The sequence below is a fragment of the Gavia stellata genome, chromosome 4, assembly GCF_030936135.1.
Source record: "Gavia stellata isolate bGavSte3 chromosome 4, bGavSte3.hap2, whole genome shotgun sequence".
Classification (NCBI taxonomy): domain Eukaryota; kingdom Metazoa; phylum Chordata; class Aves; order Gaviiformes; family Gaviidae; genus Gavia; species Gavia stellata.
In genome coordinates this window covers 21,130,905-21,275,083 of record NC_082597.1, presented here as the reverse complement: position 1 = coordinate 21,275,083, position 144,179 = coordinate 21,130,905, and the positions used below count along the sequence as shown (strand labels likewise).

The 144,179-nt window shown below is 38.4% G+C and overlaps 4 protein-coding genes and 1 long non-coding RNA gene across 7 annotated transcripts; 3 read left to right on the top strand and 2 right to left on the bottom strand.

Moving 5' to 3' along the window:
* Nucleotides 1-1,997: 1,997 nt before the first annotated feature.
* Nucleotides 1,998-15,192, bottom strand: CRELD2 (cysteine rich with EGF like domains 2). Its single transcript, XM_059816892.1, has 10 exons — nucleotides 15,040-15,192; nucleotides 13,774-13,856; nucleotides 12,740-12,850; nucleotides 10,247-10,338; nucleotides 9,018-9,194; nucleotides 7,683-7,781; nucleotides 5,926-6,003; nucleotides 5,024-5,119; nucleotides 4,038-4,178; nucleotides 1,998-2,566 (listed from the first exon to the last, which is right to left on the bottom strand). Exons 1-10 carry the CDS (start codon nucleotides 15,190-15,192, stop codon nucleotides 2,508-2,510), a joined length of 1,089 nt encoding a protein of 362 aa, XP_059672875.1. The 3' UTR covers nucleotides 1,998-2,507.
* A 547-nt stretch (nucleotides 15,193-15,739) lies between these two features.
* ALG12 (ALG12 alpha-1,6-mannosyltransferase) lies at nucleotides 15,740-33,840 on the top strand. 2 transcript variants are annotated; one of them, XM_059816862.1, is made up of 10 exons: nucleotides 15,740-15,772; nucleotides 20,106-20,295; nucleotides 20,447-20,579; nucleotides 21,113-21,286; nucleotides 22,681-22,875; nucleotides 24,127-24,230; nucleotides 24,718-24,941; nucleotides 25,687-25,856; nucleotides 26,056-26,131; nucleotides 30,138-33,840. In XM_059816862.1, exons 2-10 carry the CDS (start codon nucleotides 20,131-20,133, stop codon nucleotides 30,367-30,369), a joined length of 1,473 nt encoding a protein of 490 aa, XP_059672845.1. In that variant the 5' UTR covers nucleotides 15,740-15,772; nucleotides 20,106-20,130; the 3' UTR covers nucleotides 30,370-33,840. The 2 variants fall into 2 exon arrangements, with proteins under 2 accessions (XP_059672845.1, XP_059672844.1); XM_059816861.1 differs by lacking the exon at nucleotides 15,740-15,772 and adding an exon at nucleotides 18,388-18,407.
* Nucleotides 33,841-39,240: 5,400 nt separating this feature from the next.
* On the bottom strand, nucleotides 39,241-42,791 carry ZBED4 (zinc finger BED-type containing 4). The gene has a single exon (XM_009821003.2). The coding sequence runs from the start codon at nucleotides 42,788-42,790 to the stop codon at nucleotides 39,272-39,274; it is 3,519 nt and encodes a 1,172-aa protein (XP_009819305.2). The 5' UTR covers nucleotide 42,791; the 3' UTR covers nucleotides 39,241-39,271.
* A 22,665-nt stretch (nucleotides 42,792-65,456) lies between these two features.
* On the top strand, nucleotides 65,457-70,774 carry LOC132316930 (uncharacterized). The gene is made up of 3 exons (XR_009483963.1): nucleotides 65,457-65,496; nucleotides 68,372-68,475; nucleotides 70,029-70,774. It is a non-coding gene; the product is annotated as an uncharacterized LOC132316930 (long non-coding RNA).
* Nucleotides 70,775-76,504: 5,730 nt separating this feature from the next.
* Nucleotides 76,505-141,381, top strand: BRD1 (bromodomain containing 1). Of its 2 annotated transcripts, none has more exons than XM_059816430.1 (13): nucleotides 76,505-76,527; nucleotides 80,795-82,175; nucleotides 95,544-95,700; nucleotides 102,276-102,407; nucleotides 106,613-106,741; nucleotides 107,549-107,861; nucleotides 108,657-108,917; nucleotides 112,540-112,644; nucleotides 128,219-128,354; nucleotides 129,685-129,812; nucleotides 134,437-134,546; nucleotides 137,368-137,522; nucleotides 140,005-141,381. In XM_059816430.1, exons 2-13 carry the CDS (start codon nucleotides 80,809-80,811, stop codon nucleotides 140,186-140,188), a joined length of 3,177 nt encoding a protein of 1,058 aa, XP_059672413.1. In that variant the 5' UTR covers nucleotides 76,505-76,527; nucleotides 80,795-80,808; the 3' UTR covers nucleotides 140,189-141,381. The 2 variants fall into 2 exon arrangements, with proteins under 2 accessions (XP_059672413.1, XP_059672412.1); XM_059816429.1 differs by having other exon boundaries at nucleotides 112,156-112,644.
* The last annotated feature ends 2,798 nt before the right edge of the window (nucleotides 141,382-144,179 follow it).

Below are 144,179 nucleotides of genomic sequence, written 5' to 3'. Positions count from 1 at the left end.
GAGGATTGAGGAAAAATATATTAGTTACTCCTGATACCCAGGTACCATGTCTATATGCTTCCTAGGGAACAACATTCTGACGGTTCTACTGTGGTAATGGAAAGCTGAAAACATTATTCTCCGGAACTGAAGAATAGTTTGGTTTTATCAGACTACTCTCATTACTTTTGCAGGTCAGGCTAGGAAGAGTTTCTCTTCTCTCTCACCAGAGAAAAAACAAATTCTTGAAGTTTTTGTTTTTCATTATTTCATCCCAGAGTTGAGCTTAACTAGGACCAATTCAGTTAGGGCTTTTCATCCAGAGCTTGGGGAGGGAGGAAATGGAAAGCAAATGCTTCCACAATGTAGTTAAGAACCTCATCAGGTATGCCCCTCCACCCCGAGTCCCAAAAAACTTGAAAGGAACTTAGAATAGCAAGTTCTTCTTCATATGAGAAAGCATTATTTCAGGCTTGAAACATTAATAGAAGAGTTTGTATTGGTGAGACAATTCTATTGAATATGAGTTGATGGTAGTTTCTAAACAGAACTGACATTTCATGTTACTATTAACAAGGACTATTCAGACCATCATATGGAACACCTCGAAGTTAAGTGTCAATAACTGAGCAACAAAGACAATCTATGCTCCTGTACGATCCTTAAGGCCTAATATTACTGTAACTGGCTACACCTCTACTAAAAACCCTAAAGATCCTTGAGTTGTATTCCCTGTGCTCCCCAAACTGCCTACTTTTTCCTCCTTTTAAATTAGTACTTATTAAATACAACACCTACCCTACAACTTAAAAGATATGTGGCATATAGGCCCATCTCTGGCAATTACAGCTGAGAAAGCACTACAGTTTTCATTCTCAGACTGGCAAATTAAGAAACATCTAGATATAATAGCTGAACGACAGTAACTTAAAGAAAACTGTTACAGATACTTTAATACCATTGGGTGTTTAAACTATAGGACACAAGATCAGCTTAGCTTTTAACGTAAGAATCCAACGGAATCCTTTTTTGTACAATATTCACATAAATACCTGTTGCACATAAATCCTACATGCACTGTTCACAAACTGAATTGTGACTTAGTCTGAACAAAAAAAGTCTTCAGGAATATACAGGTGGTGTTTGGCCTTCACTGCTCAACAGGTCAATCCTATCAATACCCTTTCTATTTCCACTTACCTCAGGGTACTGTTTATAACTTCTTCACAGCCAAACCTAAGCTATCCTCTTTTTAGCTGTATTCCGTAATCCCTCTTTATGCTCCCTGTATCCACCACCGCAACATATTCCAAACTTTACTCACTTCCATCAGAGCTTTAAATACTGTACCTGGATGGTCCTTAGCTTATTTACAGCTGCGATGGTCCTGCAGAGTATACCAGTTTTAGCTCTTATACTTGCCTTTAAGCTTAGGGACAACACGTAGGAAGTTGTGTCTATGCTATGCTTATTAGATTTCCCTCTGAAATGGCACAAGAGACAACAACAACAAAAAAGTGATTGTAGTATGCTTGCTCTGAAAGAGACGGGAAGCTATTACATGCAGCAGTAGATTGTTGTGAAAGTCATGTATTGATCAATTCTAGAGAGTACTCATATAACAACTGTGAGCTACTGAGTGCAGGTGTTAGCCAAACTTACTTTTCATCACTGTATAAACTAGTTTACATACTTAAGGCAAATATCTGGAAGAAAAAGATTTGTCTACCTACCTATTAATTCTTCCTTTAGAGGAAAGTGTGTGTGGGGAGGGGGTTGTTGGGTTTTTTCTTTCCTTTTTTTCCCCATATACATTCCAGCACAATTGAGTGCTGGAATTCAGTGCTGAACTGAAATACAGTGCTTACAACGTTCTGTGTTTTTGTGGGATTTTTTGTTTGGTTTTGGTGGGGTTTTTTGGGTTTGGTGTTCCCTGCCCCCCCCCCCACTGCCTAAATGAAAAATAGACATGACAACACAAAGGTATTAACACTTAAAAAATTTTAAGGCACTTTCCAACAAAATAAACTTTTATTGAATGCAGTATTAGGCATTCTATTTTGTTTAAGGGAACAGTGCTTCCCCCGCAAAGAGATTCCCTTTAACAATTTCTAAAAGCTGTATTTCAGTTACAGAAATATTTCTCATGTCAAGAAACACCAAACTTGAATTTAAATTTTTCTTGATTTATGAAGTACAACTAAGTCCTTCCAAATGATGATAGCTTACAGTAGGCACTAGAATGAGAAACCTGCAAATTGTTTACAATTGCTGGGTACAACGTTATGTTAATTCAGATTTTATTAACCCATCTAGAGTGTTGTTCTTAAAGAATTATATAAAAAGTGGCATTTAAGAATAAAGAAATGCAGCTTAAAGAGCAGTTTATCAACATTCAAAAAACAAAAAAAATCTTCATGTCAACCTGCATATTTAATACCATTTTTTCCACAGTATGCCAGCTAGAAGAGGCTTAGTCCAATAATTTAAAACTTTACATAGAAATGTCTTTTGGTTCTGAATGCAGATCATAAGTCATCATGCCCAGTAGGTGAAGGCTCAGTTGTTTCACTTTCTACTTCCTCTCCTGTGAAATTAAGTATCATAATTAGAATACAAATGTATTATTAATTATACCATATAATTTTTGACATAAGGGATTTTTTAAAGAGAAACACAAATCAACATATTTATCAAGATCAGAGAAGCAATAAAGCCATATAGAAGAGCTACTTGCACCATCCTCCTAGTCTAAGCTTAGAATTTTTTTTTTTCTAGATGCAAGCAAAATATTTTAAAAAAAAAAGGTATGATATTGTTAGTGGAAGAAAAACAGCTATTTCTGTTCTAAGGTTTTGTTTTCAGCTATTCACAGTGATCTTTCTCCTTTCCACACACCTGTCAGAAGAAATTCCGGTATTTGAAAACAAAAAGCAAGTATTACTCAGAATTATTTTCTATAGTGCAAACTGCTCAGTTCAGATGTTAAAACAGCCTTTAAAAAAGCAGAGCAATTTTATTAATAATTTTTATTTATTAAAACTTTTCATTAAAAAAAAGCTAAGCCAATTTGTCAACTTTTCACCTTGCTTTTATTCTCAAAATGTCAGGCCACATTAAAAAAAACATAGTAACTGATATCCCGAGTATCTGCCCGGGAAACTGCCATAACTGATTTTAAAGGACTAATAACAGCAAGTACTGAGAATATAAGGTCTGAACTGAATAGCCTTGAGTAGCATTACTACATAGATCTTTACAACTCATTAGTACAAGATGAAAAAGCAGTGGAGGCAGAGGGAACAGAAAAAACATCCAAACAAGCTAAGAAGTAGAAAGAAAATAAAGGTATGAAATTGGGTGTCTCTCATCTATTCTCCCACAACCATTATGGCAAAATAATCCTGTCTTTCACTTTGGAATTGTAAAAAAAAGCCTAGATGAAACACTAATGAACATAATTCTGTCCATAATGTGTCATATACCCTAGAGCACATTACACTTGAATTTCTTGACTGAAGGTATAGTTTAAGTCAAGCTAAACAGTTCCCTATTTCTGAAAGATGGGTGTCTTCTCCATAGTCACCTTCACACCAGCTCTGGCACTTTTGTGATCACAAACTAAACAAATTCAGCTCACTCATGCAGCAAAAAGAATTCTGCTTAATTTTCTGAGATTTCAGTGAGTTGAAGCAGCTTACATGCGATCAGATAAACCCTTAAGTCATTATAATCAATGATAAAGGAAAAAAAGTGGGGAGGAAGGCGACCTCCTTTTTATGACAGTAATTTGCTAGTTCACTTTATGTAATGAAGCCAGACACGTAAGTGACTTAAAAACACCATCTTGAGTCAAGAAAAAAAATACCAACACAAGAACAGGACATCCATGCCATAATGTGGCCTACACCACAAACTAGTTGACACAGACCAAAGCTGTAGGAAGATGAGAAATTATACAGAAGAGTTTACAAGTGACTAGACCCTTACACAGAATACACCTCCAAGTTGTCGATATAGCATATTTAAAAAAAATCTGTCACTGAAAAGCCACTTGCCTGTTTTTACAGTTTGAACACATGTTCCATCCTTATCTTCAAACCCTTCTGAACATACACACTTGTAACTACCTGAAGTATTAATACAGTCTTGATTCTCTTTCATGCAGACCTTTTCAGGAAGGTTACATTCATCTATATCTAGAGATAGGATAGGGAAAGAGTCCACTGCTGTTACTTTGTTACAAAACTTATTTGTGCTCAGTCATATAAACAAAATTCTATTCAAATATAAAAAACACTGAGGAGCAGAATGCTGCTGCAACAGAGTTAACTTCTGTTAAAATAATCTGTTACGGTTCTTCATGATTTAGACTGTGTTTCAAATTTATTCAAATGTATTTTTTTTGTTTTGCAGGCCCCTATGTGGGGACATGAATTAAGCAATGGCACTCAACCTACTGAAGATTTCCCATAGTCATTTTCTATTGCTGCCATGGAAGTACCACTAAAAGGAAGGGAGCCTGTAAATACATCATCATAGTTAACAGCTACTTAAGATTGTGCATACCTTCTGCTCTTCCCCCCAGAAGAACTCTAATTTCACTCTTTTTACTATCATTTCAGGTGTTATAATTCACTATGAATTAATATCATTTGAACATGGACATTAATGGATTAACAGAAAGACAAGAGAATCCACATGCGTTCCTGCTTTTCTGTTACAAAATGAATACAGATGCACACTTCTAATGAAGTGGTAGATAACTGAGAAGAGACTCATATTTGTTTCCTGAACCCGCTATAAAATACTTTGCTCCTTTTGTAGGAGTGTTTCACCTTTAAGCCTTGTCATGTATATTAGCTCAGTAATATAAAGGAAGTTATAAAAAAAGTCTTTGCTGCTAATACTAGAACAACTGGTTTCATTTTGATAGGCTTGAAAACTGAAGCAGACAAACACAAATGTACTTAACAGCTCCTCAGTGTGACTAACCAAGAGCGAGCTAACTGGTGTTCTACCACGTACTGCTAAATCCACCAACCTGTACACTTTTCATCTTCCTTCATGTATCCAGATGCGCAGGTCTTACACTTGCCAGAACCTTCCCCTGTGCAACCTATGCAACTGGCATCACATGCTAAAGATAAAATATTTTAAGCATAAAAATTCATAAATCTGAGGTTTAAAGTACCACCCTTAAAGTCAGTCAGCTTACTCACACAAGAAATCATAGAATGGTTTGGGTTGGAAGGGACCTTAAAGATCATCTAGTTCCAACCCCCCGCCATGGACAGGGACACCTTCCATTAGACCAGGTTGCTCAAAGCCCCATACAACCTGGCCTTGAACACTTCCAGGGTTGGGGCATCCACAGTTTCTCTGGGCAACCTGTTTCAGTGCCTCGCCACCCTCACGGTGAAGAATTTCTTCCTAATATCTAAGCTAAATCTACCCTTTTCCAGCTTAAAGCCATCACCCCTTGTTCTGTCACTACACTCCCTGATAAAGAGTCCCTCCCCATCTCTCCTGTAGTGTCCTTTCAGGTACTGGAAGGCTACTATAACGTCTCCCCAGAGCCTTCTCTTCTCCAGGCTGAACAACCCCAGCTCTCTCAGCCTGTCCTCATAGGGGAGGTGCTCCAGTCCCCTGATCATCTTTGTGGTCCTCCTCTGGACCCACTTGAGTAGGTCCATGTCTTTCTTACACTGGGGGCCCCAGAGCTGAACACAGTATTCCAGGTGTGGTCTCACAAAAGCAGACTAAAAATAACCAGAAATCTCTTGCTTTCCTCATATGATAGGTTTAAACCCTCATCCTCCCCATGCCCAGTCAGGACCGGACCACATTGTACTAAATGCCTGGTATCACACCCCTTCTAGCACTACCCCTAGCATTACATTAGGATCCTAGATGATAAATTACAACAGCAGATTAAAAAAAAACCTTTGCATGAGAAAGATCCATCTGTGTTCAAACAATATTGGTGATCTTTGCAAGGAGAAGCAGCACACTCATCTAAATCTGCAAGATAAAAAGTGACAAGTTACCTAAAATAGTAGTCATGATTAAATAGCCAAATTAATACTTGAATGCTATGCTTTGAGATCTTGTAAGAACCGGCCCACAGAAGCTATAAAGGCAAACTGACTGCATTGAGAGTAACTGTTACAAGGAGTTCAGGATCAGATATGCAACATGTTAGACATAAAAGTAACGTGGTAACATATACTGTTTTGTTCAGCTTAAACTTACATTAACAAACCAAAACTGATCCTCAGAAGATGTTTTGTGATGACAATAACAGACGTATCAGAAATTCAAGAGCTCAAATTAAATAAAACTTCCAGAATACCTGCCATCCTTGTAATTTTCAAGTCAGTGTTATGCATGCATTTATGCTTTTTATGCAAATAGCTTAACAAATAAGCTTAACAATAAGGTAGAGTACTTTTTGGAATATTGTTATTTCTCTACTCCTATATTACCAAGCCAAGGAACTTTTTAAAGTATTAAAAAAAAAAAATTACACAAATGCACACACATACACCACTTAGTTTTCTACACAAAGCAAACTGGAGAAAGACAAGTTACGGTTAGGACCAGTCAAGCTGAAAATCAGTTAGTTCTACCTGGGAAATTAAAACATGCTAATCTTGTGATTCCAAGGGAAGGGCACAACAGTACTCACAACTAAAAAAATTCAGACAGAGAAAGGCTACTTCAGTCACCTTGCTGTCTATCTCATCCTGTTGCTGCAGACAGAATTCCTACTGATTACTCAACTGATTTATACTTGTTCAGTTGCAATGATTATTTGGAAAAAAACAGCTGTACAAAAGACAATACTGGAGCATCTTAAAAACACTCTTGGAGCATTCAACAGTTGCCTAAGTAGGTATCACAGGAGCTGTAATTCAAATCCTAGTTCTCATTAGCACTTTTAAGAAGGAGCAGTGTCCACATAATTTGTAAGATACTGCGTCCAGACATGTTAAGGGTCTTTAACTGGTCAAATTCAACCAGTTAAATAGAATGTGTTACTATCCCCCTCGTGCATTCCTGCATTGGGAGTATTTTTAGTATTTGGGTTTTTCCTTAAGTGATTCATACATATCTCCTCATAAACCAAGAGAAATGCTAAGCTAGAAATACATAAGAGATTAATGGAAGCACTGAGCTTGATGTCTCCTGGTATTTCTCTCCAGTAATAGGAAAAGTTAGTATGCCTGGCTTTTAGTGAAATGTTTGAACCCTATTAGGGTTAAGCATTTATAAACATACAGTAACGAGAAGACAATTGTGCAATTACTACAAAATATGTAGGTAAGCTGATAGGAATCTTCCAGCAGTTGACAAAATAGTTTAAATCAAGACCAGGGCACTGTTTAGCATTCAAATAAACACAAAAAACATGTCTTAAAAGGAACACCCCACTTGCTGCTATCTGTAGTCCACTAAACTAAAAAGATACACAATGAACAGTTTGATAAAAACAACTATAATCACCAGGTGATCAGTGGGGAGGAAATACTGCTTTCCTGCAACATGAAACAAGTTAGGAAGAGAGAGACTACAAACTATGGAAATCTAAACTGACAGAACACTTCTATAAAATACAATAAAACTTGATGTGATGTCATCTAACCTCACTAGCTAACATTGCTACAAAACCTGTTTGAAGTCCATCAAGCATTACTCACCCACACAAGCTGCTTCTTCGTTTTTAATCCAGCCTTCTTTACAGTCTTGGCAGTCCTTGTTACTTGAACCAGTACAAGTTTTACAGGCAGTGTGGCAGGCTGAGATAAGAGAAAACTACAATCTGAGCTTTGTTGAGAGAGTCCAAGACAAGTTTGGGCACACAAATTCTCAAAGAAAAACTTATTTAGGATTCACTGGAAGCTATCATATTTTAGTAGCTTGACTCTGCCTTTCACAGGATTAAATCTTATCTTTATGGAGACATCATTTATAGAAAAGCAGCTACAAAAAAAGCCCAAACCCCAAAAAACCCAGGAAGCCAAACCTAGCAATTACAGTCAGCTGCACCACTTAAAACAGCATCATGAAATTCTACTGGCTAGAAGTGGCAGGTCCAACTTCCAAAATATTTGGGAAGAGGAGATCAAGAAGGTAAACTTTGCTCAGCCATGCAGGGTTGGTACAACAGTTTAAACACTAGACTCGGCACTCCCACCTAACAAATCCTCAGACTACTTCATTTGCAACTAGCTATGAAAGCAATGTGTGAAGGGATATTAGTCTAAAGAACTTCACAAGAAAACATACTAGAAATCTAGTTGTATATGCGTATTACATATATAACATATGCATGTTATATATTGTAATATAAACCAAATTATACAGAAGAAATACTACACAGCCAGATAGAAAACCAACATAGATCGTGTTGAAAAACAATCTTCATAGACCCCACAGTCAGGATTTAGTTGCTGTAGAACCTCATTCAAGATGTAAAAACAGATGAAAATCTGACCAACTGAAAAAAGTTATTCCTACAACATTTGTTTCAAAATTAAGCTTAGATATACTTAACTGGAATCTATGTAGTCTACAGTACAGATCAGCTGTTTCCATGCCCATTTACTCTAGCTAAACTTATCTGAGACATGAGGAAAACCTAGCTTTCAAAGTAGTCCACTATACAGCAATTTCAGCTCAAGATTTTTGTACAGTACTTGGGGGGGGGGGGGGGGGGGGGCGGGTGGAGGGGTGGGGGCAAAGCTTGCTCTTCCCTCCTCTCTCCCTCATGACATAGATGAATTGTGTTTCTTAATTTAAAGCAGAAAAAAAATTAAAAAAAATTAAAAATCAAGGGCAGTCTGGAAGGATGACTTCGCAAAACCTTAGAATTCTATCAAACTGACTGACATGTCATTTAAGGTTAAAGCTGAGTGACCAAACTGTAACTATTTTTTGTTTTTACATTTGTCAGTTTAAATTTTTTCTAGTTTTGTTTACAAAAACTGAAGAAGGAAGACAAAGATCTAACCATGTGTCAAAGACTTTGTTACCTGTACAAACAGAATGTGTCTCATTTCTCAACGTACTGAAGTAACCATTAGAACAGTCCAAACAAAAATCTCCTGTATACTCCTTGTTACAGCTACATGAGCCATCTCCACCTCGGGTACCGTCACCATCACAGTGGCCATTTCCATGGCAAGGTCTTTCTGATCCACCACGACAAGCTAAAAAGGATCAAAAATACTTTTAAATCAGATGTTAAAGGAAATAACTTCCTATTCTCAGGCACAGGCACCTGAAGTCCCTCCCTCTTCATAGACAGTAAAAGGTTAAAAAAAAAAAAAAACAAAAACAACCACACAACAAAAAAACCCTGCTAAACCAGGATATAATTTCCAATTTTTCCCTTGAGAGCAACCAAAAGGCTTGCAACAAGGAATGCTCTGTAATATATTCAAGTATAAGAGGAACTCAAAACAATCTCCAGGAAAGTTCAGTTATAAATTTAATTTTGGGTAAAGACCATGGCTTAGAATGTTATCTGTTTTCCTGGCTTCCTAGCTAAAGTTGGTATCTTTAATTATTCTGGATTTCTGAGAATGCTCATACCACAGTTGGAAAAACCTACTAGCAATCATTTAGATCAATATTGGGAACTGGCACTTAATTTTTACAATATAAGAGGCCAAAGCTGATACCTAACAACGTGCAAGGTTTTAGCAATTTATAAGTTATACAAACTTCAGGGGCCAAAATACCTCCTTTATCACTTTTGCATCAAAGACCTTGCTTTCATCCAATTGTCTCCCACCTACTTTTATCCATTTTTTTTCCCCATTGCCTTTTTAACTAATGCTCAGTTATGAATTTCTTCATTTAATCCCAAACAGTGTTTTGGCTGTTTTACTTTTGAAACTGGTCAAGGACTGTTGTCTGCATAGCTTCTGAAAGGCTGCGTAAACAACAGACTTGATGTCACAGAGAGCCTTTAAGCATGGGTCAGGTGTGGATGTAAGCATCAGATCAGATGGATTCTGCACAGGTAAGTACCCTTGATAACTTTGTACTTTACTTCATGCCTGGAAGACTTTTCTTCAGGCAGGATGCTCACAAGGCAGCTACCTAACTACCAGGCAGCAGGCAGGTACATACTACAGAGCAACTGGTGTCTCATGCAAAATATCATATTTCATGTATTTGTCCATGTTACGAAAGACTGCAACAAACAGTTAAGAAGAATATATCTGCTACTGTATTTTTCCAAAAGAAAAATTACCAAGACAATCTGGTCCATAAGTTCCAGCAGGGCAGCAAACTTCTATTGTTTCTATGCAAAACCACTTGAACAAATCAGGGTACTTCTTCTTTCTATATATGAAAGACATTCCTTTATCAATAAAAAGAATGAAGATTCTTTAAAAGCCAACTCACACAACTGAACCTGCACAACACACTAGAGAAATCTATTGCGCGTGACGGATTAGAAACCTACTTTTTCTGCTCTGAAGATGATCTTATTTCAGGAACCCATTTCTAGAAAAAGTCCTCCAAATTGAGATGGATTTACCTTTTAACCTACAATACTATTATAAACAGACTCTACTTAAATTTTGTAGCTTATATTTATGAAAAATGTGAAATAAGAGCAATCTTGATACATACACACCCTTTTTTTTTTTTTTAAACACCATATTTTTAGGTAAGGCTTATATATGGTTCGGACGGTCTTATTTATGTCTTCCTCTTAAAGGTAACTGCTGTGTCTTTATCTCAACTATGCAGAAGATAACCCAGAACAGATAGTAACATCTGCTCAAATTATTGCCAACCTGATGATAGGGTGTCTGTTAAAATTTCTCCTCTTTTTTACCATGAATCAGGTATTATTTTAGACGGATTTTTATAATATTAAGAAGCTAGTTATGTCTACTCTAGCACTAGCATACACCCCCAATTAACAATGAAATCGATAGATATTATTTTGCATGAGGACTACTACCGTTCCGAATGACAATTCACAAACCTCAGTATCCCACTGATGCTGAAGTCTCAAAAACTTTAGTAAAGGAAAGGCTTAGATATTCTGTAGCGTGACAGAAGTCTTCAGCAACTCCTGAGGCACATACAGCTTCTCTTTCTAAACTATTATGTCTGATCATATTGACTCCAAGGCTCAGGCCCTGAAAAGTAAGTTCATCGAGTACCACATGTAATGTAACAACTTGTGAAAAAAGATCTAAGGTATTCATGGACAAAGAAACTGTCTTTGGAAACTACCACAGAAACTGAATGACATTTGGATATCACACGTTAAAGGACAGAAGGCAAAGTTAATCAATTGCACTCAAAAGGTCTATTAAATATAGAAACTTTCCAAAAAGCAACGTATTTTATGAATGGGTTTGTTTATTTTAGGAAGTCTACTTTGTCAAATTCTCTAAGACCCGTTTCTTTCAGTTCTGCAAATTTAAGACAATTTTAACACTCCGGGTTGCATACCTCACCTTTCTGGAAAGTATGTCCTATGAGGAGCAGCCAAGGACTTTAGGCTTGGCTAGTTTGGGTAAAAGAGGCTGAGGGGTGACTTCATTGCTCTCTATGGCTTCCAGAGGAGGGAAAGTGGAGAGGGAGGTGCTGATCTCTTCTCCTGCTATCCAGTGATAGGACACGTGGCAATGGTTCAAAGCTGCGCCAGGTGAGGTTTAGACTGGACATTAGGAAGCATTTCTTCACCAAGAGGGTGGTCAAACACTGGAACAGGCTTCCTAGAGAGGTGGTCGATGCCCCAAGCCTGCCAGTGTTTACGAGGCATTTGGACAATGCCCTTAATAACATGCCTTAACTTTTGGTTAGCACTGAAGTGATCACGCAGTTGGACTAGATGATCATTGTAGGTCCCTTCCAACTGAAACGGTCTATTCTATGCTGTGCTATTCTATTCTCTTCAATTGGCATGTTAATGTATACACAAACCTGTATAGTTAGGCAAAAGGATATAGCAATAAAGCAGTCATTAAGAGCAAAGTGGGTTATCAAAAATCCTTATCCAGTTATGAAAATTTATAACAGCAGTTCACCCTGTTGAATTCTAGCTGAATGGAAGTGCTGACAGTATAAAGTAGTAAAAAAATACTTAGAAGAAACATTATTTGGAATTAAAAAAAGATCTTAAGAAATTTAAATGCTACAATGCCATCTTTGCACTAATTATATTTTATAGTTTATGAAAAGCTTAGTTATAAATAGAAATAACAGGCTAACTTAGAAGGCAGATAGAAAAGTCAGCTGCTACACTACCATCCTCAAGAGATCCAACTTCTAGATTTGTTAGTATCAACTATTTTTTTTGATTGTCAGGAGAACAAAATAGTGTTCCAAGAAAAAAAATACAAACAAAAAAACCCACAGGAACCAAAGAGTCCCTTGCAGTTTTATGACAAAGGAAAACAAAAAAGGTAATAAACATCAAAGTTTTCCAATGTTAGTTTGCCTCAACACCCCACTGGCAACTGAGTAGACAGTATATGAGAAACCAGCCTGGATGTTTTGGTGCAACACTTTCAGAATTGAAAATAAAAAATGAACACAGTACAGTGGCACACACTACTAAAAGTCAGCCTGAACCCAGCTTTACCCAATGGCAACTCTTGAAGGATAATGAAGAATTACCCATACTGCTATTAAGGCACAAGATTTAACACTAGTAGTTCATCCTCTTAGATAACTTATCCACACAAAGATCTCCACAAAAAAAAAAATTAATACTTACAGTTTGAACCACCATTTCTCTATATGTTCTTCATGCTCTTCTACCATGTTGTTACATTCAAAGTTACTACTGTCGCACAGATGCTCTATGATCTCTACAAGACGAATTTCACTACAAGCAGAGAAGGAAAGTTATAAGTTTAAATTAAACATTTGACACCACTCAAGACATGACAGAGAAGCTAGACTTCAGCCTAGAATACTTTATCAGTTTATGGTGTGTTCTGAATTAGTTCCAAAATAAAGCAAGTGTCAGAATAAAGAACTAATGAACATTACTTCAACTAAAAAAATTACAAGGATGACCACAAGAACCACTTTGGCTCGATTGCCTTTATTATGTCCGCAGATTGTAGGTTTGATAGATTTTCAGCTTCCCAACAAATTTTGAGTGCAGCATTTTTCTCCTAAGTTCAACAATAAATTTCATGTACTGTTGATATTTGATACAAGCCCACAAGGCTCACAGTAACTGAGGTTCAAAAATCACACGCTTACATCTCAATGCTCCAACTGAGATTAAAAAGTGAATTTGAAATTCGGAAGAAAGATACCAGATCACTCTGCTCAGTAATCAACACATATACAAAAGAGTACAGTAATCTACACCTCTTCTAGTTTTCTGTTTGGCATTGAAATAGTGACGACTCTAGGGAAGAGATACTGCTTTAATTTTAAAACAAGTATTGCAGTAGTCCACACCTTTTATGACTATCAATTAACTATTGACTATTATTTAAGATTTTTTTTTAGGACTTCAATGGATAAATAGAAAAAAACTACTATGACCAATGACGGTATTAACTTTGTTGTTTTCAGAAACAAGACAAATAAAAGCATTAATAGGGGGGTTCTGTCTTTACTGTAATCTTTACAATGTAATGTTACGTTTTAATCGATAAGAATTTAAGGCTTGGACACGTGAAACTTCAACTGCAACATTCAATATTTAAATTCCAGAAAAACACTGGTACGGTGAAGTTATGCACAGTGGACATGAAATGCAGCCGAATGAGAAGTACTGACACAGCTTACCTGGACTCATACTTTGACAGCGTCTTCTCTTCCCAAGCAGTGTTTCCACCACCAAAGTTCTTTTTAGCTGTATCTGCTAAACCCTACAAATGAAAAGTACCAAAATAATGTAAGTTACATAGGGTTTGTTTCTAAAAAAAGTTAAGGGCAACAGTAAATGCTTATATGAAAATTGTGAAAAGCACCATGCAGAAACTTCAGTAAAGCTCTGAAGCTGCTGATCAAATTGCTAAGTGAAAGAAACAACTAGTGACAACATGAAAAGTGAGAAAGTGTAGGTTATAGCATAACATGACTCAATTTTCATAACACAAAAACAAGGCCTTGTTACAGTTTTCATTTACATCAAGACATACATGTATGAAACTTTATACCCTGCTCCTTTAAGTTCTCAGGAATTTTATTAATCTGTTGAACAGGACCTCTGCTTCATTCAGTTTTGATAGTACTTAGCCCAATCTTCACCATGTTGTAACTTAAACACACAACCATACAACAGGATAATTAATCATGATCAGCACAACTTCCCCGAGTCACAGTCAATGCCTATCAAATCATACCTTGCAAAAGTCTCCACAGTTAAAGTGATCTACCAAGCCTATAACAGTGAATATACATACAGAGGGTATTAAGTATCTGTCACAAGCCGAAGCAGCCCCTTGCTGCCTACATTGACTTTACTGTGCCACAATGTAGGACTGTTGCAAGTGGCAACAGACACAGAATTTTAGGGGATGATGTTTTCCACCAGCACTCCTCATGGAGCCGGGCATGCTACAGCCAGCACAGCCAGTCTTTTTGCACTAAAGCACCAAAATATCTTCGATGGCAAAGCTCGAGGAGCTTTGTAACCTGCCGACCTAAGCACTACAACTGCTACCGAAGACGGGAGCAAACGGCTGCCGTGTATCAGCTTGACTAGACGCTGGCGGCAATGGAGCACCGGGTGGATGCGCTCCCGGAGTTTGTCCGAGGGGCTGCAAGAGGTGCGGGGCCGCAGACCCAAACCGCGCCGGGCGGTGCCACCGGCTTTCTGGCGGGCCCGGCACCCCTCCTCACGCCCTGTTGCTGACCGGCCCGGAGACCCGGGGCTGCCCCTCAGAGCGTCAGGCGCGGAGCGGCCTGCGCCGCTGCCACCGTACTTCAGGCTGCCCGGCGGGACCCCGCGGCCGGCTCCTCGCCGGGAGCCCCCGCCTGCCGCCCCCTGCCCCACAGAGAGGCCGCCCGCCGCCGGCCTCCTTGCGGCCCCTCAGCCCCGCCGCCCACCTGGTTGAACCTGTCCACGATGCCCCGGCAGGTGGAGCACGCCAGGCGCCGCCGCTCGCCAGCGCCCAGGGCGGGCGGCAACATCAACAGGGCAGCGAAGAGGGCCACGGCCAGCGGTGCCCGGCCCGGGCGAGACGCGGGGCCGGGCCCCATGGCGAGGGGAGCCCCGGGGAGACGAAGCGGGGCCGCCCCAGCCGCCGCAGCGAGCCCGCCTCAGCGACGGCAGCGCCGGCCGCGCGCAGCGCGCTCGCCCCGCCCCGGCCCCCGTAGCAACCGGCCCGCGAGCTCCATTCAGATTTCCGCGTCAGCCCCACGCACGCTCCGGCCGCAGGCGCTCGTTGGTGGAGGCAGAGGAACGGCGGAACGTGGTCCAATCAGCGCCCGCCACGCTCCGGACCAATTGGAGCCCCCCGCGTGCGCAGAGAGGCTGAGCGGGGGGGCGTGGTAGAGAGCTGTCCGAGGAAGCAATGCCCATCGGCCTCGCGCGCCGCCGCCATCGTGAGAACGGGCAGACATGAGCTCTGTAGGGGCTTCAAATCCATCAGCCATTTGTATTTGGCAGCGGCCTCGGAGCCCTTTTGCTGCCGGGGACGTGCTCTGCCCTTACCTAATATGGCTGGCCGGCGAGCTGGTCACGTGAGCACGGGGCTGTCTCCCCCCCCGCCCCCCCTCCTCCGTGCCAGCCCCCTGCTGCCGGCGCCCTCTGCGGGGCGGCCACGTGGACGCCTGGGCGGTGAGTGCGGGCCGGGCCGGGCGGAGGGCGCTGCGCCCGTGCGTGGCGGGCGGGCGGGTGTGGCGTGGCGTGGCGTGGCGTGGCGTGGCGGGAGGTAACGGTCGTGTGAGTGCGTGTGCGCGCGCGTGTGAGGGGGAGCGGGGAAGCCGCCAACGGCCCGTTCGTTCGCCGCAGCCCGGCTGCAGCCGGGCCAGAGGGCGTCCCCGGGAGTCCCGTCCCCCGCGGAGGAGCCGGGCTGCGGCTGCAACCGCGCGGCAGGCGGCGGGGCGCTGCCAGGCGGGGCCCGCCCAGCCCTCCGCCTCCCGGGCGCGGTTGCCGCGGCGTGGCGGGCGGGAGCGGGGCAGGGCAGGGCAGGGCAGCCGCCTCCTGCGGGGGTGCGCGCGGTGCTGTCAGCGGGCGGGCCTGCCTCGGCCGCGGGGGTCCCGTGCGGCCTCGGGGACGGTGCCGGTGGCTTCAGAAGCGGCGGGGGATGTTGTGGTCTCGTCCTGAAACGCCCCAGGGCGGCATAGCAGTGACCTGAAGGGGAGTCACTTTAAATCCGCCCCGAGCGCGCACGCATCGGCGCACGCTGTGACGTGCGGGCTGACGGCGATCTCGATTCGGCGTTCCTTAGGTTTTGAGCTCCGTCCCCTCAATGGCGCGCGTCCCCCGCCAGCGCTTGGCGCGGCTTCGCGGCAGGCGGCGAGCCCGGGCGGCAGCGCTGCCCGCGGGGCCCCGGCGGCGGGTGTCTGTCCTCCGCGGGGCCGGCCGCTAGAGGGGGATCGGACACGCGCGCTGGGGTGGCGGGGCGCTCGGGCGGCGCTGGGGGGCAGGCCGGCTGGGGGGGGGTGGGAGGGTGGTTGGGTGGTTCGGGGTGTTCCGTTTGTGTGTTGGTTTTTTTTTTTAGTCGAGAGCATTCTGTGTGTTTCTTCCCCGGTCCGAAAAGTGACGTTTTCTACATAGCTTCGTTGTAGTCTCCTGTCTGGTGCTGTCCCAGACTTCATTTCCTGCCTCAACTGTCTCGTCTCTTTTTTGTTTTAATGTTTGGTTTTTTTTTAGCCAGTCCCTAAACTCATGAGGAAATGTATACAAGAATAGCAACTGTCGTATTCCTTCTTAGAAAAGAAGAAAAAGCAATCCCAGCAACTACAAGGTTTAAATCTGACCTCATTAGGAAGTTAGCTTTAGAGCAAAGTTGGAAGAGCTATTAAAGCATAGGAAAAAACCATGAAAATTGAAGGTAATACAATATAGGTTTTACCAAAGCTAGATCAAGCCGAAGAGGGAGGACCTTATGGTGGAACACTCTTGGTGGTTCTGCTTAGATGCCTCCATACAGAGTGCGTGGAGGAGTGAAATGCAGTGTCTGTAGACAGATTCAACACGTAGTTTGGCTGCCAAACTCTAACATATTTATACTAAAGAGTGTCTGAAAAACATAAGTGAGCTAAATATGGTAGATTTTTCATGGGAAGAGTAAAAAGTCCATTATTAGAACTAATGGTTGGGCTTGATGTTCTTACAGGTCTTTTCCAACCTTAGTGATTCTGTAATGACACATCAGCAGAAAAAGTATAGAAAAAGAATAAATGGTTTGTGATGAAAGTGCTTCAGCCTTTTTTTAACATAAGAAAACAATTTATTTTCATCCAGTTTAATCCCAGGAAGGGATGAACTCTTTGTGTTGAAAGTCTCTGCTCTTCTATGATTCAGTCTTGATGTAGACATCTGTGGGGGAGTCAATGTGGCTATGTTTTATAGGTCTGAGGAAGATTCTTCTGAAGTTGTTAGAAGGTTAATGATGGATAAAACTATTTGTATTCGCTTACGATGTTCCTCTAAACTTCATTATTAAAATAGTTTTATTAAGTGAAAATCTGTTTCTGTGGTTTTGGCATTTAAAAATAAAAGCTGTAATTGAAAATATCTTGCCTTTATATGGCAAACTTATTTTAAACGTTGAATTCAGTGACTACCTGTCTTGATAAATTCCACTTCAATTTTGAGGTTTGTCAGCATCAATTTTCAACAGAGCAAGTTATCTTAAGTCTTGACAAGACCACTAAATTTATTAGACTTTATCTCAGAAACCTAGGTGTTGTCTTCATGCTTTGTTTTTTTATCTTCTAGCGTGTTTCCCTTCAGGGAATCTCAGTATGTATAATGCATATAATTATCTTCAAAATGTATAAGTGTGCTGGCAAGCTTACTTTCTTCAGGCGTACAAAAGGATTGGAGTCAACAAGATTAAAAAAAAAAGCCTTGTGATAAACTGTACATGGGGTATGTAGCTTCAGTGTCATTCTGATGATTTAGGAAGTTAGGGATTGATTATTCATGTGGGGATCAGCTAAAGATATCAGGAGCAGGCTATATTGTAGAGTGGTCAGAGTATAATGAATGCAGTATTTATAGGTGAAGTTAACATCTTATTACACAACTGATACAGTTAAGAAGGAAAAAAATAGAGCTTCTTGGCACTTGAGTCCTTTTACAAGGATTCATTGGGTCCTGAAATACCTGAAAAGTTAAGAAGCTGCAAATTGGGAGTGAGGAATACCTGCCTTGCTACTTCACATGACGCACAAGCTACTTAAATGCCTGTGTTGCTGTACGCAGCAGTGGATTGATCCTTCAGTGTCCATTTTTCTCTCGGGTAAGTTTGGCCAGAAACATGAGATGCCTCTGTATTTATTGGAAGAATTTAGCATGAGAGCTTTATAGTGACAAGAATTTGTGCAAGATAAATTGCCCTGTGCAGAGGCTTAATTCCTGCCAAACACTCCTTGAAGTGCTCCTGATGACGGGCCCATACCTCTTTTACTTGCTGCTGTGGAAAAAGGATTCTGTCATAGCGTAACGCATTTTTATCCATCCTGGTAGAGAGGTAATACTAGGCACAGAGTAAAAAGACTTCTTTGCACTTCCTGGGATGTTGTGTTTATTTAGACTCTTAACATTGCAAAATAAGCCAAAAATCATAAGGACCTACCACAGAACTCTGTCTTTGAGCCCAGGGTTAGAGCTTCAGTTACAGTCTGTAACAGCAGCAATCATGAGAAAAAGAGATGCAATCAGTGACATATGTGAAATAATATGCAGATAATTGCAATTTACAGGAAGTGCACAAATTTCAGGATTTATTGGTGTTAGCTGTGAAAATAAGGACCATTAGCTCACTCTTTATTTATTTTTACTAATGACCAGGACAAACATCAGTTCAGGAAAAGGTAACTCTAGGGGGCAGTTGCTAAGTGATCCTAGCAAATCTGCCAACTATCTTACATCTGTTTGATGGACATCTTTAGACCAAAACACGTGAGAAAACATCTCTAACCAAAACCCCAGTTGTACCTTAAAGGTGCTATTTTTAAAGTTTTGTTTCTGTGAGAACAGAACAAGAATAACGATAAACAAAACCTCTTGTCTTTTATTAAATTGTAAACTTACAAAAAGTGGGAAGCTTAAATTAAAAGATCGTGTTTTTGCTGGAAATGGTCGTGGAAAATCACTTGCTTATAATCTGAAACTAGAAAAGATGAGGTGTTTACCCATGACAATACTATGCTTTATTTGCTCTGGCATCACCTGGACACATGATTTTATCATCATGATAAAATGCGTTATAAATACTGCCATAAGAATAGCTCAGCACAGTGTTGTGAAACTAAGCACTGGGGAGAGATGGCCTTCGTTTCTGGGTAGGAGTGCAAAGGGTGGGGTTCAGACCATCTCACGTCGTAATGACACGCAGTGTGGGTGCTGAAGGGGATTCGTCCTTCGCTTGCCGAGTCCAGACCTAGCCGCTGGCAAGTTGGCAAACTCAAAAGATCAAAATACTCTGTTCCAAGCAATTTCTCATCCTCGTGGTTCCTCGCCCCCACTAGTTTTGGAGTCCTAGACAAATGAGAGAGTGTGTTCTAAAGATCATGTTTAAATCCAGTGTGAGATTAAAGTGAGAGGAAATTACAAAGCTGTCTCTCCCACAAAAGGCAGACATAATTGAGGTGGCACTCTCAACAGTGGTGGCAGTACGGGACGTAAAGGGAAATATTTTCTTAAGTAGGGTCTGTGTTGTCTGAGTTCTTTTAGGTGGAAACTAAAACCTGTACATTTACAGAAGTTGGCATAAATCCTGAAATACTGTCTGAATATGTTTTTGGCTATCTACTCAATTCATTGAACGTATACAAAAAAAATAGTGGATGGATTATTTAATTTATTAGTCTTTGTTTAAACTTTTACAGTACCCTAGTATGTTTTCCTTGCGTTATCAATCTCTCTTTTTGTGTTTGTACACTTCATACCATGTTATTAATGTATTTTCTTTTAATTTTCTTTTTAATAATAATAGAATATATGTGAATTTCGAACCCAGTATGGCTCAGAAGAGGAGCTCGAGTGGACGGTCATTCCCATTGCTGCTGCTGATTATTGTGGTGGCCTTTGTTCATTTAACTGTCTGTCCTTTTACGAAAGTGGAGGAAAGCTTTAACCTACAAGCTATCCATGATGTGGTGTACCACCAACTGGACTTGGATAAGGTAAACTGGAAAGAAGGTGTTCTTTCTTGGACACTGTTAAAGATTGCAATTCCCTGCTATATGAGTAGGATAAATGCAGTGTGAATATTATTTATCCCAGTTTTCCTTTGTTTCTGATTTGCCTGTCTTACTTAGATTTTCCTTTTTGCAGTATGACCATCATGAATTTCCTGGAGTTGTCCCAAGAACGTTCCTTGGACCAATTTTTATTGCTGCTCTTTCCAGCCCAGCTATATATGTACTTTCTGTGCTAAGAATGTCCAAGTTTTACTCCCAGCTGATAGGTATGAGAACTTTAAATCGTCAGAATAGAGATGTTTTTACTACTGGAATGATGAGTGACATTGTTGTAACATTCAGTGTTTGGATCAGTGGTTAAAATGTGATATTCTTTTCCTTGATAAGGGATTTTGCAAACTGTAGGTACTTAGAGCCAGCATGGCAATTCCCCCCCTCTTTGAGGTAACTAACAACACAGAGAAGGTCTGTGCTAACAAGTGTCAGACAGTGTAGGAAAAGAAAGTATCTTCAGAGAATACACTCCCATTGTGTACTTCCGTGTACGCCTCAGAAAATATTGTTTAACTTGGGCAGAGAAGCATTGACCTTTGTGCAAAAGTATCAGACAAGTTAAAGATGGATTAAAATAGATAAACTAATGGGGAAATTTTGGAGTTTTTTTCTTTGAAGTGGGTTATATTGTGATATCTTCAATATTATTCTTCGTAACTTCTTCCAATTATGTTATTGTACCATGGTTTTTCATCAGTGATCCATCTGATATTACTCTTATTTCCCATTTTTATTCTTCTAATAGTCCGAGGAAGCTTGGGGCTCAGTGTGATTTACACACTATGGAAGTTGCAGAAAGAAGTTAGAAAGCAGTTTGGAGCAACTACATCAACAATCTTCTGTCTCATCACTGTTACTCAGTTTCATTTGATGTTTTACTGTACACGAACCCTCCCTAATGTGTTTGCACTTCCTTTTGGTAAGTATTCACATAGGAATAATTTTAAAATACAAAAATTCTTCTCAAATGTATCAATAGTTAAAACACAGAAAATGTGTGGTCAGACCAAATTAATATATGTGCCTGATTAAATTGTGTGATAACAAGACTATAAAACTTAAGCAGTTGTGATTTCTTTCTAATTTTTTTTACTGTATGTGTTTACAAGAACTGTTGAATCTAGTTTTATTGAATCTGAGTATACGTGGAGTTTGTCAGGTGGCTTTGATTAACTAGAGGTTTGGGTGCCCATATCTGATGCTTAAAACAGAGCTATTGAAAAGGCAGTGGTACACCTGCAGTTCAGAAAAAATCTGTGAACTTAGTCTACACAGGAAACAGCTTTTTCATGAGAATGTGGAACAAAGTTCCACTGCAACCTCTCCACCTTCCTTTCCTGGAGTTCTCTACAAATGTAGCAGTTTGTACACTTCAAGTAAAAGAGGGGGGAAAAATCAAAGTCAAAACCTTCCTCTACACATACAGTTTTTCCCCAGAGATGATGAGAGGGAAGATTAACCACATGTGACAGATACTAGCTGAGTCACTTAAAGCTTCAGTGCAAGTTGTTCAATGGATAAAATCACGAGGTTGGTGTAATAACCTGTGTAGATCAGAACTGAAAAACAAAACAAAAAGCAATTGAATTGTCAGATAAACACTGTGTAATAATAAACTTCTCAGATAACTTCTGCAGGTATTAAAAAAATACAAGTTGTCTCATGGCTTTATATTGTTAATATTTCACACGTTTTCGTTAGGATCATGACGGCTTCACTATGTAATCAGTGTTACCATGTGATTTTAAACTGTGAAAGAGTAGAGGCAACTTCATCTGTAGGGATATGGTGTGTCTCCAGCTGACCATGCAAATGGATTTATAGTTCCTTCTGCCTGAGCGGTAGACTGTAGTCTCTTTTTCATATTTAAAATAAGGCGCTGTTATCATGAATATAGGATATACTCAGCCAAGAGAATAAACTAACTCTTCAGCTGATCTGAGCAATAATAATTATGAATCTTAGTTTGAAAGGCTTTTAGTACTCTCTTAAGGTTTGGGTTTTGTTTTTGTTTTGGTTTGTTTTTTTTCCCCAAGAAAAGCTGTTAAATAGTCTGTCTAGGAAGAGTTCCCATGTGTTCCTTCTGTGGTTATACTTTTCCTAATTACTTAAGCATCAACAGTAGAAAGTTGTGTGTTATTCCAAATTACATTTCTCTAACAGAGGAAGAATTTCCTAGCTAGAAATGGTAGGAAGACCAAGAGAGGATTGGTGGGAAGTTAGAGGAACAAGACGCTAGCATGGAGAAAAGTGCTGCCCTTTAGAAAACGAATAGTTCGGTGTGTCAGATGGTGTGCTTTATTTATTTTGCAGTGCTCCTGGCATTGACGTTTTGGATACAGCAAAAGCAAAGGCCATTCATTTGGTTCTCAGCTTTGGCAATTATAGTCTTCAGATCAGAGCTCTGCATATTCTTAGGCCTCATGCTCCTGGTGACGTTATTAACTAAAAGAATCTCCGTTTTCAAGGTTCTTTCCCATGCTGTTCCTGCTGGAATTTTTTGGTTGGGTAAGTGTTTGCTTGGAAAAAACAAATGCCACATAGTAAATTCAACCAAAGTCTAGAGATTTGACTGACTTCTCTGGTGACCTGGCCCTTAGGGCTTTTTCTTCTTGTCTGATTCCATTTGCTGGTAATATTTTCTTTGAAAATTTCTGTGTGAGGAAATAGGTGTGCACAGAGAAGTAGAATGCTTACAGTATAATGTCCTGGTCTTGAAAAGGCTTAGATGTGCAAGTTGACTTTAGTATAATTAGTACCTGGCTGTGGCTACACAGGCATTACCAGCTGTAGTATCTATTGCTATGATGATAAGATGAATCCCAGGATAAAATACAACAGTGTGACAGACAGGGATACTAAGCACGTGTTGTGGGGAGAGTCACACTTCAGCTCTGTTTCTTTGTTACATTAATTTTAATAGCTTAGGTGATTATCCATGCTAGAGAGGCTGAAAAATCTCCTTGTCTCTACCCATCCATGGAAGGCTCATGCATATGCACATAAATACTCTTAAGTTTCTCTGCCAGCCTAACTACTTAAAAACGCTGTTGTCAGATGCCTGATGATCACCTCTGGTCGAGTGCTGTCCCTTCCACAGCATGGACAATAGAAACAATAAAAGATCATGCCATGTGCATTTGGAGACACCTCACAGCATAAGAGTTTGGAGGCCCAATGGGAAATAGTCACTGGTACACCCATGCCCTCTTTGGGCAAACTTAAATACCAGAGCAGTTTTCACAGAGCTGAGTGGAGGAGATGGGGCTGATGGATTTGCTGCTTTTCTGTCTTTTTGCCTTTCATCCCTTATCCTCCTTCTTCCCTCCCACCTAATAAATAGTAGCAAACTTCTAGAGATTGTTTTTCTTAACTTACGAGCTTTACAATAAAAATCCATTTAGTACCATTTGAAGTTAACCTGGGTTTCTTACCATTCATTAAATGTAATGCTCTAATATTATTTTAAAACAAACTTTAATTAAACCACTGCTTTTTGTACTTGGGGTTGGAGTGGGGCAAATCTCAATCAGATTCCTATCTAACGTGCTTCTATTAAGACTTCAATTAAGTGCCTCCCTCCCCTGCATTTCCACTGCAAGACAGACAGATTCAACCTTCTCTGTGGCTTTGGGTGAGGCTTACAATGCATGTTCCAGTTTATGTTGTTCTCATCAGTAAACGTGCAATTTGGATGTGCCAGTTTGCTTTTCCCTAATTTTTAATTCACGCAGATTTGTATTTCTTTAATTCTTCTAGGGCTAACAGTTGCTGTGGATTCTCTATTTTGGAGGCAACTTGTGTGGCCTGAGGGGAAAGTGCTCTGGTATAACACAATTTTGAACAAAAGTTCCAACTGGGGAGTATCCTTTGAAACATCCAGGGAAAAAGATCTATTGAACACTACCAGCCAAAGCAAAGACTTGATGTAACCTATTCCTGAGACTCAGTTACGATGTTAAATTCTACTTTTCACCTAGTAGTTCATTATTTGAAGCTTATGAGACAATGTCTGTTTCTTAGATCTTTCCGTAAATTTTAACTTCCCTCTGCTGGCTATTCCTTCTTGCTTCTTTGTGTTCTATCAATGCAGAGCCAGGTTTCTTCCCCTTGGTTTTTCATGTTGCCCATCATGAGCGCCATTTGATGTGCCTCTGTTTGGTGATGTGAATGTAGTTAGGCAACTGCTTTTATTTCTCAAAGTGTAAGGCAGAAAACCAAATGCCTGGAAGAATGCGATATACAAAAAGTATACTGTATATTTGCAAAATTTGCATGTACTACTGTAAAGAACAGTTACTTTACTTGTCAGCAGTGAAAGCATCCTTAACTCTCCTTTTCACCTTGAAGACCTCCCCGTTCTTATGGTATTTCTATTCAGCCCTGCCTCGTGCTTTGGGATGCAGCATTATATTTGTACCTTTCGGTGTAGCAGAAAAGAGAACTCGGATATTACTTTTGCCAGCACTGGGCTTTATTTTCTTATATTCATTTCTCCCACACAAAGAGCTGCGTTTTATCATATATACTTTCCCTGTCTTCAACATAGTGGCTGCTAAAATGTGCTCACGAATGTAAGTTTGAAATTCTGTTTGGTTTTTTTTTTTTCTGAAAATGTTAAAGAAAAGCAAAACTGTTATTACTATTTTTATGCACTTCTTTCCATCTTGGAATCTGGATCATCTTGAGATCTTCATATGCTTTAGGAGGGAGGTCTGTATCATTGTACCCATTTGACTAATGAGGGAAATGGAGACAAAGAGAAGTTAAATGATTTGGCAGGATGGTTTGGCAAGTCTGGGGCAGAGTTGAGAATAGAGCCCTGACTTCACTGTTATGCTGTTACAATTCAGTTTATTTTATCCACCAGAGAAAAAGACACATTCCAGTGTACTACTGTGTTGTTAACATACCTTACCTTAGGAGATAGTTTAATATACAGGTTTAGCTCATGAAGCATGGAGTTTGTATTAAATAGTTAAACTTGGGTATATTGAGTAAACAAATTGAAGTTAAACTCGGAACTTCTTTGAAAGAGAATACATTCATAGCTAAATGTTTTAAACGCAGAAATACTTAGCTTTATTGATGAGCTTTTATTAGCTTTATTAATGAGAATATTCTGATTGAAATGCTGCTAGAAGCTAATCTTTTAGAAATGGATGATAAATGCATTCCATACACATGACTGTAATAAAGTTTGCATTAATCTTTATTATCTAGCAGTGGAGTTTTCATAAAAGTTCTGTCACAATAGTCAATGACCAGTATGAAAGAAAAATAACAGTTTATTCTTACTCATTTTTTCCCCCTCAAAAGTCTGAATAACTACCGGAAATCCTGGCTGTACAAACTTGGATCTTTCTTTGTTATAATGCATCTTCTAGTTAATGCTGCTTATTCAGGAACATCTTTATATGTTTCACATTTCAATTATCCTGGAGGAGTGGCAATTCAGAAGTTGCATGAGTTGGTACCTTCAACAGCAGGTACGTAAAGCTGGCTTGAGGTGTGTTCACCTCATTTCAGTTGCGATTTTTTTTTTTTCTGCTAGTATATCTTTGCATGTATTGGATGTTACTTCTTCACACTATTTACATGCATCTTTTCTGTTACTATTTTGTTTCATTAATCAGAGTGTTCTTAGAAGAATTTTGAAGTTGTATTTTGTTTTCTTTGTTTATGTAGATGTCTCTGTTCATATTGACGTGGCTGCAGCACAAACGGGAGTTTCTCGGTTTCTAGAAATCAATTCAGATTGGAGGTATGTTACGAATGAGGTATTTCAGTCTGAAGACAGGAGCCTGCTTTTTCCTTTTTTTGTATATGCACAGGGGCAAGCATCACAGATACGGTTTCTAGTACAGCATATTTATTAAGCCAGTTCAAGAACAATGTGAATCTTCAGAGAATTTTGATGTGTGCAGTGCTGCTATTTCAGAAACAGAACACTGCAACATTTTTAAATTGTTTTGGTTGGTTCTGGTTTGCCTAAATAGTGTAGAATCTTTTAAAGACATCAGAAACAGTGCAAAAAATTGTTAGCTTAATAAAACACCAATATCTTTAATGCAGCTACGTTTGATATCTCGCTACATCTTGTAAAACACAGCTGTAGATGAACGCTTTTCTGCTCTGGGCAGAACAGTGTATATAATTGTGGGGGTATTTTCTCATTTTGTTTGTTTTTGCATGATGTGTGGCAATGTGAGGCTTATCTGCGTATTAATATTCAAAGTCTATTTTTACGTGGAACATCCTTCGCATAGATGGCATTGAAGCTGCTGTTGTGGTCTATCGGTCACATTCATTGGCTCTGAGAGAAAGCAGTTGAGTGCTTTGTTACCATGACCAGCAGTGATGTACAAACAGTTTTAAGAGTCAGAATTTTGAAATGAATAGTAGGAGACATTTGTGGGATGGCATTGTTTGCTTTTCAGGATGCAGACCAAAAAAAGGCTCCTTTCTGATTCTTAGGCCAGCCTCTTCAGCTGAAGTGTACGTTTCTAATTTAAAATCTCATCTTAATGAAAATGATTCAGCAGAAAGTGACACAAAAGCCTCACTACATACTTACACAAAACAAAAGTAATACAAGCAGATTTTTATTTAAGAAGTACTCTGAGCATGGAGTTCTTTTTCCCCAGTTACAGTCTTCAGGGTCAGATGAAGAAACATAATTTAATTAATAGTATGTTTAGAGATAAAAGTATTTTGGAAATAAAGAGGAAGAAGGGAAAAGCATGCTTCTGGGGGAATTATAAAAATCATCAAGCTTGCTATGCCTTGCCTTATTTCTGTGCTCTCTCATAATATTGTGATGGTACTGACAGTTTAAAGCTGAATTGCTTTCATAGTTAACCAATCCAATGTTTATTTAATATTGGGTTTTGTGTGTTCAATCCAGAGAAAGTCTTAAGCCATGAACAATCAGGAGGAGACATCAAACTGTTAGAGTACAAGTGGTAGAACACGCATGCTAGCCAAAATGTTCCAGTCTTTTGTTTTTGTATATACTAAAGTACATGCGCTACTCTGAATACAACTCTACTCCCTAAATACAATGCTCAATTTCAATGAGCTTTCTGAGGTGGTGAGTTTTGGATTGTTTTAGGCTTGCAAGGCTGTAGTGTAGTGGGATTGGAAGGTGAACGAATAATATCCCTGTCACTGATGGATGTTTCATAGTGTTGCAGCTACAGAGGAGTTTGTTTGTTTCACTTTTATCTTTACTCATCAAAAAAAAGCCTCAAGGGAGGGCTGATTCATCATAAAGTTTCACATTAAAAAAATCAGGCAAAATCCACAACTGAGCATCATACACAGGACTACCACTTTGTCTGACAGAACACTAGTACAAAGTTTAGTGGCACCAGCTGTCCATTTTCTCTTTATCCAGGGAAGTGACAGCCTTTCAGATGGGGAAAACTAATTTGCCATCTTCATAGACTGTCTACATCAGGTGAAAACAGATTTATGGATGGAGTGGCTATGAAGGCTGATGGTTTATCAGGATTAACTACAATCCATAAATAAAAGCATCTTAAACTTAACAGCTTTCAGTGGCGTGCTCAGATTAGATCTGTTTGCCTCAAGAAAAATGCAAGTGATCCATTATTTTTCTTCAAAGGGTGATTGAAAGAAGCTTGATGCACATTCTTACACAGAACAGGTGTTAGTCTTGTCTTCAATTAGTGCAGTCTCTTTGAACCAGGAATAAATATGCTGTGTAAGCTTAAAGTATTTAAAAATAATAAAATTCAGAAACGCTTGCAGCCAGATGAAAGGCCTTTTATTTGCTGATGAAGAAAATGCAAAATTAGTAATTGGTGAAGTTGTAACGAAGTATGCTATTCCTTGTGCCAGTTTGGACGCATGTACTATCCTAACTGGTATTGTGATCATTTTGGAAATAGCAGATGAAATTAGCGTGCAATTTTCTTTTAGAAGAAGAAAGCACTTGTTCAGTGTGCAAAGTCTAATTCTGCATTATATGGTGTATTTATTGACATCTCTGGGGTCTGTTCTGGGTTGCCAAAATTGTAGTTAACAGTCCACACAAGTCCTCTAGTTTGCTGTAGAGTACTTGCTTTAAATATCTTAAATGTTAATGACTGCTACATCAGGGAGTATTGTAAAAATATAAATTGAGATTGTTTCCAGTTTTTCACAGAGAATTCAGGTAGGTGAGAGGCCAGGCCTGACAAAACACACGTGGCAAAAGATGCAGCCTGGATTTACTCCTAGGTGCATTTAAGAGTACGTAGGGTTGGGATTGCACTACTTCTCTACCAGTGTCCATGCCTGCAAGAAAAGCCACAGCCTTGAGTAAGTTGCTTGTGAAACGCCTGGGAGGAATCACGTGCCAAAGAATAGGACCTCCAAAGCTGGTAGAAAACGGTTCACAGAAAAGGGCAACAGAAGGGGTGAAGAACTGGGCACTGCTCTTCATTTGGGTTACAGAGCATGGACACTTTTTTTATAGTTAGATGCTTAAGACTGTCCTTTCATAAACAAACTAGAGGTAACTAACCTCCCTGTTAACCTCTGTCTTCTGGACTGTTAGCCAGCACTAGTGTAGAACATTTTTCTGGGCTATAGAGCAAAGATTTGAATCTAGGTTTCCCACTTCTGGAAACACACTTAACAGTGGCCTATGGAGCGTTTTGGGGTGGACTTATCTTATTCTTCCCCTTTGAAGTTGTTGGATTAAGGACTCAATCAGGCTGCCGTGTCCAATATCAGCATCCTAACCCTTAGTCTATAAATTCCACCTGACTCTCTTCAGTGAATGAATAAATAACTATTGTGAAGTAGAACAGTGTCTTCATGAGACAGTGAGGGAGATCTACTTCAATTTCTAGAAAATTAGAGAGGTTCATACAGCTCTGTGAGATAACGAACTTCAGTTCTGGGCTTAGATCAGACAGAGAGTGACTGAACCTAGATCTTTCACATCCCTGCCCAATGCGTAAGTCACTTGTTTTCTCATCCTGTAAATTCCCTCTATAGTTACATTGAATCTAACTCCTTTTAAGAAATAACTGTACGTGAACATATTAAATAGTTCTAGAACTCACTAGTTACTTTTTATAAAAAATTTTCTTATATATACTTTATATGTATTTAGGTACCTAAACAGGTTTATAAAAGCTGACCCAAAGTGACCTGCCCAAACACATAGTAGATCCAGGGTACTGAACCCAGAAATAACAAGTGCCAAGTTAATACTATAATTGTCAGCTGTTCTTTCTTTCCTACAGTGTTCAAGGAAGTCTTCTCCCTGCTATTCTCTGCAGCTCCTACTTTAATGTATGACTACCAGAAGAGAAGTTTCTGCTAAAATGCCTTATAACATTTTTTTTAAAAAAGGAAAAACCAAACCAAATCAACCAACAAAAAATCCCCACCCTCTATGCTTATCCAAACCACAATTCTTGTAGAGTAAAACCTAAAAATGAGTCCAGTTTTCTACAGTCTTAGGCTTTGGTGGCCTTTCTCCACAGAACACAGGACTAGTGAGACATTTTCTAGGAGTACTGATTTGTATCACAATAGCAGCAGAAAGACTTGCATGGAATGACTGGCTCCCTAAACTCTTCAAAGATACTATTTCCTCCCCCAGTACTAGTTAATTTAATCAAGGGATGTAACTGAGAATGTTGCAGTTCCTTCTGTGTTTCATCTTGGATGCTACATGCCCTTGCAATAATGGAGATGTTTAATATATAAAGAGAGGAATGTAAATAAGCCTTCTTTATTCTTTACAGGTATGACAAAAGAGAAGATGTTAAACCAGGAGACCAGTTGATGTTTTCTTACACACACATACTGATGGAAACAAACCCTCTTCAAATATCACATTACAAGACAACCCACAGGCCACTGGCAAATATACCTGGCATCAGTAAAATTGGGTTGAACCTTACTGCACTACCTCCTTTTACTTTAAACTTGAAACCAAAATTAGTACTGTTGGAAAAACTTCCTCTATCATCTTGACTGTGAATTTTAAGTCTTTTGATGTAATTTTGCTGATGACTGAATAACCTAAGACAGCAGCAATTTGCCATTCCAGCACTGCAGTTCAGCTTCTGTGGAAGGGCACAGAAAATCTTTGTACCGATTGGTATTTAGCTCCGTCCTGTTTCATACATAAATATTACAATGCATTCCTAGTCAGTATGTACTTGAATACCAAATTGTATTGTTAGATATGTTTGAGAGAGGCTACCTACAAGTTTAGTGGTATTAAGTAAAACCTGTCTATTTGGTTTGGGTAGCTGTCTCTTTCATAACGTAGTGCAGGTATGTCCTAATTGTCCTATATAAGATACATAATGGAACAGGTTTGTGCTATGGCAGTAATTTGATATGTAATCTATGTGTGCAGAGATGTATTATTACTTGATGTATCTGCAGGATTGTAACCCCCTCAGTTGTCAGGTTGCCTGTGTGAAACTTAATGATGTTATCAACATAGGAAAGACATATTCATTGTAGCTTCATCACAATACCTAATTGTGCCCTGTAGGCTACCAAACTAATTAAAGTGAAAGATTCACTTAAAAGCAGTTGGACCTCTTGACAAGCACTGTCTTATAACAGATTTGAGTATTAAAGGTTGGTTATCTTTATTCCAACTGTTCATGAATAAGCAGCAACTTTGGATTTCACAGGAAAAATCGTTTTTAAAATAATGCTTCCCCCTTCTGCTGCAATATTATCTCAATTTGTAGTGCAAAAATTTACCTATGAAAATACTAACCTGAATACACTTTAAGAAAGTAAGTGCTGTTTTCCTTTTTTTATTAAGTAGTCCCTTTGGAGAGGAATAATCTAATGTGCCATGTGTTGCATTCTATAAACTAGAATAAGATAGCATGCTCTGTAATCTCTTCTTTATTAGATGTTTTTGTTAAGGATGTCTGCCTAGATTGCTGAATGGAACAAGCTAAGGGGTAAACTAAGGGGAAAAAAGGTTAGAATTTTGGTTAGGGCCAGTTGTAATATGACAGGAGCTTCGTTAGTGTAAAAAACCAGCATTGCTGAAATAATCATGGGCAGAAAACTATTCCTTGCTGACTGAAAACTGAAGTAAAAAATTCTTATTGGTTTGGGTTTTTTACGCTTGAAGCGTGCTTCATTTAGGAACTATATTTACCTGTGTGCATTTCAGTTTTTAGGACCATGTTTTCTTTTTGTCCTCTAGATTATGTTATCAGAGGAACTGATCTGGTGGGGTGGAGCCTGCTCCCCTGTGGGTGGCTGTTGCTGTTGCTCAGGCTTCTTCACACTGAGCAGATCTGGCAAAGGCAACCTGCAGAACTTGTTGGTCTAGTCTTTGGCTGCTCTTGAAATTGAAATCACTCAAGTATTTATCTATTATTTGACTTGTCTTTGGAAGAAAACTCAGCTTCCTCCAGAGCCAATTTGAACATCAAACAATTCACATGAGACAGAAGGAAGTACATGGGCAAGTAGCTGAGAATTTGGAACAGTACAAAGGAAAACTTTTTGAGTAAGGATGTGGGCTCTTATGTGAAGCCTAATCATTGGCTTTATGTATGTAAATCCCCCACAATGCAATGCACAGCTCAAGAACCTAAACTAAAATTTATCCTGCCTAAGCAGGATATCCTGCACTGCTGAAGCTAGGTGTATCGTTACTCGACCTTTCCAAATCCCTGGTTGTCAGAATCCCTCTGCAGAAACTTGCTTCTATTAACTACAGAGAAAACCTAGGGCTATTATGCTCGTAACATAGCATCTCAAGCTAATGCCTGGAGTGGCACAGAATATGTGGACATTAGGCATCTGAAGAGTTTAATCTTGCTGAATGTCAAACACACATATCTGTTGGGGGTCCTTCCACAGACTTTGGTTCTGGTGTCTGGGTGCTACCTGTTGGACTTAAACCAGTGATGATGTTCAGCTGTGGCAGTAGTGTGTACTACTGCTCACAGCCTCACTGTTGATGAAAATGGAAGCTATCAATCAGCTCAAATTGGCCTGTTTAGTGTATTTGTTCAGGGTAGAGAAAGGTAAAATACAAGGAGACAGGAAAGAGATACTGGACTGCAGTTTTGAACAGTGTCTGAAGTTTATTTAGGTCCTGTTGCATCTCACTCTGCTTGTGTAGTTCTTGAAAAGTGCTTAGTTTTAAGATCTGCAGCATGGTTGTGTTTGTAGACAAAGGGCTAGATCACTACCCATGCAGTGCGTGCAGCACCATAGCACAAGTGGCTGTGTGACTTCTGTGACAGCATGGGTAACCCCCCAGCATAGGGGAAGAGTGTTATGGTAGCCCACACCCTGAATAGGAAGGGGCATCTGTCAAACTGGGATGAAGATTACTGCAGTTTTTCCCCAAAGGCTGCCTTCAATAAATGAACAGTCCTTGGAATAGAAACTAAAGCCATCTCTCTCTTAATATTCTCATCTCCAAGTCCTGTGTTGTCTTTCTTTAGCTCCACAAGAAACATAGAGCTTGTTTTCTCCTTTAATACAGATTAATATTCAGTGTACCTGCATGGAAGAAAATGGTGTAAGTTCCCTTAGATATAGTTCCCTTAGATATAAGAGGGCATTAAGGAAGTCTCTCACCCTGTCTACAAACTTGAAGTGGGGTATTACAAATTCTTCTGCATTTGGGGGACATGGGGTGAGGCCTCGAGTTACTGCATGAGTGGTGCAGGTAAGAGAAACACTCTGAAAACCTACTTGGTGGAATTTTTGAAGGGACTTTAATAAATTGCTCATGACTATTCAAGTTCTTAAAAGAAAAATGCCTTTTGTCTTGACTGGTTACAAACCCCAGCTTAGAGTATAGCATTTCTTAATAAAAGCAGAAATAGGGTGAGACCAATAGTACAGTCTGTCTATAAATTATGTTACATTTACGACATTTAAACACAGAATGGAGTTGTAAATAAAATGCATTTAACATATATAATGCTGCTGTAGAATGAGATTTATTTTAGGATGTCTTGTTAAACTCCCCAAAGGTCAAACCCTGTGTAGCATCATGCATTGCCTTCAGAAGTTAATTTCTTACAGGCAACATTTCTTCCTGTAAAGAGCAAGGCTAACAAATGTTTTGGAAACAAACATGTCACCATGTCATTTCAGCCAGAGATGGTGAATAATTACTGTTTTACAGCATGAGATTTAGGACACCCTGTGTTGTAAAACTAACTAGCCTGAAAAAGGTTGTGGAACTCACTGATAAAAGACATTTTTGGATGCTGAAAGTAACAGCAGCTTCAAAACAGGGTTAAACAGATCAGTCTCTCATCAAGAACTGGAAGAAACAAAAGATCAAGGAACAACTTCCAGTTCATAAAGTCTAAGTAATAGAGCGTTCAGAGCTGAGAAAAAATATCAGACTGTATTTACCTTATATCTGCCCTAAGTACTTGCTATGGGTCTTCTCTCTCAAGAGTGAATTTGGGGTGAGTGCATCTGGAGAATGGTTGTATATTTATCTGTTAACACGGAGAAGCCAGAGCGTGTCTCAGGTTCTTCCCTTTGCCATCTGCTTCACTCCAGCTGTCAGAACACAACCTCAGCATAACACATTTTGAAACACTGATCACACCCCTTTTTCTCACTCCCTGGCCATTTCACATATTCCCTTGGTGAGACTGGATACACATTTGGGCAAACAAGATGGAGATTGCACTGCCTCTCCTACTACAGCTGTTCTAGGACAATTCGTATCTTCCTGAATACTTCTCATTCTTTCCATAATGCTTAGGAGCTTGAAAGGTAATAACAAGATATAAGGACTCCTTTGCTGCATCTCAATTTCAAAGCATGTGTGTATGTGTTTCCCTTGCATCTAAGAGCACTTTTTCATACACAAGAGAAGTTACACAGAAGTCTAGTGCTGCCTTCCTTGCTTTACTACCTATGCTCATTCTTAAATACTCCCCTTTGCCACCTCCCCTGAGAGCTTTCCTTGTAACTTAGTATTCAAAGAGTCTGTCTTGTACAAATAACTTCACTTTCTATTTGCAAGAAAAGAACAAAACCACAAGCTGAGTTTATCATCGATGTAAGCAAGGCTGTTTAGCCACAGCCTTCTCAGTTAGCTGGTTACATACTTAGTCTCAGCTATGTCTTAAATGAAATGTATTGTTATCTGCTTAACATGTGACACAGAAGATCAAAAAGGTGTTTGCCAAAATTCCTGAAGTTAAATGACAAAGAATACCACCATGAAGTTTTTTTTTTTAAATATATACGATTCCTAAACGTAACTAATCCGTTTTGTATGCAACTGCTTACTTTCTATCAGCCCTTTAGATCAACACGAGCAACTGCAACTACTTTTGATTGTTCATTTCAGACCTTTGTTTATGATAGCAAGGACAGCCAGTGTTTGTTCTGAAATTCTACATCTTACTATTGCAGGCAGTCTTTCACCAATTCTGCTTTATTTCAGCTGCAACTGCCCTTGGTTCTGTACCAAGGCTTGATTTGTGTCCAGTTATGTCAAATGTGAGGTAAAAATGCTGTCTGAAATGGAGTCTATCTTTTCCTTTAAAACTGCCAATTTAAATCAAGAAATTGGAAGAAGGAATTGGTTCATACCAGGGGGGGGACGGACGACGGGGGGACGGGATGGGACGGACACGACAGAAAGTAAAAGGCAGGGACTGCTTTAGGCATAGATCTAGCCCTTGGAACCCAAACTGATACCTGAGTTGGGGACATCACTGTGGTTACTGTTTCTGGTTGGCATATTCATTTTAAGAAACGAAGCAGTTTTGGGTCAGTTTTGCAAGGAAATCAAGAAGTTAAATAATCACTCTTTCTTGTTGCTAAGAATAAACCAAAGGATGAATATATTTGTGGAAAGGCTAAAATGCTTAGTTTATAAAATCTAAATAATCTGTAATTAGAAAGTGTTATTTGCAATTATTATATTTATTCTTCCTGTGTTTGGAGGTACCTAAATGCTAGTTTCTTTATAAAGAATCACAGAATCACTAAGGTTGGAAAAGACCTGTAAGATCATCAAGTCCAACTATCAACCCAACACCACCATGCCCACTAAACCATGTCCTGCAGTGCCACATCCACATGTTCCTTGAACAGCTCCAGTGATGGTGACTCCACCACCTCCCTGGGCAGCCTGTTCCAATCCTTGACCACTCTCTCAGTAAAGAAATTTTTCCTAATAGCCAGCCTAAATCTCCCCTGGTGCAACTTGGGGCCATTTTCTCTTGTCCTGTTGCTAGTTATGGTCAGCTCTGTATAGTGGCAGAAAAAAAATTCTACTGTAAGGGACAGATGTCTCAACAACTGTAAACATCTACTTTGAGCTTGTCATCTATAGCCACATTTAATCAATCACATCCTTATGTTAGAATTTAAGCTGTTCTAGATTGAGATTTTGGCTCTTTGTAAATTCAGAAGCTGCTCTTTGGGAGCAAGGAGAAGCTATGAGTATTCCTGGTAAATGCTCACTGGCCAAATTCTGCAGTCAAACAGGTTTATTTCACTTTTATTTGGTGGGTAGGGAAAGAGGCCAAATGGAAGGCGACAATGTGGGGGTAGCATTATCACAGCTCTCCAGAGCACAATACAGATATCTCTATAGATACTTTCCATTATATACCCTTCAAGACTGGAGTTCTTTGAGAAGGTTGTTACAGATCTCTACTTCTTTCCTTTCCTACCTTTAGTACTACAAAATATTTCTTGCTGCAGTGTTTAATTAGTTGTTACACCTGCCTACTCTTAAAAGAAGCAAAAGCTGTAAGATTCTTGCGCTGACAAAGTATCATCTTTAGTACAATCTACACGTTTTATGCTGAGAGAAAAAAAAAAGTCTGCTTACTAAATTTATTTCTAAAGTTGCTAATGTACTGAAATTAATTGTTTAAATAAAGTATCACGGTTGCAGGTTCACTGTATCATTATGCATTAGGGAACTGTCTGCTGCTGCAGGGATTGTTCCAGCACAAACTCAGCTTGATGAAAACTCCCACTGTTAACAGAGCTTGTGTTTTATTACAGTCTGAGAGGGAGTAATCTAAAAATAAGGGAGTTTTCTATACGTTACAAATATGAGAAGGGTTGGAAAAAACCTGAAGTTTTAGCAATCACTAAGAATTTATATTAAAAATAAAAGTAAACCCAACACAAAACCCACCCACTCAATAACTTACCTCAATACGTCAATGGAAGCTTTCAGCCCTTCTTTTGAAGTCATTTTCTCAAAGGCGGCAGTGCCTGAACTGAAGATGGAGATGCTCCCATAACTCCTATAGAAGGATCAAGGCTTACATCCGAAAAATAGCAGCTTTGTGCTTTCAGTCTCTCCTATTTTTATTTATGTTTTTAAGAATTACGTGTTTCAATTTTAAGGCCTTTTGGGCCTGCATATTATCTTTAAAAACAATTCTAATGTAATTATTAATTCTTAGCCAACCTGATACAGTGCGGTTATAAGAACTAAGCCCCTCAAAAAAAAGGAAATTGCAGGTACAAATAAAGTAGACTAACTTTAACTAATAAAATTTTGCTTTTGAAAATAGTGACTAGTTGTCGTGCTTTCAAGGAAATGTTTTAACAAAAAGCATGACTATACAATTAAGTATCCATATGAGTAAGATGCAAATTGCAGGCTATAGAATGCCATCACTTCAACTTTCAACATCAGAGTTACACAGAAGCTACAGTAAAGGCTGCCTTCAGAGGTGCCAAGCTGTTTTGATTCCAGAGAACTGAGACCTTCAGTTAAGCTTGTTCACTGCCAGCACTCCGGCTGATATGATGTGGCTTTACAATGCTTTAAGCCAAAGGCTGTATTTACATTCAAGCCTTGAGTGAAAACTGTGTTAATTTTTTTAAAAAGAACCAAAAAAAAGTTCTTCATCCTCTACTTCCCTCTACTGGTTTGGTGAGATTAAACCTTTACAAAGGTCAAGGTTATATTCATAGTTAAAATGTAGGGGGGAAAAAATGGAGATAATAATTAACCAGTAACCATTTAAACATGTTTCCCAATAAGCTGCTTCAAACTCACCTAGTTCGAACCATACATAAACTAGAACAAATTGTTTTATTACTCAGAAAAAACATGTGCTGTTATCATTTAACCCTAGAAGAACAAAGAAATGCTGACTGTTGATAGAATTAAAAGTTACCTTTTAAAATACTGGAGACAAAATGCAGTATTAGTTTTTCCCAAGTACACTATATAATAATTTACTTAAATAGTACAGGTGTAAACATAACTGATGGAATGACAATTTAAATACCTGAAACCATAAAACGTTTAGAGAAACACCACATGGAAACCAAAGCCACCTGGGAAAGAATTCAACAATTTTTCCTGAGGTTTAATAGCTTGAGTGAAATGAAAAGAACCAGAATCCAGGCTTAAGTCCGAAGAGATAAATGGAAAACCAATTTTTTCACATAGCATGTTCTGTGGTATCTTTATGATTACAATTGTATCAATTAATTTTTATTTAATGGTTGTCTTAAATCCATCTGAAAATAAAAGGCAGTGTTGACTACCACTAGAAAATTGCAAATAAAATGTTTAATTCCAGAAACTGAGTTCACCATTTATAAATACACTAAAACATGGTAAATGCAAAATTAGATTAGGCATAGGTACAGTATTTTAACAAAGCTACAACTTTCCTAAAAGGTCATAGGCAAATGATGACTTGTTTCCCAAAAAGTATTCAATGAAAACTGAAATGAGAAGATTAATCTTTCTAGAGTTAAAAAACCATGGAGAACATTCCTTTCAAATTAAAATGCTGGCTATTTTTTTCCATCTTACTTGAAGTTTTGAGGGCTCTATATCCCATTTGCCTGATGGACACCAACAGTTAAGAATCAACCCTACTACATAAAATTCTAAGCAGTGCACCATATCCATAAGGCTATTACTGAAAATCAGAAGATCAATTATTTCTGTACTAGGAACTTTAAGACAGGCTGTTCTACACAATTGAAATTACATTAGGAGTAAGGGCTCAATTTTTACAATAGGGAACCTTATAGTTTCGATGCACTAAGGATTAGAAAAGGCTTTAGAATGACATTAGAGTCTTCATGGTAAATTTCTTGCCTTTTTTGTACATGGCATTAAATAACAAGCATTAATTCACAAACTTCCAAAGAGCTTTTATAAATACCCAGAATATTTCTGTAGTTCAGATAAAATGTAAAACCTGAACAGGAGAACCCAGAATGGCAAGTTTTACTACTGATTGCTGTATAACTGACATTCCATATCACCTCAAATTTAAGATTTATTTTCAGATACTAAGTCAATAGTCTCCTGTAAACACATCTTCCTCAGTAACTCTTCTTAATCCTTTAAGTACTTTAGGGCTTGCAGTTAAAAACAGCACATGATAAAAAGACGGCTTGAACCCCATCTTTCCTGTACAGCTTTCTTTTGACAACTACAAAAGCTGTTTTGTTGCAATTAAAGCAATGTTCAACTAAAATACAGTACCTGGTTTATGGTTTTTACATAATAATTGAATAAAAAACTACAGAATAAAACTGTTTACATCTTTTTTTTTTTTTTTTGCCATTCTATTAAACCAAATGACTGAGCTTTTTTAAAGTTCATTTACAATTATGGATTAAAACCTACATAATTTTGTATAATTTGACAAGACAGGCTATCTCTAGTGTGAACTTTTAAAAAACATATATACAATATCTGGCCTGAAGTACTATGAATAAGGCACATGTAGACATATTGAAAGCTGAAAAAAACTAAACTAAAATTTGGAATTATAGTCACTGATTAGATGTCATACATGGCCCCCATTGGAGCAATTTAACAATCCGAGTTATAGATAGTTAATATCCAGTGAGCAACAATAGATTTAGTCTAGCAGTTTGTTCATTAGTTTCAATACTGGAAGTATATTAAAGGAAGATTCACTTTCAAAAAGATAAGCTTTTCAAAGTGTTCAATCATTAACCTTGACTGACTGAAGTTGTTGCTTTCATTGGATGTATTGAACAATCTCTCTGAAGGAACAATGCTTGGTGGACAACCCAAGAACCTGACTGCCAATTTTGACAGTACTGGCCAAGATGACTTCTTAAAGTTCCAGTAAGTTAAAGGATCACAGTTATGCTCAAGCACTTCTTCCTCCAAGTAAGAAAGCACCATTTCCTCTGGTAACTTTGCTCTCTCTTTCAGGTCTTTTGTTTTCTTCATGTCACCCATGAGTGACCAAAGATTATCTTCCCCATATGAATTTGTAGATGGTGAACCTATATCACATCCATTGGAAACAGGTTTATCATCATCTGAGGTAGAACTCATTATTTCCAGCTCCCTGATTAAGTCTTGTTTATATTGTTCAGCCTCCTCTTCTGTAAATAAGGATGTTTTATACCGCGGATCCAGAAGTGTAGCAAAAATATACCTTGGATCATGAAGCGTGGAGGACAATCTACTCACCATAGCTTCTTTCAAAGATTTCAGCATAGTATCTATGCCCATTGTTTCCTCAAATAGCATTTCTATTTTCCTGTTAAGTATATGAATCATTGGAATCACTTGGCTTAGAGTAGACATGTGTGTACTCATCTCCCTACTTGCAGCTTCAAAAGGTTTGAGAGCATGACACACAGACTGCATGACTTCCCACTGATCACAGCTTATTAGCTCCCGAAAGCTGCACTCTATTGACATTTCATCAATTGCTCTTTTCTGTTCAATAAGACGTTCAAGCATATGAAATGATGTATTCCACTTTGATGGAACATCTTGTATTAGCTGATGCTGAGGCAACTCATACTCTTTTTGCAACTCAGCTAACTTCTCTTTTGCTTTTGCTGACCGATGGACGCGTTCACAGATCTTTCTTGCAATACTAAGCAAATTCTGAACCATTCTCTGGCTTTTAATAGCCTCATTTACAATGACATTAACAGTGTGACTAAAACATTGTACACTTGAATGATCACCTTCATTTAAAGTTTTTTCTATACTCTGATTATCAGTAACAGTAATCCCGATCTGAAGGCCAATGGAAGTAATCCACGTTTCCCACCAGTACTCTAACTGCTTTTGAATACTGATTCCATTGTAGTCACAATCGATCTGTGAAACATTTAATAATGCTGAACAATGGTAATCCTCACACTGTGGTCGAAATGAAGACTCAAATGTTACCCAGTGAGCTGTCAGGGTTAGATATTCTCGTGTTTGGTTGCTCATCCATATTCCGGATGTAAAATGGACCACTCCGCTTTCAGCTTCTTTAAGATGTGAAATAATTATTTGTTTTACATTATCATACATATCTGGAATTGCTGTCCTAGAAAAGTAAGATGGAGAAGGTAAAGAATACTGAGGTTGCAAGTATTCAAGCAGCCTGTTAAAGCCAACGTTGTCTACAAAAGAATATGGCTGAAGGTCAAGTGCAATCATTTCGGCTACAAGACTTGTGATTTTTTTGGCAACTGGGTGAGAGTCACAAAACTTGTCATTGGTTTCATCAAAATTTGAAGATCCTAGTAATTCTGTGCTCAGTGGCATGTGATTATCTGTAGATGAGGATAATACCGTCTCTGAGACATCAGTTTTCAATACATTGTTATGAAACCGCTGCAAATGTCTTAGAAGGCAACTTGTGCCTAGATTTGTTGGCTTTTTCCCCCTACTTATTGTACGTCCACAGTGCATACATACTACTTTTGTTGAATCTGCGGAACAAATTGAAAAGTGATTCCACAGTTTTGAGGTCTTCTTACTATTAACAGGAAATATAATTTGATTATCATGTGTAACCATTGTAGGCAACTCAGTCAACTTTGAGGATGAACATTCTGCAGAAGCCAACGTGGCATAAGGAGAATTTGCCAAACTCACGTCAAGAAAGCTCTTTTGGTTTCCAATTACATCAGGATGGCGTCTATATAGATGTCTCATCAAGCAGCTTGTGCCCACATCTCCTTTTTTACCACGACTTATCATACAACTGCAGTATCTACATACTGCTTTTAGACTGTCTGCAGGTGACAGTGAAAAGTGGTGCCAAACTTCTGATTTAAGCCTTTTCATAATCCTTTTATTTTGCTGAAATACAGCAGTAGGTTCAAATATTAGTGGACCTAATCCCTCACACTGTTTCTCAGGAGAGGAAACAAAGGAGACTTCACCTATATCATCAGAAGATGACAGCATTGAGTCTTCCACTAGAGCATCTCCAGAAGAAAGATTAGTATGGATCTCCTCAGAGATTCTGTCTGGAGAAGAAGAAACGGAAGTTGATTCTTTCATTAGTTTTCCAGGAGAGGATGACATAGAATTCAAATCACTATCTGAGGGTAGTAAAGAAGGCAACAGAGTTGGAGGTGCAGTGTAGAGAGGTGGTATGCTGGTACCACCCCCATTCTCTTGCAGGACAATGGAACGATGGGCTCTCCACATGTGTCTTATTAAACAACTTGTTCCCAGGTCTTTTCCATTTTTTCCTCTACTGAATTCATTCATGCAGTGAATGCAAACAGCTTTAGAATTATCTAGAGGTGACAAATAAAAGTGTTTCCAGACAGCAGATCTCCTTCTGGAACCTGATGTGCTCTTTGGAATTACAACAGCTTTTTCTGCTACATTCTCCACAGTGTCATCATACTGGTTGTTGGGTAGCTGTGGAGATGACCCAACCATGACTTCTTCTTTGCTGCACTTTTCAGAAACTGAGAGATCTGGTATTTCTTCGGAAGAAACAATAGAAACAGATTCCTCAATTATTTGATCTGGAGATGGTACTTTAGAAGCCATTTTCTTGACCAGTTTTATAGGGGATAATATAGAACTCAGATCTCCAACATCTGTGGACTGAGGTGGCAGTAACAATGTAGGTGAAGAAAAGGAGGATATACCTGGCATACTTCCATTTTCTTGAATTAGTACAGTGGGATGGGCTCTCCTCACATGTCTCATGAGACAACTTGTACTCAGGTCCTTTTCATTTTTACCCCTGCTAAATTCTTTCATACAGTACATACATATTGCTTTAGTGCTATCTCTAGGAGATATAAAAAAATGGTTCCAAGCAGGTGACTTTTTTCTGGAGCTTATGTTTCTGCTAGAAAGGAGGCTTTGTGTCACAGCTTCCATCGCTACATCATACAGCGTACTACTATACTGAGAAAAAAGAGAACCATAATCATCTTCATTTTCTGTAGATAAGTATTTGCCAGGATTGTTGGTAATAAAGTTCTTTTCTTTCTCTTCTTGTTCATCGCTGCTGTCCGCATGTTTGAAATCATCTTGTTCTGTCTTGATATCCATTCTTTCTAGAGTACAGTTAATGCTGTCTTCCTCTTGCTCTACTTTTAAGTTACTGATTTTACCCAATATAAAATTACCATCCATTCTGGGTGAACCTGCTTTACTCTTGTCCATGGATGACAAATTCTTCTTTCCAAGTCTTCATTTATTAATAAATATAGATAATTTAAAAGATTATTTAAAATTTGATTAAAATTATGTATCTTGTATACTGAATGCACAAACACAAATGTGCGTTTGTGTTAAAATAATCTCTGGTTTATGAATTCTGTATCCGTGTTGTGCATAAGCAAATATGATTAGTCATAAAAATGCATTTAAAAGTTATAAACTTAATTAATGGAATCTCATTTTTTCCCCAGGATCAGGACGTTTCAGGTCAGAGATGAATGTTCTCAAAGACAGCTACTGTTAAATGCTTCATGTTGTAGACATAATCCTAAAAAATGAATGTTCTGTTTTCTTGTTGAAGGAAGCCATTCTATTCATCTTGACTGGCCACTGTGATTCTTTCGCACCATCTAGAAATAAAAAAATAAGACAAAGTTGACTAACACACTAATAACTATAGTAAAGGTGAACTGAAAACATGCACTAAATGTTCTGTGGTTTGGTTTTTTTTTTCCCTCTTTTGAGATAAAAATAATTCAGTATACTATTGAAAAAAAGAGAAAAAACAACATTTACTCAATACATTTATTGTGGGCAAATACATGTCTACACACACAGCTCTGGTTCAGCTTTGACAAAATTTAGAGTCCAAGCATCACTTTTGTATTTGCTTGGACATACCTATGCCTCACCCTACATCCTAATTCAACCACTGCATAATCATACATACACACATAGATATACAAACATATACTATACAGGTGTCTATATCTACGGGTACATATGAAGACAAGCAGTCATTTAGTCATGTTAGCACAGAAATATGTACTTAAAACCAAATGTTAAGTTATACTCTTATACATGTGAGCTCTTCATTATTGACAGCACTGTTTAAAAATACAGTATTTTACCAGAAACTTCTGTAAGGGTGTCCAGCGTTTAGTCACATTAATCTCTCTCTGTTCTTCTGACCATAGTCTCACATAGTTATATTCATGCTGTAACACTCCCAGACACCACCATACTATAGAAACAAGCTACTTTTAGAGTTTCACAACTGAAATGCTTAATTTACGGTAACTGGGCTATGCAAATGCCATACATACACTGACATCTCCCAAAAGCATAACATCACTCAGAAGCAAAGATACCTACAGTTGCATACGCTGGTGCCGAGTGCAGCACTGCCAGCTCAAGCTCCTCATATAGCCAAGGGTTATACTAGAAAGACCATTTACAGCAAGACAGCTCATTTCCCTCATGGGTAAAGATTTCTCTCACCAACAATTCCAGTACAAAGAGTAGGTTTTTGAAGTATAGCTGCATATAAATCACAGGGCAACAACAGGCTCAAAAACCAGAACCCCCCACCGGCCCCACATAAACCTGAAGAAGCTGTCTGCATTTGTCACCCACTTTTTTTTCTTTTTATTACAGTTCTATCAGAATTCTAAATTTTGCCAAACCCTTTCTCACTTATTGTCGTGTCATTAATGTAGTTACTGGTACCTTCATTCAAGGTAACAAACATTTTTTGACCACACAGCTGATGCTACACTATGCACTCCAATTTGTGCAAACTGGATTTTATGGGACTCTTTCTGCTCAGCTGAAGACAAAACACAAATTTGCATCAGTTACTGTAAAAACTTCTTACACAATTTTCATGTGTTACTCAAACACAAGAAGGATTTCAGCAGACAAAGGTGACTCCAGGTTGGACTCGATGATCTTACAGGTCTTTTCCAACCGTAGTGATTCTGTGATTCTGTGACATTAGCCATAGGTACAAGACACATAAAAAGGTCTAAGTTGTACTCACACAGACAGTTCCCCCCTGTATCAAGACCAATGTCATATTAGCTTTGTAACCTATTTTAATTAATATTCCTCTGAGGTCTGTTTACAAGAGAGATCAGAAACACTTATTTTCTGTGGATTTCAGACATCTAGAAAGCCTACTGTAGTGGTAACTTACGTTCTTTTCCAGTGCAGGGGAAGGGGCAGTGAAAAGGATGGGCAATCAGCTTATTGCAACTATTTTAAGAAAAGGGAGATGGAGCAGTCAGAACTTGCAGAGGGGAAGGCAGTAGCTCTGGTTTTCTTTCTGTGAAAGTTGTAGTATTTGTGCTCTGCCTTCCTCTCTCCTTCTCAGAAAAAAAAGATGTTTTCAGACACCAAAAGATACGATGGTAGAGCATGAAGAACATCAGTTCTAATGAAGGGAGAGAGACGTGAAGAAAAACCTTAAATTTCTAGAAGAAATTTAACACACTACACATTACTTTCCATAGGCTTGTGAAATCACATCTAAGAACAACTCTGGCAAGAGACTAAATTTACATCACTCAATATAAAACTGAATGAAACACAAGTTAGTGATATCACACACGTATTGATGATATCAATCATGTGCCCCTGGGACCAGAGAGTGTAAGACAGATTAATTTCTATTAAAAATGTTGACCAAGAGGATTTTTTTCATCTTTATTTTGATCTAATCTGTGAATTTGGAGCTTGTACTGCAAACAGAAACAGCAAGAATATATAATAAGTTGTTGTGACTTAGGATCACAGAATAGAAAGACTCACAAGCAAGTGACTCCATGCAGAGCTTACAGAACATAAATTATGCATTTAAGTGCCAAGTTACAGTAAGCACATTAGAGATTCCTAGCTAGATTTCCACAAAATACATGCATGCATCCATTGGCATCGGGTCCTGATGGAGTTGTGCAGTTTCTTTGCCTCAAAACACGTAATCACATCTCTAGCCTGCAATTCCTGTTATTTCTTAACTATGCAAAAACAATTCTAGGCTTTGAACAGAAAAATCCATGGAGATGCTTCACTTGTCCCTGTCCTGATAAGCAGTTCCTGCTTAACACAGCTAAGCACACAGTAGCTGTGATGGGAAGATTTGGATAAATGAGACCAGTTGCAAACTTCATAACAATACTTAACTAGATTGACATTCTTTAACAATACACATTGCCAATGGTTACGTTGTTAATCATTATCAGCCATTACCACTACATATTCAAACAGGCTCTAATCATCTTATCCTAAATTAGCTTTGAGTACACAATACCACTAAGCTGATGCCTTATAGTTAAATACTTATGGCTATGGTCCTTGATGGTCTTAGTTGCTGAAGTTGAGGTGCACAGGTGAGGGAGCTGTTTAGACTCTGAAGCAGGAACTGTGGTGGTAGACTTTCTTCCCCACTTCTTGCTGTCGCTGTTTTTAATGTTCATAATCTCCTCCACCAAAAAAGGGTGTGGCAAGCAATCTGATCTGCTCCTGACATTATTTATCTTCTTTTCTTTAGGACCAGAAACTGTTCTGGTTCCACCAGAAATCTTTCCTCCTTATTCTGTATCCTTTGTTTTTGCTTGCAGATTTTACTACTTGAATTGTTGATTCATGTTTTTCTGTCTCCTATTTGTGCAATTAAACATAGGTCTCCCTTTGCAGCTACATATTATTTCTATACTTATGCTTAGCTGTGATATAAAATGCTCACATGCTTTTAGGAAGGTTATGCTATTAGCAGTGTTACAAAGTGCTTACATACTGTGGCCAGTTACATTATTTTAGTGTACTTATAACTGAGTTCAGGACAATAAAACATTAATTGTATCTTGTCCGCTTTATGGGTGTTACGGGTCTCTGGCTACCTAGTACATATTCTTCTGGGCATTGTTGCTGCCTTCCACACATGCACAATAGCTGAGATTCTTAGAGGAGACTCGTTAGGGCTGCTGGATCACTTCCTGGGAAATCCTCAAAGTTAGATGGCCCTTAGAAGATTTTGCATGTATTTTTTTTCCATTTTCTTTCAAACATCTAAGCATGATCTCTATTGCTTTGAGTGTTACTACATCATTGCCTAAAATTAAGTGAAGCTCCCTCCCTTCAAACACCCTTGAAGGTTCAACCCAAATTTTCTTTACAATACAGGCCCCAAAATGCTCAAGGTTAGAAAGATAGATATGTTTTTCATCTCCCCCTCCCATGCCAACTCTATGTAAGAGTCAATCTGTTTTAGAAACAAACAAACCACTCCACCCTATTTTAAAAATTTTATAGTAACCTAGAAAGTATGAATTTGGTTATAACCACCTTTACATAGCTGATTTACCCTTGGACACAAGCTACTCGAAGCTAAGGACTACTGCTAAACAAACAGGATATTCAAGGAGAAGGAAAATGTTTTCAAAGGTACAAAAGGCTACAGACAGTGAGCTCAAAATTAAAATGATGTGTGCCTTTGAAATCTCCTCAATTAGATACATACAGACAAGCAGTGAAACAAAGAGAATTAAGAGTCACCTTGCAACAAGAATCTTCAAAGAAAATAAATGGAACTACAGAACAATTATCTACTCAAATGTACTACTCTAGACTATTAGCTCCTGAGTGGCGGTAGACAGTCAGTGGTTTGCCTGCAGAAACATTTTATAGGATTTTCCATTCAAAATGGGATTACTGAAAGCATGTGGTGGTTGACAAGAAATGTCAGGAGAATGTCACTGATCCAAAGAGTGCCACAGCAGACTGCCATGACCAGAAGAAATCACTGCTGGAGGAAGGAGGTAAAAAAAAAAAAGAGAAACACTGGTGTCTTGGGATTGCAGAGACATACATTAACATACAGAGAAGTATGAAAAGTATGCAAGAACACTGAACCATGAGCAGATTATTTGTTTGTAAAGCAGATAGTGGCCTGAAAGCTTTAAAACATTTTAGGTTTTAGGTTGAGTTGTCAGGCAATAGTCATGGACTTAATTATATTACAGAATCTTAGTGTAAATAATGGTCTAGAGAAAGTAGTTTAAAACAAAAAACACTTTAAATTATTATACAAGTGCATATAGTGTAAATACAGACAAACACACCTGCAAAATGCAAAAGCAGTTGTTTCAAGAAAGATGCAAAATGAGGAGACAAAGTGAAAGCAAAACTATTTAATAGTTTGAAAAAAAAAAAATCAAAAGTAATGACAGATTTTGAGTGTAGGAGGTACATAAAAGCCCATGAAAAAAATTTTGCATAAACGGATCTCAGTTTTGGAATGAATAGTGCTAATCCTGTTTATTTTTGGAAATTTACAGGGATCATTAAGAACAAAGTAAAAAGAAAAACCCTAAAAGCAAGCAATAAAAGCAATAAGGAGGAGACATTTTAAGAAATTATTATTATCTTCCACTTCAATGGCAGGTACTATGCTAATTTGCTAAATTTGCTAAAACAAACAAAAAAACCCCACAAAACCCCAAACAAACAAAAAACTCCCAAAAAACCTGAAAACAAAACACACATCCAAAAACCTGTAACAAATAAGCAGAACATATTTTTATAAATATATAGCCTAGATTAACCCTATCGCTTTTCAAAGCTACAGATCCTTTGAAGAAGGAAAACTAAGAACAGTGACTTTTTTTTTTTTAATAGAAATTTCCTATGACAAAATATCAGTACTAGCTCACCCATAAAGAACTGCAGAAGTTTGGAAGATACCGAGTGATTAAAATGTGGTATTAGAAGAGACTGCAAAATTAGCATGTTAACCACACTCCGAAATGAGGTGGGTCCTATGCTCAGGTCTCACTGAAGCTCACAGGAATCTGCACAGACGCAGAAGCATGAACTAGTGGATTCAACAGTGTAATTGGGATCAAAGTACAGAAAGTTAGGCTTAATAAAAGAAACATGTTGTTTTGGACCTCATGGGAGGTATGATTTGTAGAGGACTGTTGGGAGAGAAAAAAAGAGGAGGGTAAAGCCACCTTTAATATTCCATTACTTTTCCAGTCACTTGAAAGGCAGATCTTACATTAACCAATAACTGTTGTGATTTTACAAAGATACTCTCTCCAACTTGCAAAATAACCTTTCATGTCCACAACCCCAAACGCTCCATCTGGACACAAAAGAGTAAAGTGTGGAAACAGCACCACCAACACTGTACGTTGCTCCTCGTTAACAGGAATAGTCTTCACCCTAACCGAATACTGGGACAGAATATAACAATCAGTACAAGTAATAGTAGACATTTTTATCAATCTTATAAGAAAGAGTTGAATTTTATAGAAATCTGTGTACTTAACAGAAAAGATGTTAAACAAATAAGAGAAAAAGAAACAATCAGAGAAGCATATGTTAATGGAAGGGGAAACATCATAACCAAAATCATATCTAAGTCAATAAAAAACACCCAAAAAGGGCATACACAGAAAAAGAAAAAAAAAAACAAAACACAACAAAGAAAAAGACATAAGCTATTACTTTTACAAGTGCTCACTTTTACTGGAGAGAAAAACCCTGATGTTAGAAACTGGAAGTATTTTTATTTAAAATTTCAACTATTTACTATGCTTTTTTTGCTACTTATATCTTAAAAGAGTGATACATGGAAGTAACAAAAATACAACATATTGGCTAATATTGAATATTGGCTAAGAAATAATATCTAGGTTTAGCTTTTGTTCTATCACAAACTACTGGCCTTGCAGAAGTCTAAAATTCTCCCTCCATGACCCCCTCCCAATTAGGAGGGCTGTAATACTTACTCTTTCATCTTTTGGTTTTGGTTCCATCTATTCTGCCATGAGTTTTACAGGGTCATCTTACTACACCCATCAAGGTCTCACTCTCACTAAGGCTCCCTAAGTACTCCTGAAACACTTGTAGAATGAAAAAAAAAAGCTTTTATAATTATTTTTAAAGTTCCATTTTGAAGTGAGACAAACGTTTAGAAAAATCCTAGCCTACACATACGGAACATTCATGAACAGTTTTAGTTGTTTGTGTAAACAAGAAAAGACCGCTTCAGCTCTCAGACTAGGGCTGGTGGTGAGAAGGGGAAAAAAAAAAAGGCGGGGAGGGATTATCTCCTCCAAGGCTGGAGCACAATTTCACAAATGTGTGGTCAGCCAAGCAGGATGCCACGTGTAGGAGCTGTAAGAGGCTAGGAAGCAGGAACCGGGCAGCTCCCGAGGGTACTGCAACTGCTGGGTTTCAGCTGCTGGAAGAAATGGGGCAGCATCCTGGCAGGGCAGCTGATGCCCTCAACTCCCTCATCCCTGAAGAGAAGAGAAGTCAGGAAAAATTACAAAAAGAAAATAACATATCCAGAGTAACGCATAAGGAAGGAAACAAAAACGTGCTTTGAAAAGCGATGGGACAAAGGTACATGCTCAGAGGCTTGGGAGACAAGGCAAGAAGAATGAGAGCCTTCCAAGAAAGGTATGTGAGCTCCCCGGTGCGCTCATGCTACTTGTCAGGACATGACACAGAGACCTCCGATTTATCCAAGTATAAAGATCATTCATGCCTCTTCACGTTGCTGAAAAAACTCAGTGCTTGGCGTAAGCTGGGGCCGAAATCAGTCATCCCAGACAGAAAAACCAAGGTGTGGAGAGCTGAGTATTATAGCCATAACTGTCATCATTAGACTCTGGGTACTCAACCCTAATTACAAACACAGGAATTCAGCTAAAGTAGAGACTGAACAGTTAAAAAGACTACCAGCTAAATGTAAATATTCCCCTCTTTCTTGCCTCCTGTTCCCCAAAACATCAAATAATTTTACTGTGAACACAAACTATTTTATATTAAGCAGTAAAATAGACCTGCTAGTGCCAAGTTATATTTTTTTGGTTTAGCGGTCTCTGGACTCTTCTGTCTCCTATTTCCCCACCACCACCACTAAATTAACAATAATGCAGGAAGATAATCAGCAGCACAGCTCAGAAGTGACAGTTTTAGTCTTAAGACTCTTGCTAAAGGGACAGTGTCGAGTTAAAATCTAACCAGCACATGGAAAACACCTGACATTGCACACGCAAACTCCTCAGACTCAAACTTAGCCTCTTACTCTTTTAAAAGCCAGTTTATTTTGTACATCTGTTTTCTCCTCCTGTTGCTGTAAACATCAAAAAGCCTATGGGACTCTGTTTACCTATAATTTTTCTGATATTCCCTGAAACCTCATTCAAGAACTGAAAGTCCCAGCTTTGTACAAATTTCTCCATCTCAAACCCTAAATCATCTGCATCACAGTGTATGGAAGAAAGTGTGTGCACCAGCTCCCCCTACACAAAACTACGCTGGCTCTTACACTGATGTGTAAAAGGAGTGAAAATAACTCATGACAATGGCAAAACTAAAGAGAAACGGCATGATTTCCAGATCAGCAGTATTTAAAAAAATACTTTGAAACAGACACAAAGCAGAAACAAAGTAAGATTTCATTTTCAAAATCAATGGTTTTTTTTAAAGAGGATCTGGTTCTTAATTCAGTTCTTACACCAGTATATCCTCAAAGATTGAGATAATGCTTTTTAAATATTATATATTTCATATTCATTATTTTTGAAGTCTGATATAAACAAGGATGTTTGTGTTAGCATGCGTATTATTCACATCTGGTTGATATTTAGTTCTGGCATCCCTGTTTAGTGCCCAACCGGATTTGCTAAACATGCTCAGTACCCAAATGTTTCATCAGACCTCAATGATATAGGCTGACTGTTCAGCATGTCTAAGAATAAGGCAGGTGTCTGATATAGGGTAGGGAGTTAAAACTCAAGCTTCTTTCTGGAGAAATCAGTTTTCATAATTTATTTGACAATTTATTAAGCATATGTCTATCTGAAGCATCATCCTCCACAAGCTAGATTTTAAGCAGCACTGCTAAACACTGAAGTCCATAGCACAGAAACCCCCATTCCACATTATTTCGAAGAGCATTTATCTTAAAATATAAATGCAAAGTTAAAACAACAACAAAAAAATCACCTTGGCCAAAACAATGTCACTCCCAAGTGACATAAAAAAATAAAGAAATATCACTGTGTTGCATGTACCACCATACATAATATTATGTATCACCACAAAGAGCAACACTACTCACACCTACAATCACCTGATAAGCCTTTAATTGTTGATATTTTTTTCTTAGCGCACTAAAAATACCATCAGATATCAAATGGGGCTATCTTCCTTCACACGTCCTTTGCTAACTTCCCATAGCAGCACACTATAAGAAAAGAGGAAAAAAAGCAGGTTGTTCACATGCGAATCATTTCTGTCCCAGCTTTTAGTAAGAGATCACTCATAAAAAACAGATCTGTCATGGTAAGAAATTATGTCAACATTTGTCTAGGATCAAAACTCTCTCCTAAGTGTTGAAGTGTTCTTTCTCATTACCTGGTATGATACTGCTGAAGCAATACTTGCAGGATATGTTTCTATGCTATTGTTCACACCTTCCAAATGTCAGATTTGTCTGTCTTTTGTTAAAGTGTTGATGTTTTAAGCAATAATTTCATTGAAACTTGAAGCAGCATTTTCCTAAGTCTTATGCATCAGTTCAACATTGCTCCAAGTGAAAGCTACAGGAGATTATACTCTTATTTTGATATTTTTATCATTTGCATTTTTTGACAACAAATATTATATGCTAATAAGATGGGGCAATTCTTAATGTTACAAGCGATAAGGTGGTTTTCTTAAGAAAAAAAATACATTTTTTTTAAACAGCTGAAGCATGTATTGTTTGGCTTACAGCACTTTTAGTGCAGGACAAAGCTGCTTTTATTATCTCACACTGTACAATTTGGGGCTGATGGAAGGGGAGATGAATGAAGGTTGCAGTAACACAACACAAGGGTAAAATGCAGAAGATAAAAATAAGAACAGAGTAGGGAAGATGCATCAGTACTATCATGGAACAGGAAACAACACACAACCAAAAACACAGTAACAACAGGTAAGTTCCGAAAGACAAGACACAGAACACTTACTCCATGTTGCCAGAGAACAGCAGCCTGCTTTCAGAAAAGCGTCAGAAAATTCAAAGCAAAGCTCCTCTGACACTTCTTTTCTCCAAGTGATCGATTCCTCTGCCTAGCCCATTACACCCTTCTCGTCCTCCTGTGCAGCCCACAGCTGAAGTCCGTAAATGGGATAGGATTAGGACACGAGATGCTTCTCCTCACTAGTCCATCTTCTTTAACTTGCTAAATATACTAGAAAACATATGCTTTTGGTTTTTTTTTTTTTAAATGACTATCTTTAAACTCAGAGTGAAACCTTAAGCATTTTAATGATGATTTCAAGCAGTTAAAAATGAGACACCCGTAAAGGAGAAAGCTGAGGGTTACAAAGCTGAACAGGCAGGATGACAAAGAATGAAAAAGCAGTTAGGAGAGGCATGCCATGTCTCGTGTACAGTAAGTCTCCTTGGAACTCTTGCTGGAAACATCCATGTAAGTATAAAGTGAAAAAAACCTCAGAAAAAGTAAACAGGGTCCTTTACAGAATGTAATATTATATTAACCTGTTTGAACTGTAATTTTTCTAAAATAAAAAAAAATAAATTGAAGGATATCTGTTGAACTGCTAAGACTATCATATATTAGTATTTATTTTGATACTAACCAGATCAAGTCTGAAGAGGTCTATTTTAAAAACCCTTCACAGCTACATATTAATCCAATTCTGCTTTCATACTGATGCCAGTTAGTTACATACCCTCAGTTTCACTTGTGCTATGGAGAGGTTTTCCATGATTTACATATATTGTATTCATGTACGTGTAACATGACGTAGTACTATGCTTGTATTATATGTTTGTATCCTGGAACGCTTGTGCATATAAAGGCAGGTTAGAAAAAAAATGCAGTTCATAGTCCCCGAAAAGACAAAAAATATTTTCAAGATGATAAACAATAGTTTAAATACTTCGTAGGGATTTTTTACAGCCAAGCTTAATAATCCTCCTTTTGTCACAAAACTTTATTTCAAGTCAGAAGATATCCTCAATTGCAAATGATTCTCCAAAGAAATCTGTTTCTTCTCTGTACTAGGTATCTTCTTTCTTCCTCATGTAATAATTTGAAGAGATAGGTCTTTTACTCGAAGCAAGGAAAAGACCATCTCTTTACTAAATATACTAAATAACAGAAAATAATATTCACAGTACCATCCAAGATGTTCAGAAATACTCAGTTTCATCTTGCCAACAAGCACAAGAACCACAACAAAAAGGAGGTAACTTTAAAGCCAAGCTTCCATATCACATGCAGGCATAATCGATCATGCCCATGATAGGGGTGAACTTTTTATGCCCCTTTCAAGTATTTTTTGTCATTAGGTATTTTCTAAGTAAATTGTACATTCATCAGTAGCATCTGACATTTTCACCTGATATCCCAGTCTAAAAAACAATGACCTCAACTCTGTCCCTCTCAAAACAAACATTCCTATTCAGAAAACAGGGGGGAGAGGGAGAGAGAAGCGAGTGTACAGATCTCCCTTTTCACTTGTCAACCAGCCTGTCCGGAGCCTCCATGACAAGGGGTCTTTCCCCTCTTAAAGTCTTTCAGGGACATATTCTCTTTGCCTTCTTCAAGGTAAGGTGAGACTTTGCAGCAAAGACCCAGCTGACATGGACAACCATGCCAGGAAAGCTGACATCGTTTCCACTAGCACCACATTGATCATTAGCACGAAATGGAAAGAGACACTCCTGTCCTGGTGAACCAATAGCTCAGTCGTCTTCTCCCAAAAGAAGCAGTTTACAGGAGAACCATTCTAGTGCCATAAACACAGATTTTAGTTTGAGTAAATAAGGTTTTGCTCGAGGAGCTAACGAAAAGTACAACAAGAATTTTAATTAAGAATAAAGCTTTTTGTAGTACCTATTCTAACTAGTGCAGTTCATGAGCTTTAATTCATGTAATGCAGCCTGTAATTTAAATAACTTTTACAGAATAAGATTACATGAGTGTTTTACTCAGAGCAGGATCCATGACGTTTTTAGTACAAGAGCAGGTAAAGAAAAGGATAGCCCTTGCTGTTCCCATTTGCTTGATTTGTATTATTATACAGAAGCCATAATAATTATTTTAATAAACCTAATATTTTGTGAGGTATAGAAAAGGGAAATAAACAAAAACATTTAGAGAAAGGAAAAGGATTAGGAATCTCCCTGTTCTTTATAAGCATCATTGTATTTCCTGTCATAAATGGATTATGGTATCGCCACAGCGCAGTAAGCCATAGAAGACAATTCAAAATCACTAGGAAAGGAAAAGAAGAATGGAACCTCAATTCCGCCTGTTTCCCAGCGTCAAAAGCAAAGATGCTGCCGACAGCATGGTCTGCACACTGTTTGGCTCCCTGAAAGACGACCCACTCTTCCTACTATTTCAGCGGCTACTAATGCAAGTCGCAACAAGTGAAAACCTCTCATGTAATGAGTATTACCCTGTTGTCTTTTGGTTGGTTTTTTTTTTTCCCCTGTCTGTAGATATGCTCCCACAGTTATTGGCCTATCATGTTCCCACCTTTAATGCAGAACAAGGAAGGGGAACCACAGAGTAAAAATAGAAAATACGATACGATTGCCGTTATCTATGCCACGTTTTAGCAAGGATTTGAGGTCCCAAATCTTAAATAAGAAAACCTCTCAAGAACTAGGAGACAGTAGTTCAGTGGGAGTTATTAACAGGCAGCAGTTACCACACTGCTCTTTCCTCTCCCACCTCCTCATGGCACATCTAACACTACTAGATCCCTTTAATCAGGAACTAGATTTTCTTCAACGATCTAAATTGCACATAAAAGCTACTGCATAGCATATGCACTGGAAGACACTGATTCTTACACTGGATGCTAAAGGATGTAGACTTATATAACATTTCTGACCTATGGAAACTTAAAATTTTAACAGGGAAGATAACATCCGGACAGCAGAATATTCCCATCTTTGTTCTCAGGAGACTCCAAGCTCTATATTAGTACTCATTCTACCAAAAGAGTGCCTTCTTAATCACAAATGAAGAAAGCATCATGAGCAGAAGGAACATTTGCAAAATGCTAGCTCTCCAGGCCATGCTACTCAACTCCAGGAGCTAGTATGCAATAACTTGTTCATAATACGCTGCATGGTGCAATCTGTACTGGTGAACATATCACATATTGCATAGTGATACACAAACAGAGGAAAAACAAAGTCAGTCTTCAACTACCGTGCCATGAAGGAAAAATACCCCAGCAGGAAGTAGTATGAAAACACTTAAAAGATTAAGTATTTGATATATTCCTCACATTTAATATTTCCCAAAATAAACATGTAAGAACGACTGTGTTTTATAAAACCTTAACAAAACAGTTACAAAACAAAAAATTGTTGCAAGCAACTCAAAATACGTTCTATAAATGCATTTTTAGGCTGACCAAAATTACCTAAACTCTATTCCCGAGTGCTTACAACCTGAATTTCAGAGAAGCACATGAATATGACAAGAAAACAGGTGATAAAACGTATACACTTTTCTGTTGGAGCTCACGTTGGCATTTAATTTCTTAAAGACTAACCACTTAGAGATTTTATTATCTATCAGAACAACTGAACTTGCAGTCAACAGTTATTTCCTCTGGGATTGTAATTCAAGAAATAGTTCTTGAAGATACTAAGACCAGATAATCATTTTCAGTAGACAGGTAGTACTAAAGTGGATATTTTCATTGAAGGCTTTTAACCTTAAGAGCCACATCAGAAAGGCACTTCAATTAGCACTATAAAATGCTACAGTGTTTGACATCATATAACGACATGGTGCAAAGCATACAGTGACCCTGAGATGAGCATGTTAGAATTCAGCATTAAATACACAAGAGTGAACTTTTGGATATTCTGGCAAAAGCAACACTGTCCCTTTTATCAGATTTCATTACAGTGGTCTAGAACTGACTTAAAAGGCTGATGCAAACAACAACTACTCCTTCCTATTCTTTGGCTGTGCTACGGACTTGGAAAGCACTAAAAGTTCATTTTTGCTTAGACTCTGATGAGGAATGATCCACAAGCACTTTTAGTATGTAACAAAATCCCCCACACCTTTTGTACGGGCCATCTAGGAAAACTTTCCTTCAGGAAACGAACCTGAATCATGTTTTTATTTTTCTTCCCCTACGGAGGCCAGAGTCTTATGAGGAAAGGTTGAGAGAGTTGGGGTTGTTGAGCCTGGAAAAAAGAAAGGTCCAGGGAGACCTTATTGCGGCCTTTCAGTACTTAAATGGGGCTTATAAGAAAGATGGGGACAGACTTTTTAGTAGTGCCTGTAGTGATAGGACAAGGGGCAATTGTTTTAAACTAAAAGAGGATAGATTCAGGTTAGATGTAAGGAAGAACTTTTTTTATGATGAGGGTGGTGAAACAGTGGAACAGGTTGCTCAGAGAGCTTACAGATGCCCCATCCCTGGAAACATCTGGTCAGGCTGGACAAGGCTCTGAGCAACCTGATCTAGTAAGACGTCCCTGCTCATTGCAGGGGGGTTGGACCAGATGACCTTTAAAGGTCCCTTCCAACCCAAACTATTCTATGACCCCACCAACACCTCCTAGCGCAACATTTTACCTATCTTAAACATTTTGCCAATCTGTTGCTAACATGCATGTTAACCAATAATATAGGCAGCTTAAAAGTTGAACTATTTTATTCAGGGCTGGGGGGGGGGAGAAAAAAAAAAACGGAAAGCTCTGAAACACTATACAAGAATAACATTTATTGTTAATCTATGTATAAATGCTGATCTGCATGCAAACAATTTTCTTCTACTGCATCTTAGTCAGGAATCTGACTTCTGAAAAATCTGTACTCAGCAGCTCAAACTGAATATATAAAGAAAAAAAAAAAATGTTTCAGACAAAAACCCTAGAAGAAAATATTAAAAATTTACTTTATCAGTGAGGACATGAAAATCTGAATAAGATGAGTGTAATTTGAGTGTAGGATGAATGTAGTATGTAAGTTACTTCCCCCTTTTTAAGAGGTAGACTGCAGGGTAGGGATGTATATATGCCAGCTGTTACCACAGAGTAAGAGGTGCCCCACCAATCATAAACTACTTACTATTACTGTAACACAATCCCAAGCACAAATACAGGCTGGGCAGAGAATGGATTAAGAGAAGCCCTGAGGAGAAGGACTTGGGGGTGTTGGTTGATGAGAAGCTCAACATGAGCTGGCAGTGTATGCTTGCAGCCCAGAAAGCCAACCGTATCCTGGGCTGCATCAAAAGAAGCATGACTAGCAGGTTGAGGGAAGCGATTCTCCCCCTCTACTCCGCTTTCGTGAGACCCCCACCTGAAGTACTGCATTCAGCTCTGGGGCCCCCAACATACAAAGGACAGGGACCTCAGGGACCTGTTGGAGCAAGTCCAGAGGAGGGCCACAAAGATGATCAGAGGGCTGGAGCACCTCCCCTATGAAGACAGGCTGAGAGAGCTGGGGTTGTTCAGCCTGGAGAAGAGAAGGCTCTGGGGATACCTTACAGCAGCCTTCCAGTACCTGAAGGGGGCCGACAAGAAAGCTGGAGAGGAACTTTTTACAAGGGCATGTAGTGATAGGACAAGGGGTGATGGCTTTAAGCTGAAAGAGGGTAGATTTAGATTAGATATTAGGAAGAAATTCTTCACTGTGAGGGTGGTGAGGCACTGGAATGGGTTGCCCAGAGAAATTGTGGATGCCCCAACCCTGGAAGCATTCAAGGCAAGGCTGGACGGGGCTTTGAGCAACTGGTCTAGTGGAAGGTGTCCCTGCCCATGGCAGGAGCTTCGGAACTAGATGATCTTTAAAGTCCCTTCCAACCTAAACCATTCTATGATACCTAGTCTTCCAAATTTAATTTTCAAGTCTCAGGCACTCATACAAACCTCCTGCTAAATTATTAAGCTCCATACACGTCAATCCACAGGCATACAATTATTCATCACCTTTAACCATTGGCTTACTCCAAATAAGTAACAACAATACAAGACCCAAAACAAACAACCTGCCCACTAGTTTACTGAGGAAAAACAAACACCCCCCCCTCCAAAAAAAAGAAAAACCCAACAAAAAAAACCAACTTACATATGTTTTGCTGCATGCAGGTGGCTTCATTTGAGATTAAATACTTGCTACTCAAACTTAATGATGATGATTCTATCTAAGGAAAAGAAGAAAGTAATTTCTTTTAATAAATTTTTTTAGTCATGTTAACTGTCACAGTGGCAAGTCATAGGTTGTTTCAAGTTTCTTTTTAGGTGACAGCTCCACGAAATGCACTTAGACGACTAGCTCTCACCTTTTTTCAAAATTCCTAGCCCTCATAATTGTCAAGAAAAATTAGACATTTTCAATTCTAGAGCTCCAAAGCAAAAACACAAAATACCCCCCTCCCGAGATGAGTACTAAAAAGACTTCAAAGTCAAATTTTTGTACTTGTCTTGGCGCTGCTCCATTTTTTTTATGCTTAGGGATGACTACATCTCATGATGAATGAAACCAAGTCTACACTATGTGCAAGATTTCAAAGGAGCTTGCCGACACCTTTCTATGCACTACAGGATTCATCTGACAGCTTGTTACACCTTCTCTTCATGAGCTAAACATACTGCTTACGCAGTGCACCTAGCATGTGTATTAATCAACATGCAATAGCATAGGATCAACACAAGATTATCATTCCCCATGTATGAGAAAGGAATGATTGCAAGTGGAGCATATTAAGTCAGATATTTTGACTTAGCAACAAAACAGACCAAAACAGTCTATCACAGGGTGTATTTCTGGAATTTTGCAACATCAGTCCCACTGACCATTATACAGACATGAGTGTCATTGTGCAGAGGCCCCAGCTGCTTCACTGCCCCAGTACACTAAAAAAATCCCCAACCAACCAAGAAATCTTTTTGCTGTCTTAGAAAATCCGGAAAGTAAATTTTGACTCCAAATCCAAATGCAGAAAACGCTGGACTCTGCAATGCTTAGTGGTCAGGATGGTGCTTTGTCCTCTTTTCTAAACTTCATATCAATCAAGCATCAACAGGGGTTAAACCAGAAAAACATTCTCACCACCAGTCAGTGCTTTCTGCTCTTATTCAGACTGTGAGACAGCGATTGATACATACACATACTGTTTTGGTTTTTTTTCTTATGAGGAGAACACCTCTCAGAGGGTGGAAAGTCCTGACTGCTGGCTTACTGTGCATTATGGAATGAATTATATGTAACTTCTTTTACTGACATTTTCACTTAAAAATTCTTCCATACTCCCTCTTAAACAAGGGAAGACAACTCCAGAGCTGTGCAGCTGGCTAATTTGACTGTTAAGATGAGACTCTTCGGCTCTCCCTACTACAGCAAACGTTTAAATAATGTATACAAAGAGGAAGGTGTCAGCCAAGGAGACAGAGACCCACCCGACCCAGGTGCTCAGCAGGAGCAGTTAGGGAAGTCTCCCAAAATGTGGATTCAGCTCCTCAGGCAAAGCAGGGAAGTGAACCTGGCTCTCCCACATTCCTTGTAAGTGCCAGAGCCATCAGACTACAGCCAAGACAGAGTACAAATAATGCATCTTTATCCTCCCCGATGTCTTTGAAAAACACCACCACAACCCTTCTATTCCCATTTTCCCATTCTTTCGTTTGTTAAAGATCACTATAAAATAGTTTCAAGCTGGGCCAAACATTTCATTCTATTCAAATTAATGTTTGGGTTTTCTTGATTTTTTTATTTTAGTGAGAAGAATAATGAGGAAAAACTCATTTTAGCTGGATCTGAGCTTATTTTCTTTAGAGGCAAACACTGGTTCAGAAAATAGCATACAGAATTACAGCAACAGGTAAGCAGCATAATTATTGAAATGCTAATTAAATGAACCTATTTGGGGCAAAATTGGTAGAAATTCTTTGATCATTGTCATATGAGACAAATATATTAAGTACCTTTTTCCATACATTTTGTAAAGTATTGCAAAAGAGTATTGCTAAAATATGTCACAGCTGTTAAATAAGCCTATTTTCAGCTGTAATTTTCAAGCTATTGACTACTGAAATCCAGAACTGCTTTTGTATTAAATGTACAGAAAATCTGAACAGTCAGTGCAAAAATTACTCTAACTCACCAAGGGAAAAATATAGCTGTATGACACTAGTGAATGTAAACTAGCAGACATGACTCAAAAAAAAAGTCCAACAAGCTTTCAGACAGCTATAACAATGAACTAGTAACCTCCTAAACCTTGGAAGAGGGATCATCCAACCCTACATGTCATTACAAAGCAAAGGGGGAAGGGAAAGAGGTGAGAGATGGAGGGAGGGAAGTGTGCAGTAATAGCTAAACAGAGCACACAGTTTGAAAGTTTAAATAACGTTTATGGTAATATTGTAATATTTCTTATGTCAGCATCCACTGAAAACCAGTCTTACACAGAACCACATAATCACAGAATCACTAAGGTTGGAAAAGACCTGTAAGATCATCAAGTCCAACCATCAACCAACACCACCATGCCCATTAAACCATGTCCCACAATGCCTCGTCCACACGTTCCTTGAACACCTCCAGGGAGGGTGACTCCACCACCTCCCTGGGCAGCTTATTCCAACGCTTCACCACTCTCTCAGTAAAGAATTTTTTCCTAATATCCAGCCTGAACCTTGCCTACTGCAACTTGTGTCCATTTCCTCTTGTCCTGTTGCTAGTTACTTGGGAGAAGAGACAAACACCCACCTCTCTGCAACCTCCTTTCAGGTAGTTGTAGAGAGCGATAAGGACTCCCCTCAGCCTCCTCTTCTCCAGGCTGAACAACCCCAGTTCCCTCAGCCGCTCCTTGTAAGACTTGTGCTCCAGACCCCTCACCAGCTTCGTCGCCCTTCTCTGGACACGCTCCAGCATCTCAATGTCCTTCTCGTAGTGAGGGGCCCAAAACTGAACACAGTATTTGAGGTAATTTCTATCATTACAGGTTATAGGGAAGACTGATACTTCACTTTCCAGTATGTTGTTCAATATAAAAAAATCCACAATTTGTTCTTAATTATCACACTTGAATGAAAATAAGGACCTTAAAAATCAAGCAGTTTCCCTGTTGTTGCTTTAGTAGACCTCTGTCTCATCACAAAAAAAAACCAAACCCAATCAGTAATACCATGGTTAAACTACGTATCACACTAATTTAGGATAGAAGTTCCTCCACTTTGGAGGAAAAACAACAATGAAAGCCTTAGTTGTTCTTACTTCTTATCTAGCTTTCACTTGAAAGAAGGAACTACTCATTTTTTTTACTAATTGGTTGAAATCAAACAATCCCATAGTTGTAAATTGACAGATACTGATGATGCCAGTAGCAAATGCAAAATAAACAGCCAAAGTTGCACAGAAAACAATGCACATCTGGCACATGCAAAAGAACACCTTTTTGTGAAGCCTTTTCACTAGAATAGATACATTAGAACAGATAACATGTCAATTACTTTAATTTATGTCAATACTACTAAAATACCTACATTGTCCCTACTTAGGAAAAAAATGTCAGTCATGATGATGAGTTAATAAACACTATGGTCTACTTTGTGTAAAATCCGCAACTAAACTAGCTATAATACTGTTTTCTATCTAAACCTAAGCTGATAACAGGTATCATCACACCTATATGCATAAAGCTGATTATTTTAACTGTACCTTACAGTGGCAACTCCATAACACAATCTGCTCATTTTGAAGATGAGAACTCCTACAAATGAAAAGCAAGCCTCAAAAGACAGGATTTACAAAATCCTCTTATACAGAGTCTTCATTGTGAATGGTGGCAAAATGCAGCAAGATGTTGCGAGATACATCATCTGTATTCCTTAATTCAAACTTTCTCAGAGCCACAAAAAAATCTCTAGGAAGTTATTGTATTTAAGGTTCTAAAAATTAGAAGAGAACAAATTCCAAGAAAAAGGGGAGAAAAAAAGATACAACGGGCTCAAAGGCCACATAAATGAGCAACTATTCCCTATGACCGAAGAGTTTACCAGGATTTCCTTCTGTAATACCTAGTTCTTAAGAATCTTTCATAGGAGGTTATTCTACTTTATGTGGATAGACAATTTTAAATGAAGGTGTGAAATTCAGTTGCCCTCCTGTATTTCCAAAGGTCCTGTTATAAGCCTTGGTGATGTATTATGTGTACTGAAGCAGACTCCCTCTGCACTAACCACCCGTGACCCCATGACACCAGCTGTTCTGCAAACACAATTCTTGCTCAGGACATTTGGAGTCTAGGTTTAAAATGAGCCAGAATAGCTGGAAACACCAAACAGAGAGAGATGCCATAGCAGACAGGGTAACAGAAAGACAGTAAGCATTATTCTAAGCTCATCACCTCTCTAGCCTTCCGCTATTATATACTTTGCCTTTCACATTATCACTGATGGTGCTGTACCTGTCACAATTTTGATTTATATAGAGTAACAGTAAAAGAGTTCCAATTATTCAAAAGTACAAATGTTTAGAAAACTTTTCTCTGAGATGCTTAGTTTCAATATTTCATTTTACTTTCATTTTACTTATTCTCAATCAATTCTTACATTTGTCTGCTCTGGAGAACTTCTATGGAATAAATTCCTCAACATCTGTTAAAGTTGGAAGATACTACCAACACTGTAAGTAGACAGACATCCAACCGTATAAAAACTTGCAGCACCTTGCCTGTTGGTCTTATAACTAGCAAACAGCACTCAAATTTCTAAGAGTTCACAAAAGAATTTCTGCTGCTTTTAATATACAATGAAGAGATGTAGGATTTTTTTTCCCCACAAAACCAATCTCCATAGTAAATAATAACTAGAACACCCCTGCCCAGTATTTGTACAAATATAGGCTTTCTAGTAGCAGCCTGGTATCTTGGGGATAGTTGATAAAGTCTTCCAGACTTCACTACACCCAACATCCTCCCAAGGGTGCACGTCTGCACTTTAAGTGAAACGTTGCATTACTGAAGATAACCTTTAGAAGAAAAGAACCGTGCTCACTCTCTTGAAAAGCAAAACACATGCACATATGTAGTGGGCCATACAGACTACAACACACAAGGAAAGCCTGAGAAGTACGTTTATTTTATGCGGGCTTGAAAGACCTTCTCTGCTTGGCACCATAAGCGTAGCATGACAACTATTGAAATCTCTCAAAGATAGCCCCCAGAAACAAGACACAACTGCTTCTAATACATAAGCACCAGGGAGAAAGGATTGGGGAAAGAGGATTTTTTTCTACGCTGCAAAGCCAAACACTACTAAACTAAGCAATGATAATTAGAATCACCATTAACGCAAAAGAGGCCTTTTACCTTTCATTAATAATAAATGTTTTTACACTGTTAGTGGACTGCACGTGCAGCAGACAACTTTAAGGGTATCGCACACCCTCTGAAATCCAGTAAGCATTCTAACACAGCCAGTCTTTACCATCGGCAGCTGTCTCAGTGCAAATCTAGAAGTAACAGAAGACATTTTTAAGCAAAATTACCGCGCCCCAAGTAGAAAACGAGAGAAGCAGTACGTGAAAGTTCAATTCTGCAGTTTTTCCATATGCACCTCTCTTGAGCGACTCTCCCCAAGAGGGACGGGGCTGGGAACTTCACCCCACACAGGAAGAGGTGCAGTGTTTACGCCGCGGCCGAAGCCGCTGGCGGACGCCTGCCCCCCTCGTGTCCGGCGTTCTCGGGGGAAACGGCGGTTTAGGATTTCCTGGGCTTTTCGGCGCCGGCGCCCGACTAGCAAGCCTGTGCCCGAGGAGCCCGCCCGCCCGCCGGTCCCCGCGCAGCCCCGGCCCGCACCCGGCGCCCTGCGCGGAGCCGCGGCCGTCCGCTGCGGGGGGCGGCAGGCTCTCCGCCCCCGGGGCTGCCCGGGCCATCTTAGCTCGGGATGGCTGCGGCCACATGGTCACCGCTCCCTCTGCGGGCCCAGCTCCCGCGGCCTCGCCAGGTGGGAGCGGGCGCGGAGCGCCGGCGGGTAGCGACGGCCCGGCCCGCGCCGCGCACAATGCCGGGCGGGCTCGGGGCGCGGCCAGCGGTTCGGCGGGCACCCCTCCCGGGGCGGGAAGCGGCAGAGCCTGACGGGCGGTCCGGGCCCGGGCCGAGCCCCCGGGGACTGGAGACCCCCGCCCGCCGGGCCGGCCAGGCCCCATCCCGGGGCCTCGCAGACAATGAAGCCAGCACCGCGGGCCTAGTCCCCGGCTTCCTGCGCCGCCCCACCGCCACACGCCCCCTCCCCGGCCTGGCGGCGCTGTCCTGCGAGCGCTCCCAGGCGGGACGGGGCGCCGCCGGGCCCGGGGCGCGGAGCCCCGGCCGCACAGGAACCGGCGCTGCTGAGGCAAAACCCGCGGCGGCGGGGGGGGGCGGCGGGGGCCGGGGGAGGGCGAGCCGGACCGCCCTGCCGGGCCCGGCCCGGCCCCCTCCCGGTGCCGGAACGGTGCCACTCACCTCCCCGGGCGGCCGCCGCAGGGGAAGCCGGTGGTCGCCGCCGCTGCCCGGCCGGGACCGAAGGAGTTAAAAGGAAGGGCCGGGCGGGACCGTCCCATTCATTAGCCGGGCGCTTTGTCTCCGGCCGCCGCCGCCGCCGCCGCGGCGCTGAGCAGGCTGCCCCGGCTCGGCCGCCACGGGGCGCGGTGCGCAGGCGCCCGGCGCGGGGGGCGGTGCCGTGGAGCGGCAGCACGCACGACGCGCAACATGTCATCCGGGCAGCAGCCCGCAAAATGGCTGCCCCCGGGCCGTGACGCCCAGGGGGCGGCGGGGCGGCTCGGCGCCCGGATCCGGATCGGGGCGGCGGCGGCCGCGGGGAGCCGGGTGTCCTGCTGCGCTGCCCCCGCGGCGGGGCCGGGGTGAGACGCCAGCCTTCTCCGCAAAGGCGCGGCCTCAGCAGCCGCTCGCTTCCGCCAGCTTCGTTTCTGGGGTGGCTGATGGGGGGGCCGGCGGCTGCCGCGGCTCCGAGGGCGGCGGGGACGGGACGGGGCGGCGCCGGCCCGGGGATTCCTGCTGTGCCGCAGGCCTCGAGGGATTGCCGGAGTCTCCGCCCGGCCGGCAGCGCTTTTCATGGGAGGCCGCGGGCGGGCGCCCCGAGCTCCCCCCGCCCCGGCCGCGGCCGGCGCGGCCGTTCCCGTCCTCGCAGCGAGGGGCTGGCGGCTGGGGCACCGCGGGGAGCTGGTGCCTGGCGTGCTCGCAGCGGGCTGCCGGTAGGGCCCCGGTTTCGGGAAGGGCTGGCAGCGTCGCCTGGCCGAAACCCCGAGGGGAGGCCTTCATGGGCATCGCTCCGCTGGAGTGCGGGCGCGCTGCTTTTCTGAACACGACCCTCACCTTTTCAGGAATTTTATCTCCATTACGCATATATGAATTTTAAAAATCCCACCTTGATATGTACGTGTGGTCTAATGCACGCTAGATTTGGTTCTGGGCTCTGTTTTGCTGTACTTGCAGCTACTGTCTACCTCTGGAAGGGCACTTCATGTGACACTTCAATCTGATCTCCTGTGTAGATATTACAGGGAAGGCTGTTCAGGGATGAAGGATATGCGTTGCGTCGGTTCAGGATAAAGCCCCTCCAGTTTTGGTGTTCAGTTGTGGGTCAGTGGTTGTCTTCTTTAACTGAGAAAGATTAGTCAGGGTTGTCAAGTGGACTGAGTGATCCAGGCTTTTCCAGTGGGGTGGGGGTGAAGCAGGGTGGTTTGCTGGTTTTTTTTAATGTGTCATTTCTACAGAGGACAGGGTAAAGATGTGATCTGGTGAGACTTTGACATTTGTTGTCAAATTCCCAGTGACAGTTATAGATTTATGCTTCTTTGACTTCAGTGCCACTGGTTGTAATAACTCGCATCTTACCTTTGGGAGTGGAAGCGGGAGAAAAACGGTAACAGCACTGGTGGTAAAATCATTTTGAAAGCAATGTTAAGTTTTAGATTAAGACAGTGTTTAGAGAGAGAAGTTTATTTTCTTCAATCATAGTGCTTAATCAAGTACTTGGTTTCTATCTGAGTTGTTTTCATCAGTTAATTGGCTGATTTATTTTTTTATTTATTATTTTAAAAATTTAACAGATTTAGTAAAAAAATGTTTTGGTGGATACATGGCAGTATATGAAGAAATCAGTTGATCACTTTTTGATTTGAAATAGTGGAGCTTTTGTACATTCTTCTACAGTATTTGTATGTTTGTACTGCTGTAGTACTTGTGTGGTCTTCTAAATGGATGGTGCCAGTCAACAAAGTAGATGATCCATTCTGGTTAATGTTTCCTTTGGAAATCTCATGTCAAGTGTTTTTTTTTTTTTTTTCATTCATATGCTACTCAAAATCACAACAAAATAGCTATTATACTGTGTGCTGGCAGTCCTTCTTAGTTCCATATTATAATTTTGTAACTTACACTGTGTTTTTACTGATACAGTTGAACTGCTACTATAGATGATTGAGGCCACGTAACTGAGGCCAAAGTGATTTGAGGTGAAGTGGCTTTGACTTTCCCAGTTTCCATTGTTAAAGTGCATTTATATGAATACAACTACTTAAAAATGAAGCTTGGTCTTGGTCAGGTCTGCCAGCTAGACTCAGTAATAAGAGGTGTGAGAGCTTAGCTAAGGAGCCTCTATCACTAGTCTGTTGACAGGTAATTATGGTGATTATTTAATATGCAATAACAATAATAAATAGAAATATATAATCTCATAAAGCAACTCTCAGAGAACTATAAAATTGTAACAGGTATGGTGAATTTTACTTGGAATTACGTAGGTACACTCACCACACCACAGAAAGCATGATAATATTAGAATATCGGGCTCTATTAACTGCCTTTTTTTTTTTTTGGTGGAAACAGCGATGGCTTTGAAGAGTTTCACAATTTGTAGTCAAAAATTGTACAGCAAATAAAAATGACTGGAAATTCACTTTGTGCTTTCCCACTGCATGTTGCTCTGTGTGTATGCATCTCTCTGTACCTATTAATTTTTTTTCATACAACCTATTCCGAAAATCTCTGTAAGGGTTAGTGAAAGTTGAGACTGATGAAAGTTGGCTATTTCCTTAAATTACCTTCCAAGTGGCTTGAGAACCAATCAGTGGTTCAGTAAATATTTTATAGATGTATATCACAGATTGAGGGAAATAGCTGAAACTTCTTTCTGTTTTACAAATATACACCAGAAACTTCAGAAAGTAGGTCTTAAAAATTTGAGCAAACCTGGAGCCAGAAAGTCTTCTCACAAACATACAAGTAATATGAAGAATAAAACAATGAGGTGATGGTGATCTGGTGACATGACTGCAAAGGAAAGAAAATGTAACTGCAATTCCTAGAGAAGGCTCCAGACTGCCAGCTTGTGGTGAATGTAGCAGTATTGGTGTAGTGATAGTCTAGAGATAGAGATTCTCCATAAAGCATGCAGTCTGAGGGGTAAGTATGTGAAAGAAGAGAGTCATTTGGCAAGATGAATATTGGGAAAGTCTGTGCAAGGCATCTTGACAGGAAGAAACCAAAACTTTTCTTACTTAACTTCAGAGGAATAATTTTTTTATTTTTCCCGATTTATGCCTTTATAAACTTGTTATGTTTCAGATATTGTGAATAAACTTCTTTATTTGCACGTTTAACTGAACCTGGCATGAATTAAAAGTGATCTGATATTAAATGAATATTAAAAAGTCATTTCTCACTCTAGTCCCTGGCGCAAACTGCAAGTACCTGGTTTCCCGTTATGTTTTGTAGAATATCAGAAAGCCAAGAGAACATGCTCCCAAAGAAACTGTTTGGATTATCTGGAGAATAGGTGTCACAGGTTCAGAGAAAAAGGAAAAGTCACTGCAGTAACTGTAAGTAACCAGCTCTGTCATTCTCAATACTGGTGTGCACATTGAACTCGGAAGGTTCCCAGGGAGGCTACAACAGGAGCCTAAAACCAGCTGGAAACTAGATGAAATCCTTGTATCACTTCCTGCTGTGACAGAACTTAAAATATGCCTTAAGTATACCTATTTCTCTGTCAGTTTTCTGTTACGTGTAATTAGATGATTGTAGATGTTCGGTTGCTGCCGACAGAGCTTTGTGTTCTGTGGACCCAGAGTCTCTGCAGTCACTGAGCTCTTCATCTTAATCTGATTTTTTTTTCCCTCCTTCCATCCACTTCTGTCTTGGTAGTAAAGATAACATTGATACTGCAATGATAAATTGATGTAGTTCTGTCTTTCTGAATTTGTATACCTTTGGAAACATTAAGTGTTATAATGGCATATTGATAATACCAACATTGGGAGTATTACCCATTTGCCTTGTTTTAGCAGATTCGGGCACTTAATGTGCTTATCTCCAAACCTGCTGATAAGATTATTATTTTCCTTACTGAATCACTCAAACCTTTGGCTTCACCTCTAGCAACTTGTGCATCAGTGATGCGTTTTCCATACGAAATCATGAAGACTATATCAAGAAATAATAGTTCTTAAGTCAAGCACAAAGAATTGCTGCCTTTTGTATGCACTGAGGTAGTATATTTAATAAAATTATTTCTTTTCTTCCTTGTATTGACTCCAGCCTCTTCCAGGACCCTATCTAGACAGTGCCAACTTAAAATGGAGGTCAGAAGTACTAAATTTGGATGTCCAATTTAGTATCACAAGGGTATGATTTCTAAGAACACTTAACATAGAAGACTACTTATATATTTAGCATACATACCCCATTAACTTCAGTGGGCACTTGGCTCTGTTCATCAGGTCCAAGGTGTCAAGTTGGCTGCTTAGAAGACAAAGAATGGGCAATTACACAGTACTTGTGAGCAACTTTAAGCAGGATTAACTGCCAAAACCATGATGCCTTTATGCTTTTATATTAATTACTTAATTTGTTGCAAACACAACTGTCTCATCTCTTGACCATCCTGGATTTATAGCACATCAGGGTGTATGTCAGTGATTTTTTGACTTGGAGCTCAGCATATGGTAGAACGTTCACAGGTTTTATTCACACTTACCCTTTATGTGGAGTGAGGATGGTGCTGGAATACGTCTTTCAGGAGTGCTCAATTTGAAGTTCCTATTCTAGCATTTTTTTTGATACTTATGAGATTCTGTCTGCATTATGAAGCTATATTATATATTAGAACTGATTTATGTATGTATGAGTTTGGAAAATCTTTCTTAGCCAGCATCAGGCACTGGCTGAAGTTGTAGACATGTCTGAGATAAAGCAAAGAAAACCTGCGTAGGGCTAATTACTGTTTGCTAAATGATACATACAAGTTGGGTTTCTCTGAACAGAGGAAGCTATAAGCCATGTCTGATTCTGTTGGTTGTTTGGGGTTTTTTGTGGATATCCTGTATTGAGTCTTGCTTCTGACTTATTTTTTCACTTTATTTTTTCTCACCAGATTTTGATGTCACCTTGCTTTGTAATCCTTCCCCATGTAAATGAGGAGACAAGATTTTAATTCTGAATGAGCCCATCTATTTTGAGATTTCTTCTGCAGTAAATGACTAGGGATTCTAACAGCAAAGCTTCCTCCATTGCATACCGTCTTAATCATTTGCAGACCAGGTTTGTCCTCTAGAATGAATGAGGAAGAGGTGGTAAAGTAATTAAGACTGGATTTGTGTCTCATTGCTGATTGAATTTTAGCTTAATTATACTAAGGCTGAATGAAGTATTAACTCATTGTAAACATTGGAGATCGTTTCTTGGAGAGACATGTTTGTGAGTGACCTAACTAGGAACACTTCACTCAGAGTTTGTATTTCATCACATAATTACACTTGCAATTTTTGATACTGACAGCAAGGAATTGAGAATAAAGAAGTCACTCTAAGGGATTTAATAATAATATATAAAGTTTATTTTATTTAAACTTTATGAAGGTAGTGAGTAACTTTTCTTTGCTGCTGGGTGAAGGCTGTTTGCAGTGCAGAGGAAAGGATCAGGGAGTTGGAAAGGGTTATGAGAGAAAGTAACAATGTATTTGCAGTTATATTGTTTACATGGGTTATACTGACTTAAGCAGTTACCTGAGTTCATGCTAAATGAAGTATCTTCTGCAATCCAAACCTGATGAGAAATCAGAAATAAAATTTCTGAAAATTATGTTTGATTTGAGAAATATATTGTGTATCAGATATTTGTGTGGAGAGCACTTTGTTTACATTTCACTGTGGCTGCCTTTGACAAAAATCTTCAGTTCAAATAGGTGCTTTTTTTTTGTTGCATTAACTTTCTATAAATTCTGTCTGTATCTGCTACTGAGGTTTCCTCAGCATGTCGTGCAAAAAAAAAGGAGTAAAAATCGAACATAAATTGTTTAGCCACAGTGTTTTGCAATTCTTTGCTATGCAAGTATGATATTTTTAGAACTTTTCACACAGCAATTACTGCTTTGCTTTTTGATTCCTACCCGTTACCACTGACATCTTGTCTTTGCCTGTAACTTGGCTCAGTTAGTTATGCTATGTGAATTGATGGACACTCCAATTCTAAACATCATACAGCTTCTTTGATGGCTAATAACTAGGGATGCTGAAGGGGCATTCCCAAACCCTGGATTTGCTTTCCTGCTGCCTCCCTTGAGCTGGCAATCATTTTCATCTGATCATGCAGGGAGGTAGTTCTGGGAGCTAAACAGAAGATCAGTGACTTGTTTATGAAGGGTTATTCCATTTGGCAGGAATAGCTTCCCATAAAGACCTTTGCAAGTGGAGTTAATAGCAGAACATGGTGAAGGTGCCAAACTGGAAACACTAGGAATTGAATAATTAATGCCAAAGAGGCAATGATGGGAGAGAAGGGGAATATTACTCCCTTGTTTATGGCTCTGTCTGCTCTTTTGTAAACAACAATATCATTATACATAAGAGTGCAAATAACTCTGCTCCAAAGGTTTGTGCTTGATAAAATAGTCTCCAGTAGATAGTAGTTTTGCTCTTTAGAAGACCTACAGGTGAGTAGATGGGTAAGCTTTGAGCTTTTGGTGCAGATTTTGTAATTTGGGGGAATTTTTTTTGTTGAAATGTAGTTTACATATGGTTTCATGTATGTCTTAATACTGAGGATTTTTTTTTTATCTTTGCAGTGTCCATAGGGGTGAGCTCAAGCCCTACCTTCCATCATGTGCATACAGTAGAGAGCATATTATAACTGCAAAATCCCAAAGGATTCAAGCTAGATAGTAGAAGAGTAAGGAAGGCAGGACATAGGTTTCCTTGTCAATTGTGTATCTCAACAAACTGCTTAACGTATCTTTCTGTCTGCAAGTGACAGTCTACATACCTCTTCTTGCAGTAGGTGACTCCAAGCAGTAGCTCCCACAAATGCTTAAATGGAAATGGGGTAAGGGCCTTTGCATAGCAGCTGTACAGCTTAAAGACCACTCTGTCAAGTGGTCTTTAAGTATTATCTATAGATAACATTCCATAGGACTGCTTAGCAGATGCAACTCACAGAGGTATTTCTTAGCAAGCACACTGATGTAGCTTGAGTTCTGGTGGAGCTCTGATGATAAAAGGGCCCTGTCTTTATCAGTACCATAAAAGGAATTGACACAGCCTGCAGTCTGTTTTAAAACTCATATTTTGGTGAAGACTATTCATTTGGATCAACATGAAATGTTTTGGAGATCTAAAGGGTCGTCTTACCACTTTTATAAATAGAGAACCACTTTGATTCTGAGGATGAGAAAGATGGTACGTGTAGGAAGTAGCAGTTAGTGAGGCCATAAGAAGCAAAAAAAGTTGGTTCCTTAGCAGTTGGTGAACATGGATGAACAGCAATATTATTTCATCTTTACTCACCCTTTTGTCGTAATACGGCTAAAAGTTCAGGATCAAAGGAATGAAAAGGAAAATGCACACAATTCTTCCTACCCACAGAACAGGGAAGATACTCAGTAAACATGCATCGGTAAAAAGGGCCAACACTTTTCCTTGCATATTTCAAGCCAAAAGGTTGATCCCTGTTCTGGAATTGTCATCTAGGACTTTGGAACATATATCCCACTCAGTCTAGTATGAAAAAGAAGTCAGCCTTTCTGCCAGAGTATCAATGATAACTAGGAGATGGATCAGCGATATGTGGAATTGACTTTAAATATAGTAGTTTGCAAAAATCAGCCAGAAGAGGTGGAGGGACACTACACCACTTCATAGGCTGAAGGTAGACAGTTGTGGTTTTGTTTGTCAGCACGCTGCTGTAACATGCCTTTTGATAGGGTTGCAGCATCTTTTCCACAGTGCATGCTGTTCTGGCTTCTGTGAGGTTTGGGAACAACCTTTCTTTTGAGGACAACTAGCCTTGCACAGTCATGACCACGAGTATTTTGCCAGTGCCATATATGACGACTGATGAGGTAAGTGAGATCAAAAAGCATCCCCTTGCAGGATGCGAGAACCATAGCAATGTTGTATCTTATGAGACCGTATTCTGGGGGGGAATATTAATCGTGCATAGATGAGTCTGAAGGTGTAAACCCTATAGTGGGGAAGCCAGACTTGAAAACTTTACAGGGATAGATTGGCTTGAGGCATCATACAGAAGCATCACATGACTTAGCAAGGTTAGGCAGATTTGGCATAGTGATAGGAAGAGGACGCACACATGCATGTTATCGCAGTCCAAAACCTATCTTGAAATGGGAAGATTCTTGCAGGTTTTAATGAACGTGTGGAGTGGGCTCTGCCTCTTGCTTGTACCATTTCAGACCGGGAGAGGGATACTGCCAATATTTAAGTGCTGTGCTGTGTCTGAGTTGATCTTTATTAATCTGTAAAACAAAGATGATACTATGTAGATGATACACTTTAGTGATGTAGAAATGTGTCTCATGAAGTTTGATTTTTTGCAAGGAAAGAGAGGAGGATGCCAAAGCAGATAAATAGCATTTGTGTTCATTTATGTGATCCTTCCTTTTTGAAATGTTTCTCTTTGAGAATTTGATAACTAGTGCAGGTGAAAGCTGGTAGGCAGAAGATATTCCTTCTGTGGAATTCTTCCGTGGAGGGTGAGTCAGCAGTGGCAACTTGAATACAAAGTTGATGCTGCTAAGTAGGGGTGTGAAGATGGGATGGACTGGGATTGAAGACCCATGCATGTGTTGAGCTACTGCCAAAAAAGGTGGTGAGGGTCCTGTTGCCATCAAACTATGGTTCAGAGGGCCAGTTACTTTTTTGCTTGAAATTGTACGGTATCCCAGTAGAATTGTTTCCTCCTTGTGCAAAAATAGAATAATGTTTTGAGGCACCAAGTCTCACTTGGGAGATGGAAAAAGCAAAGGAAATAGATCTTTATGATTATAAAAGCGTGTGCTGAGGACTGGTCAAGTGCCCCAGACAATACTACATACTGTTGCATTTTGAAATAATACGGACTAACATACTAATATTTAACATGGAGGGGTTGAGGATTCTAATCTGGTAGCCTGTCATAAGGTCAATGAGAAATGATTCGGAAGCGTAAGGCTCCTAATACTGAACTATGTGTTGAGCCTGCTCAGATCTTCGTGCCATTGCTCTGAAGTACCCTACCAAGGAATGGCATGCATTCTGTGCCAGAGCCTGAACAGTCCTCATGAGAGCAAAAACTCCTCTTACCTTCTTACTGAGAATAACTGAGAGAATCTAGAACACTGATGAACCCTGCCTGCATGTTATTGAGGGGGAGACACCGTTTTCAGTATGGGCACCAGGAGATGAAGCCCAGCAGTTTGAAATTCTGTAGAGAATCTGAGGAGCAGGGAGGTCTTTCTGCATTAGCCTAAAGTGGATCAGAAGCTTTTAATCTCAAATCTGTTAGGAGAGCAGGTCTTGGCACTGTAGCACACTGTCGTGATTGAGTCTGTGCTATGAGTCCTTGGTCAATAGGCTGTGGGAATCAATGCTGCTGCTGCTGCTGCTGTCTTTTTAATGAAATAGTTTTGGAACTGCCATTTCCTGGTTTTATCAGCCTGAAGTTTAAGACCTTCACACCTTCTGGATGGAGTGTTTTTACCAAATGTGCCCTCTGCACAGGGCAGGCAGAGCTGGAAGATGAATCTCAAGAAATTAAGTCACCTAAGTAGAGCTTACCAGAGAGAATAAAGCTTGACTCCAGCTATGGAATGCTGTAGTCCACCTGGCAGAAAAAAGAAGCTGGAAAAGTGCCAGGCTTGCTTGTGCATCAAACACGTGAGAGTATGGACACCATCAAGCTCTCTGGAAAAATTGTCTCCAGTTATAAAGCATTTGTACAGCTGCAGGGCAGATACGCATGTGGATTATCACTTAAAAGCTAAACCAGCATGTTTTCTATCATAAATGAGATTTCATTTTACTTATTATTAGCTTCTTGACAATATTTATAATTTCTAGCCATGTTTATACTTTGCGCACTAATGTATATGATGTAGTATGCTGCTCCCTCTTTAGTATCTTTCTATCACAAGCAGCATTCCAGTGCAACAACATTAACTTAAATCAGCATGTGATGGTCCCTGATGTGGGAAAAAGGAGTTGGAAAGCTCTTTGCCTGTTCTACAGGATTTCCTTAGCAAAGTTACTTAAGCTCTCTGGACCTTAATTCACTTTCTACAAGTAAGTCACGACAGGTGTATCTATTTCTGATTTCCTAGTCATAAATTTATTGCAGGACTAACTGCTGTTTGAGGCAAGCAAACATAGTAAAGGTAGAGAAAACATAAAAATGAATTGGTAAGTTGTTTTGAAGAAAGCTTTGCTCAGTGGATGGTTGTTACAGGTGGTCAGAGGATCATACCTACTCTTGACCGCTTGCTTTTTACTACATGCAGGAGTTGCATGGCAAAGGCAAGTGTTTGTCATGGGCTAGGCTAGCTAAAGGTTGTTTAAGCATGTGGGTGCAGCTGTTTTACAGAAATGTGTTGCAGTAAAGTCCTCCGGATCTCGGATAAGGCTGTAATGGCTGTCTAAAAATACTACATAACAAAGGGTGTCCTTCGCAGGGAGAGCCAGAAATAACTTGCTTTTGCTTTGTCAAAATGCAAGGCTATTACCAGTTTATTTACAAGCAGCAGCCTGACCCGGAGACCACGCAAGAGCTAACTTTCAAGCAAATTTTCTACGTATGAATCTCGCGTTTGGACTTCCCCCAAAGGAATAATAAATACCACTCGCTTGTAGTTTCGAGCCTTGGTTTTGTAACAAGCCGCGTCCCGCCCCCGTTCCCCCTCCTCCCCCGTTTCGTTCACCCTGCGCTGAGGCCTTTAAATGTTCTCGCTGGGGGCGCCGCGGCGAGGCTCGGTGGCCTGGCTGCCGCCGGGCCCGGCCGGCCCTGGGCGGGAACGCGGCGGCCGGAGCAGCGCTGTCCCGCCCTGTCCCCCGAGGCGAGGCGAGGCGAGGCGCGGCCCGGCCCCGCGCGGCCCTGCCTGCCGGAGCGCCCCGTGCCGGCTGCTGCCAGACCGCCCGGCCCCGCGCGGCTCTCCGCCATCCGGGGGCGGGGGGAGCGGCGGCGCGCAGGCCCCGCCCCGTGGCGGCAGCGGCGGGGCTGGGCGGTGCCTGGCGCCCTCACGTCCCTTCCCTCCCTCCCTCTCCTCCCCCCCGTCGGCGCAGCGCTGTGGTGAAGCCGCATTGTTTGTGCCGAGGGGGGAGGGGAGCTTCTCAGCCCCGGGAGCTGAGCGCCGAGCCCGCAGCCGGACGGCGACCTGCGTCGCGCCTCACGAATGCGCCGCGCCTGGCTGCAGCAGCAGCCCCGCACCCAGCGCCGGGTCGCCGCCGCGGGTAGCGCGGCCCTCTCAGCGCCCGCTCGCCCGCCCGCGGCTGCCGGACGCGGGGCCAGGCGGCAGTACCGGCGGGACCTCCGCCATTAAACCGGCCGCAGCGTCGGCCGCAGAGGCGGAGCGGGAGGTCTGTCAGCCGCGCTTCGGCGGCTCCCACAGCGTAAGTGCAGCCGGGCGGGCGGCGGGGGCCGGCGGGTGGGGGCTGCGGGGCCGGGAGCCGGCGGGTCCCGCCGCGGCGAAACGGAGACCGGCGGGGGGAAGGGCAGGGCGGGCTGGGCACGGCAGCGGGGGAGGGCGCGGCGGGGCGAGGCGGCCGAGGGCGAGGCGGGCGGGGAGGCTGCGCGGGGGGGAGCCGAGCGCGGCGGTCTGGGGGAGGGCGCCGCTCGAGCTGTTTTGTCAGCCGCCATATTTGTGGGCCGAGTATTTTCGCGGAGGGGAGGGAGGTGACTGTTGGGAAGGGCTGGAGATGATGGGCCTGGGCAGGAACCATCCTCCCGGGGGCCGGGAGGGGGGAATGCCGGGGCCGGGCAGGAACCATCGGCGCGGAGGGGTGTGTGCACGCTGGAGGCTCCCTGGGCGTGGGCAGGAAGTGTTCGCGCAGAACCGGCGAGGGCGGGCCCGTGGGCTGGTCCCGTGCGCGGGGCGGCGGGCGGCGGGACCCGCGCCGGTGGCCGGGATGAGTGCGTGGTCCCGAGGGGCACGGGGGGGGGGGGAGGCGCTGCCGGCGGCGGTCTTCCGTCGGCTCGAGGGAAGAGCGGCTCTGGTCATCCCGCCTCGCTTGGCCGTCCGCGGGCCGGTTCACTGCGCTACGTGAACCCCGGTTCTTTGCATTCCCCTGAGGGGATTGCTCCTGTGCCGCAGCTGAAGTTGTGGGTGGCGTCCTCCCCGTATGCGTGTAAGCCCTGTTTGCTTACCCTCCCTCATTGTCGAGGACTAAAGAGCATTCCTGTGTCTTTCTCTTTTTAATGGTCTGCATGAAAGTGTCCATTGAGAATGGAATTCCCTTTTCCATTGAGCAGGGGATCCAGGGACCAAAGGCAATTTATTTGAAGAGGAGGAAGGTAACTAGGACAGAGACTGTAAAAGGAATTTGTAATCAAAAAGTGTACGTTGTTGCACTTTTCCTGTTGGTTTTAGCTATCCTACACTTTGATAAAAAGTATTTTTTCCTCATACCATGCATTCCACACAAACAGCTGTCTTCATGTGAGGGAAAGCATCTGCTGGTGACTTTCTTCCCAAGCAGCTGATGTAATTCCAAGAGAGGAAAGCTGTGGATAACTTTTCTGTTTTATCCCCTGCAGTCTTTGAGTTGTTGTAACAGGCAGAAAAGTGTTAACTGAAGTACAATAAAATAATTTCATTTTGCTGTTAGTGGGGTATCTCTCTTAGTATGGAATGGAAACTGTCTTAGTTTACTCTTTTTCAAACTTGGGGCCATGGTCTTCATTCCTGTGGATCTACAGGGTACTACAGAGGAGGGGAGGGAAGAAAGATGCCTGGTAGTTAACTAGGAAAAGCAAACCGATTGCCAGTCATGAATTTGCTATGCAGAAATCTGGTCGTCTTCTGGAATATTTATAGGACATTTGCAAACAGAATAATTTTGGAGAAACAAAACAAAGCACTGCTTTGGCTTCCAGAGCATTCAAGTTATTCACACTAAGTTTCTATGAAATTTGGCCAGAGAACTACCAATTCCAGTTCTGTGTTCATTGCATTGTATTTGTAGGGTATCCATTCTGTGACTGTAATTTGCTTCTTAATTTAGCTTTATTTACACTTGAGTATTACAGGGAAGATGCTCAGATGTTAGCTCAATCATTTTTTTATCATTGTGGTTCATACAGTCTATTTGACTTTTATGATAGTAGTCCTAAATTTTAAAGCAAGAACATTTGTGCTTTTGAATTATTTTCTTCCTATTGTTATTGCCTGCTTGCAGCCATGCTTAAGAATTTTGGGAACATAGGGGGATGGAGAGCTTGGAAACCTATCATTAATGTGTGTTTCTGTGGTACTGGGTTAAGTTACATAGTGAAGTGTGGACAAGTTGCATGTTTTTTGATCTCTGAAGGCTACCTTTCATCCCTCCCTCAGTATTTTGTCCAAAAACAGTCACTATTCTCATGAGCCATTACGAACTGGTACACGACCAGCCAAGATGTGGGAAGGGACATTAAAAAAAACAAAACAACTTTAACATCTAGACAGAATTGAAGTGCAATTATATGAGGTAAACATAATGTAAATAATCTGTTTTTCTTGACTGGTGACTAAATACCATAAAATGAAACCATTACCATCTGTAGTAGGTTGCTGTACATTGGCACCTCAGTGTGTTTTAGCTGAAGTATCCCTCATTATTTTGTTCACAGTAATAAAAAGAAATCAGGGCCATTGTGTTATCTTTGGCCTCTGAATTATAAAATCTATTGTGAAACTGGGAACTAACTTTTAATTTCAGTTAAATTATCAGTATGTCTTTGTTTCTAGTTATTGGACCTTCTGTAGCAGTATTAGTGGTTTAAACTTTTTCTGCAGTTAAGAAATCAATATGATTTAATCCTGTGTTGTTTTACATAATTAAATTATTAAATATTTCTTCCAAACTTGTTTGAAGAGGTGGAGCCTTTTTTATTCATCGGTTGTTTATATAGAGCAGATCAGAGATTTGTCATGATTAAACACTGACTGTTGTCCGGTTTTGTGCTGGTGCTATAAAAACAAGTAATAAGAGTTAACGATCATTTGTGTAAAAGTCAGATCTATGAGCAACACAATTCTCACATTAATAATACAACCAGCTTAGAGTTGTCTTTTTAATTTCTCTGGGAAAACAGGGTCAGTTTGTGAGAGCAGATCAGACCCTCTCAAGAATTAGTTTTAATGTTAGCTGCTTAAATTATTTAGTTTTCCTGTAAAAGGAGTTCCTTCAGTACTTTGAAGGTGCACCTTGAGAGATTGGCATCATACACTAAGCAAAAGGCAGGCTGCATGGAGTAGTTTATGGAATTGTTCCGGTCCTTGCTGTTTTCTTCATTAAACAGATACACTAGTCTTTAACGATAACTGTGTTTTGATCTCTGCTATTTTGGGAATACATGCTAACGCTAGTTGTATTATTTTAACTAATATACAACACTGTCTTGAAGTGCAGAATTTCTGATTGGTCAGAATTGAAATGGTGAGGCCCTGATGCTTTAAGCCAGTGATTAAAGATCAAGAGCTTTTTCTGTAGCTGAGGTTGAATTTTGCTATTTATTAATGATTTATTAGGAAGAAGGGGGATAGACCTTTTAAACAATGTTTTTGGTTGGTTTTATAACATTTTCAACCCTCATGGGAAAAAATCCCCAACATTAAAACGTCAAAAGGCATAAGTATGGAAGCTTTTAACGAGAAAATTTTGCAATCAAGATACATGCTTGTCTTAGTCATGGTGCTTCATCCTGTGGGGGTGAAGCTATCTTTTTGTATGGTATTGGAACAATCTTTTTCCAGTGAGTGATAAACTTGAAAATTATGTTAAAGAGCTTGAGATTGGATTTAAAGACGGGGAGATTTTTATCTACGCCAGTTGCTCTGAGAACAACTCTTGAAGAATCTGTTGAGGGAGAAGGGTGTGCGTACACACACACTTACATGCAGGGAACATGTTTTTGCTGTCAAGTCAAGTCTGCTTTACAGGTGGAGTATTTCCTAGTTGCAGTCCATACTGCGCCATATCGGCATGTGTTCTTGTCATTTTGTAAAGAATAATAGGCTCACTAAGAATTGAGAAGAGAAAAGTAAAAAAGTAAAGGGCTGTCAAACTGTGTACTGGCCAAATTCGGATGGATGTGTGTTTTTCTAGCTTTAAGTATAGGTGTGGTAATTGAGTTGTTAACATGACTCTTTCAAATTGCACTGGAAAAAAATTGTGGGGAAAACTTAATTTTTCTTCCACAGTTATGTTAGTTCTTTCTGGGGAAGATCTGGAGAAAGTAATCTGTAGCTGTTGAAAAAATTTTCAAACTGCATACGTGCTTAAGGTATTAGCAAATATTGTATTAGAAGTTTTCTTACTGTGTAACGGGTGTAATTTTTTTTCCTGTGGCATTTCTGAAATGTCTTTTTTCTCAGGCAGAGGTTTTACAGACAGCTCTTCTGTAGGATTTTTGTATCAAGGATTTTGTATAGCTGTGTTTACTTAGAGAAGCTGTTATTTAGGAGATCTGTGTATCATTAGGTTAAATTTGTACGCAACAGCATGAGCAGCCCTATTAAGTAAGGGTGACAGGCTTTTTTTTTGTTTTTTTGTTTTTAAATTGAGTAGATAGGTGGGGGGCTATAGAACTGAAAGGTTTTTTTCTTGCTATAAAAAACCCTAATATTTTAATGTGAATCTTTGGAGTTCATAACACTAACTTTTGCTCTAATTTTAGGTGAACATTACCAAATGAGGAGAAAAGGAAGATGTCATCGAGTATCGGCAGCAAGGCATTCTTCTTCCCCGTGCAGTATTAAGCACTCCCCCACACGAGAAACCTTGACATACGCTCAAGCTCAAAGAATGGTTGAAATAGAAATTGAAGGTCGCCTGCATAGGATCAGTATCTTTGATCCTTTAGAGATAATATTAGAAGATGATCTTACAGCCCAGGAAATGAGTGAATGCAACAGCAATAAAGAAAACAGTGAAAGACCACCAGTTTGTCTAAGAAGCAAACGGCATAAAAATAACAAAGTGAAAAAGAAAAATGAAGCTCTTCCGAGCTCACATGGTATACCTGCTACAACAACTCCTCTTCCAGAACCAAAAGTACGGATTGTTGAATACAGTCCCCCTTCGGCTCCCCGGAGACCTCCAGTTTATTACAAATTCATTGAGAAGTCAGCAGAAGAACTTGATAACGAAGTTGAGTATGACATGGATGAAGAAGATTATGCGTGGTTAGAAATAATAAATGAGAAGCGGAAAAGTGATGGCGTGTCAGTTGTTTCACAAAATATGTTCGAATTCCTTATGGATAGGTTTGAAAAAGAGTCTTACTGTGAGAACCAAAAACAGGGTGATCATCAGTCTTTAATTGATGAAGATGCGGTGTGTTGTATATGCATGGATGGTGAATGTCAGAACAGCAATGTAATCCTGTTTTGTGATATGTGTAACTTAGCAGTACATCAGGAATGCTATGGCGTGCCATATATACCTGAGGGCCAGTGGCTCTGCAGACACTGTCTGCAGTCCCGTTCTCGGCCTGTAGACTGTGTGCTGTGCCCAAACAAGGGAGGTGCCTTTAAAAAGACTGATGATGATCGTTGGGGACATGTGGTGTGTGCTTTGTGGATTCCAGAAGTTGGATTTGCCAATACAGTTTTTATTGAGCCAATTGATGGTGTCAGGAACATTCCCCCAGCCAGATGGAAGTTAACATGCTACCTCTGTAAACAGAAAGGTGTTGGTGCCTGCATCCAGTGCCACAAAGCAAACTGCTATACTGCATTCCATGTGACGTGTGCTCAAAAGGCTGGTCTATATATGAAAATGGAACCTGTGAAAGAACTAACTGGCAGCGGGACAACATTCTCTGTAAAAAAGACTGCATATTGCGATGTACATACTCCACCAGGTTGCACACGAAGACCTCTAAATATTTACGGAGAAGCTGAAATCAAAAACGGTGTTTGTAGAAAGGAGGGATCAGTCAGAACTGCTAGGTCTACATCAAAAGTCAGAAAAAAGACAAAAAAGGCCAAGAAAACAGTGGTTGAACCCTGTACAGTTATGCCAACAGTATCTGCTCCTTATATCCCCCCCCAGAGGTAAGCTAACCATCCAAGTGAGAGAAACCTTTACTTAATTGGCTGTTTAATTTTAAACCAATGCTTTTAGATGCTGACTTGAAGTCTTTGTGCATTTCTTACATGCTTTCCTTAAAGGCCATACTCAGAGGATTAATGTAAATTATGTACATTGTACTTTCGTGAAATGCATTAAAAAGGCAGTAACTTCCCCAGAGACATTAGTAAGTGGTCTGTCTTGTCCTTAGAAACCTTTTTTTTTTTTTTGTCATACCAAATCATGTGGTGTGCTCAGTTGGTATCATTCACTGCACTTTTGAGAATTAACCACTGAATTCAGAATAGCATGTGTAGTTGACCTTCATATTAAAAAAACCAGCCAAGCTCAAGGTTAACTGTATTCATAACTTGGGAATCTGAACTTCTTTTTCTAATTTTAAGAGGCCCAAAATGAAAATTACATTTGCATATATAAGATTTGAATCTTGTTCATCTCACCTAAATTAAGTATAAACTTGTACTGTAAGATGTATGTAAATAGTACAGAAAAACCCTCCAGGAATTATTTGCCTTCTGGGGCAGAGTCATTTTTCAGGAGGTTTTTCCTAAATTTGCATTTTTCCTTTTGCAAATGCAATACTGTTTATCAAGGCTTGGATGAATTTGGTACCTTGCAGACTTTTTTTACAAAAGTCAGCATGTAAGTGATGGTAAGTTAGTAGGTTAATGTATTCTTAGTCATGGAACCTGAAATGAATGTGCCCTCCTGTTCAATGATACTCTCAAATATCTGTCCTACAACTTTAGTAAGATGTTTGTGTTAAAACAAAAATGAATTAATGTATGTGACAAAGAGTTTTAATCCTACTCTTGTCTTTGCTTACGAATTTATACTTTGTAAGAAGCTATGTTCAAGCTGATTTTCATATTACTGTGTCTTTTGCAGTTCTTGCAGGAGCTTTGGTTATGTGAGTGCAAATATAAAGCATGAACATCACAACTGAAGTTGCTCTTTGCGTTGAACATGACATATTTTTGTATCTTAACAGTGTAATCAGGGGGCTGGCAGATGGCTCTAGATCTGGTAAGGCTAGTGAAGTGACGCATCAGAAAACAGGGATGTTTCAAGTAATGTTTTCATAAGTAATAACAGAATTGGAGTGAAATGGAGATTTTTAATATCTTTATTTCAGGAGTTCAAAACCTCATCATGAACTTCAGTTAGCTTAGAGCAGTAGCATATCTTTTCAGATTTCTTTCAGTTAAACTGAGTTATAATGCATTTCAGCAGTGGAAATAATTTGTTTCTGGGATTCGAGCAATGACAGAAAGCTCTAGGGTAGAAAGATACCTTTGGCTTTGCTGAACCTTTGACATAATCTGGTGGGCTAAGAAATGCAAAATTGGACTATTGAGACTAAACCCAAGTTTGTCTTTATGGAGTATTTGTTTTGTTTCTAGCGTTTATAACATAAATATCTTTGTTCACCCCTTGAATTAAATTCTTTCTGATTTAAGAACAGTAGTTTAGAAAGTTTCTCAAAACAGGCACCACTTCCCTGTGCAGGTTCATTGTTTGTACCGTGACAGGACTCTGCATGCTCAGACAGTGAGGGCTCTTAAAATAATACAAATAAACCATGATTGTTTGAAAGTTGACTCCCAAGTCTCAGGTAGTGGACAGTTAAGGCTGGTTAAATTAATCTAAATAAACACGTTTTGAGACTGCAGTCCTTTCAGTAGTAAGTTTTGTTAATGCAAGTAGTTACTAACTGACTTTGACAAACAGCCTTTAGCTCTTGTGTGGTGTTTACAAACATCAGAATGATTGCACTGTTCTCTGTTACTATTTGTTTGGTAAAATGGTATTTTTGTTTAGTGATGCCCTGCAGAAAAGCTTGAGTTGACAGTAAGCCGCTAATACTGTTGTTTAAACAGGTACTGTTGTTCAGGGGCGGGGGAGTTAGTATAAAAGAATTTGGCTTTGTCTTAATTAGGACAATCCTGATTGGTGGTGTGTAGTGTTTTGGTTTTTTAAGACAAAGTAAGAAAGAACATGAACTAAGCATGAATTGAGGATTAGAATGCATATTCTCAGTTGTACCTCTGGCAATTCTTTCCATTGGTAACTTTCATAAAAGCCAGACCCTAAAAGGATACTATAATCAGATTTTTTTCTCTTTTAACAGTGTCGTTAGATGCCAGGAACAGAAATCTAAAGACTTTTTTCTTCTTTTTTATTTTAAATAGTAACTAAATGTCTTCTCAAGACTGCAGAAAGAGTCAGTTTACCTGAATTAAAAACAAAACAGAAATAGGCATATTAAAAGGAAAAGTGATTATGCTGCAGACCCAAATCTCAGTTGTCTAATAGTCTTTGGCTATTTTTTTTTCATAACTCTTGTGTGTGTGCTTGAGTTAAATACATACCCATGTACTAATAGTGAATGATGTGGATCATTTCGCAGCATTCTTCATTTTAAATGATCCCTTTTCTCTAATCTGTTTTTTAATGCAATTTTTTTCCCTTGGAGCCGAAATATGATTTGCCTTTCCAGAGATCTTGAGGAAGAGTAATTAAGCTATTTAAATTATCAGAGAAGAAACATATGCACTTAGTGTTTAAACACTAGTGCTTTTTTCCTGAAGAATTTGAAATTAACATGTTTTCAAGTCTCTGGAAATTGAGGCACTTGTTGACATGTTTGGTTTGGTGTACTTTCTTAACCATTAATAACTAGACTGTATGTCGCCTTTGCATATAGCTGGTTCTTTAGAGTTGGTAGCTGGAGAAGTATAGAAATATGAAGATTATAGCGAGAAGGAAGATAATTGGTGGATATTTCCTCTGAACATACCTGCTGAAGCTTGAGGAAAACCCTCTTGCCATTTTTGTTTAGTTTAAGGTGGAAGGATTGTATGCTGTTTCCTTACCTGGTTAGTGAGTGTATATGGAAGACTGGGCATTTTAATAACACCATTTGTAATAATTCTGTTTTCCAAAAGATCTGTCTTAATGTTCAGGATATGTTAAAAAGACTGGTGTGGAACAGCATACTTCATAATTTCTACGGAACTTTCTGTAGCTCATGAATTTCTGTATCAGCTTATCTGTAGGTCAGGTTTCTATGCTACTGCCTTGAATGATTTTGAGAGCTGTACACATTTCAGTCACCAGAATTTCTTACACAGATGTCACACTCTAAGCTTTTTGCTGTTAAATTACATAGAGTATGTCGTTCTGTAGGTCATTTGTAATCTAATTAGATGGCCTCTCGGACTATCATCTGTGAACTATTGATTTAGGAGTATAGGATCAGAAGTTTTTAACCATTGATTATAGGAGATGAATGCTTACATCCTCTGTCTCTTTTTTTTTTTTTTTTTTTTTTTAATGCTGAACATCTATCTATTCTGTTGCCTAGGTATTTTAGAAAGTCTATAGCTAAGTATTCACTTCCAAAGGTGCAGTAAGTCATGTTAGAACATTAAGGTGACTTCAGTTTTCAGTGCTGACTTCTTAGTAACTTGCTTAGCACTTGGAATAGTATATGGGACCACCAGGGAACCTCTTATACATACATGATTTGCATCAGGCTTTCTGGCTACAGCAGTGTGTTGTCTCTTTACTAGGAAATTCCATTCAAATTTTCTTCAAATACAAAACTGTTGAAGATTGTTGCTTATGTTGTACTGCTTGCATTCATCAGCTTTTTTTTTTTTTTAAGGCAAAAATGAGCTTAGTCTGAAACTCACATGTTTCTGGGAAGTGTCAGAGCAGCTGTGTTATGTGGGGGGGTGAGTAGGGAAGCACACTCCCTTGAACTGTACCTCTGTATGTCCCCCAACAGGGACAGTACCTGCACCTGTTGGAAAACAGTTGTTACAAAAGCAGCCCCTCACTGCCACCAGTTAGTTTGTCTGAAAACAGTGGCAAGTTTGTTCTTGCAGTGTTCGTACTCCACTGATGATGTGTGATGGTTGAATTTTGCCTAGTAGATAAATGATTTTTTTTTTTCCCCAATAAAATATTAAAAGTATTTTATTTAGATTGCAGGTCCAGAATTTCCAAGTTAGGAAATCCTAACTTTTAGGGCTGACTTGACAATCTAAATCTAGCTTCTTGTCTATGTTAGTTATCTTGTACTGGCTCTGTACTCCATTTCTTACGTGGTTTTTTTTTTTCCCCTGTTGCTGCTCATCCTTGTCCTTTGTAATAGCTGCCTTATCCAGTGAGTAGGATGGATACACCAAGAAGAAGAGTTGCAGTGTTAGCTGTGAAAACAGTCTGGTTTCTTTTACTTTTGCGTGCTTGATTCTTTAGTAAAAATAACACCGTTTTGTCTCTTGATCTTGTGTGTCAAAAGAGGTATTTAAAATGGGAATTCTTGATGAAAAGCAAAGCCAGTGTCAATATTCATGTTCTTCAAAAATGTTGTGAAGCTAGGATATCGTGGCTATATACTTGGGGGGAAACTGGATGTCATATAAAATACTCAATCTTCGATATTTTCAAAATGTACACTGAGATATAGTGTAATCTGCTTTACTAAAATACCATTCACCATTGCTCTATTAAGCAGATATTTTAAAGTATATAAATATTTGCTTTCATCTTTAGTTTTGATTTTTACATGGTATATTTGTAGTGTCTGAAATTAAGAAAGCATTTGAAATGCAATACTTGTACAGAGAGCAAAAAATAAGTAAAAAAAGGCCCAGTTTCATAGTAAGTAGGAACGAGGTTTTCCGTGTTGTATGTATCAGTTGTGTTGCATCATATTATTGAAAGAGAATTACAAGATCCTTACGAAAATAGGTAAGTAGTGGGCAGATAACAGAACAAAAATTGCTGAGACTCTTAAAATGATTTTCAGCTGTCTTTAGAAAGCAACATTTACGTGCTGTACATAACTGATTTTTCTATATTGACCTTTGCTTTTATTAGAAAGGATATTGTTCCTGGTAGTAAAACTGGATTTCAGTTACAGTATGTCTCAAGGCAGAACCAGTATTTCCTTACATTTTATAATTTATCCACTTGAACTATCCTGAACTTTCCTACCAAATAATTAAATGTAGTCTTGTTATCTTGACACAGGAATTTTGATTGTCTCTAAAATGAAGTATGGACCAGAAAAATAAATTAAGAGAAAGTGATGAAACACAATATAAGCAGAAAGGAACATTTACAAGGCCTTTGAGACACTGTTAGTCTGCATTCACAGATGATGCTTCTTAATCATATATGTGGTTTGTGGGTTTCTTTTGGGGATTTGTTTTAATGTTTTTTAGGGTACTGGATTTTTTTTTTAACACCTTCAAAGAGTATTTTTTAAGTGGGGGGAAAGAACAAGAAAAAGCTTAAAATTCAGCATAAAAAAGCTGTTGAAAAATACTACCAGAGCCGGTGTTGCAAAAAAATTGAAAGCTGAATAAATCTCGAGTAATGTCTGTTAGCTGTTTATCCTTGAATATAAATGTATTTATAATTTTACAATATCATGTGGAAATGCTTACTTTAATTACAGGAGAGCATGATGTGTAGGTATGCCTTGTGGCTGTACCTAATAATTAGATGATGGAGTCGCCTAGGTAAAGTGGAAGGGGATGCTAACAGTCATCAGCCACTGATGTTTCTTGTAAGATTGATGGACTTCGAAACCTTTCTGATACATGTGGAAACTACTGCTGATGTCATCCTGACTTCTTTGCTTAAATAAAAAAATAATTTTGCCTAATCAAGCAAAGAGCTACTACGGTTTTCACTAGCTTTGCCTCAGTGGTATTTAAAAAAAAATAAAGTAACTTTAGAGTGTTATTTTCAAGCTAGTTCATCTTGACTCTGGTTGGCTTATTAAATAAGAATTACTTAATGTGTTTGAGAAAGTGTGACATATTTAATAGGTTGTAAAAGTGGATTTTGATTTTGAGTGAAAATGATGGGGAAGATACTTGTATATCTGGTATTAAAAGCCACATGTTGATTGATGTCTGAGGGGTGGCTCTGCCCCTCTAAAAATCCAGAGGATGGAAGTGCTGTCTCATATTTAAATACACCCTTCTTACAAAATGGATGTAGGAATAAGGTGTACATATAATTTTTTTTCTTCTTTTGTCATCTGTTTATTTTGCATGTACAGGGCAAAGAAGCTTAAAACATAAATTAATACAATAGATGTTTGCGTAAGGTGCATCAGTAGTATTCTGTGCGTCTTCTAAGGGTTTCAGTCCACAATGATTATATATGTGATAATGCAGTTATGAAGATCAAAATTCACGTGTTCTTATTTTTCAGTACTTCTGAGTTTCACCAGTTATGTGAACTTCCATTAGATTTTTTTGATGTCAATTACAAGGTACTGTGTCTTGTAAGTGCCATACAAAAACATAGATTTTCAGAACGCATTGTCTGAAGAACTGTCTTCTGAGTGTGTTTTATTCGGTAGTCAAGTTACAGAGTGCACAAAAATGAGTAGATAAATACTGAGATTTATTACAGATAAAAAGGCAGTTTTTGATTAATACTTTATCTTCTGATCTGAATTTAGCCTTTTGAGATTAGATTTCAAAATCATGTGTGGTATGGTTATGACTACTACAAAAAAAGAAGCACAGAAAAATATTTTGAGTAATTTTAAGGAAAAGTCATGACTTAAAATTATGTATAGGAAGTGGCAGAAGTAAATCTATGCATGTGATTTTTATGAGAAGACTAAGGAGGTTTTCCAGTATGACAGGGTGCAGGTTTTTTGACTATTTTTTTTTTTTTTCCTTTCCCAAAGGTCTGGGAGATCACAAACTTCATTGTTAGAATAGGAACAAAGTAACCTGTTATAGCTAATGGAGAATTGACTGAAATAATGTGGCATTTTCTTAAGTTCACTGTTCTACTCTCCTGTCCAAAAAAATTTTACAAGCTGTTTGCTCAAGTAGAAAAATAGATGCTTGGTTTCACAGTCATGTGAAGCAAGAAAAAGTGCTTCCTATATGTTCGGTCAAAATGAAAAATTATTTAAATACCAATAAATGTAGAATAAAGAATAGGATCCTGGAGAGACTTTCAGGCTTCAGAAGATTTATCAGTAGATGTACCATTGGATTCTCAACATCGCAGAGAAAGGCAAATTCAATAGCTAGAATTTTAAAACATACAAAAAGGAATAACTGAAGATGATTAAACACTGTGTTAGACTAGTAAGGGAAGTGATTTGGGAACAGGACATTTCTGTTTCTTCAAATCTTCAATAAAAAAGCTGGAAAGTAGTTACAATTAGGAACATGTGTATTCATCATATGGGAATTCTGCAGACTTGTGTTGCACAGAAGTTTAAATTAAATCATTGTCAGTCTTTTCAGGATTTGATATGTACCCTGTTGAGTATGTAGCTGACTTCTGCTAACTACAAAAGAAACCTTACCCTTATTCTTTTTCAAAAGGAAATAAACACATGCAAATGCACTCCAATATTTACATAGTTAATCATCTACCTGTGTTGTCTCTAAAGCTGATCAAAAGGGTTTGGGGTTTTTTAGTTAAGAACACATATAGTAACTTGAACTTTTTATTGAGGGAGGGGATAACATAAAGCCAAAGCAACAAAACTGTCTCTCTCCACTGTTAAAAAAAAAAAAAAAAAAACAACATTGAAAGGTGAGTTTTACAAACAGTTTGGTAGGCAGCTGCTGCCAAAGGTTCTGTGTGGGAAGAGTAGGGTTTCATCTGTCCAAGCAGACTTTCTCATCTTTGAAAGTTGAAGTTTCTGGATACAGAGCTAAGAGGAATAGTTGGCAAGGCCCCAGAATTAATTCAGATTCCAAAAATAGACACTTTCATAGCTTTTTATTCTGTTTTTCTGCTAATTCTCTTCCAGTTAGTGTCAGTGGAATTACTGTAATTGTCAGTAGGTGATTTTTGTGTCTTTCCTGCTTCCTATGAGTCTTGGTATGTTCTGTGGAACTTTGCTGAGCAAGGCTTGAAAATTCAAATGTTCTTGAAACTGAGTTTCCTTTGCTACAATTTGTTCAATTTAGATTTTTTTAATGTTTTGTTCTGACAGATTTTAGAAACATCTGCAATTTTATGTTGGAAAATAGGGGTGTTTTATTTGCCCACTAAAGTGGAACGTCATTTGATTCTTTATGGGTATTACCGTAGGTCAAGACAAAATGCTATTTTAGTGATACTAAATAAAATTTTACAGAGTATAATTTCATTTTGCTAGTCTTTTGCATTTACCTTTAATACAGCTATGTTGGATAAAGGAAGGTTCAAAATAACAAATTGATAAAACTGGAGACTCAGGACAAGTATAGTAATTAAAATACTAGGTTTAGTTCATGTTTAAAAATTGATTGGTTTTAGCGGGTATTTGATCTTACTTAATCTTACAGATTTTCATATTAAGTTCCTTCTGCCTGAGTTACTATAGTAATACTGGCAAAATCACTTTGCTTAAGGAAATTTTCTCTCCAGTTTGTATTTTGAAAACTTGAGAATGAAGAGGTGCTATAGAAGTCTTCATGTATTATAATACTAAATGGGGTATGGTCTGTGGAGGGGTTAGTGATGATTAATAGAAAAGTGTCTGATTGTCTTTTGTTGGCTTTCTTAATGTTAAACTGCCGCGTAGTTAGTCACCAAAAATAGTTTTCACTTTTTCTGGTAACCAATTGCCATAGTTGCCACAGTGACATGTAACTGAAACTGGGAGAGGAAGGCAGTCATGAGTAGGAAGAAGGAAGCTGTGAGAATGCTCATGTGACAAGAGCATGTCTTACATTGATGAAAAATATTTTATGCATTTATCTAAAAGATGAGGAAACACTGGACTGAGTAACACTCAGCTTTCTCTGTATGCTGTGACCAGTGCTTTAAGAGTATCACCCTTTGCAGGGTGGATTATCCATCAAATGTCTCCATGTGAGGAGAAGATTAGTGTAGATCAGCTGATAAATTACAGTTTCTCATCAATGCTGTTGTATATTAACTTTCATTTGAGTCCGTCTCACCCTTTCAAAACAAACCAGTTTCCTTATCCTTCTGTTGCTTTTGTAAATGCAGCATATTTTTAATGCCATACTTTACACTTCAGCCTAAACTGTGGTTTCAGGCTGAGAACTGCAGTTGCTATTTGAAAGCTTCAGTTGAAAAGGGACCTTTCCCTTTTTAAAGACAAGCAGGGAATTGTACAATACTGCTGTATCATGTTTGTAGCGCATGTCACAGTGTTTTATAGTTGGATGCAAATGGGGTTTGGGAAGGGAAGTAGTACTGGCTTTCTTAGTTGCCTGTGGCATAAATAAAACAGTTTTGAAAAATGTTTTGACATCTGTGTAGTCTTGGAATGTAGCCCAAAAAAAAGGAAAAAACAAGAGGGAGTATGACTGCCAAAACATCAAAAGGCTGCAGTGGTCATCAGCCTGAAACCTAATGCTTCCTCTGAAACCTAATGCTTCCTTTTTGGGACCAGATATAACAGCAGCTACTGAATTTCATGGGAACACAGCCACCTTTTTAAGAATTTTCAAATTCTTCTCTCAATGTACTTTAAGTAACTGATAAGTTGAGGGAGAACCAACATACTGTGAGCCACACAGAGCTGTTCTTAAGGCCTCGAAATGGTGGTTCAGGCTGCAGGAAGTTACAATGTAAGAACTGTTCTGCTCTGGGTTTAGCTTAATTGTGTTAATTGTTTAAATGTTTTGAGAGGAAAAGTGTTTAGCACTTAACATGGTCCATTTCAGGATTCTCCTTCAGAATCTTGTCTTAACAAATTCTATTCCATGCAGAATCTGTACAGAAAGAACACTTCTCTCCCTGCTTGCTTTCTGTAGTCACTACAGTTGTGGCTTTTTTTTTTCCCCTGACATATCTAAAGTCAGTTGTTACAGAGAAGACAGTAACTCTGGTAGTATCTTCCAGATGTGTGTTCCTGCATTATCTTCTTTGTGAGCTCCCTTCAATAGTAGTCTAGAACTTATTTGGCAATCTTAACAGATACAAAACATTATTAAGTAATGAGATTGCTCATTGCAATGAGACTGATCTATTTTTTTCTGAAGAGAAAGCACAGGTTCAATTGATATACTTGTGTTTCATGTTCATTTTAAATAACTGGTATTTTTTTTCTCCCAGTACTTGCTATGCTTGACTTTCCATTAGAAAATAAAACACTACAGAAAGCTGTTCTTTCCTGATATTCTTACACGTGGAAGAAGTTCTAGGGTGGACCAATACGTTAGCAAAAAAATGCCTTTGCTGAGGTGTTTTGTGTCGTTCTGGGACGTGACCTAAGTTCTGTAAGCCTTGTCTCTGCGTGGGAGATTTGTCAGTGTAGTGTAGCAGTTAATCCTGTCTTGTGCAAGTCAGATGCTGGATTGCAAAACTATAAAGTCTTCAAAAAGCTCTCCCTCAAATATATACCTTTTTTTTCATGCCTCAATAATTTCTTTTAAAGTACATCCCTTATTAAAAAAAAGAAGTGGAATGTGCAGCAAGCTCCTTTAAGAACTCAAAAGAATTTCAAAATTCTAGTTTGAAAATCTAGTTTCAACATTTACAAATTTATTTCAAGCTCACGTAGCAGAAAGGAACTTGCTCAAGACTGGTACATACCTATGAGCCTTTTTTCGTGTTTGTGTTCAGCTTCACTGCAGCTGAATGTATCTTTGTGAGCGAGAACCTCTTTCCCAATACGGTAGCGCTCTTAAGGGTGGGAGCTTCAAAATCAATACCCAGTCTGTGCTACTTCTAGGGTTCTACAGCAGCGAACAAATAATGTCTTCCCCAAAATGATTGTATTGTCTGTCAAAATTTAAAGTGTTTCAGACAGTAAAAGTTTACCTGGGAGTATCTGACTAAGCAAAAAGATGATCAGAGAACTGTGCTATGGTTAGTGGGTTCTTAGGGTCTAATAACAGGTGTAACACCCTTGTTATAGCAATAAGATCATAGTGTAGAGGCTCTGTAGATACCTACCACGTGAAGAGTCTCTGACCTCTGTATTTTGAGAAATTAAGGGGTGATTGGTGGTATATTGCCACTACCTGGTGATTTAGACTGGTGTCTAAATGAAATATGAACAGCTGGTATTTGTTTGGTTTTATTTGGAGGGAAGGCAGAGGGGAGTAGATTCCTACCCCTTGTTAGGTAGTTTCTGCACTCCAAATTACTATCTGTTTATTTGTATTTTTAAAGTTGGAGAATATCTTCCGTGAACATCTTTCCTAAGCTTATTCTAGCACTTCACTGTTATAATTATCTATGAATAGGATGGTTTGTTATGTGAACGGGCAAATGTACTTAAAGCTGTAATTAAAGATGTTTGCTTAGTCTTGCCACATCTGATGGGCATGAAGCCAGCACACCTTTCTTCATGTTAAGTTACAATTCTCTGATAGGTATATGTTTGGCTCTGCTTTTTTTAACTCCGTTCAGTAGGTTTTGCTCTTCCCCAGAGACATGTGAAAGTAATTATTTGATTGTGAATTCATTCTACGATTAATTGTAATTCTGTTGTGTTTGAAGTTTAACATGGTCACATCAAGGCCTGTTCTGCATTGAGTAAGCCTTTGTGGAGCCTGCCTCTGCCCTTCAGTGAAAGACTTACAAGGCAGTCCTAAGTCCATTTGTAGACTTTCTAAGCTTTAAGGTAAAATTTTTCAACAATGCCTAACTGGCTTAGTTATTCATTGAAAAACAATGTCACTGAAGAACTGAAGGACACAGTGGCACTGTATTTTGAAGAAGACCTGTGTTTCCACTGCCTTCACCTTGTGCTGGCTGAAAGCTCTGTAGCTACAGGAAGCGTAGCACTCAGTAGACCTGTTGCACCTTACCTTCTATGCAGCCCAGAAAAAACAACCAGGGATAGATGACCTTTGGTGAACTCAGGGTAGACTCACTTGTATGTCTGTCTGAAAAATATCACTCATGTTTCCCAGCTGTTCTTAAAAATCATTTTAACCAAGGTTTACTTACAGTTTTACATTTTGTTTAGGTATTTGACTACTCTCCTTCTAACACTTACCTGAGAAACTGCTTTATTCCTAATATTAAAAGGGAAAAAGCAGAAAAATACTAATATGTGTATATATTCCTGATTTTTATGTAAACATCTCATAGTAGTGGTCTGCCAATCAGGCACTTCCTGAATTTAATTTTGCCTATTTTGGTATTAAATGTTACTGGAGAATCTCTGGGTTTTTCAATGGGTAGTAGTATACTGAGTGAAGAATTAACAGATTTCTGTTCATTGATACTTTCCTTTCTGGAACTGTGTCTCACATCCAGCTCAGGGAAATCCTTTTCTCTCTCTCTGACTCCTCGCTGCCCCCAAATGAATAAACAATCCCCCTAACAGTACAGGTAGTTGGTGCCTTGGGGCATCTTGTGTTAATTTTGCAAGGGCTGCCACCAGTGAGTGACAAATCCCTGCAATATCATACAAAGACAAAACCTTTTCATTCTACAACCATCAACTTTTTTTTGATACTTTTACCATGATTTCAAGATACTGTAGGCACAGAGAGTTGAAGATCGGTTTCAGATAAACTTTTTTTTTGAATGTGAGAGGTTAGTGTGATATGTGAGACTTGGACGTTTTAATGTGTCATTATTTAAAAAATAGTTGTGTGTGGTGATCATATAGCGCTTTCCTAGAGTATTTGTAAACAGAGTATACATAAACAGTATTTGCATCTGTTAAAAAAAAAGGTTTGGAGAAAATACTGTTTATTTAATCAAGATATTTTGCTGAACTGTTTGTATCATGCTCTTTTGCATCTTTCCTGTGTGGATATTTTCATCATATGTGTGGGGTAAAATCATCAAGTGTTCTTACGTTTTGCGGTTTTTGTTCGCTTTATTTACCAAGAATTTAATATTAGTAGATGAGTTAATACAAGCTTTTTGTTGCGTGTTTTTATGTAAAAAGTTTGAAGATGCATTGTCTTCAAAACAAACCACTAGTTCTGTGTGAAGATGGCAACAAACTATCTGAAAACTTCTGTAGGGATTTAAAGCTTTATTTCTGATTTTATTTGCAATAGGAAAATCATTCTAAAATGCACATAACCCTTTATTCTCAGCCCTAATCTGGGATTGCTCTTGAGATAATGGTCATGAAAAAGTTGATTCCCTTCAACTTTATAAAGTACCTTAACGTATTTGGTAGAAACTACAGTGTCAAGCAGCTGTATTTGATTGTAACCTACTGCTCAGAAATAATTGTACTTAAAGGGATGTCATTGAAAGAAATTAGTAATATGGTGATCACTGCTGTTGTTACATTATACATTCATATATATCTGATGTTTAACTTCCATAGACAAATATGTTTTATGCTTTGCTGCGAAAAATACAATATCAGTTTTTCCATATTTTAGATTAAATAAGATTATGAATCAGGTGGCCATTCAGCGGAAGAAGCAGTTTGTTGAACGAGTGCACAGTTACTGGTTGCTTAAAAGACTATCTAGGAATGGTGTTCCTCTGTTGAGAAGGCTGCAGTCCAGTTTACAGTCACAAAGAAACACACAACAGGTATGTGGCATACTTTTTACTTATAAGTGAAATCGGAAAAATCTTTATTTTGTAAAGTAAAAAATTAACCAGGAAAAATACCACGGAGTAAAAACTTTCACTTTTTCAGCACTGAGTGAATTGTTTACCTTATTCTTAAGTAGTAAGACCTATTTTGGTAAGTGGGCATTACCTAATCCTTCTTAATTTGTGAGATATGAAAAAAATACATATATTTGTGTGGGTTCTTCTTTTGTTTCGCTTAAACGTTTCACAAAAATACTGTCACCAAAGCTGTCCTTATACCATTGTTCATTGACTAGTATCATGTCTTTTTGGAACTCATTCTTCAGTGTGCTATGAGTTAGTAAGAAAAAAAAAAATTTAAATACATCAGAAGATGCAAAGCAAATGTCGTCTTTGACACTTAAAACTGAGAAAAAACAGGGTTTTTTACAGAGTAGAGATGAGACATGCTAGTTTACAGTTTTTGAATTCAGATCCTTATTGCCCACCTTGTTCTGTAATAACAGAACAAAGAGCAAGTTGTTGTTGAAACAGGTCTTTGAACTTCATCTTTTAGTTTCACTTTTGACGTAGTTAAGTGGGATTGTAGACAAGCATAAATTAATGCTGATATTTTGTTCAAGAAAAACTCACCCTATCTAAAAATAAATCTAGGTTTGTTAAAGTTGTACACATTTATCAATCAGAATTGCTGAAAAACAGTCATTCCAGATGTGTATCAGATTCAGAAACCGGTACTCTTCTGCTTCCCATTTTTGTAATATTAACAGCTTGTCAGTGACATTAGAGATTTTGGCAGGTCTTTTTTTACTTTGGTTTCAAGTCATTGAGTGGCTTCGAAAATAATTGAAACTTCTTTTCTGAATTCTGTATGTAGATCCGCGTGTGTAGACCTTGAAGCATCATGATGCGGAGATTCTTACTGCATCCCAGTTACCTTTTTTAATTGAACTGAAAATGTAGTTGGCTGTGTTCTTTCCGTTCTCCAGGTGTTTTGACGTCCAGTGGAATTGTTCCTGTAAAACAGCCTCTAGAACTTAAGAATGCATTCTATAATCATTTACTTGTATTAAATTGATATTTTTTTCCTCTTTAAAGCTTAACTATTACTTTTGTTTGAATTACATTATTTGCTGATTAAGTCATTAATTGATGTAGTCATAAAAATACCATGGTCAACACTGGTTCCTAATTATTTGATCTGTCCTTTTTGTGTGTGTTTCTTTTCTTAGCTTTTCATGACCAAAAAATAATTAATGATTACCGGAACAGTTGAGGTTGGAAGGGACCTCTGGGGGTCATCTGGTCCAACCCCACTGCTCAAGCAGGGCCGTCTAGAGCCAGTTGCCCAGGACCATGTCCAGACAGCTTTTTCTCCACCCAAGGGTGGACACTCCACAACCTCCCTGGGAACGGGTGCCAATGAGTTGCCCTCACAGTAAGAAAAAAAAAAAGTGTTTTCTGATGTTCAGAGGGAACCTCCTGTGTTTCAGTTCGTGCCCATTGCCTTTGGTCCTGTCACTGGGCACCACTGAAAGGAGCCTGGCTCTGTCTTCTTGGCACCCTTCCTTCAGGTACTTGTGTATATTGATGAGATTCCCCCCCTGAGCTTTTCTTCCCCCAGCTAAACAGTCCCAGCTACCTCAGTCTTTCATCATAGCTGACATGCTCAAATTCCTTTTTGGTGGAATTTAGGTGGATTCCTTTTAGGTGGTATTAACTTTGAATATAAATTGGCCACTTGCTTATCTTTCTTCCATTGCTTCTGTATTACTTAATTTTAATACTATTTTGGGGGTTTTTACTTCTTTAAAATATTTTGTATTAGAATATTTTTCGTCTTAGATTAATCTTTTAATTGTGTATGAGAAGTGTCTATTCTGAAGAGTGGTGCCTGGCAGTTACCTAATAATAGCTGAAATTAATTTATTAAGATAGTAGACTTATTTTTTCAAATGAGCTTGAGTCCTTAAAAATAATAAAATCAAGCACAAAAGTCCAGGGCTCATGTGGCAGTATAGACCTAGGCTATAGTTAAGTGTCTGAAAAAATTATACTTGCTAGTTGGTAGTTGGGAAATACTTCTGTTGAGATGGCATAATCAGAGTGCAACATTTCTAAATATTTATGTAATATATGTAAATATTATGTATTAAATGTGACTACCAAAATGATTCTTATAACTGATGTTTGATTATAATAAAATAAGCCTTAGATGGGAGCTGTTTAAAATCCCTTTGCCTGTTTGCACTCCTGTACAAACACTCTTTCTTTCTTTTCTAATTTCAGAACTATGCAATATTGTTAAGGAAGAAAATAATGAAAATACTTTCTAAATTAATTGGAAACTATTTATATTGGTTTATTAAAAATTGGGGCACTTCTGAGATTTTATGCTTAAAATTTTATAATTGAAATTTAACTTTGTCTTTTCAAAAGAAAAAGCAAGTTTCAAGCAAAGATGAGCATGAAATGATTCTGCTGATGAAAAATGTGTAGGTAGTGCTTTTCAGTGAGTAGCAAGTGTCCTGTGTATGACATTGTGTCTTCTCCATAGCATCTTCAGTATGTATTTATAATACCTATTAGTCATAACTGCAAAGCATTTGATACATTAGTCATCTTTGTTACTCCAAGTATAAGCCAAACCATAATGAAGACTTTAATAAGCAGCCGTGGCATAGCTGTTATGAGAACACCTCAGAATTTTGAGATACAGATGATTGATTATTTTGTTCATTTCGCTCTAGATGGGAAAATTCTTTCTACCTTATTTTATGTGAGAGGGCAAAACTTCAAGAAACCTAAACAGGTTTTCAGTCAGTCAAAGGGACGTAAACACTGGTGTAATACAGATTCAGGGGAGGTGGTGGTTTTATTTTTATTTATTATTTAAACTGAAAAGAAATGTTAAGATGAGGAACCAAAACCCTGAAAATAGTTTCAAGATGCCTAGTAGAAGGTGGTTTTGATTCTTCTCTAATGTTTGTTTACTAGAACAAATTTGGCGGGGGGGAGGGGGAGGAAGCATTCCATGATTTGGAATTACTTCCTAATGAACGTGTTTCAGAGCTCAGTTATGATACGCTTTTGAAGGTGATGTTACATCAACTAATGATTCTAAACCAGGCAAAGAGATCTTGGCTTGTATACTACCTTACCATCTGCAGGAACAAGGAATCCTCTGAAAGAATGTTTTATACTGTCACTTCTCTCTCCGCCTAGAAATTCAGGAAAGGTATTGGAAATACTGTAATAAATTTACATCCCCATTATTTTAGGGTTTTTTTCCGTTAAAGAATGCTTGAATAAAGATAAGGCGTGAAATTTAAGTGTAGTAGCTTGTTGCTGCTGTAGTGAGGTTGGTTTAAAACCGCTGTTCAGAGAAACAAAGTAGAAGGTGCTGGTGACTAAGGTCATATCTGCACTGAAGATTTCAGTAAGAACACAAGTTGCAACCACAAAATGGTTTTGGCCAATTGGCATACAAGTGCCAGCAGAGGGTCTTAATAAAACTAATTGTATTTATCAAGGTCCAACTTCATCACTCTAATTCTGTTTTTGTTTGGCTCATATTAAGTTACAGTCCCTGTAGGGAGTGGGCCTGGCCCCACATGTTCACATCCAGCATAAGGAGTGATCTGTTGGTACACTGACAGTATTCCCGCAGGTATGCAGAGACTGGTAACATACTCATGGTGGGAGCTGGAGCTGAAGACCAGTTCTCAGTTGATGCATGTTCTGTGTGTAGTCTTAGAAGTGTTTCCCTCTTCCCTCAGTATTAACAAATATGTCAGTTTTGGCTTTTATAGATAATATTTGGTGTTCAGCAAGAACGAAGTCCATCAGAAAATACCAGTTTCTTTCTAAATTTTACTTGTGTTGTCAGCCAGAAGAAACTTTCTGGCTTTGTTATAGAAAGAAAGATTTGGAAAAAGAACTCTTTACCAGGAAGTTAATAGAAACTTCCTTGTCAGAAAGCTTTTGAAAACTGAAAAATTTTGAAAGGAACTCTCTTTGTCCAGTTTTTACCAGTTAGATATTGGAAACCACTGCATCATGCTCTTTTCAGCTTGCCTGGATCTTTTAATCTAGTTAAGGTATATGTTGATGTCAGGTAATAAATAGGTTAGGGTAAAGGGGGTTTATCTTAGCTATTACAACCGTGCCTACCAACATTAATTTGCATAGAAGCATCCAAAAGCTGGAGGCTTGCTATTAATTAATAGCATTAAGGAATGTGTGGACGAGGCATTGTGGGACATGGTTTAATGTGCATGGTGGTGTTAGCTGATGGTTGGACTTGATGATCTTACAGGTCTTTTCCAGCCTTAGTGAATCTGTGATTCTGTAATCCCCAAGCTGGAGTGACGTTCAAGAAGGGACTGTATGTGTGCACAAAAAAAGCAGACAAGGTTCTGCTGATACTTTGGGTCGTATCTTCAGATTTACACCTACCTGCCTATTTTCTGGAATGAAATTGGTCAAAAAACTGATTCAACTAGAAGAATAATTTTTTTTTTTTTAAAAGTGCAACTGCACCTTCAGATTTAGCCAAATACTTAACTCTTTAATGAACTACCCCAAGACCTGGTGTAACAAAGTAACATTTTTTTTCTTGCTATATTTAAGTTTCCTGACCCACCCTAAAACTAGTGTGGTTTTGTTGACTTAGCTTTCATCAGGGTCAGTTCCCCAGTTTCATGAACTATGCAATTACGTAGGGCAAAAGAGCAGACTCTGAATAGCTGCAAGCAAAGGGAGGACAAGTCTTCCACTTTTAGCAATAGCCACAACTTAATTTGTGTCCTGAAAAACAGTAAAACTATGAAAAAAATGTATAGCCATGTTAACAGTTACGTTGCTTTTCTACATGTGGGATCTGTGCTCAGAGATGAAGGGGTGTAGGAGAACAGCAATTCGTGGCAGTGTAGACTTCCTAATTCAGTGAGTCTCTGAGAATTTTAAGGAATTGAAAATGTGCATATTAGTATTTGTTCTGTCTAAATTTACTTTGAACTATTCTGACCCTCGCAGTTAAATTATGTGTCTAAGTCAAGACTTAACTCCTTAAAAGAAATTATAACTGTCAGTAGTACAAGCCGTTAGGAAAAGGAACTAAAAGTTTCTAGCTACAATATTTTTGGTTTTTTAATTTAAAAAGGAACAAACTGTTGTGTTCCAATTGCTATATTGTAATACAGAGATAATTGATAGTTAAGGATTTTCAGCTTCAGTGAAGTCAGAGATTTCAATAAAAGTAACTTCATAGCTTCCACAGATACTTGCCTTTACTTTTACAAAGTGTATAAAGCAATAAAATATGATGCTGATCATAGAACCATAGCACTTGCAAATCTATTAGATTTTTTTTAAAATGCCAGTTTTTGCAATTCTATTTTTAGAACCTTCTTTATGAAAAATTGCACAAGCTTCCTTTAGAGGACCTATGATACTTCAAAATTATCCTTCTGTTAAGGAGGTTTTTGCTTCTTTGAATGTAACAATTTGTAATGTTGGTTATTGTTATCTGCTTAGCCAGTTTTCTTTATTCCTGTCTTCTATTTTTTATAACTTACAGAATAAGTTGTTTGTTTTAGTTTAAAAAAAAAACCAAACCCAAACCATTATGATTACTTATCAAGTGTATATTGCATTATGCTAGTTAAAGGCAAGCATACAAAGCGTTGAATATCTTCCTGAGATTCTTCTATAAAATATGAATTTTAAATGTCATAATTTTCCAAAGCAGATGTTTCTTTTGTGTACTTGGTACTAGTATCAGGAATCTTACTTTTTTCTGGACTTGTTTCTGGTGAATTACCAATACTATTTGAATACTATAGGTAGTGTTCCAGTAGCCACCTTTTTCCTATGAAAAATAGTAAAAACAAACAAGAAGGGCTCTGTTTTCTGTATGTACAAATCAAACTAAATACTGCAAGTGTTTAAACACTACTTCTTCCTAAAAATGTGTGAATAAAATTCTTTTATCCGTTTGCTGAAAGGTTGTATTACTGCATTACCCATTTGCAGTACCATTTGAGTTTACCATATTATTTAATAAACTGCTTTTCATTTCCTGTCCTCAGAAGTCATAATGATTTTGGTTTGTTACAAGTGTGTCCTAATTCTGCTGGGTCCGGGGGAGGTGAACTGTGTTGAGCACAACAAGAATTTGTTTCTACCAAGCTTAGGTTTCTGAAGAAGCTGATGATGTTCACCTGGTTTGGATTTTGATGTGAAAATACCGAATCTTATTTTGCAGCTCGTTAATACTGTTAAATTGCTGTTTGCTATGTTACTTTTTCTGATGTAAATAGCCTTCACCATAGGATTGCTTTCCAGTTTATAGTTTTTTGTTTTCAGCTAAACAGTTGAGAAACTGTAGAAGAGACCCTGACCAGATGTTTTCTTTTGTTGTTCTATGAAGCTCATGACCAAGTGCTGTAACTGTAAGACAGTAGTTTCTCCTTTCCTGTGAATACATTCTGTAATTGCATAAAACTAGCTCATAAAAAGAGTTTAGTGGTTTAAATTTCATGAAAGCCATTTGATTCTTTTCTTAGAGAGAAGATGATGAAGAAATGCAAGCCTTAAAAGAAAAATTGAAGTACTGGCAAAGGCTGCGCCATGATCTTGAAAGAGCACGTTTGTTGATTGAACTTATACGTAAGCGCGAAAAATTAAAAAGAGAACAGGTAAATGGAATACCTTTTAATTTGGTGAAACTTTTCTGAAGGAAGGATGGTTTAAGTATTCTCACACACAGTTTTTGCAATAGAAAGACTGCAGTGTTTGTCTTCTAATCTTCCTGTGGGATCAAGAAACGTACATGCAGGCGTGCACTCAGGGAAACTGTTCAAAATATATAAAATTGTCATAGAATCATAGAACGGTTCGGGTTGGAAGGGACCTTTAAAGGTCATATAGTCCAGCCCCCATGGAGTGAGCAGGGACATCTTCAATTAGATCAGGTTGCCCAAAACACCGTCCGGCCTGACCTTGAATGTATCCAGGGATGGGACATCTACAGCCTCCTTGGGCAACCTGTTCAAGTGCCTCACCACCCTCATCGTAAAAAATGTCTTTCTTATATCTAGCCTGAAACTAACTTTTTTTAGTTTAAAACCATTACCCCTTGTCCTGTTGCAACAGGCCCTACTAAAAAGTCTGTTCCCATCTTTCTTATAAGCCCCCTTTAAGTATTGAAAGGCTGCAATAAGGTCTCCTTAGAGCCTTCTCTTCTCCAGGCTGAGCAACCCCAGTTCTCTCAGCATTTCCTCACAGGAGAGGTGTTCCATCCCTCTGATCATCTTCATGGCCCTGCTCTGGACCCGCTCCAACAGGTCCATGTCTTTCCTGTGCTGAGAGCTCCAGAGCTGGACACGGTACTCGAGGTGGGGTCTCGCAGAGCAGAGTAGAGGGGGAGAATCATCTCCCTCGACCTGCTGGCCATGCTTCTTGTGTTGCAGTCCAGGATACAGTTTGCTTTCTGGGCTGCAAGCACAGATTGCCGGCTTATGTGCAGTTTTTCATCCACCAGTACCCCCAACTCCTTCTCCTCAGGGCTGCTTTCAATCCCTTCATCCCCCAGCCTGTATTGGTACCAGGGGTTGCCCCCCTTGGCCTTGCACTTGGCCTTGTCGAACCTCCTGAGGTTCACATGGGCCCACTTCTTGAGATTGGCCAAGTCCCTCTGAATGGCATCCCATCCCTCAGGCATGTCAACCACACCTCTCAGCTTGGTGTTGTCTGCAGATTTGCTGACAGTGCACTTGATCCTGCTGTCTGTGTCATTGATGAAGATAGTAAATAGTACTGGTCCCAGTACAGTCCCCTGAGGGACACCACTCATCACTGATCTCCATCTGGACGTTGAGCCGTTGACCACTACTCGCTGGATGTGACCATCCACCCATTTCCTCATCCACCAAACAATCCATCTTTCGAATCCATATCTCTCCAATTCAGAGAGCAGGATACTGTGGTGACAAGTGTCAAAGGCCTTACAGAAGTCCAGGTAGATGACACCCATAGCGCTTCCCTTGTCTACTGATGTAGTCACTGCATCATAGAAGGCCACTAGGTTGGTCAGGCAGGACTTGCCCTTGGTGAAGCCATGCTGGCTGTCTCGAATCACCTCCGTCCTCTGTGTGCCTTAACATAGCTTCTAGGAGGATCTGTTCCATGATCTTCCCAAGCGCAGAGGTGAGCCTGACAGGTACGTAGTTCCCAGGGTCCTCCTTTTTACCCTTTTCAAAAACGGATGCAATGTTTCCCTTTTTCCAGTCACCAGGGTCTTCACCTGACTGTCATGACTTTTCAAATGTCATGGAGAGTGGTTTGGCAACTACATCAGCCAGTTCCCTTGGGACTCTGGGATGCAGCTCATCAGGTCCCATAGACTTATGTATGTTTAGGTTCCTCAAGTGGTCTTGAATCTGATCGTCTCTTGTGGTGAGAGGGACTTTGCTCCCCCAGTCCCTGTCTTGCAGTCCATCCACTCAAGAGGTGTGGGAAGAGAGGTTGCCAGTGAAGACTGAGGCAAAAATTTTGTTGAGTACCTCAGCCTTCTCCTCACTGTTGTTACCAGTTTGCCAGTTGCGTTCGTCAGGGTGGTACACTTTCTTTGACCTTCCTTTTCTGGCTGATGTACCTATTAGAAGCCCTTATTACTCTTTGTGTCCCTTGCCAAGTTCAGCTCCAGCTGTGCCTTGGCCTTCCTGACCCCATCCCTACACAACTGGGCAATGCCCCTGTACTCCTCCTAGGATCCTGGTCCCTGCTTCCACTGCCTGTGCGTGTCTTTCTTGCCCTTTAATTTGACCTGAAGTCTTGACTCATCCATGCTGGTCTCTTGCCTTCCTTTCCTGATTTCTTACACCTGGGGACTGAGAGCTCTTGTGCTCTATGGAAAGCATCCTTAAAGATCTGCCACTCTGTTCTGCTCCCTTGTTCCTGAGGGTAGTTTCGCAGGGAGTCCTGTTGACTAACTCCTTGAACAGCTGGAAGTTTGCTTTCCTAAAATTCAGGGTCCTGACTTTATTCTTCACCTGACCCATATCCCACAGGACTGCAAACTCCACCAGCCCAGGCTGCCTCCAACCCTGATGTCTGCAATTAGCTCACTTGAACTGGTGACCAACAGATCCAATATCGCATCCCCCTTGGTAGGGCTGTCTAGTACCTGGGGCTTAAGAAGTTATCCTCAATGCACTCCAGGAGTCTCCTGCATTGCCTACAGCTCACCGTGCTACTTTTACAGTAGATGTCGGGGTGGTTGAAGTCCCCCCGCAGGAAGAGAGCCTGTGAGCCTGATGCCTCCTGTAGCTGGAGTAAGAGGGCTTCGTCAATAGGCTTCCCTTGATTGGGTGGCATGTAGTAGACACCAACCACAAGGTTCCCTTTGTTGTCTTGGTCTCTAATTCTTAACCCATAAGCTTTCAACCTGCTCGTGGCTGTTCTTCAGAGATAGCTCTTCACAATCTATCAATTTCTTGATGTAGAGGGCAACCCCTCCACCCTTCCATCCTCGCCTGTCCCTTCTGAACAGCTTGTAGTCATCAATAGCCACACTCCAGTCATGGAATTCATCCCACCAAGTTTCAGTAATGGCACCTAGGTTGTAGCTTTCTAGCAGCACAGTGGCTTCCGACTCCTCCTGTTGCCCATGCTGCACGTACTGGGTAGAGAAATTATTTAACAAGCCATTCTGTTAGACTTGCAAAGACAATTGGTTTCTGAAGAACTGTAGAAAATTTTATCTCTTCAGGTTTTCCCAATACATGTGCCTATACTGAGTAGCACTTTTATTCTTCTGTCACCAAAAAAGGGGGAAAAAAGTCACATCTAAGTCCTATGACATTCTGGAGTTAACATGGCTGTGAGAAGATATTTGAGGAAGCAGTAATGCAGAAATACAACATTTTACAGGAAAACTGTGAAAGCAAAATGTTTGCACTTAAGCGTCTTTAATGGTCCTTATTTATAAAAACACCATTCCATTTACTTTTTGTACCTCTGAATATTCATTGCAAGCTAATATAGTTGGTAATTCTTGTGTGCTTTCTGGAGTTCCATGCATCATTCCTGTACATTCATATATCACTTGGTATATGCATGTGTTGCGTAGTAGTATTTATACACATGTGGTTTATGCGTGTGTGTATATTTTGTTTATATACGTATACATACACACCATTAATGTGTCATTAAGAATTTATTTTTTCCATAACAAGACTGTTTCAATGTTGGTAACTCTTTCAATGACCTGAAAATAAAACTATAGAGGAGTTGTAATGTTGTCAAAAATAATGAATATTCTGAAGGATGATCAAGTATTTGAAGATGTTGTTAATTCTGGGGTTTTCTAAGTATTTTCTTGGAATTTACATAGAACATTGTCTTTAAAATTGCTCTTTATTTTGGTCTTACATAGCCTGTAAATGTTCATCAAATTCTCTTCACACTTCGAATGTGGCGCTACAACTGAAACTTAATTTTAAACTTGTTACCTTTAAATTCTTGTTCTTATTTTCACATTGTTGGCAAAATATAAAGCTGTTCTTGTTTAACATCTTTCCAAAGAAAAGAAATAGTTAAAAAATTAATTTATAGATAAAATACAAGTTTGAGTTCTGAGAAGCTGGAGTTGAAGTTGAGTCTACAATGAAGGGATGAGAATTATTTTTTTTCTTCCTTACATTTTCAGCTGATGACTTTATATGTCAGACAAATGCCAACCAGTGATACTGGAAGTAGCATTGAACTCATTTACTTAAAGTATATTTATGTTGTGTTTCATACCTAAAGTACTTTACTATATAAATATAAATATTATATTTACAATCTAAAGCTGTATTTTAATGAAGAATGCTCAATTGGATAATTATTACTTCTTTAGGTCAAGATTGAGCAGGTTGCTATGGAACTTCAGCTTACTCCATTCACTGTACTTCTGCGATCAGTTCTGGATCAGCTGCAGGAAAAGGATTCTGCTCGTATATTTGCTCAGCCAGTGAACCTTAAAGAGGTATGTTTTAAGCTGTATTTCCTTATGGTTAGATATGACTTGGTGGCACTTAAGTACCAGAAACAAATCATTGCATGCAGAGTTGGGAGCAGTGTTACCTTTTAATCTCTATTTTGATAATTTACGTTATGAGTTATGACTTACTGCTATGACAGTCTATTTATGCTCATACACCAAAATAATTTCTGGGAGATACTTGTATGTAAAAACATGGGTACATACTGATCTTTTGTGATAAGATTATTTGATAAAGCAAACTAAGCGTGTCTTAAAAGATTGAAATGTGGATACTGTGTTCTTACTTGCAGCTGAAATTCCTTTTCGTTCAGTGGGAAACCATATAAACTTAGAGTGCGTGTGTGTGTGTGCATACATACATAACAACACATTTATACATGTGTATAAATAACATGTAGACATGTATACAGGTCTATATAAATTGTGTATATATATACACATGTGTGCATGTACTACATATGTATGTAAAAAATACATACATTTATAAGGATGCGTATACATAAATAATGTATAATACATACATAAACCCACAGAATTCTAAGAACATGTAGTTTCAGCATCTCTTAGTAGAGCTCCATCACTGAAGATGCAGAATCTTGTAGTATGTAAACTTCTGTTGGCATGCAAACATTTGCAATATCAAGATGTGCAATTCTAAGCTACGTTCTGAAGTTCTTGATTTGAGGTTTTACAAACTATGGTAGAAAATGTGGGTCACTTAATAGCTAATGTTACTTTGTCTGTAATAAGATCATTTTACCTATTTGTGTTTTAAATATTTATTCAAAGGTTCCAGACTATTTGGATCATATTAAACATCCTATGGATTTCTCTACCATGCGAAAACGGTTAGATGCTCAAGGCTATAAAAACCTCAGTGAGTTTGAAGAAGACTTCAATCTTATAATTGATAACTGTATGAAATACAATGCAAAAGATACAATATTCTATAGAGCTGCAGTGCGGTTAAGAGATCAAGGAGGTGTTGTTCTCAGGCAAGCTAGGCGAGATGCTGAAGGAATCGGTTATAATAATGAAACTGGAATGCACTTACCTGAACGGCCTAAACTCGAGTCACCCCAGCCTTTCTCTTGGGAAGATGGTAAGATGTTTTTGGGTTTTTTTTAAAAGTTGCACTTTTCATTACATACAGTGTGTACACTCCATACAATGTTTAAGATTGTTGCTGATCAGTTTGCTGACTGGATTACTTCATTCCCTGCCTGTGCCCCACCCTTGCTATTAAAAACATTGCTTGAAAGATTCAGGTGTTTCTATTCTACTAGATCTGTCATTAGAAAACAGTGTTATCCAGATTCTGATTTTGTCAATGCCAGAGCCTAATTTAAGAAGACATATGAAAAGGATTTTTAAATAGAGTGCTTTCTTTCATATGATTGTATATGCTTGTAAGTCATGGAAAATGACTACCAGTGCGCATAAACTTAAGCACATTGTTAAATAACCTACTGAATTAAAAATATAAAGCACATTTGTAATGCTAGGAATCAAAATTACTTCTTCAGGCATACATACCAGTTTTCTGAGGTTTTGGCAGTAAAAGAGAATAATTAACACTTCTTTGACAAGAAGAAAGTAATCTGTTGGAGTGGGAAGGATTAATTATGTCTTCCCTCTGACCTTTTAATTCTTTGCTCTGCTACTTAATTTTCTTGAGCAAAAGCTGATCAAGAAGAATAGTAATTATAGAGTAGGAATTTGTTTCAACATTTCTTCACTGGTAGTGGTGAAGGTACTAAGACCATAATGTAAGTAGCTTTTTGATGACATTTTTTAATTCTGGCAAGTGAATTTTATATTTTTTTTTTTCCTCCTGTTGGTGGTGGTATTCTGGGAAACACTAACACATTTTCAATTATACGTATTTTGACTTCAGTGGATAGGTTACTGAATCCTGCAAACAGAGTGCATATGTCCTTGGAAGAACAGCTGAGAGAGTTGCTAGAAAAACTTGATCTCACCTGTGCAATGAAATCCAGTGGGTCAAGGAGCAAAAGAGCAAAGCTGTTAAAGAAAGAAATCAGCATTATTCGCAACAAACTAAGTCAACAACACAACCAAGCTCCTCAAATAGAATCAGGTATTGGAAGTTTTGAAGAAGAAAGTACGGCATTAGAACAAGACGGAGAAGAAGAAGGTAAGATTTTAAACCATGTTTAAATCGGTACTGTTCTGAACCTCTTCAGTCAGGTGCTTTAATCGTGTAAATTAGAGAGTGCAATAAATGAATATAATGTTTAATTTTTATATGGGCAAATAACCACTTAATTACAAAAAATATTTTAAGAATATAAGAATGATCTTTTTTAAACAAAACCTCCCTCCATTATTTTTCACAGTAGCAAGACTTTTTACAAATTTAGGTGTTAAGAAATGAAAGTACAAACAATCTCATACGAAAAGGAATTGGAAATGCCTGACTGGAAAACGTCTTTGTACTTTCGGAAATCCACTTAAATGCCAAAATACGTATTAGGAATCATGTGAGCCTAGGTCAATGGTGCTGAAAACTCTGGCCATTGTACTGTCTTTTATAGCTTTTTTTATTCTCTACTCCGGACTCTGGGAAGGGTGGAGGGTAGGTTTGGGTTGGGGTTTTTTTATTTTATTTTTAAATAAAGCTAACTATTGGTAGGACTTAACAAAGTTCATGTTGTAGAATCAAGTCAGCAGTATCTAACCAGCCCTTCCCCTTGCGCTTCTCTTCTTCCTCAAAACATTGGCCTCAGAACTGCATCTGCTCTTGGCTAATTCCCATTGATTTCGATGAGAGCAATATACTAGAAAGACCTTACTGTATTTCAGTTGAATATTGTATTCACTTTTTTAGCTTTTAAATCAGTTACTGAGGTCTTTATTGCTCATCTTTTAAATGATGCAAGGAAAATCTAGTCTCTGTTTAAAAAAAAAAAAAAGTTCTATTGAGTTTGTTTCATGATTAGCTCTTCTCTAAAAAGCTAATATTTTCTTTAGGGGAGTTAGAGACGTGTTTCATTTTGAATAAGTGCATTGAATGGGAGGAGGAAAGAGCTCAAGGGAAAGTGGAAGCATAGTAATAAATAAAACAGTCTGTGTCTCGTGCAGCTTGATGCTACCAGAATTTCTGAAAGGTGAAGTCAATAAAATGACTGTCCTTAACTGCCATTCAAACAGCAACTTGGTGTTTAATTCTTAGTGTGACTAAGAGAATGCTTTTCAAACATATAACTTGCTTGAGATTTGAGCAACAATAGTAGAAAAAGTGTATGTGAATCAGCATGCTTGTTCGGAGGCTGTTAAGTGTTCTTAAAACATTTAATGTGGTGGTTTTTAATTTGGGTTTTTTTTAATCTTGAAATGATGATGCTACTGAATATAGTTCTTCAGGAATGTAATTTCTGGCAGATAATGAATACACTAACTTTTTTACTTGTAGCTTAACATTTTTGTGACACAGCCATTCACTGCAGCTGTTGTGCAAAAAAATAGTCCAAAAAGTGAGCAGTAGCTGTTTCCGTACATTTACAGTACACTTTTTTTTAAAAAAAGCATAATGAAGAGCATGATCCAGAGTTATTGGCATTGTTGTTACAATTCTGATCTAGTGAAGAGTAATAGTTAGTAGTTCAAATTTTAATTCTGAAATGGAAGGTATTTAGAGGAGTGAAGAAAACAAATTGCCAAAAAGAAAGATGAGGAAAGTAACAGATTCCTGTGCCCAGGATCTCTACAGGAGCTGACTTTAGAATAGCTGTGAACTACCCCCTTGCAATTCTGTTTTCAGTTTCTGATCATGTGAAAAACATGGTACAAGAATAACCCCATGAAATTTAGGTTTTAATGTCTAAATAGTTCTCAGGTGTTTTTCTGTGCTTAAATATTTTTGTAATATTTTCTAATTTATTGTAAGAAAGTCAGAATTTGTTCACAAAGAACAGTCACCTTGAACATTCTAAACTACAGGCTTTTTAAATTGGTGGTACTTTAAATGTGCTTCTCTGACTGTAGATTAAATTCTAAATGTCTTCCTGAAATATTGTTTACCAATTCTAGTACTGGTATGCCTCCAAAGGGTGTGAGCATAGTCACACTTTATTTTAACAACATATTTTTAATATGAACTATGCTATTGTTTGATTAAACCTTAAACAATCAGGCAGAGATTTTTCTGCACTTAAAAGTTACTGATTTCCAAGTAAGCATTGCTGAGCCAAAACCAAAACCATATAGAGATAATTCTTACTCCACTACAGATACAGGGCTTAAACCCTTGGGCTTTTACCTTTTTTCCAGATGGCATAGAAAAATTAACTAAATTTTAAAATTCCATGTGGTAGCATAAATACTATGTTGGTCTCATACAATTGCTCTAGAATAAGCATCTTCTTTCTTCTTACGAATTTGTATTTTAAAAGATTCTTTTGGAAGCTAGAAAGGTTTTAACATCTCTTTGAGTTGATAATTATGGGTTAGGAAATCGTTCTACTTGTATTTGGGAATGTTGCAACAGTAGAATATTTGGGGGTTTTTTTCCCATCACTTGGGATGAGAAACTGAAACTAGTTTTATATGCTCACAGTTATGTCTCCGTTGTCTTTTCCCAGCATCAAATTATTGGAATTGACTGGGAAGTGATCATGTTTAAAAAAAAAAAAGGGCGGGGGGGCGAGGTGGGAGGAAAAAATGGTAGAGGGTGGTTTTTCTAATTTCTCCTATCAAGTTTGCATTGTCAAGTGTGTATTTGCCAACTAGGGGCTAATCAAGCTGCAAGACTTTGGGGGTGGTTTTTTTCCCCTCCCTTTTTTATAATTCCTTTTTCTTTTTGGTAGATAGAACTTGTAGCCACAACTGTAGAACAGCTTTGCAAATCTTGCCTTTCTGTAAATTTTATAACATATTTTAGGTCACTCTAGTAATCAGGTTACAGATACTTTTTTAATGCTTATCTGATAAATTTGTGTTAGGCAAGTAAGGTGAATATTGATAAGGTGAAATAGATAAAAATGTGTATTAGCAAAAATTTTACTTGAATGGCAGTGTAATTGCATTTAACGGATAATCATCCACCACCCCAACTTTCTATTAAAAAATAGATTTCTTAGTTTTTAGTTAATGAAACTAACATAACTGCATGAGAAGTAAAAAGTATCTATCCAGGTGTAAATTGTTAACACCAACTATAAACACCTCTTTTTCTATCCCTGTTACATTCCCAGTATAAAAGTAGGAACTACTAACTAGGACAGATTGTTGCTAGACAAGGTTTGTTTTTAAAATGTTATGCTTTGTTTCCAAACAACAGTTTATTTGGTGGGCTGCACATTTATAGTGAGTTTTATAATAGACTTTATAACTACAGGTTTTCAAAAATCACACTCTATTTATAATTTTTTCAGGAGATAAATCTCCCCCTAAACTTGAACCATCAGATGCATTACCTCTTCCTTCAAACTTGGAGACTAATTCAGAACCACCAACCCTCAAACCAGTAGAACTCAATCCAGAGCAGAGTAAGCTTTACAAAAGAGTAAAATTTGATAATGAATTATATAGCACTTCCATTCAGAAAGAAATAAATGGACACACTCCAGAACACTTACTTGACAGTAATCTCAATGAGTCGACTGTTTCTGCTGTAGCTGAGTCATCAACTGATGTAAACAGACGTACATCCATTCTCTTCTGCAAATCGAAAAGTATAAGCCCCCAAAAGTCTGCAAAGAACACTGAAACCCAGCCAACTTCTCCACAGCTAGGGACCAAAACCTTTTTGTCTGTAGTCCTTCCAAGGTTGGAGACACTTCTGCACCCAAGGAAAAGATCAAGGAGTGCATGTGGAGATTCTGAGGTTGATGATGAGTCCCCTGTAAAGCGCTTGGATACAGGTAAATGTTACAGAACTTATTTGAATGGATGCATCTCAAAAGTTAACATACCTGTTAATTTTGTAATTGTTAATCTTCGGATTTTAGCATTGGAACAGTTTTTCCTCATAGTTGAGTAGTTACAGTTCAGAAAATTACTGATTCATTTTTATGTTGGCCCTATACAATTAGAGTTAGTGAAACAAGTTTTACTTTTTCAGTTTTCACTTTAGCAATGGAATCTTCAAGTTTACATGTATGGGAGGGTGATTTTTTTTTTTAAGCTGTTTTCTAGTGCCTTTTGTTGCAACCAATAGGAAAAGTTAATCACCTGCTTTTTTGTTAAATTACATGGAAAATTCATATATGGTGCCAAAACTAGAACTCTTTTGAGGAGCATGGAAAAATACATGTTCCATGCATGACTTCATTTTGCTGTAGGGGTACTCCAAGCATATTTTCACGTTATGAAACTGATGACTCTGTATGAGGTGCTTTGTATACCCATGCATTTTATGGAATTTTTAAAATCCCAGAATACAATGACATTTCCTGTGCTTCTTTTCTTTAGTCTGCGCACTTTAAATAAATAAAGTTGAAGAATCTAAGTGTAAGATTACGCTCTTAATGAGACTTCTCTAAAGAACATTAAAAAAAAGTTATCTTGATACGTTGGTGCAGTGCAGTTGAAGGCTTTAATTACACCTTTCCTTAGCAAACCGTAGTTCTATTTATTGGAGAAGTTTGAATGAAGCCCTCTTCATGGAAGAAAAGCAGCGTAAGGGAATTACTTAAGTATATTTCCTTAATGTTATCCATGGCCATTGCTATGACTTCTAATATTACCTTTGAAATAAATACTCTTGTTTCATTGTCATGTTGATAATCCATATGCAGATATGAAAACAGCATGTGGGGTTTTTGTCTTTGAGTGAAAGATATAGGAATTCGATTTGGACATTTATTATGAAGATGTGCTCCAGAAGCTGGTTTTTTTTTTTTTTGGTTTGAGCGGGGAGGAGGTTTGGTTGGTTGGGTTGTTGGGGATTTTTTTTTTTGTTGTTCGGTTGTTTTTTTGGATTTTTTTTTGTTTGGTTGTTTTGGTTGGCTTTGTGTTTTTTGGGGTTTTGTTTAAATGATCAAGTGAGGAAGAAAATTATTCTAATGCTGGAATCATAGCCTAAGAAAATTTGTAAGATTTGGTATAGGGGTGGGGGGAGTCTTTTCTTCTATGTTTTTGTTTCTTTGTTTATTTCGCCTCTTTGGAAAGCCCTGGTTTCCATTCCTTTTCATAACAGCTTGGAAAGAGCATGTAGGTTTGATCTGGTACATTAACTCTGAAGTAGGAATCATGTGAAGGTGGTGTAATGTTAGAAATTACTTAATCTTCGTTAATGATATAAAAAGCTTTGGTTTCCAAATACTCCAATTTACCACTCTTTAATCTAGATAATTTCATTCTATACCTTTATACAGATTGCATTTTATCACACACACATTGAATCATTTTGTGCTAGATCACACCAGGAATTAGTACTAATTAATTGAAATTTTTATCTTAAACATTGTGAATTGTTTCTTTGGGGAAAATTTTTTTTTATTATATAGGAAAACTGACTTAATTCTTGACAAAAAAAAAACCTCCACCAGATTTCTGAGTACATTTAAAATCTGTCATTTTGTTCCTTTTCTCACTGTGATGTTAGTTGTAGGTGGGGCAAATATGCTTTTGATTGTCTTCAAAACAAAAAAAACAAACCCCAAACAATTATGGATAGTTTCTTCTAATTTTAGTGTTCTTCCCATTTCAGGATTTTATGTGATATGTAGGCTAGTAACAGGAATAAAATCCAAAAAGTTAAAAATTTTTATTATTATTTTTTAAATAAAATTCTGTAGCTTCTTCCTGAAGCTAATGAAGATATGCACAGAGTTAAATTTATGTAGAACTAATACTTAGGGGACAGTTATATTTTTACTTCTTATTTGTTTGTTCATAAAGAGACTGTATGTGTTAGCCAAAATGTTTTAGCCAAATTAAATCCACCTGAAGGTGTTCTAGTTATTCTTTAATAGTCTGTGGTTTTTTAAGCGTAGATGGTTCATACGGATGTGTCAGCTTATCAAATCTTATTCCTGTGATCATTTTTCCATTTGCAACCAAACATTTTGCTTTCACGTTGGAGATTTTATTCCTCATGTTATTTTCAAACTTGTGTCTTCGCACTAATTTAAGCAATTTGCGATTGGCAGCTATTTTGAGCTACGATTCAGCAGGAAACCAGCACAAACCTCTGATGCTTTCCAAGTTTTTAAATCAGTTTAATTTTTTTACTTTTGCATATGCAAGCTGGTGTTGATTCATGCAGGTGTCTGTGTTCTGATAAAAATAGATGATGTATACAGTAGTATAATTTTTTTCTATTTGGATTTTTTCACAAAATTCTAATTTCATGCTGCTGATAAAAAAATATTTTTATTCAAAAGAATTCAGCAGACATGAGCCTTTCCCTCCAAAGCCATACCATGATAGAAAAGGCATGCTTCAGGCTTCTTACATGTGTTCTTGTGAGTTAGCAAATTCATGAGCAATCACTGTAGTTCAAAATTAATTAGTATTATTATTGCACAGTTTTCTTTTGACCGGTATGAATGTTAAATATCCTCAATTCTAATGGATATAGGAAAAAAGTCATTAAAAAGGACTTTGCTTAATATACAAAGCATTGAAATTTTGAAGTGGTTGAGAGCTGCAGTGTCACATCTTTTTTTCTTCCTTGCCTATTCATAAGCAGTGTGGGTTTTTTGCCGTTACTTAAGGATGCTTTGTGGTTTCATCCCTCACCTTACTCAGTCTCCTCAGTGTTTCCCCCTTTCATGTCACTCATGTGTTACACGAAGAAGTTAAAAGGAAGACTCTAAAGCTTACCTAGTTAAGTAAAACCACACCTACTTTGTCTGATATTTCATTATTCTCATAGACTGCCTTTTATTACACTCTCTTGAATTACATTTGAGATTGGTGTGCTTGCCAGTTAGTTTCAAGAAAAACATGTACAGGATCTATTGGCACGCTACTTTGTAAGTATGGTGTCCCAAGTGGTGTTGGTTTTCATATACAAAATAATTATTGAAATACTAGCTTTTTTCAGAAACGGGACTATTGCGCAATGTGACTTAACCTTCAAAGAGGACTGAAAGCAATTCACTTTAGTACTCTGACCTCCCTTTATATGTGAATCTTTGTTTAAAAAATACAAAGCAATAGTGTAATGTAAGCTTTAATTTCACGGTGTTCTACAAAGGAATTATCACTTAGGTATATAACACATCTTTCTCTATAGTTGCTATGTGGAAATTGACAACTACATAGTGGAGAGATATGTTTATAAAATTCCTATACATACTTGATGTATCTTGGTTTTGCTTCATATGGTATCTAGCAATTTAAAAAATAAGGTAGATTGTTTTTACTTACGAAATTTTTGGTCACACCAGAGATTGATGCATGAAGTTCAGACATGTCAAATCTTAACTGCGGCAAGTCCAATGACCTTTTCAAAATATCCATTGTATACTTACCTTGCTCTTTCGTTACAAAGATTAATCCTTTTTGTCAGGAAATTAGTTGATGCAATCATTACATCTGAGAAAAATAAATCTAATTAATGGATAGAAGGTAGTTTTTACCAACCATTAAAAATTTGCCTCTATCAGTTGTGTATGGGTAAGATAAACTCCTGGAACAAATGACTGTTTTAAGATACCTTTTGTGCATTGTGAAATGCTAGATTAGGTTCAGATTAAATTTTCATGTTGTTCTTGGTTTTATCAGTCACCTTTAAGCTTTCATAAATTTAGGATAGTAATTCACAGTTACTGTGTTGGTACCCTCTATTTTAATTAGGAACTAAGTATTTAGAATATACTATCCTAAAGGAGTCACTTTAACTTGTCATGGAATTAGGATTACAAATAGTGATTATTATAGTGCAGTATGTTGGTTTTCTATTATTTCTTGGCTAGATACCAGCAATAGAAAATTTCAATGAAACATATAATTTTCCTAGTATTCTTGTTTCCAGCTACACAGATTTTCTCACGACACTGAAACGGATGTAAACAAATATTTATAACATGGATCACTGAATTAGAGTATTTAACACAGTAAAAAACACAGGGTTTTTTGGGGGGTGGGGGAATTTATAATTTCGTAATACATACTTTGCATGCAGTTGTCAATATACAACAAACGTAATTATGCCTTACTAAATCTATTAGTAAATGTTGGGCTGACTTTTTTTCTGCCCAGTCGCTGTAAAATGTTTGACGGCACTTAAGAACTGTCTGCAAGTAACATGTATATGAAATCCACTTGCATTTGATATAATTTAATATTGTAGCAACGAACACTTTTACTTAATTTTATTTGGTGTGATAAGGACAGAGATTATATCGGGGGTAAAATGGAACACAGGTTATTTTTTTTTTTAATTTTTCGATACTTGATTTCTAATAAATTGGCTCTGTGGAGCACAGGCCAATTTGATAGAAAGTCAAGCTTCATATGTGCAGCATTCAATTACCATTCTCTAAATGGAAGAAATGAAAGTAAAACATGCATGTCTAAGAACGTAACTTATGTCGTCTAAGTAAAGCTAGAGGTTGCTTGGTGAGAAAACAAATTGGCATGATTACTTGCCTGGTTAACATAGACAGGGAATGATAGTGCATACATAAATTCATGAGTAAAATGCAGTCATTTGACTAAATCTACTGACAGATCCACTAAAACTATTCTTTTTGTTTTCTTTTTTTATTTGGATGCATAGTGATTGTTTCCTGTAAAATCTGATGTGAAATTTAGTTATTTAAGCACTTAGCGATGTCCAAAAAATTTAGCTGCCTGCCTTCAGGAAGTTTCAAAACAGAAAACATTTTAAGGTGTATATGCAAACAAACGAGGCATTGGAGATTGTGAAGGCCTAAAAGGAATTATCCCCTGGCTTGTTCAGTTTGTCAGTATAAAGACATGGGGACTACAGGAGCTCTACTGCTGAGTTGTCAGGATAAAACCAGGCTGCACAGCAGCCCATAAGTACCAAAGAGGCTGGGAAAGTGAAGTTTGACTAGAACACTACCAAAATTATTGGGGAGGACGCTAGTGCATTTTTGCTTGGTTTTTGACAAGTTTTTGTTTGTTTGTTTGGGTTTTTTTGTTTTGTTTTTAATGGGATGATAGGCCACTGAGAAACTTCCACCATTTGCCAAGAAAATCAGGGAAATTAAGGAAAGAAATTTGAAAAGAAACCTGAATGCTGCATTTCTTTATTTTTATTTGGCCCACTCAAGCTTTAGACAGGAATTCTGGCAGCCCTACGAAAACTTTTGCCAGTTTAATTTCTGGAAAAATTTTGAGAAATAGGAGAGGATTTTTGTAATACATGTGAAATTAAAGTAAGTGCATAAGGCAGAAAGAGGGAGAAGGAAACTATTTTATACCAGTCAGCAACTGCAGTGACATTTAAGAGAATAAATGTTCCTTTTGGTTTTATTTAATCTAAAGAACCATAGTATTGACTTCCTCACCATTAAAAATCCTTTGCTTATTTCTTGATTTCTATTATTACAATAGATGGTTTTTTGAGTAACATAGTCAAGAATGGTGGGACTTGATGAACAACTAGGTAAATGGGGATTTGTCCTTTTTCAAGGCTTGTGAAGTGTGTGCATGCATAAGGTATAATATGCATTAATATTTGAGTTATTTTTCTTGGGCCTTAAACCTGTTAATTTCTTTGAAAAAATACTATCTTTTGGGTTATTTTTAAGATGCTAATTATTACCACCCAACTTACGATTGCTGTGTTTTCTAAGATCAGTGTAACTGAATCTTCTGTAATGAAAAATTGCTAGATGCCCTTCTGTTTTTCTTGATGCTGTAGGAATTGTGGAGCATTTTACTTTATTCTGGCATTTCATTTTCTTTTATGTTTAGCTCATTTCTTGGCCCAGGTTTGGCTTTCTAAAAAATAAAATGTCATAGTCCCCTATGTGCTTTATCTGTGGCATTTAACACCAATTATTCTGTGTGGTGCACATGGTAAACAGAACTGTGGGATTTATTGAAGGTATTAGAAAAAAATTAGGGAATTTGGAGATCCACGCTATGCTTATAAATTAAGAACACACTTGCCATGGTGTCGGGGCTGAGTATAGATGACCTGCCTTCAAATTCACAGGCTTAGATATCATGAAGTCCCTTGTATCAGGTACATAAGGTACCAGAGTTGATCAGATCACCATTGTATTTGACCTGTTCAGAACATAATAGAATCATAGAATAGTTTGGGTTGGAAGGTACCTTTAAAGGTTATCTAGTCCAACCCCCACATACTCGCCTACAGGTCTGATTTAAGAGATGGATGATCATAAAAATGAATTCAGTGACTCCAACGCTAACTTCGGGCACTGAACCTGGAAGTCGAATATACAGGTGACTTAGGGCTCATTCTGCTATGAGTGGGGAGAGAGGGAGACAGTTCCCACAGTATGATTGACTGCAAGATGAATGTCTCAGAAAAGGTGGGTTTGTTTATGTTTTCCTTTTTCTCTCCTTTCCCCTTTTTTCCTCCCCAGATGAGAATAGGTTATGTAGTTCCATACGCAGAGGGAGGCCCTCCATAAAGGGTAATTATGGTAGTATGTACTCTTTTACTGTATCATACATGCAGTCCGATATTTTAGGACAGTTTTAATTGATAGCTCTCTTCTGTGCTTCCCATTGTAGTACCCAGACATAGTTTCTTCGGTGTGCATAGAGGAAGCGTACACGTAAGAAGGTATCCCATACAAAGAAACGTGTATACTTGAAACAAAGTTGCTTTTATTTTGTTGGTGCCAAAACAGTGTTCATTGGTCATGCTGCCACTTGGACTTTGTCAGGCCATGTTACCCTAACATGGTAGTGCTCCCTCCACTTCCATTTTCCTTTCTCTCCTTCTTCCTTTTTTTCTTTTCTTCCTTTACTTTTCCCTTTTCCCCTCCTTCCAAAGGTGTAATAATACAGCTGTCACTCAGACACGGCTTTCTAACAACATGTCATTGGAAAAAAAAATGGAGACAAAAGCAGATGTTGAGAACTAACCTTCAGCTAATAAGAATGGCTAAGTACTCCCAAGTTCTATAATTTTTTTTTTAAGATAAAGGTATTTTAGGTCTGAGGGGAAAAAACATACTATAGATTTATCTGATTAGATACAAATATGTGAATATGCAAGTCAGCCTTATTTTAACTCTTTGTGTTCAGTGCTGCCTAAAAATAGCAAAGCTGAGGTGGTGTTTAATAGCCCTTGATTATCTTCACTTGACAAGGCTTCAAGCACTGTCAGGTTGACTGCATGCACAGTGAAACATCTTGTTTTGTCTTTGCAGCAACTTTTGTTGAAGCCAGGAAGACAATTTTAGGATTGCAAGCACTGTTAATTTTTGCTAGGCTGGAATAATTTTTTACTCTGATGTTACGGTCTCTAAAAGGATTCAGGTCATGCATTTCCTCAAGTACAGTGGAAGCGATCACAGAAGGGAGGCTATACTGTGCCCTTAGTATGCACTGGGTCTTTTATACTGAATCACTTGAAGTTTTCATCTCCCTGTGTGAAATATGTCTTAAGGTACAAAAGGCATGGAAAATTAGGTCCAAATATGCAGCTGTGTAATTTAATGAAGTAACTGGCTAGTTTAAAGACTTGCGGTTTACTGTGTTGTCCTGTATATCATCTCAGGAGTGGCAGATCTCTGGTAAACGTTTCTGCATTCATCTTCCTTTCAGATGGCAACATCAGTTTCTGTTCCCTGTCCTAGAATGAGGCACAAATTAAGAACCGATTTTTCCAAATAGCTGTAAAAGGCAAATAAATGGTAAATGAAGGCCAGCGGCATCCTGGCCTGTATCAGAAACAGTGTGGCCAGCAGGAGCAGGGAGGTGATCATGCCTCTGTACTCGGCACTGGTGAGGCCGCACCTTGAATACTGTGTTCAGTTTTGGGCCCCTCACTCCAAGAAGGACATTGAGGTGCTGGAGCGTGTCCAGAGAAGGGCGACGAAGCTGGTGAGGGGTCTGGAGCACAAGTCTTATGAGGAGCGGCTGAGGGAGCTGGGGTTGTTCAGTCTGGAGAAGAGGAGGCTGAGGGGAGACCTTATCGCTCTCTACAACTACCCTGAAAGGGGGTTGCAGAGAGGTGGGTGTTGGTCTCTTCTCCTAAGTGACTAGAGACAGGACAAGAGGAAATGGCCTCAAGTTGCAGTAGGGGAGGTTCAGGCTGGATATTAGGAAAAATGTCTTCACTGAGAGAGTGGTGAAACACTGGAATAAGCTGCCCAGGGAAGTGGGGGAGTCACCCTCCCTGGAGGTGTTCAAGGTACGTGTGGGCGAGGCATTGTGGGACATGGTTTAGTGGGCATGGTGGTGTTGGTTGATGGTTGGACTTGATGATCTTACAGGTCTTTTCCAACCTTAGTGATTCTGTGATTTATTTCCTTTTTAATAGAGTAGGATTGCTGGACATGCTTACGTAAGAGAGCTTTGAAGTTCACTTGTCCTTCTGTTTCCTTTTCTTTGGATACCATGCCCAGCAATTGTGTTCTCACAATTACAGGGAAACATTTACTTTCAAAGAACTAAAAAACATGTTGGTAAAAGCTTTGTATATAATCCTTTAGAGAGTAACATAAGAAAAAGAAGTTAGTTCCATTTAGGAAATGGAATAGCCTGCCTTTGTAGGTCCTGCTGGGCTGGTCTGAAAGACTAGCTAGGCACTAGGTTTTAGATGCAATATATTGATGGATAATTATGCTTTTTTATTATGAGTTGAGAACAAAAATAATCTTTATTGATTTAAGTTTTTAATAACTTCAAGTTTTCTATCTTTTGAATTATATCACGGTTTGGTAGGTGAGAAAATAGAAATCTTCAAATGCAAAATGTGTAAGAAAGTATTTTTTCTAAAGGATCATTACTGTTTGCATTACTGCATAATTCAGAAAAAATGTTTGGAAAAAAGATTCTGATCTTAAATCCTCGTAAGTAGTCTTTGCCAAGATAATTAGAAGTAAACAGTCCTAATTATTACTGACTTTATATATAGTCATTGTATTTCTTGGATCCTGAATGACATAGCATTGATCTGCGTGTGATTCAGGCACTTAAATGTTGTATTTTACAATCATCTGCGTCTGCTTTACAGGTCATAGAACATACAACCTAGATATGACTAAAGAATTCAATTTGTAAAGTTAGTTTTAAATTCTTCAAGTTTTGTGCTTGCACTTTTTAATGGCATTTTCTACTATACTACTACTGTCATCAGTCTTTTCTATACCACTGGAACAGCTGATACTCTCTAGAAGAAGTTGTAAAATGTTTTTTTGAGAAACATTTCTGCTTGTATGCTCTTTTTTTCCTTTCAGAGTTTTCTGGAATGTTCTCAAACTCCTCCACTAGTGTTGCCTCCCACTTCTATATTTTTAAATGCCCTGAACAGTTGTCCTATAATACAGTGATCCTATTGTTGCAGTGCACAGAGCAACAGACAATCCTTATCTTTGTGGAAGCTGTAGTTATTAAATGTTGATTAGTTTTCCCTTCTGTTGTGCAATTTAGATTCAGCTGTTTTAGCAGACTCTCATCTGATTAGCCAGAGATGCTTCTTATTCCCAGATTTCAAAGAAAATTAGTAGTCGCAGGATGAATTCTTAAGCATTCTTTTGAAATGTATCAAACTTTGACTATTTGGTGAATCACCAAACTATTCATTATGTGTTACTTAAACCAACAAAGATGAAATTTTTCTGTTTAGGATCTTGAAAGCTGCTACTGTTTAGTGTGTAGGTGCCACGTCATGGGCTCACACTGAGCTTTCTTTTCTATCTTTGGCCATGACCAAATTTTAAGCAAGTTTTAAAAGCTTTATTTCTAAGGGGGCTTTTCACACCAAACTTCATCATCTTTGTGAGTAACTGGCTCCCATTTTGTCTGCATACTGAAGACTGTTTTAAGAACTGTAAACTTTGACATGCTCAGATATTCATCTGTGTTTTCTGAAAAGAAGGATTGTGTCAAATATGCTTACTGCACTCCAGAATTTACTGTTGTAAGTAAACATTTACAGGGTTATTTTAAGGTTCACTTTTTACAAACTTTGTGGATGCCTTCCTATTGCTGCAATACGCTCAGTTTCAAGGTTTGCCTATTTAAGAATACAATAACATCTGATTTATTTATTACCTTAAAGTATTCCTTTATCCTGTTTGTGCATACCTGTATATATAAATTCTTTTAAATTAGGGTCATCCCCCTTCTTACTCTTACTAGAGGGATTTTTAGATACACTTCAAAACCATGTTCTTGATGCATATCATGCCCATGGTGGTTGTATTCTGTGCTTTCAATGACTTGCATATATTTTCTTTTTCAAGAAGGAGGGCTGAATCAAAGTGAAACTTTTAATCTAGTTTTGCCTCTTTTGAAACTTTAGCTGAGTATTAGTGTTAGAATACATGGAACACATATCATTCTCACTGTCTCTGGACGCTGCTGTAAGGATGGCTTATTTATTTGAAAGCTCTGTTTCCTTTCAGAGAGACTTAATGGCTTTTTCACTGTCTTCCAGGTTCTCATATTAACTAATATCATGCTGGGTATTTATCTCTTTGGATCCTAATTATTTTCTGTTATCCTCAACATGGAATGGAATTCAATTAAATGATCATTTTGGAACGCAGAAAGACAATTACATTTGAAGTAATTATTTTGGATCATGTTGGAGACACCAGCCATCCTTAAAACAAACAAAAAAAAAAACAACACTGTTGGAGGAAGTCTTTGACATATATGAAACTATGCTCTTCATTCAATATATTGCCCCATTTCCGTAAGTTATAAAGTTGTACATGTTGTAGTATATGTGACACAAATTGGTCGCAGATTTTTACCAGTCCCAGCATTCTTATTCCCAGAACATGCTCTGTGAGAGCAGATAGTTAATGTTCCATCTCCATCCTCTTCCCTTCCCCAGGAACCAGTCTAATCTTCCTTGGAGAAATAAAGTGTACAAAAAAATGTCCTACCTATTTTTGTGCATTTATGTAGTTTTAATAAAATACACATTTTTCTTTAATATATATATATTTTAATGAAGACTAACGTCACTGGTGCTGGGTAAGTGCACAAGTCAGGACTTGATTAGTCCTTGCTTGGTAAAGTGAACCTAAATAGTGTTATATAAGTGCTGGTGTGCTGTGTACAGTCATTTTTTGAATGCTTCCACTTTTTTAGTGGTTGAAATTATTTAACGGTTTTCATTATTTGTCAGCTCTTCAGCTGTGGTTTTAATACAGCACTTCATCTTAGATTTGGATATTCTTGTTTTTGCATCAAGCTCTGCATAATGAAGTATTAATTGCTTTAGAATTATTTTATACAAGTTCTGCTTCTTTTGTTTCAGCAGAACTGCAATATGCAATTACAGTCTGAAATGCACAGTTCTGTTTTCTGTGGCAGCATTTTGTATATTCATGGAGCATGCTGCTCCTTAGACTATCCTGAGTTTTGTTCCTCTGTCATTTTTTGCGAACTTCCGTCTTTCCAGAGTTCCCTTTTCCTGCTTCTGTTAATTTGGTACGGGCAACAAGATTCTAACTTGCTTGATGTAGGTAGTCAGTGAAAGTTTTAATTGCAGTTTAAGAACAAACTGCTACTGTTGAGAAAAAGTTGAAACTTTGCCTGATAAATACAATTTCAGGGCAGTGAGAAACCTGTGAAGAAGTATCAAGCTTGATCATCTTTGTCTTGCCTTTTTTTTTCTTCTTAGTTTACAGTTGTTTGTTAGCATTTCTTTATTTTTAAAATAGTTATGTGTATTACATGCTATGATTGATGTGGCAGTAAACTTTTTATGTAAATTGAAGTCTAGATCTGAAAATTGGAAATGGCAGTTAGTCTGCATTTAAGATTGATAGCAGACTTCACTATTTTTTCAAGTTGAGTTCTGCCTCTGATGGTGGACTGCTTTCTGAAGAACCTTAAGAACAGAGGGGGAAAATAAAAAGGAGTCATCCACTAATGGAAGGTTTTAGTTTGATGCTTGGGATTTTTGGTGGGGGGTGGTGTTATCAATCAGGGATGTTGGTGAGGGGGTATGTGTAAGCAGTTCAGTACCTGACCTAATAAAGTTTCTCTCCATGACTGTAGAGAAAGCCTAGTTGATCTAACAAAATTATGAGCTTTTGGAAAATGTAAATAGTTCATATAGCTTTGTTGCAGGCTTACCCAGGCTACTAATTTGCAAAAGCAGGATGAGATACTTCTCCCATGGATTTTCTTTATTTGACCTACTTAGTAATACCTTTGAGCCAATAAAATGCAAATTCCTCAAAGCAAATGGGGGACTTCTTTAATCTTGCTTATTCTAGTAGCTACAGGAGATTGGCTGTGTCTTGAGTCATGGGAGAAAGAGTTTTGTAATGATGTAAAAAAATCAAATTCCCAGTTATAGCATGTAAATGTAGTATATCTGTTTATTTTTTGCACATCAGTGATACCATAAAGGACTTATATTTTATTGCCTGGATTTTTCTGTCAAGTAACAATGTCACTTGGGAACTGCTGTATCTGTGACTAGATATGAGTGGTTTTTGTTTAAAATAAGCATTGAGGTCTTCCTTTCTTAAAATAATGCCTATTCCTTATAATTTCTGAAAAGTGGATGGTATAAACTGGGTCTCATGGACTGCGTAAGCTCATGTCATTCAGGGCTTGATATTCCAAAAAAAATGCTCCTGCTAATAGCCTGCATGTTCTTTGTTTTTCATACTTCCACAAGCAAGAGAGAAATGTGTCCGAGAAGCTCTAAATTCTTTTGTGCTTTAATATTCCCTATTTGTCAGAAAAAGGTTGGGGTTTTTTTCCACTGTTAGTCACCCACCATTCTACAGATTGGAAAAACTTTGCTTACTGTAATCTTAAAAACCTACGTTAATGAATTAAGTGAGTCATTAAACTCGTAATGTAGGTTATGTTTAAACTAGTATAAAACTGGACTACCACTGTAGAGAGCTGTCTTCATTGCTATAGTTGAATGTTTCTGTTGCTTCCCTTGTTTCTCAACATCAGCAATCAGGCGATCCCATGGTTGCTTTGCCCAGTGCATGGCTGAAAACTGGTTCATTACATGACCACATACTACTTGATACTGACATGGTGATGATGAGGAGAAACTATTGCAAGGGACTGAGAGTGCCAAAATGGCCATTTCAGCAGCAGCACAGTCATAAACTGATTGAAGCAATCAAAATGTGAAGCTAGTCCCTAATTTTTTTTTTTGTCCTGGATATACATATACATACAGAACCGGTGTACGTAGAGATAGGTAGCCAAGTCATTTTTGGCATACATATGGTTAAAGATTTTTTACATACCTGTACAAGAATAAACAGGTATTTCCTTTCATTTTCTCAATCCATTGGGAACCTGAACTGTGCTCTGGCAGTATTTACTTGTTCTGTCTTTAAATTTAAAATTTTATCTGTGATCTTCATTTGTTTCTGCTGATAGCTGATTTATCATTCAGGCATCTAGCTAATATAACTTCAGTAATGTGTCTCTGGCTTGCAGGATGAAGACAAAACAGTTTCTACACCTCACTTGAAAAATACGTCTGACAGGATATCTAAGAATAAAAAACAGTTATTTACAGAGACCTAAGAGATCTCCTTTTTATCTTTGCAGAATGTTTTTTCAGCTTTTCATTTCAGATGCTATGTGACATGTGCTGCAATAGTTTATAGGGGTATTTAAGCTTTCTCATAAAGCATACTCTGTTTTGACAGGTCTCTCAGCGTAGTCTAGGACTGAACAACTACTTAATCTCCATCTATTTGTACTGACTTGCTGAGAATGAGAACAAGATTAATCAATAGAATGTAGTATGGTGCTTGAACACGCAAGACAATGCTACCATTACAATTTTTTTTGCTTGTATAGGAAATCAAAGGCAAATATAGGAGTTAAAAAACAGGCACTCTTAAATGAATGTTCTACAGTGTCAGCTAAATGACTATGAAAGAGAATGCTTATCTGTAAATCTTTCAGACCATTGAATAAATTCTCCTTTCTTCTCTTAAAAATCTAAAATTGTGTTGATAATCCAAATGGAAGATCTCCTGGGTGTGGAGGAGGAAATGGCTAAATCACTGTATGGAAATGCCTTGAAATATGACTGGATCGTACAAAGTAACTTGCTGAGCTCGGGTTCCTTAGTTGTCAGCCTTTTTTGCAGAGGTCTTTGTGGCAAACAAACTGGAAGAATTAGAACTTAGTAATAATGCTCTGTGGAGAGGCACATGAAGTTACATAGGCTTATTTGACTATATCTGAATGAACAAAGATCATGATGACCTTTTAAGACCCTGATAATAGGATGGCTGGGATGGGTAGCTCTTTCTTGCATTATGAGAAGCATGCTGGTCATATGCCTTAAGTAAAAACTTCAATTTATTGTAAGGAAGCAAGTGTGCTCAGAATTGAATTCTTGTTAAAATTTTGTTCTCTTTGCAGTCTACAGCTTGCAGTAGCTGATTGCAGGCTAGTACCATTGTCTTTAGACAGTTCATTTCTGTTGATACTCTAGAGTCTGAGCTGGATTCTTTCTTTTTTAGCACTAATTCTGCACCCTCACCCCTTTGGGAAAGTCTTCAGAACACGATCTTAAACCTCTTTATTTGTCTCTTTAATCAAATATGGAAATGGCTTAATAAGAACTGTACTGTTTGTGAATTAGCAAACCCAGAGCAGGATCGGTGGCAGCCGATCAAATCCATAGCTTGTAATATAAAAGCCTTCTGTTACGTTTTCATTACAATGATTAAATTAAAATACAATATCCTTGGACGTGTGTAAACTTCTGCCAGGGGAAGAAAGTCAAAAATAGTAATGTCCATATTATTGATTCTTGATCCCAGAAAATAGCCGTGATTATGTCAGTCTGAATTTACGAAAATGGAAAGACTTTCAGGAAGAACTAGGTAGCATCAGGAGGGAATCCCTAACACTCTTTACTTCCAGTGTTTGAAAAGGATTTTAGGTATTTCTTGACTTATGGTTGTAACATTGTATTCAAATGAGTCTTGTGTTGACTTGGTAAATCTGCCTGGTTCGTAACGTTTGTTTTTTTTCTTGTTTTTTCTACCCAGCTTCTGCAGCTTGTGACTGTCTTAATAGTTGGAAGCATGACATACAGAGACTGATTTGATATACCATTTGGCATTTCCCATATTGTAATCTTCACCTTTTTTATGTTACCTATATTTCCATCCTATCTTTAAAATCTGGACTACAGGAACCTCCTATTTATAATACTGTGTTTTGAAATGAAATATTTTGTTAATGTTCATGTTCTTTCTTTTTTGTCACATCAAAATACTTGAAGTACAGAACAATAATGATACAATGTGTGAATATAAAAAATTGTTAATGAAAATGGTATGGTTTCCAGTTTGATGCAGGTTTTTTTTTTTTTTTTTTTTTGTTATGCTGCAGGTCTGTCAAATGGTTTTGGAGATGGAAGTAAAGAGAGAGCATTGGATGATACTCCGGGAAGAAAAGTTGAACCTCGTCGCCGCTGTGCATCAGAATCTAGTATTTCATCTAGTAACAGTCTTTTGTGTAACTCAAGGTAAAACTGTAAATCTGAAATAAAAATTTGCGATTGAATATATCAGTTTTCTATACTGATTGTGACCCATATTGGAAGATTGCATGAATTGTAGAAAAAAAGAGTACATTTCAATTTTCTCAGTTGTGTGTCAGATCTGAGACACGTTTCAGTATTGCTAGTATTCTTTTGTTGAATTCAGGTTATTGCGGATCCAGGCAGTTACACTTTATATTTGGCTATGCTCCTCTTGCTCTGTATAGATAGATTTACTTGTTTGTGTGTATAGTATCTTGTTTTAATTACCTTCCTAATCGTGAACACTAAAAATGGGTGTGTTTATTTTGGTGAAGGGAGGAGAGAAGCAATTTCCAAAGCAGAGTTTTGTACGCAGGGAAGGTAAATTCAATAGCTGTGAAACTATAGATCATCAATCTGTGATTTGGCTTACTGGCTAGTTACTGCAGTGATGATAGTACCCGTATACCAACTATTGACAGTCTCTTCGTGAAGTCTGTTGTTAAAGGTAGGACTGTCAGAATGGTCACCTCTTTCACCATTGATAAATATTTCTCCATCACCAATGGTGCACATGTTCCAAAAGCACACTAATCTCTGGGTAAAAGGTAGCTGTCTGCAGTCCTGGGCTATGAGGATGGGGCATACAGGAGGATAGGGTAAATCTGTTTTTAAAAAAAAAAAAAAAAAAAAATCCTTCATTCATGTGTTCAAGATTGGTATTAAACTGTTTAAGGGAGTGCTGTTAATGCACTTACGTCAAACAGACCTTCAGAAACAAAGAAAATCTAATATTGCATCTGTTGTAATTGTGATATATTGAGGATTTGATCTAGAATAATTGCTGTTCAGATTCTTTGATCTCTTAAAGAAAACTCGTGTGTGCCAAGAACGAATTTCCCATTTTGCGTATAGACATTCCACAATTGAAAGACTTGAATTTGTAGTGAAAAATGAAAGAGAAAATAACTGTGTTTCCTATGTAGTGGAACTCTTAGAGCAGAGGGAACATGTTTCTATTTGGCCAGTATCCACTGGAACACTGGAGGCAGAGCAGCTTCTCTCATTTGTGCATGTATAACCTGTACAGGAGTTGAGGTGCAGTTGCATACTGCTTGCCTTTTGCTGATAAGCAGGCAATCCTATGCATGAAAGTAATCTGCGGTTTTAGCTTTTATGTCGTTTTTTGTGTTTGTTAAATAAAATTTGTTAGAGCTTGCTGCTTTGATTTTACTGTATATTGATGAATTTTTAAATTCTTTTTTCTAAGTCTTGATTGATAGTGTACAATGTTAATTATCAAGTAATGGGTTTAATATTAACACTTTTTTAGTTTCAGCCTACCGAAGTGTGGTAAAGGTAAACCAGCACTTATACGAAGACACACGCTGGAAGACCGAAGTGAATTGATATCATGCATTGAAAATGGAAACTATGCCAAAGCAGCAAGAATTGCAGCTGGTAACTATAAATAATTGTATTCTTAATAATACTGTGTAACTATAATTCCGTCCCTTTATTTGACAGATTCTAACATTCTTATTTTCGCTGCTGAAGTACATCTAAGCGTTCTGAAAGTGGTGTTGATAGCATTGCAGAAAGTCCTGGTTTCTGCTTCTGACTTTTTAAAGACTTTGAAGAGAAAAGAATAGTACCTGATTTTGGTTATTTGATTAAAAAGTGGTATTTAAAGTGATCAAGCTACTCTAGTAATACAAGCAAAACTTGTACTGAAGTTCTGTTTATGTTTCTGTCAATGTTTTGTTGGGCTTTTTGGTTTAGGGTTTACTCCTTATATACTGTTCTGCATAAACATGTTGACAAACAGTCAACAACCTGTTTTGATTCAGGAAAAATTTGAAATTGGAAAGAAGTGGAAATTTCTAGGAATGTAGAGAATAATAACTTATAAATTCTAGGAAAATAATTATGTTCTGGTGATATGTTTTCCACCTGTTTCAATATTTTAATTGCATTACAAGATATAAGTAGGCCATCTCTTCTGTAAGTAGAACTGTGTTTGTGTAATGCAGTGCTCCCACGCTTAAGTTAGGCATCAGTCTTGCAATGTCTAGCAGGCCTGTCTTTAGTTTCTGACCTTACAACTCTTTGCCCCCTCATCCTGGGTGTTCCTTGTCCAGGACTCTTTCATGTCTTTCTAGTGCTTTTATCTGACTTCTTGTTTGCCTTAGTCTGATCATATGGGGAGGAAAGAACAGTTTTATTTTTCTTTCTTGCAGCTAATCTGTTTTCAGCTACTGTTTCATTACTTTCAGGTTTAGTATCTTTACTATCTGTATGGTAACCTCTTACACAGGACATAAATTTTTCCATTTGCTTTTCTATCCTGAGTAGTCTTATATTTAACACTTTCCACTTAGAATTCCTGTACCTGTTTCTTCAGAACTGTCCTTGATATCTGTTAATTCTGTCTCTGTTCTCAGATACGTTCTACAGCTGCCTAAAAGGAGGAGCAAATTACATTTAACAGCATTATGTTATATATTACTATATATTCTGTCTAATTGGAGCTCTTTTGGCTGCCTTCTGCACGCTGTTACCTCAGCAGATCAAGAAGAGGAAATAAGTAGGAGTGAAGTGAAATCTCCTGCTTACATTCTGAGCATAACTGAAACTTTACCACGTTTTACTTTGATTTGTAAAATCCCAGATTTTACAAAGAAACTAAAATAAAGGGTTGTTCATCCTTGGCAGAATGTCTCAAATAGTTCTGTTTGACAGGGTATATATGCTTTAGAAACAAACACAATGCTTACATTGCCCAATCCTTTTGCCTGGCTATTCCTGGTTCCCTGATCCAAGATTCTTGTCTAGCTCTCCTGTTCCATATTCTCTCATGCTTTTTGTCCCAGTTTTCAAATCTTTGTCCCCATCATTGTCCAGTCAGTTGCTTCACCTTTTTGTTAGATTTTTTTCTTCCTCAGTAAATATTAGTGACGGTATTTTTTCCAGCAGTGTCTAGGTGCTGTCTTTCCTTTCAGTCACATCAGACTGGTGAGCAGGAGTGGGCAGGGAGCAGGTTGTAAGGGAACATTTTGCTGCAGTTGACTCAAATAGCTTTCCTTTCTGCGTGGTCTTAATTTCAACAGGTAGCATTGACAGCAGAGAGAACACTTTCTCCAGCCAAGAGTTACACAGTAAAAGGAAAGTCTCAATTTATCATTTGTGCTAAAGAATGATCCATATATGCTGATGATACCACAGCTATGTCTTGGGTGGCAGTAGTTTTGAAGCTTAAATATGCTCCGTGTCAGTGCATTTGTCTGCAGATTCAGGTGTTAAAATCAAAGTTTCCTCTATGTAATTAAAAAAAAAAGAAAGAAAGAAGGAGTTAAACAACACTGTGCACTGTTAATCTGATCATCTTTCAGTAAAAAAAGTTTCCTGTTTGTGGCTGAAGTTTCTGGTTTAAAATAAAATTGGCCTATGAAGAGCTCGCATTCTTTGCTGAAAGCTATGCAGATACTGGATTTGAAGTTCTTAGCTCTGTTTTTGAAGACAGAAATGCCTTAAAGTTTCGAGGCTTGTGATGCTGGTACCTAATGGGTGTTCTACTCAACTTCCCACAAAAAAAACCACATTGACTTTATTATGAGAATGATACTGAAAAAAAACACTAGTTGTTTTAAAAATATTGTAAGAAGTAAAAAGTCTGTAAGGGAAGGAAAAGTATAATGAGACATCCTTATCTTTACTCTAAATTATGTAGAATCTGAAGTCTTGTTTGTGGAATTTCCTTACTGTTGGTTTTCAGCTAGTGGGAGTACTGTTATTTAAAGTCTTAAGCAGTATGTTGTACTGACTGCTAACTTCAATTCATTGTCTCTCATAGCTTGAGGAAATAAAGGGGGGGAGGTTTATGTTGTAAAAAAACCTAACAACTACTAACCATACATGCTAGTGTATTAACCCCCTATCACCAAATGGAATAAACTCTGACTAGGAAAAATTCTGAGACTCTTCCCTACTGTGTAAACACCTGATAAGTCTCTGAGGGAATTTGGCTGCATGCATCCTGTCAGATTGTGTATGACCTTCTGCTCAGCATTAAAATGGCATTTTCTTTGTTTCATATCAACTCTGCAGCTAAGAATAATGTAGGTTTCTTTTCTTTCTTGTTAGCTGCCCTGAAGAAGAGAACTTGTACTGTTTTTTATGTATCAGCTACAGTTCTATATATATTTTTCAAAATAGTTTTGTGTTTGAAGGATACATTAATCTAAACCTTCATGACTCTTTATAACTGACGTGTGAATATTTAACATACTGGTATTAATAGAGCAGAGAAATAAAGAATTTGCCCAAATTGCTTTTTCTGTTGTGTTAGTAATTATATATTTATAAATACCAAGAATATTATTATGGATTTTAATGAGAAAGTGAAGAATGTCCAAAAATGACCTCTTTAAAAATATACAGAAAGGAACAAATAAATAAAACAGTAAATAGATTTAGTAACTGTTTTTCTAAGGTTATGTAATTCTGTTAGTGTAAATAAGACTTCATTTAGTCTCAAGGTTTTGTATAATGGAATCCCCTGATTAAAGATTTCCTCTGTAAAGCCTGCTGAGATTGATGGCAAAGATATCTGTTTTCTTAAGACCTTGAACAAGTCTCCTAAAAGACACTGGAAAAATTGCGTTTGTTTCTTTTCCTCCTATGTTACCCACACCTGTAATAGAACCTGTAACAACTTTTAGCTTCAAAAACATTTAACATCTTCGTTATTCTGTGACGGCAAGCTATTATGAACTATTGCATTTTGATAACTGATGTTACATAGTTGTGAATCTTCAAAGTTAGACTTCCCAATGAAGTATTTTCTTGAAATGTTGATACCATTATACATTAAAAATAAACTATAATTGAATTGATAGCCTATGGCTGAAAATTTACCTAAAATTGTGAAGAATGATTGACCTCTTGGTTGTTTTTATGGGGTGGGGTTTTTTGTGGTGTTTTTTTTTGTGATCACCTTTAACACTTTTTTCTTGCTATTGCTACTCTTACAAGGTTTGAAAACACTTTTTTTTCAGTTCTTTTTGTGATGTTGAGATGGAACATGTATCTGCACGCCACATTTCATTGTAAATAAAGCTTTGCCCATTTTGGATGGGAACAGATAGGGAAGAATTGAGGAATAAATTGTATTTTGGCAAGTAGAGAGCTACTTCTATCGAGTGTTGCCTTAACTGCTAAAAGAAAGTGCAGCTGCTACCTCTGAACTGTATTTTGGTACCACATTTCCCCATACAAGAAGTGCCTCCTCATCTTTACAGCTTGTGAACTTTCATTACCTTCTTCCTACTTTTTCCACACCCAGTTCCATCTTGAAGGGATAACTCACTGTCTTTTGCCTAGTCTCTTGACTATATCCCTGTGGGTCTAGGGGGCCAATTGTGGTTCTGGTTGACTGAAAGGCTTAAACCTGTCTCATGCTTCAATCCAGTGGTGAGCAACCGAGAAGACAACAGAGGATTCCGGTAGAAGCAATCAGTAGCATAAACTCAGTTTTCTGTTATGTTGCTGCCTGACAAGGAAAAAAACACTATTGCAGCTGCTTCCTTGAACCCTGTTAGTCTTCTTGAAATTTTTTTCAAGAAAGGGCTGGGCAGAGAGACCAAGAAGGCTGATTAAAAATAAATAAATAACTAGAAATTAAAATGCAGGTTAGAACTTACACGTAAGAATAGAAACGTATACCAGACAAGCATTCTAAGTTATCAGGTGCTAATCCTACTGTGTTGTAGCCAATGCTTTGGAAACATCCATGCAACTTGCAAACACTTGCTTTCTGAGAATTAAGGTGTTTTAAGATAAGCTGTTTCTAGAAGTGTCTAAAAACTTGTTCTTTATTTGTAGACTTGGATTAAAGTACTAGTATAATTTAAAGAGCCGTTATGAACATTACCTGGTTTTTATTGCTATGTGCATGAAAGGAGGTATTGGTATTTGGATTCTAATGATCATGAGATATTGATGAAGAAATAAAGAACTGCAGAAGATTGGTCTGAGGTTTAATTCTTTAACATTAATTTTATATTTAACTATTATTTGTTCTTAGAAGTTGGGCATAGCAGTATGTGGATTTCAACTGATGCTGCAACATCTGTTCTTGAGCCTCTAAAAGTAGTATGGGCCAAATGCAGTGGATATCCCTCTTACCCAGCTCTGGTAAGTACACAGTTTCTGGTCTGAGAATATTGGTGCGTGAACTTAAGGTAACTGATAAATTCCCATTCAGGTTCAATGAAGATGGATTTTTCTGCCCTGTTTACCATGCATCCTGTTTGTAAAATTATTGCAATATCAGATGTTGAGTCAATAATCTCTACTACCTTACCCATCTTTTGAGATGTGCAATACCTGTCTCAGTAGTCTTTGTTTCTGCAATATATATATGAGTATTTAAAGGATCAACTGAATAAGCATTTGACAGAAATCTTGTTAGTGTTGGAAGTATATTTTCTGCTGCAAAATGAGTATAAAAATAGTCTGATTCTGTGGTTCATTGAAGAAACAAAAAACTTGGTAGAGTCGGAATAAATTGAATGATTGTATCCAGTTGTGAATGATGTACTGGAAACTTAAAGCTGTTGTGCCCATGTTATTTTAGGAGAAATGCACACAGTTCTACTTAAAGCTTGCAGAGAAAATATTGTTGATAAAGTGTTTGGCTTCAGGCATTTGGGGTTTTATAACATATACTATGGCTAGATTTATATAATAGACTGGGTAACCATGACTGTTTTAGTATATGTGTTGTGCTAGGGACATCAGGAAACGTAATCACAGAATCATTAAGGTTGGAAAACACCTGTAAGATCATCAAGTCCAACCCATCAGCCCAACACCACCATGCCCACTAAAGCATGTCCTGCAATGCCACGTCCACATTTTCCTTGAATGTCTCCAGTGATGGTGACTCCACCACCACCTCCCTGGGCAGCCTATTCCAATGCTTCACCACTCTCTCAGTAAAGAAATTTTTCCTAATATCCAGCCTAAACCTCCCCTGGGGCAACTTGAGACCATTTCCTCTTGTCCTGTCACTAGTCACTTGGGAGAGGAGACCAGCACCCACCTCTCTGCAACCCCCTTTCAGGTAATTGTGGAGAGCGATAAGGTCTGCCCTCAGCCTCCTCTTCTCCAGACTGAACAACCCCAGTTCCCTCAGCCGCTCCTCATAAGACTTGTGCTCCAGACCCTTCACCAGCTTTGTTGCTCTTCTTTGGACACGATCCAGCACCTCAATGTCTTTCTTGTAGTGAGGGGCCCAAAACTGAACACAGTATTCGAGGTGCGGCCTCACCAGTGCCAAGTACAGGGGCACGATCACCTCCCTGCTCCTGCTGGCCACACTATTTCTGATACAGTCCAGGATGCCGTTGGCCGCCTTGGCCACTTGGGCACACTGCCGGCTCATATTCAGCCGGCTGTCAATTAACACCCCCAGGTCCTTTTCTGCAGGGGAGCTTTCCAGCCACTCCTCCGCAAGCCTGTAATGTTGCATGGGGTTGTTGTGGCCAAAATGCAGGATGCGGCACTTGGCCTTATTGAACTTCATCCGGTTGGCCTCGGCCCATCGATCCAGCCTGTCCAGATCCCTCTGCAGAGCCTTCCTACCCTCGAGGAGATCAACACTCCTTCCCAATTTGGTGCCGTCTGCGAACTTGCTGAGGGAAAGCTCAATCGCCTCATCCAGATCATCGATAAAGATACTAAACAAGACGGGTCCCAAAACTGAGCCCTGGCTGCCCGCTGGGTTTAACTCCATTCACTGCAACTCTCTGGGTTTGGCTGTCCAGCCAGTTTTTTACCCAGTGAAGAGTAATCATACAGAGTCAGGTTAAAACCTGTGGAGGTGAGATTCAGAGCACTTAAGTGCCCTCAGTGTGGGTGACCTGATCACTCTTGGGTCAGATGCTGAAAATTTGATGATTTGATTGTCTCTTGAATAGTGTTAGCACTTTAGTGTTAGATTTATCCTACTGATCATGATAAATCTACAGATAAACTGATCATAGCCAAAGGGCTCCTTTTCTGCTCACTTCTTTATGTCAGCACTGGTGTTTCTCTGAGCGTGTGATGTGTTGATTGAGGAATTAAACCTCAGTCAAGAGAAGAAAGTTCTTCTCCTGATTTCTACAAACTCCCTACAGTGTTAGCTTTCTGTTTATTTAGTTCCCGTAAACGGTTTACTGTGGATTAAGACTGGTATCAGTGTGAATGCTAGAAAAACAAGAGTTTGTGGGGTAGGAGGTGGGTGGAACAGGCATGAAGTAACATAACCCCTCTTTGGTGGAAGCTGAGTACTTGATAATGCTGTGATCTGCCTACAAAGGAGTTTTTCCATTAGCCTGATTAATGTTAGCAGCTTCTTCCCTGCTCTCCCAACCTTTGTTTAGAAAGAATTTGTGACACTAACTGCATGTTTTGCTGAAAACTGAGTCATTGAACTGGATATGCAAGATACTTGAAAGTGACTTCCGATTTCTTTTTTTCTGTTTGGGTTTTTTTGCTTGTTTAGAAATTGTTTTGTTTTAGATTTTGAGTGTGGGGCTTATATTTTGCAGAAGCAAATATTTATACCTTAACATAGGTTGTTTCTTTAAGGTACCTGAAATTCAGAGCTTCAAATTCGAGGCCATTTATGACTAGTTGGTTTTAGAAATCCTGATTCAGCTTTCTCATTCTGAAACCTGCTTGTCAGTCTGCAAAGTTGTGCGAAGTGAAATTCAAATGTGAATTTAAGAACTGATATGGGTGAAAAAATGCACTAGAGGTATTTTTTCAGTTAAATTTACCACCATGCCTCCATTCTGCCTATTCAGCTTATGTCAAGAAGTTATGTAAGTATGTAACACAAAGCCATTTTATACGCAGTGACTGTTTAGTTTATGATTCTTCTCCCATTAACTTTATTTGTAGTACCTCCTTAAAATAAATTATGTAGTTTTAAAAATTAGGAACTGTCCTTTCTTCTCTTTTATAGATTATTGACCCTAAGATGCCTCGTGTTGCTGGCCATCACAACGGTGTTACTATACCAGTGCCACCTCTGGATGTACTGAAAATTGGAGAACAAATGCAGACCAAATCAGACGAGAAACTGTTCTTAGTACTATTTTTTGACAATAAAAGAAGCTGGTATGTTATTGAAATGTATTGTTTGATGAAGCCACTTAAAAATTTAAAAGCCTGTACCTTTAATCTAAAGGAAAATTGAAATACTATCTTTCCATTGATATCTTTCCTATAGAAGTATCAACTGTAATGTTAAAATTTCATATTTGAGTCTGTTCTTGGACCATGGCGTATCATCACTGAAAGATACTTATTCATTGTCTGTTTGGGTGAAGATAATAGGAGTTGTTTAATAGTCTTTTGGTTTGATTTACAAGCTGGTTTCATTTATTGACCTGATAAAATTGCTTCTTTGGCTACACAGGTTTTTTTTAAAGGTAATAGTCTTTAGTATTTATCTATTTCAGCCTTCATCATTGCCTTCCAAATAAAAACACTTTTTTTTCCTCCCCAGTCTGATCAGAGCGTTCTCTTCACATTTTTAACCTCTCTAGTTAAATGCTTTATTAACACTCTCTTTTGACATTCTTAGCCCTTTCTAAATTTTTTCATGGAAGCCTTCCCTTTTTCCATTTCTTTCAGTATCAGCAATATGCTGTGTGGAGCCTGAATCAATAATTCACACAATAAAACATTCTCTTCGCCTTCCACTAGCTCTTCTTTTGGTTAGGGTTTTTTTGGTGTATTTTTTTTAGTTGAGTTTTGGGGTTTTTGCCAGATATGGAAGCTTTTCATCTACCTCTCTTTTCTTCCTTTCATCAAGTTACATATTTTTTTCCTGTGTTCTTCTTATTCCCTTTACTCTGTGGGTTTCCACACAGGTCAAGCTAGCTTTAAATCAATTTTACTCTTGAATTTGCTTACGCTTCCAGATACCGTTTTCCTCTTTGGCTGATTAAATGTGATGTCTAGAAATGCTGCCATTCTCCTCACTCTCTCTGTCCCAGTATGCTATCACCTAAATAATTTCTTGCCTGAAATTCAGAACTGGTGTTTGCTTTGCTGTCCCTGTAGATCCTTCGGCATAATCATGATTCTTTGGCTTGCGCTGTCTGTTCTTCGATTCTTTTCGTAAATTAGTTGGTACTTCTTCATAATCTTCTTTGTTCAGTTGCACAGGATTCCGTGAGCTCTTGCATTCTTCTGCCTTTGTTCATGGAGAACATCCAAATTTAAACGTATTCAGTATTCTGTTTCTCTTTTTTTTTTTCTTTCATTGGTATCACAAGTGTAATGCATGTTCTTTCTGCCCACTTTCTTAATAATTGCTGTGATTGCTTCTTGATCTCGGTAGTCCTCTGCAGCTTAAGCCTTTCTGATTCATCACCATATGCAGGTGGTCCTAAATCTTGCAAATATTATGCAAAGCTGTCTCTTAACAGATACTCTGCATAGATGGACAGGAAAGCCTAAGTATTTTTCCAGCCCCTTTTCCCTCCTCACCCCACCCCCCACCCCACCCAAAATTTCTTTGGTAATGGTTCTTTTATCCTGATTATTTTGGCCCTCACCACTCTAACTCACTTTTGTCTCTTTTTCTCTTGAACCCATGTCTATGATTTTCATTCACTTGCAGGTTATATGTCATCTTCAGTCTGTGATACCAGAGACAATTTTATTCAGTTAAAAAAAATATTTGAAGAAAATGTTTTATGTCAGACTTTACTGCCTGGTTTGCAGTTGGTTCAGCTCCAAATGGACTCCCAAACTGAAGTTTTTAAACAGAATCATGGCTTCTGCCACTTGTAGGATTTGGGATTGCAGACTACAGTAACATACTTCAATAGATAATCATTAGTTTACCTAATTTTTGTTTTCCTTAATACCTGTAACTTAAGAAGACAGGATTAAGATAAAAACTTATGGAAATGAAGTAAATTTCTTCAGTACTGTTTTAATTAGAAGTTTAGGATGTTTTTCCTTTAACTAGAAAAATGGGGTGTAGGGCTTTTTTCACTGTCACTCCTCTGTGACCAGCAGTTAATGATACTCATGGAGCTTAAAACAGAAAAGTAATTGGAATACAGAGTTAGTGGGATTTTATATTGCAGGGTAAAAGCATACTAAGCAGAAATTCCTTGACAGTTTAGCTTTCCCCATAGAGACCAGATTGAGATGTCCTAAACGTAAGGCAAAAATTCATCATCTGCAAATTCCTTGTAATAGTGGAAATGAAAGAATGAAGAGAAACAATACTGTGTCAAGTGAATCTTGAGTCACGTTCATTGTTAGTTGCTGCTGCCTATTCTCCTGCATCAGTATTTCATGCTAATTTTTTTCAGCTGATACTTCAGCTGATCATTAAATAAGTATCATTGAATTGGAATGTATTCTTTGTTTTGTGCAAGAAATATTTCTTAATATTTCATGTTCTTAAAATATTTAAGGCAAGTAAGTACTATCTTAAAAGGAATTTTACCACTTTATTTAAGTTGGTAAATCTGATCTGCTATATGAGAAACACAACATAGCAACCCTGACATTTCTGGTCAAGCTTCTTGATTTTATTCTGTATTTAACATACTTATTTTATCCTTTCTTACAGGCAGTGGCTTCCCAAATCCAAAATGGTTCCCCTTGGGATAGATGAGACCATAGACAAGTTAAAAATGATGGAAGGCCGTAACTCAAGTATACGGAAAGCAGTAAGAATTGCTTTTGATCGTGCTATGAATCACCTGAGTCGAGTCCATGGAGAACCAGTCAGTGACTTCAGTGACATTGACTAACAGAGATTATACCAAGGCGTGAAAAATACCACACAGACTTGAACTCTACTAATGAACCTCTTTGTCTAAAAAGAATGTATTGAAGATACAACCCCTTAATTGTTGATTCAGTGGCTGAGTTCTGCAAACTTGAAATAGTTGAGCAATTCTTCTAAATCACCATTGCCATATTGATTAATGATTTTATCGTGTTGTAGGTTGGAGGATTTTCCACTAAAACTGTTAAAATGTCTTGTTCATAGTGTTCATAATTGTACATAAATGTATATTCAACACTTAACTTATTCTGATTTTAGAAGTAGCTCTTTAATTCCTTTTATAATTTTGCTGGGGAGGGAGTTGGTTTTTGTTTCCATGCATTTTACTTTTTTTAATTTGTTTCTGAGGTTATGTTACCTAAGCACCATCTTCCAGCTTAAGGTGTTTAGTGGATCTTAAAGCCTAATATCAAAATGGCATCAGATATATCTTTGCCTAAATCATATACAATATGGTGCTGCTTGTATCATTTCTTCCTTGGTCTGTAGCTTCTGAAAAAGACTTCTGAATGTTTGTGTAAATCGTTGCTCTTTGCACAAAGTACCACATATTTAAGATTGATGTAAATTTACAATTACAAATATGTATTTTAAGAAAGGAAGTTGCATTATTTTGGAGGGTACTTTGTGAAAAAGAGATCAAGAAAAAAATTATACTATGTACATCACTTGCAAATCACCAAAAACACTCCATTGTTGCCCAAAATAACTTAAGATTGTTTTTGTTTTAAACAAACCTGGCTTAAAGCCTGCAAGCACATTATTTCTTTCAAAACCATATCCCATTTATCTCCCATTGATTTAATTTTGTTGATATGTGTGCCTCCCTGTGTTTTATTTATTGTAGAAAATGTATTAATTTGCTTTATAATGAAAAATAAATTTGACAAATATATTGATATGCATTTTTATACAGGCACATGAGAAGACAACTTGCTTTGGGAGAAAAATGTATTGGAAATTGTATAAAATAACTTGATGGTTTGTGTGTAATTTGATTTTTTTGTAACTTGTAATCTTTTGTTTCCAATGAGGGGATTTATGTAACTTTTAATTTAGAACACTTTGGTAGCAATAGAAACTTTGGATACATTTTTGTATGGTACATGTGATGTATATAGAATTAGTACTTTATTTTTATTTTTAAGAAGTAAAGCATTATGTTTGGGCAGGGGGAAGAAGGAGGGTGGGTTTCCAGAACTGCATTTTTATATTAAAAAGAAAAAAAATAAAGTCAAGATATTGATTGTTGTAGCTACTTTATTCCTACCTTCACTGAGATACTGAATTTGTAACAATGAAAATGGCAAGGTATGTTTGCAATGTGATTTATAATGACTCCATTATTTATAAATGCACTGTGTTTGAACTCTTTTTGCAGTGATATCTTAAATACTGTACCAAGTTATATAATATGAAACACCAAATAATGCATATAAATGCACGAAGTATTTATGCCCAGCTTTTTTATAAAGGATTAGCAAATACAGCAAAACCAATACTTTTCAAATCTTTTTTTAAAACTTCATTGAATAGCATACTTCATTGATAAACCTGCTTGAATCTTTATTTTAAAGGGACAATTACTTTTTAAATAGTTTTTAATGTTTTTATTCTCTATTGTTTGTAATACCCCCGTAGAAGCTTGAAATAAAATTTCTTTCTCAACTGTTAATTTTGTCCTGAATTTAGCCCCTGAGGTTTTACTGTAGTGCCCATTTTCTTACTCCGTGCCTGAGCTGTTACAGAGGCTCTAGTTCAAGAACCTGCTTGTTTTCTTGCGGTAGCATGCAGTATCATCCTTACTGAGCCCTCTGCATGGTAGGTATTCCAGTTATCCTGTGCTAGCTGAGACCAGTTGCTGATGATGGACTCTTAATAATTGCAAAGATTAGTTGGATAAATACCACAAATTATCAAGCAAATAGTTTTCTCATTATTGACATTAAACACAGCTTCAGGCAGAATAGTGATGGCAGGTATCCTGTAAGGACCATCATTGAGGTGCTCTGCTGTGATAGAAACAACAGCCATGTCAGGTAGAAAAAAATTTGGTTGTTTGCCTTGAGTACAACTTCTGTGTAATGATGAAGGATTTGCCATATAACCTTGCTCATCTTTGAAGGGAATGGAGCTTAATTTGTGCAATATTGAGACAGTAGAACCACTTGTGATCTGTTATGACTGCCTATTAAGAGTCTTCAAAAAAGTATCCTGCATCAGATTGTATTTCAGACTTGTTCCACCAGATATACTCAAATTTGGTGTGTGTGAAACTGGATAATGATTCACAGCCTCATTCTGGCAAGCAAGAGAAAATGGTTTTTTGGATCTGTCAGGCCTTGGAAGGCTGAAATTGCAGTTAGAATAGGAGTAGCAAGATGATAATTCGGTACTGTATGATAAGAATTTTGATACCTGTAAAAGATGAAGTCCTAGTAAAAAAAAAAAAGTATAGAGTTGCAAAATGATTCATTAGAAGGCTTCCCAAGTTCTCAGCTGCTGATGGTAGCAACATGGGAGGGGGGGGAAAAGGAGCTCCTTTTTTGAAAACAAAACCAGAGCATTAATTTAATTATTCCGTAACAAATTGTTTAATCATATCTTCAGTGAAAGTTTTAGTTCAAATTTTGCTCAGACTTCCAGGTTTCATTTTCTGGCTTTTATCTTCAGAGACAGCTCCATTCGTTTTTGGAGAAGGTAAATTTGCTGCCTTGATCTTACAGGTGTCTGTATGCACTTAAGAGAATTCTGAGCTGGAAAACTTTACTGATTTAGAAGAGGCCTGTTAAGCATCCTAACAAAACACACTTTTCATATTTTTGCATATTCTTTTGATGAAACTAGCATGAAAGGCTATGTTGTTTTTCTTTTGTGTAGGTGATGGAAACTGTCCCAGGAATTCCTCCCAGATACTGTCTGAGAGGAGGTTGCAGCAGTGACTACGGCTGTTGCTGTACTCATGCCAAAGTTGAGTATCATCCAGCGGCTCTCCAGATTGGGTTAAAGTCTAAAACAATTTCTCAAGACTTGTCAGTCTTCAGTGTGACTTGTGTGTTTTTAAGAGATTTCATACCTGTTTAGGACAGGAAGTCGTGAGTTCCAAAACTGCTTTATTTCCAAATTCTAGGGCCTAACCAGGTACAGTAATCAGATGAATACGTGCATATCAGAATGTGCTTCATTGCATTTTAGACCAAGTTCTATGACAGCATTAATAACTGTGACATAATCATAGAGTGGAAATCTGTTTTAGTGGAGAGGGAAAAAAAGGGAACACCACACTGTATCTTACTGATTTCTTGGGGAGCATTACGACAGTAAATACAGGGTGTAGATTTGCATATTCACTACTCCATTCTGGTACGATTGTTTCCTGCTAATAAAGTGTGGGAATCCTGGATCAGAGGCTGAAACTAAGTTAAAATTTGTGTTCTCTGGTATTAAAATGTGAGAAATCATGCTAATAAATATTTAGGGAAAAAATGTGGCTAGAGAATGACTTTTTTTAAAAAAAACAGTTTGTGTTTTTAACCAAACTCAGTGACTTTTTTGAATGTTTGTTCTTTGTGATTTTGTATTTTTACACTAGAGGGAGCAATACACACAGACCATCAACATTTGCAAACTTAGTATTTTCTTTTCAAAATGCTGCTATTACAACTTCTTGCTGGTAAACTGTTCTCTGCTTCTAGTATTTGTAGTCCATCAAAAGTAGCTTTCTCTGTTCTTGCTGCAAGTGGGCTGTTTTGGGAATGCTTATTTTTAACTGTAGAGCTAGTACATAGAATAACAACTCTGGATTTTCTGGCTCTCTTACTTTGTGTCTAATTGCTAGTGACAGGCAAGTTACTTTTTACACTAGTTTACTTAGCTGTTGATTTTCTTTCCACAGGTGTACTGCTATAGGTGCATTCTATAGTGTTACAAACAGAATATGACTCAGAGCTGCT

Excerpts from the sequence above, each read along its gene's own strand:
- CRELD2 (XM_059816892.1), bottom strand. The coding sequence starts at position 15,192 with ATGGGGCCCGGCCCCGCGTCTCGCCCGGGCCGGGCACCGCTGGCCGTG. Across the intron at positions 7,782-9,017 it reads GACACATTCTGTTTGTACAG|CCTGCCACACTGCCTGTAAA; the intron begins GTAACAAAGTCT and ends CTCTTATCTCAG. Across the intron at positions 2,567-4,037 it reads TGTTCAAACTGTAAAAACAG|GAGAGGAAGTAGAAAGTGAA; the intron begins GCAAGTGGCTTT and ends TTAATTTCACAG.
- ALG12 (XM_059816862.1), top strand. The coding sequence starts at position 20,131 with ATGGCTCAGAAGAGGAGCTCGAGTGGACGGTCATTCCCATTGCTGCTG. Across the intron at positions 21,287-22,680 it reads TGTGTTTGCACTTCCTTTTG|TGCTCCTGGCATTGACGTTT; the intron begins GTAAGTATTCAC and ends TTTATTTTGCAG. Across the intron at positions 25,857-26,055 it reads GTTGGTACCTTCAACAGCAG|ATGTCTCTGTTCATATTGAC; the intron begins GTACGTAAAGCT and ends TTGTTTATGTAG.
- ZBED4 (XM_009821003.2), bottom strand. The coding sequence starts at position 42,790 with ATGGACAAGAGTAAAGCAGGTTCACCCAGAATGGATGGTAATTTTATA.
- BRD1 (XM_059816429.1), top strand. The coding sequence starts at position 80,809 with ATGAGGAGAAAAGGAAGATGTCATCGAGTATCGGCAGCAAGGCATTCT. Across the intron at positions 107,862-108,656 it reads GCCTTTCTCTTGGGAAGATG|TGGATAGGTTACTGAATCCT; the intron begins GTAAGATGTTTT and ends TTTTGACTTCAG. Across the intron at positions 108,918-112,155 it reads ACAAGACGGAGAAGAAGAAG|GAGATAAATCTCCCCCTAAA; the intron begins GTAAGATTTTAA and ends TAATTTTTTCAG.